This window comes from Heterocephalus glaber, unplaced genomic scaffold (genome assembly GCF_053883595.1).
Source record: "Heterocephalus glaber isolate CG9 unplaced genomic scaffold, H.glaber_assembly_v1.0 deba00001058, whole genome shotgun sequence".
Taxonomy (NCBI): Eukaryota; Metazoa; Chordata; class Mammalia; order Rodentia; family Bathyergidae; genus Heterocephalus; species Heterocephalus glaber.
The window spans coordinates 2,748,367-2,892,545 of NW_028258184.1; the positions used below are offsets into that span (position 1 = coordinate 2,748,367).

A 144,179-nucleotide genomic window follows, 5' to 3' on the forward strand; every position below is an offset into this window, starting at 1 on the left:
TTTAAAATTGATGGTTGGTTTCATCAAGTCTGGATTGTGTAACACTTTCCAGAGCCAGAAGTGGAGTGAGCTGCATAGGAACCACAAGGACTGAGAATGGGGAAGGGGTCAATCTCCAAACACAGATCGTGGGCTGTTGTCAGAAGCAGGTAAACAGAGGTCAGGCGAGTTAACTACACTTACGATTTTATTGTGCTACATGTTATGGGCACTGATGAAATGTTACTACATGATACACAGTGGGAATGGAGAGAAAATCACACTCTTGTTTCAGCAAAAGGTATGGAATTCCTTTAAGGGTAACAGGTCTTTCACCAGGCTCAGATGTGCAGCCGCCTGCTGTGTGAGTTACCTACACCAGGGAGATGAGTGCCAGTGGGAAGGAACCAGCTTTACTCACGGCTTTTCCTGAAGACAGGGGGCTCACTCTATACAGCTCTACCTCGCCGGGCTCAGGGCCACAGGTGGCTTCTGGGAGAGGAAGGAGGTAGTGAGGTTGCAGGCGGGGTGGGTCTTCATCAGGGTCAGCGAGGATGTGGGACTTCTCCCGGACATCAGTCAGATGTTGACCTCCTGTCGCCTGTTACTAAGGGTGGATGTTACAAAGCCCACCTGCAGCGCCATGTGGTGGCCCATGGCTGTAATCCCAGCTACACGGGAGCCTGAGGCAGGAAGATCACAAGTTCAAGGCCAGCCTGGGCAACGTAAGGAGACCTTGTCTTGAAATAAAAAGTAAACCAGCCTGGGGATACAGCTCATGGGCGCAGCAGCTCAGTTCCATCCTTAGTAATGAAAAACAGGGGGGTCCTGTGAAAGTAAAGAAAGGATAAGTGTTAGCATCCGGTTAGGTGGGAGCGTCTCTTCAGTCAGAGGGACAGGAAGGAGCAGACGGCCAAAGGTGAAAGGTGGCTCCCAGGGAAGCCCTGCCGCAGCCCCGGTGTGGACCCCACATCCCATCCAGTGCATGCAGCACCGAGCCACGCCAGCCAGCTGTGATCCAGGCTGGTTTCCGGTGTGCTCCTTCCATACAGACCTCTCCCGTTCTGTTACCCTACAAGTGGCTGCAAGGCAGGGCTCTGGCTGGGTTCCCTGCACAATATTGGCATTAATACTTGACTTTGTTCAGTGATTCATCCACTGAAGGGCTCTATTTCCAGTAAGATTCAACACAGTCAAAAGCATTTGAGCTTTCGTTGGCTTCAAAACAGGAATTGTAACTGTTTTTGGCAAGTGTGAGCTCATTGTAAGTCATGCTCATTAGGAACGCGTTTTGAACAACATCCCACTGACCACTGACTGGACGATGAGTGTGATCTGCAAAATGGAGCAGCTGGAGACCCAATCCCAACAGTTCAGTTTTGATCATTTAGCAGATAGGCTCATGTATTTCCTTTTAGACAATTTTTCAGGAACATGGCAGGGACTTTTTTCCCTTTCAGTTGTAAGTAAGACATAAAACTATCAATTAGGATGTGGAGAAGTATTCATTTAAATATAAGGCACTGAACCTGAGGGTAAGGTTGTGTGTATGAGAGAGAGAGAGACAGAGAGTGACAGACAGACATAGAATAAAAAGGTCATCTGGGGAGCATGACATTTGAGTGATATAAGAAAGTGCCAAGGAGCAAAATCAGAGTCCCACAAAGGTGTAAGTTTTAGGAGAATAAAGAGATATAGGGCCAGGCATTTAGCTCAGTGGTGCTGCTGCCTGCCTCCCAAGCGCAAGGTCCCGAGTTCTATCCCTGGTATCAAAAAAAAAAAAAAGAAAGAAAAAGAAAAAAAAGAGATATGGTGGCTCTGGGCAAGAACAACAACAGGAATTAGTGTTACTGGTACCTGCTATGTATGTACCAAGCACTATGCAAGTGCTTTGCTGAGGAGAAGTATTCTCCTTCCTCAGAGGGCAGGCTTAACACGGGGGAGCGTTTTGTTTATTTTCTGAAGGGCCCTGGCTCGATAGATATTGTCAAATAATAACCCCCTGGATCAGCCCAAATGGAGCCGGTGGGATAAGGGGGCAGGGTTGGGGCCAACACAGAGACGCTTATTTTATTTCCTCAGCAGCTAAGGGACGAGGCTGGGGCTGCGGAAGTGCATTAAGGGATAGCAGATACCACCCGATTCTGTCCGGTTTCCAAAGATAATTTAGTCTTTCCATCAGAGTAGCCGTCGGAATGCAGCAGAGCGGCAGCAGCATCGTAAAATCCGCTTGGCGTGCGTGCTGCCTCTTCCCCTTGCTGAGCTCCTCCCGGCCGCCCTTCGCACACCTGTGCGGTCCAGGTCCAGCTCGCTCTGTGTCTTGGAGGCTGCAGTTGTCACCTCTCTGGCCGTAGCCTTGCTGGGCAGATCCTGCTTCCTGGCGTTGGATTCGCGTGGGGCTGTGTCCTGGGAGCGGCACAGGAGGCAGAGACCTGAGTGACCGAGTCCCACGTGTACCTGCCTGCCTTCCTAACTCAGTGCTGACCCCGCTGGCCCAGTGCCTTACCGGAAACCATCATGGAATTCTGTCTGGCCGGAACTTAACGGATGAGGAATTTTTCATTCCCGTGATAACCTCCTCACACCACACAACTTCTACCATGTTTTCTCAGCTAACAAAGTGTCTTTGTAATAAACTGTACTTTTTAAAGAAAAAAAAGTGCCTACATGGGTTGGGAAATGGGAGTAGCAGGGAAGGGGAGACACGTAGACAAGGGTATTTCATCACGTAAATATGCATTTGACAAAGCAAAAGCAATCCATGAAAAATAGAATCAGAAGATGCTATTGGTTACTTGCAGAAAACTGTATAGACTCTGGAAAGGTAAGGTTGCATTCATGATGCAACCAGGTAATGGGCTGATCCCACAATAACAAGCGTTCTTAATTTGTTAGCTATCAAGCCAGTAATAAACTATTTATAACAAGGAAACCTAGAGTGTTTGAAATTGCTGGCTCCGGAAGCAGACTGTGGGCTGTGGTGGTTTATACAGCACCGTAATATGAAAAGGGCTGCTAATATGCTTCCCTGCCAAGAGCTGGGTTACACAGGAGGCTGAGAATTACAGCTTCACTACTTACCCGCTGCATAAACGTGGGCAACTTTATAAAACTATCTTAGATTCTCTTTCTGTAAAATGGAGATAATGTCAGTAAGTACTTTATTGATATGTTGGGATCCTCACTGAGTTAATGCTAAAATATGGCCCCAACTCACTGTGGAACTCAGCATGTGCTGCCATCACTGCTATCACTGTGATGCCATTCATGGGAATCTCGAGCTTCCTTGGTGCTGAATCACTTTCCTTCCATCCTTGGGCCCTAAGCCTGGTGCTAGCTGAAGACAGATGGGCCTCTCGGTGCTCCCTGTCTTCATCAAGGCCAGTCCACTGGCCTGTACTCGGAGGGCCCGTGGCTGGGCCAGTGCTCCCGTCTCTGCTCCATCTTGTGTCTCTCCCTGGAAGAGGAGTCCTCTGTGTGTCCACACGCGAGGAAGGGGCCAGTGGATCTGTGCCGGTGCTGACTGAGCTCTGGCCTGATCCAGCTCTGCACTGTGCACTTGGGACTTTGCTAAGAGGAGGATGAGCCTACTGTTTAGGGGACGGTACCAAGACTAGGAGGAAATCCTCACTCTACGCTGCTGGCCTGCTGAAGGGAAGGTCCCTGGTGGTGGCATAGACCAGAGGGCCTGAAGCAGGGACTGCACGCAGTGTTGGCCGGTAGAGTGTTGAACTTTGTGATTAAATTTCAGTATGAAATCATCAGAAGATGCCATATAAAATCTGAAATTCTAGCTTTTAGCTGAGGAAGGGAGGGAGGGAGGGAGGGAGAGAAGTGGGGACAGGAGAGCAATACAGAATCTGACATCCTGCCTCAGCCTTCCAAGCATCTGGGACTACAAGTGCAGGACTTGTGGGTACCATTTATTGTTGCTGTGCTTTAATTTTATTTCTATGGAGAAAATTTAAACTTTTATGTGGTCCAAGTCATCATTTCTCTTATAGGTTGTGAATTTCTTATCTTTCTTGGAAAGGTCTTAGTTGTCTGTGTGGTTTGCAGGGGCTGCCCTATATAGGCACCTCTGACTGGGGCCTAAAACTAAAGCGTTCCATATCCTCACACAGTGGAGGTTGGGAATCCAAGAGTAAGAAGTCAGCAGGCAAAAACAAGAACCAAGCAGGCATGGTGGAGCATGCCTGGAATCCTAGCACTCTGGAGGCTGAGGCAGGAGGACCCAAGTTTGAGGTCAGCACTGGCTACGTAGAGATCTCAAAGCCAGTTTGCACTGCACAGTGAGACCCCTTCTCACCAAACCAAACCAATCAAAGCAAACAAAAGAACTAGAAAAGGTGTCAGCAGGGTTGGTTTCTCCTGTGGCCTCCACGGTTTTTGGCAATGACCTTCTTTCTTCCGGTGTTCTCACAGGGTCTTGCGTTTGTGTGTCTGATCCAGTTGTCATGAGCAACAAAGCTGTTAGTTCTCTACAAATCTGACCTTGGTATCTTTTTTCCCAGTTGCTTTTGACTCAGAACCGAGTTTCCAAATTCTCAAAACCTATGTGGCAAGGTTCTGAGAGAGCCTGCAGGTGACAGACGCACTGATGACGAAGGTGTCTTTGTTCCCTCGGGGAGGCTGAAGTTTAGTTAAAAGAACGACAGCTTTTTGTCAATAACGGTAACACAAGATGAATAATTACAGTAAGAGAAGCAAACTGTTATGCAAAAGTTCAAGGAGAGAGAAGTCGCTGGTGTTCAGAGGCGTCGGGGAAAGGCTGGTAGGGAAGAGGACGTTGAATGCCGTTACTGCGTATGGAACTGGGTGGAGGGGGGGTGTCAGGGAAGAGCAATGCCAAGGAGGGAGAAAAGCGTGGGTGGGGGTGTGGGTGGGAGCGGGTGCGAGGGACCTGTAGACAAGCAGCGAGCACAGTGAATACAGTTCCCCCTTAGCCATGGTTTCCATGGTTTCCTTTACCCTGAGTTAAGCACGGCCTGAAATTACAGCCTGTGATAGGAGGATATTTTGAGAGTGAGGTGGGCGGTGTCGGGAGAGATTTATTGTGGGAAACCGGCTGAGATGATGACGGTGGCCGAGAGCTCTGACAGGCCGAGGACCCAGAGAAGCTGGCCATGGAGTTCAGCGCCGTCCTAGGGTGGGAGCCCGGGAGCTGAGGATGAGCTGTCCCCACTCAGGCTGAGGCAGGAGGCCGCAGGGGCAGAGCCACCCTTCCTTCTCCCTTGTTTCTCCCAGGCCCTCGGCGGACTTGATGCTAAGATGGACGGACAAGGGGATGGGGCAGAGCAGACAGGATACTGAGCCCAAGGAAGCACAATGGGACGTTCCAGTAAGTCCAGTCACTTCCGGCTCCTATCCTTCAAGTGGTGGGGAGATATTTTTAATGTTTCCTTTTCTTTTTTTTTGAGACAGGGTTCACTATGTAGCCCACGCTGGCCTTAAAGTCACCATGTAGCCCATGCTGGCCTTGAACTGGCAGTGATCCTCTTGCTTCAGCCTCCTGAGTGCTGGGATGTCAGGCATGCACCACCACGCCTGGCTAATATTTCTGTTTTTAATCAACCACATCAGTTTTGTGATTTATTAATTCTATGACCCAGGGCATTTTACTTGACTTCTCTAAACCCGAGTTTCCTAATGAGTCCAAAAGAAAATGGAACAGACTTCTGGAAGTTAGGGACTACAGGACCGAACTGGCATGCCCGGGCTATGTGATGGTGCTAGAACAGGGTCCCTTTCACCGGCATCCCTCTTCGAGAGAGGAGGTCAAACACCGGCTCTGTCATTTACTATGATGACTGACCTCTCTGAACCTTGGTTTGCTCATGTTTCAAGTGAAAGTAATATGAGTACCTACTGCACAGGTATCATGAAGGTCCATGCAATGACTCATGTGTAGAGCCTCTTAGAGAGTGAGGTGAGTAGCTCCCACATGGAGTTGATGAGGAGATGCACTGCACTCTTCAATGCTAAATATACATCGTGGTGCAGGTTTACATTCAAGACGCAATCAGTGTGAGCTGTCACGACTCCCATGACTACTACTACTGCAGTTGTGCTAGGTGGACACTTGTTTGTCACTTTCCATTCATGATGGGCCCTTTAATGAATCTTCTCAGCAGCTATCTCTTGTAGAAAAGTAGATAGACAGAAGATAGATAGTAAAAAGTAGATAGACAGTTATAAATGTTCATGACTATAAACTGAAGATCTCTGAAGGGCAGTTTTTTTAAGAGTATCAGAAACTTGGGGTATTAGAGTCTAAAGTATATTCAGAATAATATGCAGAAAGGTAATACTTGAGAACAGATGAATGGATAAAGAAAATGTATTTATGCAAAATGGAGTACTACTCTACCAGGCAGAAGATACATTTGAGTCATTTGTAGGAAAATGGTTGCACCTTGAGGCAATCATGTTGAGTAAAATAAATCAGACATTTAAATTTAAATAGTGCATGGTTTCACTTTAGTGAAAAACCCAAAGCATAAATGTTTTAAACTGAAGAATACATGATAATAGAAACAGGAAGATAGACGTTTTGCAAATGGGAAGGGAACCATGAGATAAACGGGGCGGGGGGGGGGGCGGAGAGGAGGAGGAAGAGACATAAAAAGATTTAAGATGTGCTATGTACATGTACCCACTCCCCATAGAAAAATTGTTTGTTTGGTACCAGGGATCGAACTTGGGTCCTTGCCCTTGCAGAACAGGCGGCGGAACCACTGAGCTAAATCCCCAGCTCCCATAGAAAATGTTTTTATTTCTTATTTTTATTTTTGAGACAGGTTCTCGCTTTGTAGTGCAGGCTGGCCTTTAACTCCTGGCAATCTTCCTGCCTCAGCCTCTCACGTGCTGGGATTACAATCCCCATAGAAATGTGACATTATATACTGCAAACATGTACTAATTAAATTTTTTTTTAAACAGAAAAAGCTCAAGAAGAAAAGGCAGGGCCTGCCAGCTAGGTAATTTGGTGACCGCTGAACCCACAGCTTTAGAAAGAGAAGGGGGAGGAATCCACATTCCGAGGCGCTGGGGAATGCGTGGGCGGCGGGAACGTGGAAGCCATGATGGCTGACTACTTTCTAAAGATGTTTTCCGAAGAGAAGAAGAAAAAACAGGGCAACAGGGTGGTAGCTGAGAGGGTAGTGAGGTCAGCGAAGAAACTGTAAGGAGGGAGGATACTTTGAGAACTCAAACAGGGAGCAAACGAAAGCAGCACTAGGAGAGGCTCCTGCAGCAAAAGCTCCCGAAGGAAGCAGGAACAGGGCCTGGGCTGAGGCGCCTGGAGGCCGAGACTCCCATCCTCCTTGGGGCAGAGCAAGGCGGGCGGACTGGAATCACCACGACCTACGGAGACGAAGAAATCGCACGGAGTCCACCAGAATAGAAAGAACAGCCTGGATCCACCGGTGAATGAGACGGTGACTGCTAGCTGGATCCCAAAGGGCCCAAGCCTCCTGTATTTGAAAGGTGGTTGGACTGTGGGGTGCATGGCCCGCTTGCTGGTGGGAGGCGAGACCGGCCAGCACGCTGGGTCCCCGGGGCTGACCCTGACCCGCAGGGCTCCCTTCCAGGCCCTCGCTCCCCGCTTCCTGTCCGCCGTGCGCTGAGCAGCTGCCCTCCACCGGCCCCTCTGCCTGCCGTCCTGCCTGCGAGCCCTGGACTGACTGAAATGGGAGCCAAAACAAACCTCTCTTTCTTTAAATCGAAGAAACTAAGATGGTGATTTTTAAAGCTGAAAGGTTTCCAGGAGTGGGGTGGGAACTAAAGGAGAGGCCAGCCGCTATGAAAAGGTGAGAGTGGACCTTGGATGAAGAAAATAATTTCTGGACATCATGAAAGTTTAACTGAAATGAGACGCATTTAATTCCTACAGACCCAAAGGACCGGCTTTCCCTAGAAATGTTAAGTGTTCAGGGGAATATAACACAGATAACGTATTTTCCATTCTATTGAGCTTGAAAATGCTGAGCCGGAGGGAATGAGACATCAGAATGGCCATGGACGCTGTGTGGTGGTGCGTGGACAGCTAACGTGTGTCCGCGTATTACCTACATGAGGACAAACTGAGGAAAATGGCGGGGTGACCACCCGAATAGACCCCTCTGGGGTTCCAGACAAGGCCAGTGGTCACCAGGAAATGGATCATGAAGCCAGGGCCAGAATACAGCTTTTAGGAGTCCAGGTCTTGGAAGGAGAGCAACTCCGGTGAGGTGAAGTCCAGGGAGCCCAAGCCAGGCCGTGGCCTTGGGGTGGCAGGGTGGACTGGGCCCCACAAAGCCCAGAGTTCGGTGAGGGATGCTCTGTAGGAGCCTGATCCAGAGGTCTGGCTCCAGGGCCCCACCACCACCACGGGGTGACCCTCAGAAGCTACTGAATCTTTTCACAGCTGTTTTCTCAGCCATAAAACGGGGTCACAATAGTTCTTGCCTTTGAGAAATACGGTGAAGATTTAATAGGATAATACATGCAAAATGTTCTGCATCTGACACCTCAAAAAAGCTCAGAGTATGGCTTTTATTAATATTTAGCGTTATTTTCAGAATCTCCATTCATAATGCATTAGTGTTTATCCTGGGGAGAGTGACAGGGTCTAAGCTGGAGAGGACGCCTGTGGGTGTGGTGCGAAAGTCTATGGAGAAACTATCAAGTTTTAGAGGATAGTGGATGACTGTGTAAGGAAAGTTAGAAAACCTAATTAACAGTTGGCTGCAATAAACATTGAAGATCTAAAAGAAAAAGGAGAAAATGAACGAGGAGGAAGAGAGGGAGGAAGAAATCCTCCAGTAGAGCTGCTCCGAAGTTTATAGCCATTGGTTTGATGATAGTTTAAAAGACCCGGCTTCTTTCTGGCTGTTTCCTGTCCTCTTAGGCCACTTCCTGTCAGAGCCCAGCACTGTGCCTGAGGTTTCAGGCACCTTAAGGGATGAGTTTAGGGGATCATTAGTGGTTCTCTCTGGAATGTGAAGGGGCTGGCTCCTATTAACTTCAGGGTAGGGAACAAGAGCAGAGAAGTACTATCCCACTTAAAAAAAACCACAACTAATGCTGCAGTGAGCATCCTTAAAGATGGCTCATTTTGCCTGTGTGGAGAATTTGCTAGGATGAATGTGGAGAGGTAGGATTGCTGCCAAAGGCTGCACATTTTAACCGTGGTAGATCCAAATGGCATCACCAGTCTGTGTCTTACTAGTAACATGAAAATCAAGGACTTCCCTACCTCCTACCCCAAATTTGATATCAAACTTTTAATTATTTGCTAATCTGACAGATGAAAAACATATCTCAGTTGGGCATTTTCCCCATTACGAATGAGAATGAGGCTGAGTATCTTTTGAAATGTTTATGGGTCATTTCCTTTAAATTTTTATGAGTTCCCTGTTTACGACTTTTGCTTATTTTCCCACTGGATTGTTCGTATTTTCTTAATTTGTAAACGTTCTTGGTATAGACTCAGTACCAATCCCTTGATTTCTATGAGCAGCCCTTGTCTTTCTCGGTGAAAAGATGTCTATTGTGGGACAATGGCACAGAGCTTTTCGCCCTCTTGGCTTGTCGGGCTGTGGTACTGGAAGGATCTGGCTGTCGGATCTCCAGGGTCAACCCTGCCCAGTTAGTCACAGGAAGCCCAGTGCAGCAGGCCGTCTAAAGGAGACTCAAGTGCCCCAGTGGGTGCTGTCCCGTGAGTCTGATGCCATGGCTGGAATCCCCCATGTTAGTCAGCCCTCGGGGACTTTCTGGGAGCTTGAATTTTAACCCAGTGAAAGGTGTCATTAGACAGGATATTAGTCTACCGACACACTAGCAGTGATTATGTTCTTTGATTAAATGTTTGGCCTTTCTTTTCTATGAAAGAAGCTGGAGGGAATGAGTTGAACAGATTAAGTGAGGTATGTCTGAACCACACCACAAGGTCTTAGGCAGGGAGGAGGAAGTCTCAAGGCAAATTTTCTCTTTTTCAGGAAGGAAAAAAAAAAGGAATGCTATAAAAATAAATTTTGACTTTCTCACGCTTAATATAGAGTTTTTAAGTCCTCTAATATTTGGGCTACTTCATATCAGTTTCAATATGGGCTAGCTTTCCAATGACATTAGATGCTGTTTTAGTTATTTCCTTATTAGAGCAACCTTAAATAACCCGTTTTACGTCTCTGATTCAGTAGACCCTTTTGAAACTTCCTCAGAGTCCCGTGATAGTCCTTTGAGATTTAAAATGAAGGGATTACGAAGAAAGTGGCATAAAAAGCTTGTCCTTGGCCTGGGGTTGCAGGTTGTGGGTAAGTAGTAGATGGCTTGCCTATCATATGCAAGGCCCTGTGTTCGATTCCCAAGAATCTCCTCCCTCCAAGAAAACCCCACAAGACAGAAAAAAGAAAAAAAAAGAAAAAAAAATCCCCACCAAAACCAAAATAAAACACAACAACTCACAAAGCACATTTTACATCGTAAGGATTTATTCTATCTTTGCGTGTGGTTGTTGTCTCCGAGGGAAAAATGCTTGAAGAAAGCAGATGTGGGTGAGTCACATTGTAACCCTTACAGTTTGAAACAGTTTTTGTTTGTATATGGCCTTGTTACTTGGAAGGTGGCTGGCTGATGTCTGCAACAATACACTGAATGATGGATTTTTAGGGGTTGTGAATACCAAAGAAGTCGGATCAGAGAATCTCCAAGAACGATTCTAACTCTCGTACTCCACACTTCTTTTTGAGACAGAGTCTCGTTATGAGACAGGCGAGCCAGGACCCCATGATCTTACTGGGGGTGGGGGACAGGCATGCGCTCCAGGCCCGGCTGCTGCGCCTCTTTCGGATGAGCTGTCTGGCCGCTTTGCCTGGTCTGGGTTGGGCAGCATCAGCCGCAGACCCCGGGCCTCCTCTGCTGGTTCTTCAAGCCACTGTCCGCCATCTGCAGTGAAGGAATTCTGGAGAAGCGAAAATTCTCGCAGTCTGAGAATGGGGCAGTAGCATTTGCTACTTAATAAATATTTACGGGTTGAGTACAGAGTGTCCGACTGAGCACAGGGACCAGGCCCATCGCATCCCCTCAGCGAGATCAAGGCGATGAGAAGGGTCGGGAGGCTTCCCTGTAGGAAGGACGGACGGAAGGCCTGCCTGGGGACAGACGCGTTTCTCAGGAGGAGTCAGAGCCGGAGCTGGGAACTGGGCGAGAAATGGGGCTCACAAGGTGAAGGAGTGGGGCGCTGGCTGTGGTGGGGATGGCAGGACGAACCCCGAGCCCTCGCGGGGCGCACAGGGCTTCCGGATGCATCCCCGAGTCCTCCCCAGGATTTCTTGCTACTCTCCTTTTTCTCTAGCAGACGACAAACATGCCGGCCAGGGAGGGATCAAACTCACACGACCATAGCCCTGAGTCAGCCACACACGAGCTGACGCTGACGGCGGTCTCCCAATCTCACTCCTGCTGGAGCTGTCTCTGCCGTCCGTGCCATTTTCCTCTCTGCTTCTGCTGAGCTGTCATTGAGAGAACTCAAGTACTTCTGCGCCTAAGGAGCACGGAACAAGCTATGCAGCAAGCCGGGAGCCGGACCTGTAATCCCAGCTGCTCAGGAGGCTGAGGCAGCGGGACTGCAATTGTGAGACCAGCTTGGACCACGCGATGTCATCCTGTCTCACAATAAAATAAAAAGAGCTGGGGAAATAGCTCAGTGGTGCAGCACTTGCCTGGCATGCATGAGGTCCTAGGTTCAATTCTCAGTATGCCAAAAGAAAAAAAGAGAAAAAGATAAAAGGGAACAATGAGATTTTGTAAGGATAGGCTCGGGGTTACTTGAGAAAAAAACTGAAAACACCTAAACAGAAAAAGGAGGGGGGAGTCAAGCCTGGTGGCAAACACTTGTAATCCCAGCACGCAGTAGGCTGAGGCAGGAGGATCAGGAGTTGAAGGACAGTCTGGATTACTTAGCAAGACCTTGACTCAAAAAAAGCGCCAAAAGGGCCGGGGATTTAGCTCAGTGGTTTCACCACCTGCTGCGCAAGCACAAGGACCCAAGTTCGATCCCTGTTACAAAAAAAAAAAGCCCCAAAAAAGCCAAACAAAAGGATGGGGTATGCGATTGTTTCGGTCCTGAGGGCATGGTGTCTAAGAGGAAAACTAGATAACAATGCATTCGTGTTAATTGACTTAATCATGATGTTTCATATGTATTGAGGGCATGTTATATCAAGAACTGTTCCTCCCACTTTACATATTATTGTAATCCTCACAGCAACACTATTACGCTCACTCTACAACTTAGAAAACACGGGGACAGACCCGAGAATGTAGATCTGGTTGTAGAAATGGGGTGCGAGTGGATCACAGGCAGGCTGGCTAGAGAGGCTGTGTCCCTAAGCATTGGGCTCTTGTTTCTTGGTGAGACCCTGTTTCGAAATGTATTATTTTTCTTTTCTAAACAGTGAGTACGTTTGCGACACACAAGGGATCCATCCATCGTGGGGAGCCGCCTGGGTAAGGCATCTTAGTTCTTGCATTTCCCCTTTCCTTCTCTCCTTCCAGCCCAGGGCTTCCCTGCTCATTTTCGACTGGTAAGACCTTGCTACCTCCTAAAACTGTTCTCTCCCTCCTTCTCTGCAGAAGCTCAAGGAGATGCTAGGAAAGAAAGGCCGGCACAGCAAACACGACAGACTTTTCATGGACAACAAAATGCAAATGAGGATATGGAAGAGATTTTGTGGCTCATGAGTGTGGAACTGAAGCTCTGCAGCGTGAGACACCAGAACTGAGCTACACGCCAGACACCAGAGCCTGAGCCCGGTGTTGAGAACAGTGCCAGGCAGCTGAGCAGCAGGGAGGAGTCATCCTGCACAAGCAATAAGGACTGCAGAAGGGAGATGGCGTCCTCAACAGAGTGGCAGCGTTTTCTCTTATTTGCATCAAGCATTTGTCATTTTCTTGGCACAGGTTTCTCCTTTCATCCGTGAGCTGTGTGAGAGATTACGTTTCAAGTCGGCCTCTTTCATATTTGGGTTCAAATCCAGTTCTGCCATGTCCTTTTGGATAAAGGGCTTCCCTCGCAGTCAGAAGTTTCCTCCACACTGACTGATACCTGAGGAGCAGGGGTCACTCATCACAGCTCCCTGGACTGTGCCTCTGCATACAGCGCTCACTCTCTGAAGCTTTCCTGCTCTACCTGCGTCGGACAGGAGGCCGAGTGCCTGGGTCAGGGAGGGAGGTCAGAGACAGGTGCAGCAGGCAGACAGGTCTCCTCTGACTGCTGTTCTCTGCCTGTGGGGACCAAGGCTGTGCTCCTTTTACAGACGGGACCTGAAGCACAGAGAAGACTATCAGATTGTTCAAGGCCACGCAGCTGCGGAGTGGCAGAAGCAGGATTTTATCCTGGGCCGTTTGGCTTCAGAGTCTGGGCTCCGGCCCTCCTTCACCGCTGTGAGTCTCCTCCCATGGCTAAGGAAAAACAATCACATTGCTATTCCTTTTCTTTTTTACACAGGGTCTTGCTATGTAGTTCAGGCTGGCCTTGAACTCGCGATCAGCCAAGGGTGGCCTGGAACTCACTGCAACCCTCCTGCCTCAGCCCCCTTGTGCTGAGTGAGCGAACACAGATGGAGCTGGAGGAGGCCCAGCCAGCTGCCTGCCTCTGTGCAGCCTGCCTCCATCTTGGGGGTACGTCAGGGCCCCCCTGGAACGAGGGTCTCAAATCTCCTACCAGACAAGGTCGGTCAGAGAATTTATGACCAGCACTAACGGAAAGGTGGGGGAAGATTAGAGTAACATTTCCAGATGTCATGTTTGCCGCTGGGCAAGAAGATGTCCTCATCTCTATGGCCCAATCTGGGGACGAGGGGTTCTGGTTTCTGTGGCAGCTTTGGGGGAGAAAAGGGAGCAGGAGAAAGGTAGGTCAGAGACACCTGGTGACACTTCCAGCGTCTCTTGGTTCCGAGCACTCAGGATGGCCCGCGCCACACTTTGAGGTGTCACTTCCTGAGACCTAATGCTTGTTTTTAATTTTGTTGAGAAAGAATCAGAAGAAAATGTCCGTGTGTCACCACCACCACCACCATATTAACAGACCTGCTTGTCGGGTCCCAAATTCACTGCCGAACCTTTGGGCACCAAAAAATGTCACATCTAAATCCAACAGTCTCTCATGCTTGGGACCCCGCAATCCTGTCCCTTCCCCTGCTCTAGGACTCGTTCTCTTTATCCTCTCTTACAGCATCAGCTTCCAGCCCCGTGCTAAGTTACTCCCTCTTCCTGTAACATCTCCAATCATAAAAAGATTCCTGGTTTCCAGTCCAACATGTAAGGAGCTTGGAAGTTGTCACTCGATTCTAACAGGTAAAAAAAGCTGAACAAACTGACCCTTGTGAGCCCTGTGACCCCTGTGTCCTGGGGTCACAGGACAGTCTGATGCCCCTACACTGGAGAGACAGTCAAGAAAATAACGGAGGAGCACAAGTTACCAGAGCAGGACCTTCGAGGAACCAGCACCCCGGGAATCTCAGCACCCAACCAGGGCTGCTGGGGGCTCAGGGCCGGCGAGTCTGACAGTAGAAACTCCCAGGGGACCCAGTGCAGAGGGAGCCCCATGCCTTTGGAAGTTTTACCTCCAGGAGCCCAGGCTGCTTCTCATAGTGCATAATGGAGAAAAATGTCCTCATGTTTCCGGCAGGGGAGGAAAAGGATTTTGAAGAATGACAGGAGATTCTGCTCTTCACATTGTGATTTTTAAGTACTTTACCAGCGCATAAACGGCTGGCGTCATATCAGAGGACAACTGATCTGTTAGAAGATAACAACCGACACTACCTCTGTCTATCCTCTCCCACCTGTGGGGGGCAGTGAGACGCACTACTGAAACCTACAGCCCAGAGAGAGAGGCTTCCGGAAAGGCTGAGACCCGATTGGAGGACTGTGGGACACGCCCCCTTGCCCACCCAATCACATGAGGTCTTGAAAGGCTACTTTGCTTAAATTCCTTTCACCTAGGACAAACTGTCCAGCTCTCAGGAAAAATAAATCACAAAACATATGAAAAGGCCAAAACAAAACCAAAACTGAAGAGACAAAACAAGCATCAGAACCAGACCCAGATGTGGCGGGGATGCTGGAATTACCAGACCGGGAATTTAAATAATATGATTAATATGTAAGGGATTTTGGATAAAGTGGCTAGCATATAAGGACAAATGACAATATAAGCAGAGATAGAATTAATTTTTAAAATTCTAGAAGTCAAAAACACTGCAGTAGGAAAGTTAAAATAACGTATTTTTCTTATTCTTAATTGATCCAGTAGATAATTTGTCCAGACTGGTAATAGTTTGAATCTATTGAACCTTGAATGCATACAGTGTACACTATATACACACGTGCTTATGACAGAACTGATACAAAGGCTTGGGAGCAACTAGGAGTATACTGTTACTACGAGGTATTCTCAGCACCTGTGAAGTGGGACAGTGTCATCTGAAAGTGGACTTGGACTAGGTGTCAGTATATACTGCAGACTCTAGCACAAAAGAGCAAAACCAAAAACAAATACACTACTAAGAAAAAAGAGGAAATGTAATCACAGTCTGGCCCAATAAAACGAGAACAGGCCTCAAGGGGCCAGTGGTGGATGGCACTTGCATTACAGCAGGGGAGACTTTATTGTCATATCAGAAGAAAACAACTTGGAAAGCAATGTGAGTGAAAAATGTTATTGTCAACCAGTATATTTTATTCTATTTATAGATTTTTTTGGAGCCGAGGTCTCACTCTGCAGTCCAGCCTCCCTTGAACTCACTCTGTAGCCCAGGCTGGCCTTGAACACACAGTGATGCTCCTGCCTCAGCCTCCCAAGGGCTGGGATCACACCTGTGCATCACCACACCCAGCTCAACTGGTATATTTTAACCCTAACTGATTATTATTATCGATAGTGTAACTGTATGATGATTAGTATTAAGTCATGTGAGTAAAAGATGCAGAGGTGTATAGCTTCCTCTTTTCTTTTGGGAATGTTATTGTGTTGTACATCGTGGAGAGAGCAGAGAAGGGGGAGGGAGCCGACAATTAAGCAGTCTCTGCTGAGTGCTTCACATACATTTTCTTCTTCAAGACTCAGCAGCCCTGGGTGTATCTTTTTCTCCCTGCTTGACAGACGAGGAGGGTCAGGAGGTGAAGATCTCCGCCTGGCTATTAAGGGGAGGAGTCAGAATCCATAACCAGGCTGCTCCTCCAGGCCCTCTCTTCTGCTGTCTTCAGTGTGCTGGGTCTGGTCTATAAATCTTTCTTCAATAAGCAAGTCTGTTTACTGAGTCGACGAGTGAAGCCACAAACCATGTGGAGAAAAAATGTGCTCTTTTCTGTCTGCAAATGTCAAGGGTGATAATATGGAATTGTATTCCTACCATCCATCTTGGAATCCTGTAACTGGGGCTTTTGTAAAAGTAGGAGGAAGTGAAGAAATTTTCCACCAGGACTTCTACTGCAGATAAAATGTTACTGAGCAGTCATTGTAGCCCACCCTTTCCCTCAACCCAGTGTATAATGGAGGATATGAGTCAACTAGAAAAATGTATCAGCTCATCTATTCTTGCCACATGTAATGAAATTTAGTATCAAAAATAAGGGGATGCTGGGCATAGTGGTAAACCCAGCACTCAGGAGGCTGAGGCAGGAGGATCACAGTGAGTTCAAGGCCAGGCAGGGTTACACAGTGAGTTCAAGGCCAGCCTGAAGTACTATATCCTAAGATCCTGTCTCAAAAGCAAGCAAGCAAACAAACAAACAGCAACAACAACAAAAAGGGCTTTAAGGGTCTCCCTAAACTTGCTTTTAATGGACTAATGAATTTGAAATAATGTAAAAAAAAATTGTGATGGTTCACTTTTGCATTGTGGTTTAAAGCATATCACTTGAGAAACATTTCAAACAAAGTATTTGTTTCAGGAGAGATTAATCTTAAAATTGCAAAAAAATAATGAATGAATGAATTCATTCAAGGGAGCACAATGTATTAAGTGCCTGTTTGTGCTTTGAACTCTGCTGGATACTATGCACAAAGACAGCACGGTGTACTCCACACTGGCTCACAGCCTTTAGAAGTCCTTGAGGGCCCCTTCTTTTGTGAGCTCCCAGGCAATGCAGAGCTACTTGGGGTGAGCTACATCTTGGGCAAAGAAGTGATTGAAAAGTTGGCAACCTCAACTCCTCCATGGAGCCAGGAGAACTGAAATAAGAGCAGGGTATTTTCTCAATTCTTTGCATAGCCATTTTAATCCATCATTATCTTCTAAATTAATGTCTTGCATATTATTTTTTAAATCTGTGCCAAAATAATATTCCCATTGCTTAGCGATACTTAGAAATGGATATGATTTTTTCCCAGTAATTCTTCTGAATCCATGTGTTTTAAGAAGTCAGCATTCCGGCTGTTTGCTGGAACAGATGCATTCAAGGTTTATTGTTGACCTTCTAGCTCCTTTAGTTTGGGACCCACATTTGCCTTTTAGATTTGGTGTTTAATTCATTTGTTGCTGGAAATACCCTCAGCTTTATTCAACATTTTGTGCTGTGCCAAGACCACATTTTGGTCTGTACACACTTCGTGGCCTTTATTTTTAAAAAAAGTTTTTCTGCTCCCTCAATAATTTCCAGCGGTATTCAATTTTGGTGGGATTCTGGAGTCTTACGCTTCCATTTTATAGTGTGAGAGCAGACAGATTCCAGGCAAAGGTTTACCCCAGTCCAAATCAACCACACCTTTCCATATGCAGTGTCTGCGTGTGGATGAGACAAACTTGGCAGAGAGGGTGACCACACAGCTGCTGGGCACAGGGTGACACACTGGCCACAAATCTTCACCTGTGAGGTCAGCAGGGCCCTTCTGCCTGCACTGCCGCACCCTAAACCACTCTGGGCCCCCGAATCCCCAGATTCAGGGCCCTTATCAGTGTGGGCAGCCGGCCCTCGCTCCAGGGTTTGTCTGTGTTTTGTGACAGGACATGAGGCACTTTCCAGGGACCCGAGAAGCAGAGAGGCATGACTACCAGGAAACGTTACTCTTCCCTGTAGGGGACACACCGCCTTTGTCAGTCTATGGTCTGCACACTTGGGGCAGCACAGGTGGGGGGACTTCCTCTTCCCGTAGGGCTCCACATTTATACTAAAATAAACGCCATGTTTACGGTGACATTTTCCATGTTAATGGGAGATGTTATGCTCTCATATGTCGTATTTGCTATTTCTCAGAAAGAAAAACCTACAGTAATAATTCAAACACCTAAACAGTTAGTAGGAATTAGCTTCAAATTAAGCTAAACTCTGAAAATAAGTTGTTTCCATTTTCATGTTGAATATGTAAAAGCAATCAAGAATAAAATTAATACTGGACATGTACAGCTTATTTCTTTGTTTTAAAAATTTCCGTTGTGTTAAGTGAACTAAACTGTATTGTTTATTTTTTTGGCATTATCTAAATCACCAGATGTAAGAGAGTTTGGTCAATGTGATTAATCTTACCTAACTTACTTTCTATGTACGGGCTACTTCTATCAAGTTACAAACATGTTAGAATGGAATGTTATTAATAACAATTATGTTTGAAAGTTATTGCTGGGGAATTCATAAAAGTGGGCAGGTGGGATGTGTTAGGGCAAAAGCACCCTGAGGGAATCAAGTCTGGCCTTTTTATGGCACAGCATGGTCAGGAGATTTAGCTTAGTTATTGCTTGGGCTTCAGCTTGACTGCTGGAGGTTACATTTCTACAGCACCAGGAACTCAGGAGGCTGGGACTTCTCAGCCACTGGGTCACTTTAGGACAAAGGCGCCGACTTGCGCTTCAGCGCATGAGCTGCTTCTTGAACAACCTAAGGAACGAGCCCTAGGAAGACTCGTCATTCTGGGCACGACCTCCCTCAGCACCTAGCTCTCACTTGCCAGCCTTATGTAAAGACCGCAAGTACAGGATTCGCTTGCTCTTAAGTCTTAGGCGATCATTTTGGAAAGAACCCTAAACCCTGAACATTCCTTTAACTGTAGCAATACCGACTGTGAAATTGTGCTTCTGAATTTTAGGATGCCGAATCTTACGTTTCCTTATGCTTAGAGAATTTTCATCCATGAGACCAGAACTCTCTGATCTCTCCTACCTTCAGGTCCAAGTGGACCGGCCTAGCTTACTGGCCTTCAGATGAGCCTGGCTCACAGACCTCTGTGCATCTGCTGATGCTGCTCCAACCCAACCCGCACTTGCGCACGTGGCCGACTTGGACTTGCACTTCCAGTTTTAAAGGATTGGCATCTGCAGGTGTTGTCGCGACCCACTTTGTTTGCTTAGTTGATTCTTTCACATGCTGTCCCGGATCACAGGCCATCTCTGTCACATTGCAAAGCTGTAATAAACCCTCCATTTCTTTGCAATGAAAACCACCCATTTATTTTTCTATCTGGGGCTCCCCAGAGACAGGATTCTTTGTAAACTTGTTAACTCAAAAGCCAGCGGAGCAGCTGAACAAGTGTTCGTTGAATAAATTAAAGAAATAAGTTGAGATGCTTAACAAAGAGGGAACGAGGTGGGTGGTACACATCCAAATTCCTATCATGTTGGGTTTTTTGTGGTACTAGAGACTGAACCCAGGGTCTCCACACTGAGCTACATTCTTAGCCTCTTTTTGTTTTTTGAGTCAAATTCTTGCTAAGTTGCCCAGGCTGGCTTTGAACCTGTGACCCTCCTGCCTCAGCCTCCTGAGCTTCTGGGATTGCATGCCATGTGCTACCATGCCTGGCTATCCCAGCACTCTGGGAGACCGAGGAAGGAAGATTGCAAGTTTGAGTACAGACAGGGCACTTTAGTGACTTAGTCACAAAAAAGAAAAACATTAAAGAAGGGCTGGGGATGTTGCTCAGTACAAAGACCCTAGGCTCAATGCTCAGGACCACAAACTGAAAACTGGGGATTTGTGTATTCTTCTCGTGTTTGATGGAATGAACTAGAACAGCTGCAAAGTAGACACAGCACTCGAGTGGCCAGATTCTATACTGATCCCTGCTCCTAACTTCAAGTGAATGATACCAACTTGGAGTACCAACATGCTCTCCATGTGAAGCGGGCGGGTCAGCATCACACAGCTGATACTAGGACTAAGGACACGACAGTTAGTGGGGTCATTTTGATCATTTACGAGGTCTAAAGGTTAAAGTTGTAAGAACTGCTGTGAGGCTGCCTCGCTGAGAAGCATGGATAGATCCAGTGACATGACACACGGATGAAGTGGCCAGCGTGTTTGCTTTAGGATTTCACTGGTATTGCACAATCCTTTTGGTTACGGAGTTCAGTATTCATTTTGAATGGATCTGTTGTGCCCCGGTCCAATTAACACAGCTTGCAGATCTGCCATCCTGAAGTGAGCAGGTGAATAGCCATATATTCTTCTAATTAAATCACAGTAATGTCGACTTTTATATCGGCAAAAACAATAGCTTTACAGTACACTAGGTAGAGTGAGAAATAGAGCTACCAATAAATAAGGCTCTTAGCCAAGCTTGTAAGACTGACTGGGATTGGAATTCTGTTCTGAAATGTATGTGACCTTGGGTTATTTTCCCAACCTTTCCAACCTCATGTACCTTTTCTGTGTTGGTCAGCTTTCTAGTGCTGTGATAAACAACTTCAAGGGAGGGAAGGTTTATTCTGGCTCACATTTCAGTCCTTGGTTCCTTGGCCCTGTGGCAAGGCAGAGAATCCTGTGGGGAGGGCTTGGGAGAGTGAAGGTGCTCACCTCACAGGGGATAGGAAGCAGACCAAGGGGAGGAAGGTAGGGCTGGGCTTCCCCCATCCCTTCCAAGGGCATGCGCCAGTGACCCAGCCCTCCTCTGTGAGGACCCAGCTCTTCTTAACAGGGAAACATCTGCGGGGCAGCAGAACTCAGATTACAGGGTTGTCATGGAGACCACGTAGCCAGCATGATGCTGGGACACAGGAAGTGTTCAAGAGATGCAAAGTGGCATACGCCATCGTCAGGACACCGCGTCTACGTGGAGCTGTCATCTTCCCCAGCTCCTCAGGCAGATCAGCGATGACTTGAAGCCCAAAACCCAGAACTTCTCTCTGTATTATCAGTTCATTCAGAGCCACATGGGGTACGGCCAAGCTGCTTCATTCATGTTCACAGGAGAGCCTGGGACTATTTCATTTCCAGAAATGATCACCTACCCAAGAAAAGCCAGGTGCAGCAGAACAGTACACGGAACCGATAAACACATATCAAAGAGCATTTTGAATTTAGACTGAGAATTCATTAAAACCTTTTCCATTTTATAAGCAAAATACTATTCTTTGTCTTTGTAATGGTCATATGGAAGCACATCAAATGCAAAAGTTTGTCTATCTGCCCAGGAAGTTGAAATTAGCAGAAGTGCCAGGACTCTTCTCCTGCTTGCCTTTTTCTGAAACTCTGATGCTTCAGGAAATACCAATAAGATTCATCATCTACTACAGTTTAACTAGAAGCTGTGACTTTGTAATTTTCCCTCCTTCAACTCGGTTCTTGGAGAAAAAATAATTTTAAAGTAGACTACATATTTCTCCATCTATCTTGAATCAAATGATACAGTCCACTCATGTTGAATTAAATTTATGGAGGAAAAAAATAGCAGGGTTATGAAAGTTTTTAAGCAATTTCAATACATTCCAAATGTTAAGCTACTGTTGAAAAGAAACAGTGCAGCAGCTCAGCTCCCAACTCTCTGGAAAGTAGACAATGTGTTTTTAATACCTGCCTGGAAGAGAACCAGTTAAGAATTTAGATCTTGGGCTGGGGATTTAGCTCAGTGGTTCCAGTGCCTACCTCGAAAGTGGAAGGTCCCGAGTTTGATCCCTGGTACCAAAAAAAAAAAAAAAATCAGATCCTTTGCCAATATCATGCAATGAATTCAGGCAATTGTGAGACTCTGCAAGATGCACAATTTATTACTCATCAACCCACACAATTTTTCCAGGTTGGCACTGGGCTTTACCAATACAGACTGACAATTTTTAATATAGTCACCGTGAGAAACTTGTAACAAGCCCTGGACAGTCAATAAACAACTCTGGCTAGAATCTTGCCAGACCTGATGTTTAATAGCATTAATGGTGTTATTTGCTAGCAGTCTTTGTAGAAGCTGAGCTGCTTCTCCTTTCCCATCTAGCTGATTATACAGCTAGATGATTACATCAGGGACGTGTTCAGAGATAGAGGTAAAATAAAATAGAGTGTATGTTCCTTGAATTTCTACAGCCTCGTTCTGAAAGTTTAGATCTTCAACTAGAGGTTATTATTACTTCAAAGTATTCTTTCCTTATACAATGGTGGTCCTTTAGATTGCAATGGAGCTGAGAATTCCTATCACGAGTGTCGTCATAGCTGTGATAGGGTTATAAAACAAGGCATCATGTGTTCATAGCAATGCTGGTATAAAACCTACTGAGCTGATGGTCGCATACAAATGTAGCACAGGGCCGGGATTTAGCTCAGCAGTTTCGCCGCCTGCTGGGCAAGCACAAGGACCTGAGTTCGATCCCCAGTTCCAAAAAAAAAAAAAAAAAAGTAGCCCAATTATACACGGTACACAGTACTTACGAGAGAATAAGAAACTACCTTACTGATTTAGGTGCTTACTAATTTTCAGTTTTTTAAAAGCATACTGTTTACTTACAAGGATTACTATGAAACAATACATTGCAGCAGCCTCATGAATTTGTGTTTACATGAAAATGACACAGTGAGCAAGCAACTCCACCAAACAGGCTTGTGTAATCACAGTGATTTCTCCACAATGGTGAAATTGCCCTTGGTGCATTTCTCAGAATGCATCCCTGCCATTAGGCAACACACGACCATGTTTCTTTTTTGGAGGTAACCCATGAGTAGCTTAGCTTCTATAAAACTCTATGAGGTTTTCTATACTGCATATTTGCTGTAACTTTACATAAAAATACTTGGAGAGAGAAAGCAGCAATTTGAGGGAATCTCTTGTTTTATAGAATAAAATACTGATTTATCTTTCCAACAGTGGATTCAAAGGAAATGTGTGAGATGTCTTTCGGCAACCCAGCAGACCTCTATTAAGTTTCTTTAAAAGTCCTCCACCTTTGGCAGTGGGATTGAACCCAGGACCCAGTGCATGCTAAACACATGTCATTCTTAGCAAGCCACACCTACACCCTTCCCTCAAGAACCTGACATTTATATCACCCGAGTCGTTTTCATGAGATTTTACCAGTTCATACTGCATGCATATAGAAATAATTTTTACCCAAATGCTTAAAATATCATTCATGTTGACCATTAAATGAGAATCTTGTTTTTTTTTTTCGGTACCGGGGATCGAAATTGGGTCCTTGTGCTTGCACAGCAGGTGGCGGAACCACTGAGCTAAATCCTCATCTTAAATAAGAATCTTAAAAGGAAAATCAGATTATTCTTTTTAGGCTCACAGTGCTAGTTCATGAATATTTTCAATATTAGCCAAATTATTCTTCCCAAGTGCATTTTCCAAAAAGCAGATGAAAAACATGTCTAACTCAGGTAGACACGAGGACCTTCTGAGGAATTGGCTAGGAGTTTTATAGCACTAATAATGCCTGTATTAGAAAAACATCAAATCAATATTCTCAACTGCCATGTTAAATTATACTTTTTTTTTTTTTTTTCTGGAACTGGGGATTGAACTCAGGACCTTGTGCTTGTGAGGCAGGTGCAGTATAACTGAGCTAAATTCCCAGCCCTCAACTGCTATGTTAAGAAACTAAAAAGACAGCAAATTAATCCCTATGTAAGCAGAAGAAAAAAAATCAGAATGGAAATCAATGAACCAGAAAACAGTAGCTATAGAGAAAAATAAAATGAAACCAAAAGCTAGATCTGTGGAATAATAAAAAAGTTGACTACACTTCAAGTCTGACTCAAGCCAGAAAACAAAAAGACACAAATTACTATAATCTTAAATGAGAAAAGTGGCATCACTACATAGCCTACAGATGACTACAAGGCTAAGGGAAAATTACAAACTTTATGCACATACGTTCAACAACTCAGACACAGTGGACATGTTCCTTCCAAGACACAGGCTACCAAAGCTTATCCAAGAAGAAATGACCTAATAGCTCCATATCTATTGAAGATATTAAAGCTATAATTAAAAACCTTTCCCCAAAGGGTCCTTCAGCCCCAGATGGTTTCACTGATGAATTCCACCAAAAATTACAGAAGAAACGATACTGTACATAATACCTTCCAGAAAACTGAATCCTGTCTATGAGGACGGCATTACCCTGATACCAGAACCAAGACACTATAAGAAAACTATAGACAAATTCATCAGTTACGAACACAGACACAAGTATGTTAAGTTTTATCAAATCCAATCCAACAATATACAGCACCTCAGGAAGGATTTGTCCTAGGAATTCAAGGCTGATTTCCTTATAGTAATAAGTTAAGTGTCTCAATAGATGCAGAAAAACATTTGATAAAATCAAACATTCATTCTTTCACAAAGCAAAATATTCCTAAGTCTCAGTTAACTAGGAAAGGAGAGAACTTCTTCAGTGTGGTACAAGGCATCTATGAAAAATCTAAGCTAACACCATTAATTTAAGTGTTACAAGACTGAATGCTTTCCACTTAAGTTCATAAACAATGAAGAAAGGTTTGCTGTTTTCATTTGGAGAGGCTTGCTACGCTCTTGATCCTTCCGCCTTGGCCTCAGGAGAACCTGGGATTATAGATAGGCGTGTGCCACTGTGCCCAGCTAATAAAAGTGTGTGCTATAACTCAGCTTTGGGCTGAAGGTCCTAACCAGTGCATAAAGGCAGAAGCTGACCAACTTTTTCTGTAAAGGGACAGATATTAACCCATTAGGTTTTGGGAGGCCACTGAGTATCTGTCAACTCTCAACTCTGCCACTCTAGCATGAAAGCAGGCAGTAGACAATGCATAAACAAGCATGTATGCATGTATCCGAATACAACTTTCTTCACAATTAACAGGATTGCTGACTTGTGAAATAACACACGAAGACAAAATGTACAGATCTGGAAAGCAAGAAAATTATTTTTATTAGATAACTTGAATGACTATGCAGAAGACTGTGAAACTTATACAGAAAGTTACAATAAGTGAGTTTAGTAAGGCACCAGGATATAATCAACATGCAGAAGTCAACTGTATTTCTATACACTAGCAATAAACTGCACAACAAGCTTGCTTACAAAAGGATCACAAATATCAAATAAGGATAAACTGGACAAAAGATGTATGAGACCTGTATACTAAAAACTACCAAATGTTGCTATTTAAAAAGACCTAAAAAAATAGTCATTGGTCAGAAGATGCAATATTTACTGAGATGTTAATTCTCTACAAATGTGATCTATAGGTTTAATGCAAGCCAAATACAACTTCCACTTTTCTTTTGTAGACACTGACATGGTGGTTCTAAAATGCAACGGAAATGCAAAGAATGTAGAATAGACAAAGCAATTTTGACACAGACACAGGTAAAGAATTTATTCAACCTGATTTCAATAGTGCACTAAAATAAAGCTAGTCATCAAAACAGTATGGTACTAAATCAAGACAGATAAATGAATCAGAGGAGAGCTAAAACAACAACAAATTTGAACTGCTGATTGACAGCAGATTGTCCACAAAGGTGTAACGAATTCTGTGGAAATTGAGACTTTTTTTTTTGGGTACCAGGGATTGAACTCAGGACTTTGTGCTTTTGAGGCAGGTGCCGGAACCACTGAGCTAAATCCCCGGCCCTGAAATTAAGACTTTTCAACAAATGGTGCAGGTCAACTACAATGTTCATCACATGCAAAAAACAAAAATAAAAACAAAAAACCAAAATGACCACATCAAGAGTTAGTGAGAATAATGAATAACTCATACATTTATAAACTGTTGCTGGGAACATAAAACGGCATTAACTACTTTGGAAAATGTTGTGGAAATTTCTTAAAAATTTAAAGCATATGAACCAGACATTCCATTCTTACTATTTATCCACAATGAAGCCATATGTTCATACAAAGACATGTACACATTCATGTAACTTTAAACAAAGTGTTACAGCCACACAAAGAAAGGATTACTTAGTAACTCGGAGGAATGTACTATAAATACCTGCAAAACATAAATAAATCTCCAAAACAATTATGCTGAAGGAAAGCAAGAATATGCATATGATGATTTCATTTATATAAAATTATAAAAAATGTAAACTAATCTAGGGTATTCAAAGTGAGCCTGGAATGGGGCCTTAAGTGTTTGCTTTTGGGACGACAGGATTACAAAGAGGCATGAGGAATACTGAGGGATGAATATATACATTTTATTTTTATTATATTATGGTTTCAGAGGTAAATATATTTGTCAAACAGCAAATGTTTTGTGTCAATTACACAATAAAGTGGTTAAAGTTTAGGACAGCTCTATGAGAATATGAAAACTTATTCAGTTTTATCAGATGAACTGACTGATCATATATACATTGATTATACACCTGAGACTTGGATTATTTTAAAACATTTTAAATCTTAATAGCTCACTATATAAGCTCAGATTTTAAAGAAGAACATTTGTTTTACTTAGAACTGTGGCCCAAATCTCCATGAAAAAGCCACTGCACAATACATTGCAAGTTTACTGTTCTACTTTTCACAGAAGGGCCTAGTCTCATTTCTACAGGCAGTATGAACACTCTCATCTACTTCGGCAATTAAATCAGAAAAACTCAAGTTCAAGAATAAGCCTGTCAGCAGAAATGTACAAGAATAAACCTGTCAGCAGTCCATGTATGTTGTCAACGCCTCTGAAATCCTACTGGCTCATTTTTTTCCCCCTCTGCTTTTATTGTTTGTCTCTGGACAAGTTCTGACAGTCAGTTTTGCATTTGGTCTTTTAATCTTCAACTATGAAAGAGAAGACATGAAAAAGATGGACACTCTCTTGAAAACATCCACACCATGCAATTCTGCCCAGGAAGAATAAGCAGTGATTCTGTACACTATGCAGTTAAGAATCTTAAACCTAAGAAACACATACACAAATCTCAACCTGTTTTCATTTACCTTGAAGCAACAAAACTCATGTTAAAGCACTGGATCGTGAAGTTTTTTTTCAGCTCTACTTTTTCCATGAAGAAAAAGATTGATGTTACCAATGATTACATGTCTTCCCTGCAGGGTGGGAAATGAGTCTGGGTGTAAAAAAAGTTAATTAACCGCAGCTATACACAACTACTATTTGTCAATTAAAAATAAGTTGAAAAAGAAAAAGACGTTAATTAAATGTTTACTTTGCCTTCTATGGTGGGTAATGGAAAGGGTCTGTGTGGAATAAACCACTGCTATTAATTCGCCTGTATACAACTGACATGCAATGAGTGTCCGTAGGTTAACTGGGTTTTCAGGCACAAAATTAATTTTCAAAAAGGTTTAGCTACAAAGGTTTTTACTTCTACTATCCAGCATTGAGTAAAGGTTCAAGGAAAAACATTCCTAATGTAGTGGGTTCTATTTCTTTCACATTGAACTCTAATTTTAAGCAAAATACATACAATAATATGAAACAAGCCACACAATTTCTGTATTATATGCTATACTGTTATTTAAATACTTTCAATTATATATTCTTTAATACATTCTATACATGTTGTAAAGTTATAAACAAGATTATTCAAAATAAATACCTATCAATTACATAAGGTAATGCATAAAGTTCTAAAAATGTACAGCAGTCTACTGAAGACCACTGTCACTAAAGCAGAGTTTGCTAGGACAGAATTACAATGCAAAGAATTCACAGGTGGAAGGCAACACAGCTGCACAACTGGAAAGAAAACGATATGTGGCTCTTTGCAATACTGGTACATGACACAGGTTAACCGCGAAGAGAAGCATTTGTTGTCTTCTGAATTACAGTTTGAGAGCTAACTAGGCAGTGCTAAGAAACTAACTCCTTATGCGTAAGCCCCATGAGGAACAGTTAATTTTACTGACATCTTTTTGAAAATCATATCACCTGCCACAGAATGTCTCTGGAAATCAGGCACAAAGTAACTACCTTTGCCTGAAAAATGTGTATCACAAAATTTTCCAAAGGACATCTTTTCTTAACAAAAATACAAACCCAATGCAAAATAATTGAAGTTTGCCTACAGTCTGAGAGGTAACCCTATTAATGGCTAGGCGCAAACTACTTTCACTCTGCACAACTGAGATTTCCCCTTCAAAAAATGTAAACTTAAATCATGCAAAGAGCATGTCTTAAACTGCATCATTTCTTCTTGTCTATAATGCTGCAAACAAGGCTTGTCTGTGTGAGAAAGTACAAAACCATCTACTAATCAAATGAACAAAAATTAGTCACATTTTTTCTCCAACAATGAAAATAACATTGAAAAAAAGAAGAATAATGAAAAGTATTATTTTTCCTGATGTTTCTTTCAGGTTTGCTTCTTTATAAAATTTTGCAGAGTAAAGGGCTGGGGATTTAGCTCAGTGGCACTGCCCTGCCTGGCAAGCACAAGGTCCTGAGTTTGATTCTCAGTAAACCCACCCCCCCCAAAATTTGCAAGGTATATTGGTGTTGCCAAATTCTAGTTCAATTCAAGTTTAGCTTCTAGTTATTTCTGTTAATCGAGAAACAACCTGTCATCACTATTCAGAAAACACTGTTATCATTAACAGAATATATGCTTCAGAAAGAATAGAAATCCCAAACAAAGGATTTGGGTAGTCTATCCTCATCTGATATTACTTGAAGTTCATTCACAGAAACATGTATTCGAGTCTATACAGCAGAAACTGTGCATTAATGTAATAGTGTAAGTTGTATCAGGACCAGTTCTGTACGTAACATACACAGTAAAGCCCTATGGTCTGCAGACCTGTAGTGACACCACAGGTTACCTGTATGAATGGTCTGTAACACTTCCTGTGTCACTTGTGTGTTGGGATGGATGCAGTGCTTTTTTTTTTGGTACCGGGGATCGAACCCAGGACCTTCTACTTGCAAGGCAGGGTGGTGCCACTGAGCTAAATCCCCAGCCCTGCAGTGCTTTCTTATGTTCTGCTACATTTTAGGTTTTGATCCTACAGTTTCATTCCTACCATATTCCAAATCACCTAATGGTCAGAGTTGATTAATTCAAATATTAAAAGTACACTGTACAATTACATAACTTGCATCAGTCTATGTACTGCGGGGCTTAAAGAATCTGACAAACCATCTGTGAAAAGATAATGTAAAATGCACAATATAACTGTTTTGAATTAGATTATGGCAAACATTGGATTATTATGGCTGTAACAGTTGAGTTGAAGTTACAGAAACAGTGTAGGCTGAACTCTCACAGATGGAAGGAGAAAACAAAGAACTCATGTTTGTGGAAAATGACCGCATCTTACAGAATATAAGGAACAGTACAAAGCCTTTCTTTCATAGAAAGCTTACATTATAGGCTTCTGATTTTTTAAGTACAGACCTTTTAAAGTGAAGCTAAGTTATAATACTGAAATTTGATTTAACATATATATATTTATATTTTGTTTTGCAGTACTCAGGATTAAACCCAGGGGCCTCATACTTAGCTACATCCCCAGCACTTTTTATTTTGAGGCAGGGTCTAAGTTATCCAGGTAGGACTTGAACTTGCAATCCTCCTGCCTCAGCCTCCAATGTGCTACAGAGAAATAATAACAGTGGTAATTATATAAAAGAAATCTGAGAGAAAAACTATTTAAAATTAAGGTTTTAAATAAGTGAGTGTGAAAAATTCAGTCAATTTCACATGAAGTGTGCTAATATAGAACTATACCATGAGTACAAAAATGAAATACAATTTTAAAGTATACACCTCAGAGAAACTCTTGCAGAGATCTATCTAGACATGTAAATTAAAGCACTGCAATATTCAACAATTTTTTCTACTTGCCCCTAAACTAAACTGTTATTTAGAACCAGATGTAATTTTGCAGTTTGATTCTGATTAAATGCTTCTGCATTTTCTGAGTATAGCTTTTCTTTACAGTGGAAGACATCTTAGGACAAGATAGATGAATGCCATCCAAAAATTACAGACCTGGAGATACCAATAATAACTTCCTCGGGAGGTATTTTCCCTTTGAGTCACTTCAAAATGATCCACCTGCTATACAGTTTTAGTAATGCTTTAAATACCTAAAACCTTCAGCATGTTTTTGTTTATATGGGTCTTTCTATAATATATGGAAGAAAAATTTGAAAAGGCCAAAAATTCAGAATTTACAACAAATGGATTCTTTTTCTTATAAGATAAATTCTTAGAAAAAATTTTAAGATGGCTTCAAAAATGGAAAAAAATGGACAGCTGGGTTATAGCTTTAAAAAGATTCAAGTGTTTTTGACAATCTTGAAAATGTTTAGAAATAATGCAATAATTAAAGTCAAACTTTTCTACAAAAAGAATGGAATAAATCTTTCAGGGATATAAACTATAAAACTCAAGAAGGATTTTTAATATAAAGTACTTGAGTCTGTTGACAATGGAGACGGAAAATAAACTTGGCTTGTGACATTATTTGGTAGAAATGTTAATTATAGTGTTAGTACTGAACAGATAGGAAGTACATTTAACAATTTTGATGTTACCACTTGCTAAGATTTAATCAGGTTTTTTTTAGTTATACAATTTAGAAGCACTATAGGGATTACTCAGCCTTAACTTTTAGGGTTTGCACTTTAAAATTGTACAATTCATCTGAGGCAGAAATGAAATTAGGGCTGAGGTTACTGGACATTTTTCCTCGGTCATTAGCACAGTTGCCTTAAAAATTCATTTATATTTGCAAACTAACAAAAGCAGCCCTTAAGCATTTCAAAAACACAATGTAGTGATGGTAAAAAGTTATATTGCATTAACAATGTCACTCACAAATTATATCCAATTACAAATGTTTTTCAGGGTAACTAAATGGCAGAGACCTTCAACCCAAATTTTCTGGTAAATTTGTTTACACTCCTACAAACAGTAATAAAACTTTAGTATGTACTACTGTAACACCATAGATCGAAAAGACCCTGAAGCAGTATTTGGTTCAATCGTACGTGACATTTAATTAGGTCAATGATCTATCAATTTAAAATTACTCTTTCATATAGCATCACCTGCGCCCTCTTTTGGAAGCAGAGAATCAGAGTTCCTAAACTCACTGTCAGTACTGTCAGTGGTCCACATGGTTCTCCAATAAGAAAACTCATTAATAATTGCTTTATGTGACACTATAACAGATACTCAGTTAATATCTTCAGGCTAGAAGTGTGAGGAATGTTTTCATAGAAAACAAAAAAAGGCTCACATTTAGGTTTTATTGTATGATGGTCTTTATTTACAACTTTATTGGCAAAGAAGAATAAGGAAAACACAGGGCACTGTAGCTGATCCTGGTGGGTTCATGATCCATTTCAGATGTCCGTGGAATTGTCCAAAGATACACGATACTGAATCTGTACGAGCAGTTTCCTTTATAAAGTACAGTGCTCACATTCTAGGCAGTCTTTAAACCATATAAACACAAAGGAAAGGAAATCACTCACTGAAAACTGCATCAGATGAAGGGTATCTTAAGTGTAAATTTATGTTGCTGATATTAACACATGCCCAAGGAAAACCAAAGGCCAGAAAAGCAGTTACACTTCCTACTTGAGTGGACAGTTACAACAATCATTTTCTGCAATGACTTTTATATTTCATTTTATCATGAACTACGATGAACTTACTATGAGATGTAGCCAAAGTCAGGAGAGAAGATGCAGGGAGAGTATTCCTTTTTTGAGGAGAGTAAGCCCTCCAGAATCAGGATGGGAAACGAACATTCTGTTGATTCTAGGTGAACAAAATGAATGTAGTCAATTTCAACTCATGCTGAGCTGACTTAATCTTTTCCTTGGCTTGCTTGGTGTCATTCTTCTAAATCAAGTGTGTTTAATTCTTCTTCTAACTCATCCAGATCTTCCCCGGTAAAAAGATTTTCATCAACAGGAATGGCTCCGATGGCTCTGTTTTCCTGTCCATCCAGTTCGTTGTCCTCCTCCAAGTCACTTTGTTCACCATTTTCAGCCCTACCTCCAGAAGCTTCACTTAGTTTGTTTTCTAAAAATAAAAAGTGAAATCAGTTAAGGTCTAGAACAAGAAAGCACTACTCACTGGCAACCGACGGCAAAGACTAACATACCTCTCCCTGCCATGAAAAAACATTCTTTCTTATTGCAGACATCTGCCCGCTACAGATTTACACACTGGAGAGCTGATGAGGCAAAACTTCTACCATTCTGTTCCCTACATAACCCAGTCACTCAGTTCTTAAACAGTCAACTTCCACATAATGTGTTGTTTGAATAAGTGGTCATGCAACAAAAAACTGTATGAGCAGTTACTTGACTTTTGGTTTTGCAGACAGTAATTAAATGACAGCAGAAATAAGCTGTGAGTGTGAAACAGAAACACTTCATGCAGGAGCTGAAGCATTAAGAAGGATCCCTCCAGCAGGCCCATGGGTGCAGCTCCAGGGCGGAGCACTTGCTTGGCAGAAACGAGACTGGGGGTTTGAGCCCAGGATCGGGAAGAAAAGGAGACAAAAAGACACTTTCCCTGACAGTACAAAGGACTGAGAAAACAAAAATGCTGGGTTTGTTTTTGTTCAGTGGCAACATTTACAGAGACAACTTTTAACAGCTTTAGATTTTTGGCTGTTTCAAGTATTTCTGAAGAAAAACCCTGGGGAAGAGTCTGACGCATCTGCAACTGTGTCCACTGCTGCCCAGCTAGGCTTGGGCCATGCGCGAGAAGGAGCCCTCTGACAGCACTCTCCAGGTCAGCAGGGAGGCCAGGGGCTCAGGCCAGAACTGCGTCCTGGCAGTGTAAAAATTAAGCTCAGGCTTTCCTATCTCAGCTTCTGCCTCAATTGGTACTCCTGCCTTTCTCTCCCCTAGCTAACATGCTAACTTTTTCCCATCTCTTCACAGCCCTCACCGAGGTGCAATTAGACATAATTCTGGCAACAACAACCCTTATATCCAAACGCACCCGGCTGGCCTCCCCAGTCCACTTGATCATTACTTATACTTCCAGATCCAGCTTCTTCAACTCAGCTCTTTCCATTTTCAGTTGCTTTCCTGCACCGGACCCCTTCTCTCCCGCCTACGTGAACATCTAGGTTTCCTGCACCACGAGACGCACCCCAACCGGACAATGCCCATCTGCATTAAGAGAGGTCTGTACTCATTTCCCCTACTCCTGTAACTTCTTCCTTAACTGCAACCTGTAACTTTTCTTTTGCCCAAACTACAAACTGGCGCTTCCAGCATGTCCTAGAACGTAGCTCCATTTACTGTGTCTGGGTGAGCAGTCCCGGAGACCCACGGAGCTGAGGTGCACTATCTTCCTCTGCAATGCTACACAGTATCCCCGATAGTGCCACTCCGACAGCCGAAGCGTCTCAAACGCACAAGGTCCCAAACCCCACATCTCCAAACTCGGTTTCATTCCCCTTCCAGTCAGTTAATAGTTTCAGTGTCCACAGAGTCACTTGCTCAGACAGCAACAAGTAATCGCTGCTCACACATGGGCGAACCGCATCTCTGCGTCCCGTTGGGTGCCCACGCTGGTTTCCCCTTGGACATGAGCTTTCTAACCCTCAGACTTCTGTGGGAGGCAGCGTACTCACCATCTTTATCCAAAGCGTATGTGCTGAACCTTTCCAGACTGGCTACAGTAATGCCTGTCTCATCTACATCTCTTGGGATGTACTGGCTCAAGTCAATGTCGTTTACGCTCACTGAATCATCAACCTTCAGCAACACACAGAAAAGAAAGTCGTTAGAAGGACAGTTTCCACAATTACTTTTAGCAATATTTATTTTAATGAAAATAAAACTGTCACTAATGCTAAGTGAAAACAAATGGTTAAGTATGGCCAAAATTCATTTTCTCCTAAGTTTCTTAAAAAAGCTCCTTCCGTTAAACATTCTGGGTTAAGAGAACAGCAAGTTAGCTGTTATTACTGAAACTGCCTATGACCCAGTGACTCTGCCGTGGTCTCTGTACTCAAGTGGCACCCTGTCCCATGACTGTAAATTTGGCACGACAGTGAACAAGATCCTTGCTTTAGTTCAGAGGGGGATAAAAGTTTTCACGGCTAATACAGCACTTTGGTATACACCAGGTGCCGCTCTAAGTTCTACAAAGAGCTGCAAGCACGGATGGTCCGTCATCCCCTCTAATCCTCACAGGCACCCTGTGGCGTAGTGATTACCACTACGCCACACTGCTGACGAAAGCAGGGCTCTGCTTCCCACTGAGGCCACAGCGTGAGTGCCATCCTGTCATTCAGCGCCCGGCTGTGGCCAAAGCATCCCTTACCTCGTCAGCACCCGTGCCCTGAGTATAGCGCGTGTCGTCTGCTTCCTCATCATCGTCGTTGACCAGTTCCGGTCGGAATTCAAACACCTCTCGGCCGCTGATCTGTTCAGACACACAAGTATTTCAACTCAGGAAAAAATTCAAACATCTCCTGGACACTGATTTGAGGCCGACAGATGGTTGAACAGGACGAAACCATGCACGGCAGACACCACAACATGGAACAAGACTACGAGCGACTGCGTGGCCTGGACTTACCACGAGTGCCTTCCCTGCTTTGAAGTCAGCTTTCCTTCTTTCCATATCTTGTTCAAGCTTATCGATCTTTTCTTGTCTTTTCCTTTTCTTCCACGCGAGGAAAGAGTCTAGAGTGATTTTGGTAACATTTGGTCCTAGGGCAGAACGCTGCAATGAGGAGAGCATTAAAGTCACCTATGCCAGTGTTTAACAGCAGCTTTCTCTTGATATAAAGAATTCCCTGCCTATTACTGCTCTCAGGAGAGTAAACACGGGACAAAGTAACATATTTTTACTCTACGTGACAATGAGTAAATTGAGTGCCCAGAAACACCGCAATGAAAAACATTTACTCAGAGGTACCTTTTCTTCTTAGTGTTTAACCTGAGTACTAAAATGAGCCAAGAAAAAATATTTAAACAGGAAACAACTGCTGAAAACAATAAAAATTAAAGGCACTATTAACAATGTCTCAGTTTCATTTGTGATTCTCAGGAGATGAGAAACAAAATTAAACACCACCACCTGCTCCTCAGAGCAAAAATCAAGCAATAAATATGCAGGAAAATAATACTTGCTAAACACAGGCCAGGTACTCAGTGTTAAAAGCTTTACTCACATATGCAAACACTGATCTCCACAAACATTGGGTAATATGAAATGTTTCAAAGATGAATAGTTACTAAGTGGTGGAACTAGGATACAATACCAAATGTACCCAGTTTTCTAAAGCACTTTTTTTTGGTACCGGAGATCGAACTCAGGTCCTTCCGCTTGCGAGGCCGGCGGTGGAACCACTGAGCTAAATCCCCAGCCCTAAAGGAGACTTTTTTTTTTTTTCCACTATAATGTATTGTATCTTGGGTGAGACACCAAAAGACATGTCTATGAGAAACCCAGAATATAAAGAAAGGGTAAAAAGAAAGGAGAGATAATAGGAAGTAGAGAGATCTAATTCAAATGAAAGGGAGAATGAAAACAAAAGATGAAGCGGGGGAAGGAAGAAGGGAAAAAGGCTTAAAAAAGGGAATGGAAGAAAAAAATGGAAACAGAGCTTCTTCAAACGGGAAGGGGATCAAGAGTTGGAGGGCACAGGCAGGATGGGAGAGAAGGGGACAAAAACGAATTAAGACATGTTACGTATGTGTACAAATGCCACATGACAAATGTAGTCACGTACTGCAAACATGTCCTGGTAAAAATACATAATGAAGAAAGGGAAAAAATAAGTGTATATATTCCTAACATCAACCATTTATACAAAATATTCCTATTATTTACAATGAGGTAAAAGAGTTTTAAATACAAAATTCTCAATCTAGCTATTTCCAATAATCTCAACGATTTCAAGTTATCCTCACAGAATAAAACTGTCGCTTGGCTGAGCTAGAAAAGCGTAGCTGCAGCCTTTCTTTTTGAGCCCAGGCTGCCTCAGCCTCCCAGGGCTGGGCCCACAGGTGTGCAGCGGCAGGCCCTGCCCGCTCCGAGAGCCTCTCACTACCCTGCTGCCCTCACACAGGCCAGTGTACAGAGTCCAGCATTGGTAATATGGAACTGAAAATTGCAAGGCTTGTCTTCCTAATCTTAGGGAGAAAAAGACACCAAGAAAAGGATCTAAGGGCCAGGGATTTAGCTCAGTGATTCCAGCGCCTGCCTTGCAAGCGCAAGGTCCTGAGTTCAATCCCCGGTACCAAAAAAGAAAAAAAGGATCTAAAAATAAAAGAGCGACCCGAGAACTGACGAGCGTGTTAGGAATATGACTTGCTAAGTTGGTCTGAGTGCTTTGAAGTTGTTACATAATCCTAAAATTAATGTCACGATTGACTAATGTGCAAGGCTTGGTTACTTTTAGACACAGAAAAATCATTAAATTAGAGCAACTTTGGGAAAAGATCACAATATCTCTTTCCCTTTCACAACAACATGCTATTGCCCCCAAGTGGTAAATATTAGAATTCATAGCAAATACTGCCTTCCGTTTCTTTCAACACTAGGAAAAAGATACCAGTTACCTCTCTTTCAATGAGATCTTCTAATGAAATTTCATCTTCTTTCTCCTCTTTCTTTTTATCTTTTTTCAACACAAATCCAGGAGGAAGTGCATGTCGATACATACAATTATCACCCCCTCCAGGGCACACCCAGAACCAGCCATATTTGTTATTTTCAATAGCTTCAAGAAAATGCTTGCAGACCTGCAGAGACAGTATTATTCAGAAAAGATGGCTCAGCGCAGCTCATTTACACGGTAAATGCTGAAATACATGGAACAAGCACAACCACTCACACCTACATAAATTTATCTTAAAATTTTCATGAAATGGCAAGTTTCCTTGGACATGATCTTTATAAAGCTATTTACACATTATTCTGTTTCTGAATTATACAAGGACTTGTTTCAGTACGTGTAATCCCAAATTCTAAATTTTAAGTAAATCAGCATAAATTGGTTATAAAAAATAAAATCCTGATTTTGAACTTTCCTGAATTATCTGACAAAATAGGCAAACTTCTTACATCTGAATCACAGGGGAACAAGGTTCCAAGGAACACAAAGGATAGTGACTCTGCACATGAGGAAAAATGATTTAACAAACAGTACCCAGGATGCCCCCACCAAGAAGAGCAAATGTATGGGAATCTAGTACTTAAAATTTTTCTACATAGTGAAAATTTTCAGTATAGTCTCAGAAATAAGTCACCAATTTTTTAAAGTACATTTCCTAGAGTACTAGAATTACAACCTATCAAAAATTCATTCTGGAACTCACATGTTAATATTTAAAAATTTGTAACATAAAAAAAAATCTCACCATTAAAAATCAAATTAATGTAGTTTAATGAGTCTCCCTCCATTTATAATCCATAACAAGGAAATAATTCTTATCTGAATACATGATTGTGTTCACTCATATTTGAGAAAGTAAGATTGGACCAGGAAATGGCATTTGAAGGACTTTATTACATGGTTTTCAAAGGTTATTTTTGAACAACTTAATTTTATAAATACAGTTTAGCAGTTCCAAGAATAAAACTTGATGTACTTTATACTGATGAAACAAAAATTTCTTAAAACCTAAAGAATAATCCAGTAGAAAACAGCAGCAAATACCTTGCCACATAATTCTCCCTAATAATAAATACCACAGCAACTCAATCCAAGAAAAGGACATACTATTTGAGTTTTTGGTTTTTTCTTTTCCGCCTCACCGTGCTTCTTGTTCACTACTTCTTCGAGCTTTTTCTCATCCCAATTATCCATTGTATCTAAACAAAAAGAGAGGTGAAGGCCCGGCACATTTTGTTTACAGTGCCCTCAATACTTTACTTCCTTAAGCAAATAGAGAATACTGTAGTGTGAGTCTCTCGACCTAGCATATGTTCTTTAAAACCAAAGGCAAACATACAGGGCGCTGCGATTACTCAACAAAGCTTCCTAAGTACAAGTAGTTTAGGCCAATGAGAAAGTACTGAAGGAAATCGCAACAGATAAATCTAAAATAAATCAGGGAAAGGGGAAATAAAAAGAATTAAGATGTGTTGCACATATGTACCAACTCCCCATGATGGTGTCATCATTATGTACTACAAACAGGTACTAATCACTTTTAAGCATATTCATTTAAAGGGGATAATATGGCAAACTCAGATTTTTGTAAAAAACAGCAAACTCAACTAATTCTTTATGAACATAATACTACTAAGGCTGAAGTGTTTTTCAAATTATTACATATCAGTAACAAGTCAAAAGTAACAAATATATATATATATTTTGTAGCGGGAATCGAACTTGGGACCTTGCACTTGCAAGGCAGGTGCCGGAACCACTGAGCTAAATCCCTGGCCCTAAAAGTAACAAATATTTTTAAGAAAATGAAAACAAAAATACCTTTTTCAAGTTCTTCATCTCTTGCATCAATGTAAACACTCCGTTTTTCACATTTCCTCTCCAAAGTCAGGTCATGAGAGAACTTGCACTTATCTCCTTTAGTACACTGTCCTTGCTTGAAGAAGGCACACACCACGGACTTGGGATCTGCACCTACGTCAACAGCGTGTGGCATCTGCGTTACAATCTGACAGATGGTGAAGCACAGCTTGCATCTGGGACAGTTACCTTTGGGAAACTTGTTACTTCCCATTTACTGATGTGAGAAGAAATACCACTTACAGGTGACTGGTAAGATATTTCTTTAAGGTTCTTCCTATAGCACTTAACATACTCTTTTATTTTTACAAAAAAAGGTGGCAGGGCATGGGAAACAGGACACAAAAGTTATTCCATAATCACGTGCCCAGTAGGAGCCAATGAGGCACGAGACACAAATACACATAGAGAAATAGTGCCAAAGCTGTGACTTATGGTTTACTCAACTACAGTTTTGTTGCGGCTACTGCCAAAGGTGAGTATTATAAACCAACTAGCAGACTGTCTAAACTGTGCCTTAAGTGTGGCTAGTGACTGGACTGTACAATGATATAGCTAATAAACATCAAAACAAATCAAGTTTTAAACACGAACTGCATCCGAAAAAAACCATAACCACTGATACTTGAATTTTACCTTTACTTATTTTTTGAGCAGCAACTACAGGTTTGAACAGCTCATTTAGCTCCTGCAATTCTTTCTTCTTGTCATCTTTCTTCAACTTCTTTTCAGCTTCACTTTGTGCTACCTATAATATTCCCAGATTTAACATGTATAATTGTTTACAAAATTGTTTTTACTACACAGTAATCACTAACATAACAAAAACATGTATATTTTTATATATAGTCCTTACTTCTTTTTTTTTTGGTACCGGGGATCAAACTTGGGAACCTGTGCTTGCGAGGCAGGTGGCAGAACCACTGAGCTAAATCCCCGGCCCTTAGTCCTTACCTCTTAACACTGGCCCTGTGGCATATATTAAATGTTATGGCTAAATTATTAAAATTGCAAAACCTTTTCTCCACAGATGGTACCATGCCTATTTAAAAGCATATTCAAAAGTTTATGGCAACAAACATTTATTAAGCACTTACTATATGCTCAGCATTTTTAGCAAATGGCTCTCAAGATATCTTTCCTGTGAAAATGATCTATTCTCTAGAAATATGCAGATACCTTTTGAAGGTGAGAAACATCTGGAAATGTACAATTCCATACAACAGTGGCTGTAGATTAACTGGAGTGCTTCTGAGGAGAAACACTTGGCTAGCTTGCTTGTATAAGATTAGGACAGCAGCTGTGTGGAGGATAATCGACTATGACTCCAAGAATAAAGGCAACTGCTGGAGGCAACAAACACAAGAGCTAAAATAAGCACTAGTAGTGAGGATGGAAAGAGAGAGCTCTAAGCGTTGGGGCTGACTAAACACAGAGAGTCAAGGAGAAAGCTAGAATTACCACACAGTACAGGGCCTACAGGAGGAACAGGTTTGAGGATTGGAGGTAGAGATAAGCTCAGTTTTGGACACAAAGGGCACAAAATGCCTACAGAGCATTTGGGTGGAGCTATTCATCAGGCAGCCACCCTGGACATGGATACCAACTGCACTGAAACCAGACAGGCTCTGGTCTCAGATAAAGCATTTTAAAGCAGCAGCTTACAGGCAATAATTGATTAAAATTTTGGGTGTATATGAGGTTACTGAAGGATAGCATAAGTAAGTGCCAAGAACAGAGGATAATCCCTTGAAGAATAGTATTAGATCAGTATTGAGTCAATAGGACCTAAATAATCTAATGAACAGCATCCACTGACACTTCTGCATCAAAGAAATCAGGAGAAACAGAACTGCTCAGGGAAGAGGAAATGTGATTAGGACAAAGGCCTCCCGGACTAACTGCGACCACACATGGTGGTGCTGGCCCAGGCTGTGGAGCCCACACTCAGTGCAGCAACCGCCTGCTAATGGTGGGGCTGGGGCGTGGGAGGAAGTGGTGCAGATCCAGGCTCTGTCCACCCTGGCACAGCCGCCTCTCGGCACCCAGGGCACAGACAGGCGCAGCCCTGACAGCAGGCTCCGAGCTGCCGGGGCTGTACTACCTCTGGGAGAACCAGTGCTCGGCTTGCGGACTCCTTACCTGGAGGGGCAGGCACGTCAGGGCAGACGTAAGAGCAGGGTGCTCTGCTAAAGCACACAGCCCACAGCAAGGCACCCCATGTCACAACTAACCACTCCCACACACTTATGGCTTTCTCAGGTCTACACAATCTGAAACCACCAAGCAAAACACCAGAAGGAAAAGTCACAGGAGAGGAACAGGACTGAGCAAGGGGCTTTCTTCTCATCTAACCACCCTACAAGGGATAACTGACCTTCAGTATACAAATAAAGACCAGTGTCACTAAATAAAGGTAACCAAAGCTGGGCGTGGTGGTGTAGGCCTGTTATCCCAGCACTCTGGGAGGCTGAGGCAGGAGGATCCCAAGTTCAGGCCCAGCCTGGGTAACACAGTGAGACCCTGTTTCAAAAACAAAAAACAAAAACAAAACAAAATCGTGTAACAAAAAAAAGACTCCATAACCAGGTGTCTCCTCCAAGGCTTAGAACACAGTTGTTCTTCAGTATTTGTAAGAACACTGCTTCTTGGACTCCCTCCCTTCCCAAGTCTCTTGGATAGTGTTTAAAATTTCTAACAGTGCAAATGGTATGTAAATAGGTATCATACTACATTGTTTGGGGAATAATAAGAAAAACAGTCAGTACATGCTCAGTAGAGACAACCACCCTAAGTCTAACAGGGCTGTACACATCAGCAACGATGTACCCGGCTGGATGGATCTGAAGATGCAACCCTATGGATATGAAAGGCTGACTACATCTTCTTTCTTCATTTTTGGCAATACTGGGATTTAAACCCAGGGACATCCAGAGCTGTTTTTAGAATTTTTTATTTGACACAGGGTCTCCTAAGTCACTAAGCTGCCCAGGCTGGGTTTGAACTTGAGATCCTCATGCTTCGGTCTTCCAGTGCTGGGATTAGCAAGGTTGATCAGCAGCTTGGAAGAGCAATAGCTTTTGGGTGTAGGATCCAGGTGGGGGTATAAAGGTGAGCAATGACTCGAGGAAGCTTGAGCGAGAGAAACAGGTTTCAGAGGTGTCAGCCAGCTGACTGGGATACATTCTGACAGTCTGAGAGGGAGAAAATCTGTAGTTAAATACGTGACAAATTCTTTCTTCTATCCCTCATTAAAAAGAAAGTGTTGTCAGAAGTTAAGGAAAAGGAGACAGGATAGGTGAAAAAAAGTACTTTATGGAAGACTAAATGCCAAAGTATACCCAGGGAGGGGGAGAGATGATAACCTTCTGGGGAGAGGACTTGCCTTAATAGCTACGAGGCCCCTCATATGAAATCACTGTGGTATCAGTCCTGGGACAGACAGGCAAAGAGAATACAGAAATAGAACCTGGCATATTTGAGACTACTCACGTCCATAGTGGTGACTCAACCCAGTGCGATAAATGCTGGTTTAAGCGGCTATTCAGAAAACAAACTAAAGGACATATAAAATACATTAAATGAGGAACTGTAGACTATAAAAACAAGCTAGACAGAGAGCTAGGGATGTAGCTCAGTGGTAGAGTCCTTGCCTATAACATGTTTAAGCGCCTGGGTTCAAAGCCCAATACAAAAAAAAAGAAAGAAAGCTAGATATATTGAACAATATAAAAACTAAAAGTCGTTAAATAAAAAAAGAGAACTGAAACATCACAAATTATCTGCAGGGCCAACAAAAGGTTATCTCTCAGCAATTAGCAAGAAAAAGACAAGTGAAAAAGGCCGTGCGTAGGCAAGCCTCGGGACGCAGACACGGACGGACAGCAAGCATCCCGGGAAGATGGACGACGCAACGCCAAACACCATGCTGTGATTAACACACATGAAAATATCAGGACTGCAGTGCTTATTACTCACGCACTGCAAATGAAAGAGGAAGTATTACAGCCTCTATGAAATGTGACCTGACAAATATATTAAAATGAGAAATCCATTTCCCCGGATCTCAAACTAGAAGTTTGTTAGCAGATAATCTATGCCACAGAAATAAAAGTCCAAATAGATGTAAGAAGAGATGTACAAGGATATTTCCTGCAGAAGTATTCTTAGCACCATACAGCTGAGAACAAAGTGATAACTTATGTGCAGTAAATCAGACAAGGTGTGACACCAGCCACACCCTGTGGAAGAGCATACAGCCAGTTCAGAATTCGAGAGCTACGGATCGTGGCCTGGAAAAATATCCAAGATGCATGCAGCTGAGAAGGAAGGTAAGAAGCAGAACTTTTTAGAGGAGGACTCTATTTTGAAATACAATTATAGTACTAACCACTTTTATTTTTGACAGATACCATATAATATTATACTCAAAAGAAGAAAATACAGAAATTTACATTACTTACCTGCCGTGGATTTTGTTGACCAAATTTGACTTGATGAGTGACGGCCTTGATAAACTTCTGTTGCTTTGCTCCTTTCTTATTCTTTAGACCAAAGGTTTTGTCCTAAATGAGAAAGCACAGAAGCATCTTAGCTATTTATATTACTATTTTTCCAGCGATACATACAAGTCACTAATTAATTTGTGATAAAAATAGCCTTCCTTACGCCATGGAAGGATATTAAATAGATATGTAAAAAACTAAAACATCAAGCCAAGTCAATACATGACCTCAAAATATCACCAGGATTCTTTACAGTTCAATAAATCCAGGTATCATCAAGCCTCTTACTATGATGCTACTTTCCCACTGTGTACTTCAGAGCATCAGCTCTATGTAACGTGCATTAAATACAATTACAGTCAAGTTTACGACAATATTGCTTTGAATAGGATGCTTAGTCCCTCCCTTTTTTGGTGAGGCTGGAGGTTGATCTTAGGGCCTTGCACATGCTAGGGAATAACTCTGCCGCTGAGCTACACTGCCAAACTCAGATTCTTAATTCTTATGCACAAGATGCCTCAGAGTCGTCAGGACAACAGATATAGTATGCAGCACTTTGAAGTTCTATTTTACCTCAGAATTCACATTCATCAGAGTATGCTAAGGAATGATGATGATATTCTGTTGTTTGTTGAATGTGGGAAATAAATACATTACAGGAAGAAAATATATTAAGTTTTGGACTAGTGTTTTTGGGCGATAAAAATCTCAAAAACTTGTATTTAATAAACTACACTACTAAAATGTATACAATTCTGTTAATAAAATGGAAATATATCAAACCAAAATGCAACACTTCAAAATCTGGGATATTATTAGTATTATAATTAATACTAATATTAGTATATTAATTGCACCAATCATGTAATACTCATTATGTGTTAGGCACTAATGGTGATCTTTGCCTATTGACTCATATTTAACATACAGTACAAAATACTGAGGAGCCACTGTGCAAGTGTGACTGTGTGCACGTGTGCCTAGGGGTTGTAGTGTGATAGTGTCCCTCCAAGATTCACAGCCACTGGACCTTGACTGTGGCTGTATTTGAGAACAGGTCTTTGCAGATATAATCAGATGAGTGCACAACACGCCAAGGTAAGCCCTAAATCAAATGACTTCTGTGTCCATAGGAGGGCAGAGAGAAGCCAATGTGGAGACAGCAGAGAGACCAGAGACACAATTACAAGCTAAGGAACACGAAGGATGGCTTGAAGCTCTGAGAAACTAGGAAGAGAGAAAGATTCTTCCCCGAAGCTTCAGAAGACATGGCCCAGCTGCCACTTTGACTTCAGGCTTCTAACCTTCCAAACTGTGAGAGAATGGGCCACCTGGTTTTTGGTAATTTGTTACAGTACCCATAAGAAACTAATACAGTGAGCTTTACCCTAACACAGACGGGTAGCAAGTCCGACAGGAAACCACCAAATACTTGTATTTGAAGTCCTTTTGTTCTGTCTCTTTTTTCCTCTGAAAGGCTCATCTGGCTGAAGAAAAGCCTGGCTACAAGACCAGAACAGACACGAGGTGGAGAAAGTGCCTGAGTACACAGAACAGATTCCATGGGGCCACTTTTAGGCCCACATCTTAGCCTCTCCTCCCATCCCCTGTGCCCACTGCTGCAGAAGCACAGAGGTCCCTTGTTTGTTGTTTTCTGCCTTGTTGTACGGAGAACTGCCTCACTGAGTGGCTGCACTTCTAACACTCTCGCTCCAGTTTTCAGGTGGCCCTCCGTGGCTCCTAACATCCCCTGCTGACTCTTCCCATAACTCTGCAAAGCAAAGTCATCTGAACAGCACACTCCTGGGCGGACACTCAGTACTGACTGTGCTGTTCCCAGTCTGTTCCTGGCGCATCCACTCACCACTAGGCTCACATGCCGAGGCTCGATTCTAGATGCTTCCTACTTTCAAAATACAACATCTAGTTCTCTCTCTCATTCTCTTATTAATGGGTTGTTTCAGAGAGGAAGAAGAGGCAAAAAGGTCTTTATTTTGACCCCCTGAGAGACATTTAGCCTGAAACAAACAAGTTTTCAGAATTTTAGGATTCAAAAATAGTCAACACAACGTAATCTTTGTAGTATCTCAAAACCAATAAAATAGATCTTTCACTGACTTGAAGATTGAAAAGTTCAAGAGAGTTTTGGGTCTGAAAGGCCATGACATAGATTATACATCCACGTAGCTTTTCCTTAAATACCTGTTTTAATATCCCAAAACAGTATTATGAAATCTTCATGAATTTTCTGCAGATTATGTACATGAAAAAAGGTAGTACCCACAAGCTGAAGTTCTCTGTCTCAAGCCTTTTGTGCACGGCACCCCTTGGTTTTACACAGAATGTATAAGACTTCAATTCAAAGGTAAGCTGGATAAAGGCAATGTGATTTATGCAGAGAGATGATTGTTCAACAGCAACCAATTGTGAACAGCCATACTTATTACAAAAATGAGCTGTCACAAGAGGGAGAGGAGACTGTACATAAAACATGACTGGGATCAAAGTGCAACCTCATGTATAGATGCTTTGCCAGGTAAGAATATAACTGGGGTTCAACCTGTGGCCCATATATAATGACAGAGAAGCAGTCAACTATGAGTAAGTGAGACCAAAGAGCAAGGCAGATACTGACATATGAAAGATCAGGAAAGAAAAAAGTCTCTAGGGGACCTGACCCAATGGAAAAGCATGCACAGCAGCAGTTTCTGGCAGAGGTATATATAAATTCCGGACTCCAAAGGAAAGTCTTCAGGTGTTACTACATGCTAGCACACACAGTCGAAAGAGGTAACAAATGAACTGTATTTTGAAACTCTTTAAATAGGGTTCAAAAATTATCTTTGAAAGGGGACAGATTTATCTAGCATTTACAAGGCATATTTTATTGAATCATCCTAACAGTCTTATGATAAACAATTGTCTTTCCGTAAAGTCTAGAAACTCAGAAAGGTACATGTCTTTTGAAGTTATGTTGCTAATAAGGAATACGTTGCACATATTTAAGAGTTGTAAAGATTTCAGGTTGTAAAGATTTAAGAGTCTAAACTCATAGGCATGTCGAACTCACAACGGGACTGGGCATGGCTGTTATAATTAAAAAAAAAATTGAAGTTTTGTTAGTTATTACATTAATTATAGTATATGTTTTATTATGTTATTTAGCCCAAGACACTTGCTCTTCATTCAGTGAGGCTCAGACAAGCCAGGCCGTCCACCCTGTGGGCCATGGGGTGGACAAGTCTGCTCCAAAAAAGAGCTGGATTAACTTTTGGTCAATTTCCCTATTGGAAAAGTGGGTTTCATTCTTACTTTTCGCAGTTAAATGATTCACAGCAGAGACGCAGAATAGCACAGCGGCTGATGCCAGATTTCCTGAGTTTGAATCCCAGCTCCGTTGTTTGCCAGTTTAGTAATCTAGGCCAACTTATTTAACCTGTGTGTCAGTTTCCTCAACTGAGAAAGGGTAATAATACTTACCTGACCGCTAGTATTAAAGGAGCTATGCAAATTTGTCACCTACTCATAGCTCGGGTGTTTTTCTTCCTCTTCCTTGCTCAAAGCAGAGAATTGTGACTAGCCCAGTAAGTGTAAATTATTAATGATAGATGACATTGACCAGATTAAGCTAAATTCGTCTTCTTTCCACCATGAAGAAATACGTAAGTAACTTGGTTATGTTATTGAGCAGTTTGGTACCTAAAGTCTTTCCAAACAACCTACTGGAGGACCTGGGATACCAGTATTATTATCTCTTGAAAATAGGACAGTTTACAATTTGGACTACTTCAATAAAGCCTTTTCCTTTTTTCCTGACCTCAGGACAGACTTTTACCTACCTGGATTTGGGAGCTGGGGGAGTATGAGAGGCTGGAAAAGGAGGTAACAGGTTACAAACCATGGTTAAGACAAAATTAGGGACTCCAGACACACTCAGCCACCTCATCTTTGACAAAGGAGCCAACCACACTCATTGGAGGAAAGACAGCCTCTTTAATAAATGGTGTTGGAAAAACTGGATTTCAACCTGTCAGAGATTAAAACTAGACCCATATCTACCACCATGGACTAAACTAAGATCAAAGCGGATTAAAGGTCTAAATATTAAAACAGAAACGCTAAACTTGATGGAAGATAAGTTAGGTAGAACTCCTGAAGACTTTGGCATAGGGAAAGGCATTATGAACAAAACCTCAGTAGCACGGCAACTAGCAGAAAGAATCAACAACTGGGATCTCATCTTATTAAAAAGCTTCTGCACTGCAAGAGAAACCACCAACAGAGCTAAGAGACAACCTACAATGTGGGAAAAAATTTTTAGCAGCTGTTCCTCAAACAAAGGACTACTATCTAGAATATATGAAGAACTGAGAAAAATCAGACCCCCCCAAATATAAAGACCCAACTCAAAAATGGGTATCTGAAATGAACAGACATTTCTCAGACAAAGAAGTAAAAGCAGCAAATAAACATATGAAAAAATGTTCAACATCACTGGTTATTCGAGACATGCAGATGAAAACAGAGATTCCATCTCACCCCAGAAAGAATGGCTGCTATCAAGAAATCAACCAATAACAAATGCTGGTGAGGTTGTGGGGAAAAAGGAAGCCTTCTTCATTGTTGGTGGGAGTGCAGACTGGTGCAACCACTATGGAAATCAGTGTGGAGATACCTCAAAGAACTAGGACTAGAGGTCCCATTCGACCCAGCTATTCCCCTGCTGGGTATCTTCCCCAAAGAATTAAAAGAATCATACCACAGCGATACATGTGCACCCATGTTCATAGGAGCACAGTCTGTTATAGCTAAGACTTGGAAACAGCCCAAGTGCCCATCAACTGGAAACTGGATAAAGAAAATGTGAGGTTTTTTTTATAAAATGGAGTACTACTCAGCCATAAAGGAGAAACCAGAGACATTTATAGCTAAATGGATGCATATTGAGGCCATACTCTTAAGTGAAATAAATAGGACACACGTGTAAATACCAAATAGTTTCTCTGGTGTGAGAAACTGAAAGTGTAAATAAGGATTAAAATGATTAAAACAAATAATTGATAATTTGAAATAGGAAGAAAAGATCCAAAGGGGTAGGGGAAGTGGGAGGGAAAGGGGAAAGGAAAGAGGGGAAGGGAAAGGAAAAATTTTAAGAAAAGGGAAAAATGGAAACAAAGTCTTTGTACATAGGGAAGGGAGGACAAGGAATGGGGAAAACATAAGAACCAAGATACAACATGTACAGGTACAAGCACCCAATGATAAATGTAAATGTACTGTATACCTAAAATGTAGCAATAAAAGAATTTAAGGGGAAAAAAAAGACAAAATTAGGGAAACAGTGGCCCTCACTGGATCAATAAGGTTCTAGGAGTTAGGCTGCAGGGAGAGAACAGCGTGTGTATACCTGTTTCAGTAGAAGACTTGGGAATCAAAATACAAAAAAGTTTGGAAAACAGGTCATTAAAAAAGAATGGCTCCCTGAGGTTCCTCCAGCCTTAACACACAGTGAACACTGGACTTCACTTAAAACTCTGGCCCTCTATCTAGTCCTCATTCCACTCTTAAATAATCCTGCTCCTTCTACAGGCCTTATCATCCTTAAAGATGCTGAGAAAAAAAGGAAGCAGGGGAAGGGCAGGGCAACCCTGACCACCGTTTTGAGACCGGCTTCTACTGCGAGGGACACCAGGTAGGCAGAAGGTGGCAATGTTCTACCTCATCCACCTCCCCTGGACACACTATTGAATGCATTTGCTGTCCATCTCTGGAGTGCACATTCTGCAACTGATTAATCCAGCTTCAAGTACAGTGGACCCTGGAGCTTTGACTGGCCTGACATACAAACACCTTGGGTTACGACCAGAGTTTGTTTTAACTTGCAAAGTCTTGAGTTGTGACCCCCATGCCTTGTCCTTCTAGAAGGTCTCAGATACACATTTAACCCTTAAAGAATTCTGGAAGGAACATGACAGGATCCTTTCCTGTGTGGGGTTAAGTGAGAAATCCTTGGCCAGTGTCTGTCTAAGGACAGAGATCTGCCTGTATACAGGAGAGACTTTGAAAACTGTGTAGAGGAGCCTGAGCCTTCAACTGACCAACTTGAGTTACAACCAGCCCTTGAGAACAAATTGAGTTTGGAAGTCAAGGGACCACTATACAGTTGATCGGTTCCCAAGGGCTGGTTTAATTCAAATTGGTCAATAGAGCTGAGATCTGGATACACACTACAGATAACAAGAGGTGGATGAATCTTCCACTAACTTAATAAACCCAAGTTGTTCTTATGTCAGGCTGGTCGTAACTTGAGGGTCCACTGTAAACAACAATGGAGCTTAGCTGAAGTTCTTCATTAGCAACCAATTCCTTTTTCTCCATCCTTTATATACTGGGCTCCTGCCTCTATAGGTTCCTATTACTGCATTACTTCTTTGCTGCTACAAGTCTGTCAGTGGATATGCTTTATTCACTTGCTCTAAACCCAATATTGATTTTTTTCTATAACCAAACATTCTATTGCTCAAAGTGGCTTCCATTTATTAAATGTTAGCTACAATAAATGGTAGTACACATCTTTTAGGAATGTGTGAATAGCTAAGAGAACCATAACCTCTTTGATGTATGTACTTCAGAAGGAAAATACTTATTCATGCAAATAAATTCTGGAGTGTTTAAAAGAGAAAAAGAAAAAAAATGCAGGCAACAAAGAAATTATTCCCAGTGAGGAAGAAGTAATAAGCATAGACAGTGTAGGCCAGCCTGTAATTATTTCCTCTAACTAGTTTTGTATTTATAATATTAACAGTAGCTGCCATCTATGAAATATATACACAAATATATGCCACATGGCAGGCACTTTATCTTATTTAACTCAGTTTTGTAATAACATGGAAATCAGCTCCACTTTGCAGATCAGAATAGCACTTTAGATAGATCATGTAATTTGTTCATACATATAGAGCAGTGATGGTGAACCTTTTAGAGAGAGTGCCCAAACTGCAATCCAAAGGCCACTTATTTATTGCAAAGTGCCAATACTGTAATTAAACCTGAATACTGAGGTTTTAGTTTGGAAAAAACTCATACATTAACAACTTTTGTCTTAAAAGAAAAACAACACATGTGCCATAGGTTTGCTACCATTGCTACAGAGCTAGATTTGAAGTGACTCAAACCCATAGGACTCCAAAGCTGGTGCTTCCTTCATTAAATTATTGCTACCTCTTAAACTGAGGATACAGCTCAATAGTAGAACACTTGACTAGTACATGTAAGGCCCTAGGTTCCATCCCCACTAGCACTAACTCACATAAATATGTAACGCTACATTTCAGGGATCTTTTTATTTCCTCTACTTAAAAGTTCTCAAAAATTGCACATTAGCTTTGTGTGGTGGCACTCGCTTGAATCCCATCACTCACGGAGGCTGAGGTGGGAGGACGACAGGGCCCAGCCTAGAGAATTTAGTGATTTATGGAGACCCTGTCCCACAATAAAAAATAAAAAATGGTTGTGGATGTAGCTTTGTGTGAAGGCCTTGAGTGTGACGCCTAGTAATGGAAAAAAGAAAGTTGTATGTCGTTTTTCTGCAATCAGCATCTACAACAGCAGTAGCGGCAGTAACAAAGGTACAGAGGATGAAACAGGTAGGTAGGCAACCATTTCTTTTAAAGTCCACTCAAAAGTACTTAAGGGGCAGGGGAGAGTGTACTTGGGGGGCACTGCATACTTAGGACACCAAGGCTCTGGGTCTGATCCCACCACACCCTACTGAAAAGCACACGTTCCACTTAACCATTCATTCTGACCCATTTAGAATTCCAGGTCATGTATGTTCATTATGAACATTTTACTTTAACTTTTATGCTTTGGGAATAAAGAGCCTTTCTGGTTAGAATTTTGGAAATTTATACAAAAAGTAAAAAGGTGCTACTGTATTTTAGATGAGGCTTGGCTGGTGAGCTCACCTTGCCTCACGTTCCCATATCCCTTGCCATCGTCATGGAGACAAGCTGGGGGTTTAGGACAGAACAAAAGCAAACCAAGTTAATTCCACCACTCCTAACAATTCGTCAGTTAAAGAGTCCAACTAACTCCTTTTTTGCATTCTTCTTTGGAGATACCGTAGCTAATGAAAATTTGCTTTTTCTTGTTAACTTTAAAAATAATCTTATTTGCTGGGAGCTGAGGGTAGTTCAGTGGCAGAGTGTGTGCTTAGGAGGCTCTGTGTTCAATCCCACATCAAAAAACCCAAACAAAATGAAAAAATCTTGTTACAAGATGAATGGAGACACACGTATGTTAATATTTTGAGTTGACAGGACACTCTAACATCCATACATATTCCTGAAAAAAAATTAAGCCTTAACAATTAAATTAAAACTAAATCTCTATGATGCATAAAACACACTTTAAATAGTCATCTAACACTTATTTTCATAAGGGAACTTTTGCTCTGTACTATAAGACACTTCCACATGTCCTTCTTGTTTTACATAGCACTGAATGCCATCAGGTTCTCATCCCCAAGACGCTCATTTGTGCCAGGAATCCAGGTTGTTCAGAAAGGTATCAGTTACCACAGACGTGAAGGTGTCCCCATTTTGTTTTCAAATGTCTGGCTCTGGCACTACCCAAGTTATAAGCAGTAGAAATTAGCAATAAGAATGCAGGATCTACTTCAGAGTCAAAATGTGGCCAAGATTACTGAAATTTTTCACAAGCATTTAAACCAAATCAGCAGACTTTTAAAAAATATTCAGTATCTGCCTAGGTTCTGACTAGATTTGTACAATGGAACCCCGAGGACTTTCACTGCCGGTCTGCAGGGCTGTAATAACCAGATATTAAACAATCAGTAATAAACCTTTCAAAACACCATTCATTTTGGTTTAGTGAGAAGTATTCCACAAATGGCTATCCATACTTCAGATATCTTTTGCAGCAAAATAATTATAGCCTTTTCCAATTACACCAAAAACTCGCGACGTATTTTTATTGACGAAGATTAAAAGGAGAAATCCAGAAGAAATATCTCACTAGGGCTACAGGGTGTGTTTAAGGAATATCAAATCGGTTCACTATCTTAAAGAAACTCACTGATACAACACTGGGAAACAGCTGTAGTACACTTACCGTCATTACCGTTCCTTGGCCATTAAAAGGTTACTGGCTCAATGTACTAAACACACACACATACACACCCACACACACACTGGGAAATGATACTTAGCACAACTACTGACACAATTTAATCTCTTTTAAAGCGTTTTTTCATCTACTTCACATCATATGCACCAGACGCTGTGTGCAACATGGTGGTCTGCAATCTGAAAGAAAACCTCCGCTTTTTATGGGAAAGTTTACAGATGGATCAAAAAGGTCACTAAGGAGTAATGCGTTAACTCGAAAAAATGAACACTACTTCTCCGGGGTGATAGGTTAAAAAAAACCAAGGAAAACAAAGGCCCGCCGCGAGTCGGCCTTCCAGACTGACCCAAGCCCGCTGAGGATGTTCTCCTCCGACACCGGCCTAGAGACGCCCGAGAGGCGAGGGCCTGAAGGACAGAAACCCGGGCTCACCCGGCCCGGGAAGGGCTAAGGCAAGCGGGGAGCCCGCGTGCGGGGGGCGCCGGCCGCGTCACTGCGGCGACGAGGGGCAGCGGGCGTCAGCAGGGCCGGAAGCGGCTCGGGGCACGGAGCCCAAGGTGGGCACACGCGGGCCGCGCTCCGCAGCCTCGGGCGCGGCGGAGGAGGCTCGCGGCGCGAGTGGGGGAGGGGCGAGCGCTCACCTCAATAATCTTCTCCTTCTTTTTCTGCTCCGCCTTTTTGCTGCCCCCGGCCTGAGCCTGTTTCTTGGGGGGCATTGCGGAGAGAGGTGGCACCGGCCAGACTTAAGGACAGATGGATGCCGTGAGGGACTTTGGCACCACAGCAGGAGAAGGAAGACAGGACCGCCGTCGCAGCCGCAGCGTACGGAAAGCGAGGTGCTCATTCGTTGCCGAATCGCGGCGTTTGCGACAGGTCGGGGTCGCAGAGCATTGTGGGTAGCAAAGAGCAGCGGTCGGAAGCGGAGCTGCGCCTGCGCGCTGGCTTTGTCTGGCCAGGACGGGGCGGAGACCCGACGTGGGAAAGTGAGCGGACGTCACAGGTGCCGTTGCCAGCCCACTCGGCCGTCTGTAGGTCCCAGCCCACCTGTGGTTGATCCGGGGCGACCTGTCAGGGTTCAGGCGCGGCCGTCTCCGCGCCCCCTCGAGGATGAGCGTCTTGTGTCAGTCGTGGCCTCCGGGGCATGGTCTTCTCCACCCCGAGAGCTCATCGAGCAGCCGCAGCAGCCCCCGGCGGCCCCGCCGCCTTCGTTCCCAGTCACCTCTGGAGCCGGCGGGGCAAGTGTGGATGGCGGCGCCAGTGCGGGTCTTCGCCGTCTTGCGAAGGGTCGGGAAGAAAGGGCAAACGTTTCATTTGAAGAGCGCCAGGGGTGTCGTCCCAGTGAATGGGGCTCGTGAAGTGTGAAGCACTGCATTATTTTCAGACTGAAAGTGCCTGATTCCCAGAACTCCTTTATAATGTAAAAGGAACCAAACTTAGTGTGAAGCTAAACTTACTTTGAGCTTAGCTTAAGCGCTTGGTAAATCCAGGAAGTGCTCGACACGTTACACTCGTTGTTTACCTGATGGTCAAAACTGCACCGAGGCCGTTATCACTGCTGTTCTCATTGTATATACCAAAAGAAGAGGAGATACCCAAAACGATACCAAGGTCTGAGCCAGGGAGTCAAACTTGGCAGCCTGACTTCAAAGCCGATATATCTGTCTCCTAGCGTTACAAAAGTAGGTCACGCTTGAAAAGGTACATAATGAGTGGGGTCTTAATATTTGTACAAACAAAAATACTGTCTTTTCAAAATGTACGGTGCTTGGTTATTTCTGTTACATAATTGTAGAAGATGCCGCTTGTGCCCAAGAATCGTCTTTCTAGATAAGAGCCTGTATGTAATGTTTTACATAAATCTGCATAGGGAGAAATCTCTGTGCTCCCTCAGTTAATGGAATTATTTACTTAATAACTGTCTGCATAAGATAATGTCAAATACTCCCACGTATATAGTGGTGTTTGTATGTCTGCGTGCTAAGTATTGTTTGGGTGTAAATTTCACCTGGGCTCCTGTCCCACACTGGTGGGCTTCCCTCGCTTTTACTTTTTCCCTTTTTGGGGGGGAGTGGTTTATAGTTGTAGTTCTTGTCAGAGAATTTCCTTACTACTCTGTGTTAACTTTCCATCCCTGTGACAAAGAACCAAGATAAACACTGGTAAGGAGAAAGGTTTATTTTGGCTCAGAGCTTCAGAGGTTTGGTCCCTTGTTGCGTGGCCTTGCTGCTTTGGTCCTGGAGCGGCACAGTACACCATGGAGGGAGTGTGCGCCAGAGGTGGCAGAGGAGGCTTGTTTACCTCCTAGGAGCAGCGAAGTAGAGAGAGACAGGAAGTGTCTGGGGTTTCAATACCCCTTTCAGAGCCACCGCTGGTTACCTAACTTCCACTAGACACCACCTGTTATATGTTCCACCACCTCCTGTTAGTGCCATGGTCTGCAGTCAATCCCTTCGCCAATCTTTGCCCCAGGAACCACTTTTGTGGAAGGCAGTTTTTCCATGGATCGGGGGTGAGGGCGGTGTTTTCAGTTTCAGAAAGATTCAAAGGAGTATACAACCTAGATCACCCGTGGAGTTCAGAGTTGGGTTGGTGCTCCTGAGACTCACTGGCCTGGCAGGAGGCTGAGCTCAGGTGCTAACGAGCAATGCGAAGCAGCTGTAAGTACAGATGGAGCTCAGCTCCCTTGTTGGCTGTGCACCTTTAAAAGTGGAAACTGTAACATAATGGATAATTCCTCCCATCTACACACAGGGGAAGGAAATTCAGATGCTGGGTAGCAAAAAATAATAATACTATAATTTCTGTTTGAGTACCAAATGAAAGAGGTGGGTTGGGGACCCCTGCTTGTCCCTGTGCCATTGGGGACATTTCAAATCCAAATATAGTGTGCGCTATTACAATCTGCTTGTTTCTTGGAAAATCTTTTAAGACCTCTCGTGGGGGTTGAGTTTAGTTGCCTTCCTCTTATTGCCTCCCAAGATACACTTTAGGCTTTTATTTTTTAGCAGTCGTTATTATAAAGCCAATGAATTATAAGTAATAAATATGGGAACGTTAAAAAGAATCTGGGATCTTATAATAGTGTTTTCAGTATCATAGTTCTTGACGCCTTTCTGCTTCCCTCTGACCTTTGCTTTTGTTTTTTTCCCTGAAGTTGTAATCCAGACAGAAAACATTCTTCCTTGTCTCAAGTAGAAAACACCTACTGGCTTTGATAGCCCTTTCCCTTCGTACATACATTATTTCATAGTCTAGAAAGGCTGAAGTCCCACTTATTGAATTGATGTTTTATGAAATAAAGTAAATCCCTTTTTGTGGTTTCCAGTAGCAAATGGAAAAGGATTGAGAATTCTCTAACTTCTACTCGTATTTTAATTGACTTTATGATTGAAACTAAACTTCCAGAAAATAAACTGAGGGAATAGGCCAATGGTTACAAATTCAAATGCCCAAGAAAGAAGAACCATAAATATGAGTATCAGGATGAATGAATTACAGCAGGTGGTAGTGGGAATAGGGTCAAACCCGAGGTAAATGCCAGTGTAAAAGAATTAGAAGAAAAATAGCACCAACCCCAACTTGTTTAGTAGAAAAGGCTATGAATTTACTGTTTTGGGTATAGCTATACTGGTAACTTTATTAAAATCCATGAGAATTTTTTTTTTAAACTGGGCCATTTTAATATTCTTATAATTTAATAAATCTCTTGATGACTGCAGTTACAAAAGCTGTGGTAGTAGTCACAGTAATGGTGGTTTTCCTCATTGGTCTGTAGTCTTCAATAAGTATAAGAAGTTATTCTATGAAACATCTGTCAAACCAGTAAGACTGCATTGATGCATCCATCATTCTCAGGATTGTTGGTTACCTGAGCATATTTACCCCAGATAACCTTGCCTCCTTGTGCCACAAGGCCCAACTCACGTTCATGTCAATCACTGTACCTTTGGTAATAACACCCAAAGTTGTATATAGTGGTGATGAAGGATTTTTTTTCACACCAAGTATTGGCAGGCAAAAGGTGGCTTTCAGTTCAGGATGTGTTACATGGGCCTTCTTCAAACGTAAGCCCATTGGCCTAATGAACCTGTCGTATTTTGGTGGTTTTCTTGTAAAGCCATCTCCAACAAAGCAGACTTTAGTAACCATCCTCTTCCATGCCTTCTTTTTTCTCTTTCCAGTTTGAATAACTTTCAATACTTCTGTCTCTCCCTGTGCACAAACTTTGGTCAGAGGGACTTCCCATTTTCCTGCCTTTTCTTTTCTTTTCTGTTTAATCATGTTGGAAAGTACTTTTGCCCGAGACTGTCCCTCTCTGTCTAGCAGATAGGCAGGTACTGCTTCCTGAGAAGTCTTTTCATCATTCTTTTGTTTGGTGTTTCTCTTTTCATGCATCTTGATAGTTTTCATTTGTATTTTCCCGGCATGGTGCTGTTTATGGTAGAGCTTAGCCTTCAAGCCATTCTTTTTTTTGCCTTCTTTGAACATTCATGAGCCTCTCGACTTTCCTTCTTTCTCTTTTTCTCATGGTAATCCAAACGATACCTGTAACGTTTACAGTGTAATTCAATATATTCATTTTGTGGCATCGTGACAGCTCTGCAGCCGCCGGGGGTGGCCTCAGGCACGGGAAGAAAAGTTTCAACTTTGGGGTCTCCAAATGTATTTTTTTTAATATAAGTCACTAGGCAGTAGATTTGGTACTGAAAAGAAATTATAGTATTATTATTTTTTGCTACCCAGCATCTGAATTTCCTTCTTTGTGTGTATATGGAAGGAATTATCCATTATGTTTAAGTTTCCACTTTAAAAACCGGGGTGTCATTTCTCCCTCTTATCCCACAGAGCCAGATGTTAGGTACATAATTGAGAATTGAACAGGTAGGTAGATTCTCCCTGCAGCCTACCTCCTATGCCTAGCAGTGGTAGTGAACTTCGGGCATGTGTGCTGCAGCTGGCTGTTTGTAATTATTGAAAGCTCTTCAAGGTTCTCCCTCACTAGCCTAGGGTTTTTAATCCCGAATGAAACAAAGAGGCACAATTCAGGAGTTCTTCAGGGCACTGGAAGGATGTATGTATTGCAAGTCCACCGGTGGAGAGCCAGTGGCAGGACCCGTACCAGACCTTAGTTTCATTCTTCACTATTATCTCTTGTTTTTTGTTTCCTAATCCTGATTGTCAGGTTCTTACAGATTCAAGGAGTAGATTCCTTTTCTACTTAGAGTTAGTTTTAGTTCTTTGCAGCCAAGAATTGTCAGTGGGCTGAATTGGACCCCTAGAATTCATATGTTGAAGCTGTAACACCTGTTATCTCAGAATGTGGATATCTTTACAGATAGGGCATTGACACACAAAGAGACACAAGGGATGTATGGGACGAAGGAAGACAGACAAATGAAGACATGCCAGAAGGTGGCCAGTTGCAAGCCAAGGAGAGAAGAAGCCAGGCCATGGTCTTAGACTGCTAGTCTCCAGAGCTACAAGAAAGTGAACTCCTGTTGTTTTAAGCTAGACAGTCTGGGTTACTTTGTTGTGGTAGCCTCTAGCAAACTAATAAAGGCTCTGATTAAGGACCCAGTTAGGCTATGGGTGTTGCTACTATGATGGGCAGAGGCAGGACTACTAGTTTATCTAAATACGTTCTCCTCATTTTTGGCTATATTTATCTGCACATAGAAATTAATGACCTGTTTTATTGGCTTAAGCAGTACATGTTAGAAAGTATTTTGATTTAAATACCAAATGCTTCAAAGTGCTTCTGATATGCAGTGTCCTTTAAGAAAATTTTCCCTGCAAAGCAAACTTTTACAAAAGACTTGTCAGTGTTTCAGTATGGCATATGAAATCTCTTTTAACTTGTCAGTTTGAATTTCAATACTATAACCTTCACTTCAACCTATACTGACAGGCAATTTTCTTAAGTGGGTGACTTACCTATTTCTGTTGGAAATATTTCTAGGTGCTGTTATGATAATTATTATGGCATTTGTCAAGGAATCAAGATGTACAATTTCCAAATATTTTTTTCTTCACTGACACTAAAACCATTTTCTATGGTGCTCATCAATCATGTCATTTCCTTAGTAATAGCTTCTTGTGGTTTCCCGTGTCCCTGTGAATTTAGTACAAGGGATTCTACACTTTCCTTACCATTCATGCCTGATTTTTATCTTCTGGTATTTCAGTTTCTACTCTCCATGTAAGGCCGTCTTTCTTACTCACCTCTTCCACCACCACCCACTACTTTCATGTGCTTTATGCCTTTTCCTAGTCTTCTGTATGTTACACCAAAGAAAAACTAATATCTACCATCTATCTTGGTACCGTAATGAGAAACCTTGGTGAACAATTGGATTCTCCTTTAATATCCAAGTCCAGTCTAGTCTTACTGATTCTACCTCTTAAGTATTTCCTTTTTCCGTAGTGGGCATACTTTTTGAGACAGGCTCATGTAGCCCACACTGACCTGGAACCCATGATTTTCTGCTTTAGCCTCCCAAGTGCTTGACATTACAAGGGTGTTCTTCATCTTCTGGCAGCATTATTTTTTTGTTTTCGTTTTTGTTTTTATTATTTTGGGAATAGAAATCAGGATCTCATGGATGCTAGGCAAGGGATCTATCACTGAGCTATATTTTTAGCTCACTTAAGAATCTTTCAAATTATTCTCTTCCTACTTCACTCCCTTATTTCAGGGCCACATCTTTTGCTTAGACTATTACAAGTAGCTCTGACATTTTTCTTTTTCCTTTTTCTTCACAATGCACTACTCTGAAAGTAAGTTCTTTAATATGAATTTGATGGTGTCACTGCATCTCTTAGATGTCTTTAAAGTCTTCTCATGTACATATATACAGATTTTTATTTTACAGTAATGAATACACTTTTTGTTACATTGATGATTATTCCATAAAGTAGTGTCAATTTTTCTTATTACAAGCATCAATCTTTTCCATATATCTTAGAAGTCAGAATCTAAACACTATAAGAAAAATTTCCATTCTCAATGAGCTTGTGAACTGTCTTGATGATTATGTCTTATTCCTATTGTCCATAAAAACTTGTATATTTTTCTAAGTAAAGTAGTTGCTTAATGAACATTTGCCATGCTCATATAGAAGAGTTCAGCAAGTTGTCCTAGGAGCTTCTATTAAGTGGAATGATGATGTCTTTATGATTCCTGATTCATGAAAATCATGTAATGTTTTCATTTTAAGCTTTCATTTGTTCTTAAAAATAGCTTGCTACAATTATTCAGCTAGCACATCAACAAAATAAATGGGGGAAAAAACAGTAATGGATAGAACATTTCATGTCACTAAAAACCTTTTATATGTATTCAGAATGGCGTGGGGGTATTTATGTAATAGTCATATTAGAAATGGTGAAAATTATCGGTGAAAAAATTATCGGTGAAATTATCTATCTATTTATCTATCTATCTATCTATCTATCTATATTAAGACAAGCCAGGATTTGTTCTCATTTTACAGATGAGAAAACAAACTCAGAGGTCAAATGATCTTCCTGCTCCTGGTCTCACTCAGTAAGTGACCCAGCTACAGGTGGGACTGAGGACTTCTGACTGTAGCAACTTAGCATCCACTATCTGCTCCTCTCCCTGGGCCGAGCATGGAGACCCTGAGGAGACCCTGAGGCCAGAGCTGCTTCTCCAAATAGGCATGCCAAGGAAAGTTTTGTTGTTGTTGTTGTTGTTTTTTTTGAGACAGGGTCTTGCTGTGTAGTTCAGACTGGCCTTGAACTCACTATGTAGCCTAAAGTGGCCTCAAACTCATGGTGATCTGTAGGGGGCCCTGCCCCCCCCCCCCGCTGGAAATCTTGAGTGCCTTTTACGGACATATCCGGGCCTGCTACAAATCTACCCGGCAACAAGGAAGTAGCCCCAGTACCCTCCTCTTGCTCCTCCCCTCTAGCCCTACGGTATATATGTTGTAACAGCTTCTGCAATAAACGAGACTTGATCAGAAACCTGTCTTGTCTCCATCTCTCGTGTCCCCTGTCCCCTCTCATCCTCGCTCCCCCTCTAGGGTCTCCGTTGACTTACCCGCGGGCCGGGACAAGTGGCGCCCAACGTGGGGCCAGAGAACGGGGGATCCAGTGAAGGACGCTGCTCAGGGGCCCTAAGATTAAGATTGAGGAACAAAGAGCATACTCGACATAGAAGAGGCTTGCGATTGACGTGGACCTGCCGTCTTTTTGCACCTCGGTAAGTTGAGCAGCGATTATGGGACAGGGCATTAGTCAGCACGAACTGTTTGTGCAAGGTCTCAAAAAGACATTACAGGCACGAGGGGTAAAGGTTACAGTCAAACAATTGCTAAAATTTTTTGATTTTATTAAACATCTCTGTCCCTGGTTCCCTGCTGAGGGAACCATTGACGAAGAGAGATGGAAAAAGGTGGGGGAGGCTCTCCAGGATTATTATGCCACTTGCGGACCCGGGAAGGTCCCGATTGCGGCGTTCTCATATTGGAATTTGATTAATGATATTATTTCCCAAAAAACAAGGGATCCACTGGTAGCTCAGGCTATACAGGTTGGGGAGGTAGCCCTCCGTAGTGGTGAGGAGCTGACACCCGCTGGTGACACTGACGCAGTTCCCCGGGACGCCAATATGGCGCCGGGACCCAGGCCAGTTAAGGCCACGCCTTCCTCGCCAGACGAGGAAGAGGACTTGATGTCCTTTGACAGTGATGATGATCCCGCCCCCGACGGACATAACGTTCCCTCGGACCAATCCCAAACGGCCGCGATCCCTGCCAAGCCCTATAAGGCAAAGCCTTGCCGGACCCCCGCTTCCTCTTCCTCCATCACTGCCTCTAAGGCAACCCCACCCTCGCGGGAGGTTCCGCCCCTATATCCCTCCCTTCAAGCCTATCGCTGCTTGCCTCCGCCCCCAGATCCACCCCAAAAGGACTCCGGAACTGACGAGTCTGCGGGGGAAGCATTGCGGGGCGGCTCTGGGTGCCCCCCTCCTTATATCCGTCCAGGCCCCAGCACTCCCGCTTTGGCCTATCCTGTTGTTGATCCCCAAAAGAAACTCCGGGACAAAATAGACTTTCTAAAAAAACAGATAAGGTTAGAAAAGGAACATCAAGAACTTATTACCCAGCTTGAGGGCTTAAGAACAGGCAAGGCTCATGGAAATGTCCCTAGAGAGGACACCCATAAGCCACGACCCCCCATTAGAGGGGCGACCCCCAGGGTGCCGTCCGGGTCAAGGGTACCCCTAGAACTTGAGCCCGTGGAAGCCTTCCCTGTCACTGAGACTGTTGACGCACAGGGTCAGGCATGGAGACACCATGGCGGCTTTGATTTTAAGGTTATTAAAGAGCTTAAAACGGCTGCGGCTCAGTACGGGGCCACTGCACCTTACACCATGGCTATTCTAGAATCGGTGGCAGAAAATTGGCTCACCCCAATTGATTGGCAGACTCTGGCCCGTGCCACCCTTACAGGAGGTGACTACTTATTATGGAAATCTGAGTATGTTGAGAATTGTCGAGAGACCGCTAGACGCAATGCTCAGGCGGGGAATGGTTGGGTGCTTGACATGCTTCTTGGGGAGGGGGCCTACGCCGCTAACGACCAGCAAATACAATTTGACGTGGGGTTGTATGCCCAGATTCAGACCGCAGCCACTAGGGCCTGAAAAAAACTCCCTTCCAAAGGAGACGTGAGTGCCTCCCTCACTAATATCCGGCAGGGGCCGGACGAGCCGTTTGCGGACTTTGTCCACCGCCTTCTCACGGCGGCAGGCCGGATTTTTGGGAGCGCGGAGACAGGGACAGATTTTGTTAAACAGCTTGCTTTTGAAAACGCCAATGCCGCCTGTCAGGCCGCTATCCGCCCCTATAAAAAGAAAACTGACCTTTCCGGCTACATTCGCCTTTGTTCTGAGATTGGGGCCGCCTACCAACAGGGCCTTGCCATGGCGGCCGCCATGCAAGGCTTCACAGTCAAACAATTCTTACAACGCCACGTCGGCAATAAATGCTTCCGGTGTGGGGCCATCGGCCATTTTGCTAGAGAATGCCCGACCGCTAAAATGCAGGGCCCCGACGCTCCGCCCCCAGGGCCCTGCCCCCGATGCAATCGGGGGAGGCATTGGGCGAGTGAGTGCCGATCCAAGACTGATGCCCAGGGTCGACCCCTCCCCCCTCTCCAGGGTTTGAATTCGGGAAACGGGAAAGGGGGCCAGCCCCGGGCCCCCAATTCCAAACAAATTTACGGGGCGCTCAATTTTGCTCCAATAAACAGCAATCCATTTCAGACCTCGTCAGAGCCACAAAAGGAAGTGCCGGATTGGACCTCAGTGCCACCACCCACACAGTATTAACCCCAGAAATGGGAGTTCAGGCCCTTGCTACGGGAGTCTTTGGACCCTTACCTAAGGAGACCTTTGGCCTCGTAATAGGCCGAAACAGCAGTACCATGAATGGACTGCTGGTTTACCCAGGAGTGATTGATAGTGACTACTCTGGGGAAATTAAAGTTATGGTTTCTTCCCCCAAAGTTATTAATACCATTCAATCAGACCAAAGGTTTGCCCAATTGTTACTCCTTCCCCTTCTCTCCACCTCTAATAAGGCTCTTAAAAACGCCCGAGGCAGCCAGGGTTTCGGCTCATCTGATGTCTACTGGTCGGAGGTACTTTCAGCACAAAAGCCTCTCATGACCTTGTGGTTAGATGGGAGACAGTTTTCTGGGTTGGTCGACACTGGTGCCGATGTAACTATCATAAAGGGAGAGGATTGGCCTCAGGCGTGGCCATTGAAGGACACCCTCACCCATCTCAAGGGTATAGGGCAGAGTCAAAATCCTAAACAAAGTGCCAAAGATCTGACCTGGAGGGACCAAGATGGTAATCAGGGCACCATTCAACCTTATATCATCTCAGGGTTACCCATTAATTTATGGGGGAGAGACCTATTATCACAAATGGGGATAATTATTTCCAGCCCCAATGAAATTGTCACTATGCAGATGTTTAAAAATGGGTACATTCCAGGAACAGGGCTGGGAAAACACCCTACTAGCCTTACTCACCCCATTGAGCCTGTCCCTCGGCCCCCTCGAGCAGGGTTGGGCCATTTTCTATAGGGGTCGCTGACACTCCTGCGGTCCATGCTGAAAAGATCACCTGGCTCTCGGATGATCCAGTGTGGGTCGATCAGTGGCCCCTCTCCAAGGAGAAGTTGTTAGCAGCTCAACAGCTGGTGCAGGAGCAGCTTCATGCTGGCCATATCATTCCTAGCCACTCCCCTTGGAATACTCCCATTTTTGTCATTAAAAAACGGTCGGGAAAATGGAGGCTCTTGCAAGATCTCAGAGCAGTTAATAAAACTATGGTACTCATGGGAGCTTTACAACCCGGTCTTCCCTCACCGGTAGCCATCCCCCTTGGATATTATAAGGTTATTATTGATTTAAAAGATTGTTTTTTCACCATTCCCTTACATCCTGCAGATCAAAAACGCTTCGCTTTTAGCCTCCCGGCGACCAATTTCTGCGCCCCAATGCAGCGCTTTCAATGGCTAGTGCTACCCCAAGGCATGGCCAATAGTCCCACCCTGTGCCAGTCATTTGTAGCCACAGCACTTCAATCCACCCGAGACAATTGGCCTCAAATGTATATTATCCATTACATGGATGATATTCTCGTGGCGGGACAATTGGGAAGTGAGGTTTTGGCTTGTTATGCTGACCTTCGGCGGGCCCTTGAATCTTGTGGCCTCCAGATTGCCCCTGATAAGGTTCAACTAAAAGACCCTTACAGTTACCTCGGATTTCAGATGAAGGGACGTCATATTTCCTCCCAGAAGCTCACCTTGCGGCTGGACGGTCTTAAAACTCTGAATGACTTCCAAAAACTGCTCGGAGATATTAATTGGCTTATGCCCTATTTAAAACTCACTAAACATGACCTGAAGCCTCTCTATGATACCCTGCAAGGTGATAGCCACCCCACTTCGCCTCGGGAGCTCACTGCTGAGGGGCGCAAAGCCATTAACACGGTAGAACAAGCCATTCAAAATCAGACAATTACCTTTGTAGATTATAACTCTCCTTTACAATATATCGTTTACAGAACCTCTCTCTCCCCCACCGCTGTCTTTTGGCAAACCGCTCCCCTTTTATGGGTTCATCTCCCAGTTTCCCCTAAGCGGGCCTTTTACCCTTATTATGTTGCAGTTGCAGACCTGATTGTTCTAGGTAGAGACCATGGAAAGATGTACTTTGGAAAGGAACCTGATGTCATTATCCAACCCTACCTTAAAGATCAAATCGATTGGCTTATGCAGACTACCGATTCCTGGCCAATTGCTCTCGCTTCTTATTCAGGATCATTGGACAATCACTATCCTCCCAACAAACTCATTGACTTTGCTAACAGACATGACTTCATTTTCCCAAAGGTCACTTCTTGTTCTCCTCTGCCAGAAGCCCTATCCGTTTTTACAGATGGTTCTTCCACTGGGATGGCTGCCTATGTGTGGGACGATAACATTGCCCAGTTCCAAACCGCCCACTCTTCGGCCCAATTAACCGAGCTGCAGGCAGTTATAGCGGTCTTTTCTACATTCCCTGCCCGAGCTTTTAATCTTTTTACTGACAGTGCTTATATTGCTCAATCTGTCCCCTTATTGGAAACATGTGGATTGATCAAACTTGCTTCTCAGACTGGTGGTCTCTTCCTCCAATTACAAGATTTAATCAGAAAGAGATCCGAATCCTTTTTCATTGGACACCTTCGTGCCCACTCTAACTTACCTGGCCCACTCACACAGGGCAACCGCTTAACAGACCTAGCTACAAGACCTCAAGTTTTGGCCTGTTCAATAAATACTGATGCCCCCATTCCAATTGACCAGGCACAAAAGGCACACCAACTGCATCATCTTAATGCTCACACGCTTCGCCTTATGTATAAGCTTACTAGAGAACAAGCTAGACAAATTGTTAAGGCCTGCCCTACGTGCACTCTACACCTTCCTACACCTCATCTGGGAGTTAATCCTCGTGGCTTGATTCCAAATGCCCTCTGGCAAATGGACATCACGCATTACCCTGAATTTGGAAATCTTAAATATATACATGTCAACATTGATACCTATAGTGGATTCATATTTGCCACCCTGCAGTCCGGGGAAGCTACTAAACATGTCATCGCTCATCTCCTCATTGCCTTCTCAGTACTTGGATGTCCACAACAAATTAAAACAGACAATGGTCCCGGCTATACCAGCTCTGGCTTCTCCAACTTTTGCAAACAATTTGAAATAACACATATAACGGGAATCCCATATAATCCTCAAGGACAAGGCATTATAGAAAGGGCTAATCTCACACTCAAAATTACTTTAGACAAAATAAAAAAGGGGGAATGGTACCCTACCAAGGGGTCTCCTAGAAACCTGATATCACATGCACTATTTATTCTTAACTTCTTAAATTTGGATGCCAAAGGTTCATCTGCAGCCAATCGTTTCTGGCAACCAGAGACGCAACGACAATTTGCCTCGGTGATGTGGAAAGACCCCCTGGACCACTCATGGCACGGGCCCGATCCTGTACTTATCTGGGGCCGAGGATCGGTGTGTATTTATTCCAAGGAAATGAAGTCAGCCAGATGGCTCCCAGAACGCCTAGTAAAACAAGTTGATGGGCGTGCTGATGATGCCGATGACCTGACGTTGTCCAATCCTGATCAGTTAACAATGGCGCCCACAATTTCAATTTAAAATGAGCAAGGATATAATTCAGCTTATCTAGTAATGTTTGGGTGCACCCTGATGTTCTACACCGTCTTACATGTTTGTCTAGTGTTTGTTGTTTGTGGTCATGTAATTGAGCTCAAAATGTTCTTTTCTCTTTAAGGGATATTCACCCATTGTTACATTGATGATGTTATTTTGTTAAAGATATGCTTTTCTCTTGGATCAAGGTATCACTGGAATTTATTAGATTAAAGTGATTTTTAGATGGGAACTCCCTTTGATGAATATAGAAGTGGCCACCCAGAAAATATTGTTCTGGTCTTAATTCCTCAAAGGGACTCCTTAGTGAAATTTATATCATGTGATCTTAGGGAACATCGTCATCATTTAAAGTTTGGACCTCCGGCGCACAATGAAGAGGGAACTCATGAAGGACATCTGGCTGAATGAACGATCCGAAAACAAGAATAGGATGAGCTGGAAATGCCTAGTTCCCCTGATGTTGCTGACCAGGGTATGGGTGGTGTCACCTTCAGAAGGGTTAGACCACATGAAAAATATATGGATTCAGTTGGCAGGCTCGCTCAACTTGTCTGAGTTTTGTCTAAGTGCTGATGTAAACTTTCATTATATGTTGGGAAGTTGCCTCGTTCCTGTATGTACCCCATTGGAATCATTGCGGCCTTATACTCTGTTTAAAGATATCCCAGGAAAAAATCTCACATATGCAGATAGTTACAATTGGGGATCTGCTACTTGTCGCAGGCCCAAGAATGCTGTCAAATTATATTCACCTAAGGTAATTATGTCTAATAAGACCGAATGTGCTGTATACAGAAATTGTACAACTAAATGTCTGCAAGTTAAACGTTTGGAAAACATGTCCTGCCGTGTTGAACAAGAAATTATGTATAGTAATTGCCATGTCTCTTTGCCAATGGGTTGGTTTTACACTTGTGAAAGGAAAACTTTTAATTACATTCCGGCCAACTTGAGTGACACTCGTTGTTGCTTGAGTCGGTTGGCTGTGATATTACCAGACAGAACTGATTTGATTGTACCTAATCGAATTAGACGGTGGTCGCCGTATACCGCCCCGGGATGTAATGATGATGTGGGTCTATTGACTGATGCAGAAGTGTTAGTCATGATAGGGTCTTTTGTTGCTCTGCCGTCCATCGGGGTACACGCGGAAGCGGCAGTACGAAGATTAGCCTGTAAAGTGGTAAAAGGATTGAATGCCACCTCCACCGCCCTGGCATTGATTAATCAAGAATTACAGGAACAAAGACAAGCTATTTTGGATAATTGAGCAGCAATAGATTATTTGTTGCTTTTTCATCACCAGGGCTGTGAAAAAATAAAAAATATGTGTTGTTTTAATTTGACTGACAATGGAGAAAAAATCGATGATACAATAAAACAATTGAAAGACCTGGCTAATAAGGTGCACAATGAGGATGGCGGAGACCTATTTAAATGGTTGACCTCATGGCTACCCAACCTACAATGGGTAAAACAATTGTTTCTTGCCATTGCAATTGTATGTGTTTGTCTGTTATTGTCATGCTGCTGCATACAATGGATACCAATGCTTATACGTAGAAATCGCTTTGATTTTTAGATAAAAGGTTCAGGCTGATATGATTTAAAAGCCTTGTATTCCCCTTTGTATTTTAACCTATGTTAATCTTAGTAACTAAAATGTCCTCGGATAGTTCTGATTTTGTAAGGTTGTGATTTCCCCTGGAGCTATAGTGGAGACAAAGATGTACGTCAAAATCAGCGGTAAATTACTGTCAGGATGTTGGCTGGACATACGCTACATGGGCCGATTCCATCTCTGCCACGGCGTAAAATTCTCGCCCCACCTGGTGAGCGGGCTGGCAAGCCAATGACGGGCAACTGAGCAAGCGTGCCATGCAATGAGAGAGCCCTCGTGTGCCGCCTAAGACAGGTGCCAGAGCCTTGATTCTCTGGTTAACCGATGACGGGTAAGGTGCACGGTGCAGACACGTATGTTGCTCTGACCCAAGACAGGCTCAGCCCCCGCAGGCTTGATTCTCCTGACGCTTTTCTAAAAAATAATTTTAAAAGGGAGGACCTGTAGGGGGCCCTGCCCCCCCCCCCGCTGGAAATCTTGAGTGCCTTTTACGGACATATCCGGGCCTGCTACAAATCTACCCGGCAACAAGGAAGTAGCCCCAGTACCCTCCTCTTGCTCCTCCCCTCTAGCCCTACGGTATATATGTTGTAACAGCTTCTGCAATAAACGAGACTTGATCAGAAACCTGTCTTGTCTCCATCTCTCGTGTCCCCTGTCCCCTCTCATCCTCGCTCCCCCTCTAGGGTCTCCGTTGACTTACCCGCGGGCCGGGACAGTGATCCTCCTGCATCAGCCTTCCAAGCACCAGGATTACAGGTGTGCTCCACCACGCCCCACAGAAGTGTTTTAGTCTCATTCTTCTGACAGTAAATATTCAGCAGGCCCCAGGTGCATAGTATTGTCATTCAGAAGTCTGCTATTAGGAAGGTAAACTCACAGTGGAGACTGGCAATGGAATTGGCAAAGACAGGATACTGTGATCTCTGCCAGCTGGTCCTGGTCTGTGTCCAACACTGCAGGCTTCTTCTGTCCCAGCTGTCGAGCTTCCATTTGGGAGGAACCAGCAGTGGGGCTGATCGGATGCTACAAAAAGCTACCCTCTTTCAAGGAACATAGGAAGGGTTGCTGGAGAGTAGAAGAGAAGGGTGACAGAGGGAGAAGGAGCCAGATTGCATATGGCCGTGTAAGCCCAGGTGAGAAGTTGGAGTTTTGCTCCAAAAGTGAGGGGAAGCCTTGGAAGGGAATAACATGACCTGTTTTACATTGTTAAAAGATCAGCCAGCTGTGTAGAAAAGCAGTTTAAGCAGACAACAAGAAATGGGGAGCCGACTGGGCACTGTGGCAGGACCAGGATGGTAACGGAAGACAGAGAGGTGGTGGGCTTGGCCTGTCACGTGAAGCACAAGCGAAGGGATTTCTGGGGTGTGGGTGAGGTGGTGCATGGAGGGGTCACGAGACGGGAGCAGCTTAGGACCACTTCAAGGTTGTCACTTGCTCTGACCTTCTGTACCACTGGGGATGACTGGAGTAGATCCTGCTTTTGCTCAAGAGACCAAGACTTGGTTTTTTGACAAATATATTTTGCTTAGCCTCAAGTCCCTCCTAGAGTCCTCATCCCCTGGCCTCCCCTACCCAAGAAGTCCCCAAATCACAGAATTCAAACTTCTGACCACCTAATCCCTTATTAAATCTATCCCTTCAACTCTGTCCCACATGCCTCCATCCCCAGTCTACTGTTAATTAGCCTAGAGTTAGTATTTATGAACAAAGTACTGTATAGGGATCGTTTCTGTCTCCCTCCAGCCAACTTTGATGGCAGAGACCATGTCTTCTTCATATTTATCCTCCATGTCTAGTGCTGTGCTCACCGCAGTGCAGGCACTCACGTCAGTGATGGACTGAAAAAAGGGGTCCTCAAGCAGGATGTAACCCCCTGAAAGAGAGAGCCCCACCTCAAGACCACATAGTTCCTTCACATAATGTGAAGCCGAGTCACATATGCAATGTGTGACTGAGTCCTAGAGCCCTCGCCTTCCCTAAATATATTTTTGTATTTCTGTTTGTTTTGTATCGGGAATCAAACTCATGACCTTGCACTTGTGAGGCAGGCGGTGGCACCACTGAGCTAAATCCTGGCCCATTTCTGTACTTCCAGTTTGGTTTTGCACCGTATTGCTTGGTCTCCACTTATAGCTGGTAGTTAATGACTTTGACAATTTTTTCCACTTCATCCAAAATGCAGGAACTTTCTACGCTTGACCTAGGGACATTTTTGGAAGGAGGCCATGGAGAGTGCTCTCCATTTTACAAAGAAGAGAACTGAAATTGAGAATTAAATCCCTTTCATTTCCTTTATGATCAAGTTAGGAGCCTGAGTCCAGTGAAAACTCGCTGCCCCTGACCTCACTACCTGGCTGGGTAGCTAGAAGATTCCCAGCATCGCAACCTGCAAAACTGCTGCATTGCTCTTAGGTGTTCTTAGTTTCACCTCTACATTTATGAACTCCTTTCGGTGGCAGGGTATGTGGCCTCAGGGCCACAGTTCTCTCTCTCCCCCCTCTACCACTTTTCTTGGTGCTGTGTGGAGACAGATTCCAACCCTTGGAACCAGCAGAGAAGCAACTTGGTCTTCAGTTGTGGGGAGCAGTGTCAGCCAAAAAGCTTCATTTTAATTTTACTCTTTGTTATAAATAGCCAGGAGACTATGTAATGGGGAACCGTGTCTCCACTAACTCCGATGTTTCCCTTTAGAGTTTGCCCTAGCAACAAGATGAACCTTCTGTAACCCCAGGAAACAAAGTAGCCCATGAGGGCGAGGAGTGTCTAGAAAACTAGCAAACAAGGAAGCAGGTGTTTTTTTGTATAAAGGTCATGGTTAATGACCTAACTCACTGAGGGTGTAAAAGAGAGGTGTAAATAAACTTGCTTGCTCGGTCTTGGGAGCCCTCCCGACTCTGTCTCTGCTTTTGATTTTTCTCAGTCCTCCTTTCCCCCATTCAGGAACTGTTCGACTGGTGACGGCTGGTCCATCACATTCAGTCCAGGAGGAATCAGAACCAATAAAGAACGAGGGAGATCTAAGTAGGCAAGAATACTTTCAATGGGACAAAGACCAGAGGAGCCACTAAGGAAGTCAAGTCAGAGGACTCCTGTTGGAAGGTTTCCATCGTGGGAGCACCTGGGAAGAACAGTGGCGGCCAAGGGGACAGGTGGCCGGACCCTGCCTAAGCCAGTCATCTCTTCAGGGCTCCCAGCTTTTCAGGGCCTCCTGGGCCTGGGCCAGCTGCTTCTGCAGCCTCTGGTAAGTGCTGCTGCTGCTGGTGGCGGAGAGCGCACATCACCACTGCCCTGAGGCCTGGGGTGTTGTGGAGGGGCAGCACCATCTGGTCCCCACAGAAGGCCAGAAAGCAGCCAGTGATGCTGAAGGCCGAGTCAGAGACATGCTGTTTGTGGACCTGCTCACACCTCTTCTTCCTGTGCCAGTGTTGTAGAGATGATTGGTGATGCCGCTGGCCAAGGCCCAGGCCAAGATGGTGTCAGGGGAGAGTGGCAAGGGACACTGCATGGTGCTTGCCTTTTGGAAGCATCCTGTCCTGCTGCTTCTGGCATTCTTCCTTGGTGCCCCACAGTTCCCACACGCTGTCCTCAGATACAGAGACCATCCTCTGGCAGTCGCTGGAGAAGGTGACAGAGTGGACAGCTGCAGAGTGGCTCTTCAGTTCAAAAGCTCCCGGAAGTCCCTCTTCTTCCCCACGCAGACTTCCCAGACCTTCACATCTGGGGTGAGGCCACAAGCCTGGTGCAAGAAGATGGGGCAGCTTAGGTGGTGTTCATCTGGTCCGTGTAAGTTCTAGGCAGCACCTGCCTTTCAGATTCCCCATGACGATAGTCATTCCCTGGGAGTTGGCAGGATGAACTTCTCTATGTCAGCAGTGCCGATGTGGATAAGTGCCTTGTGCTTTTTAGGGAAGTCCACTGTGGTGGGTGTGAAGGGAAACTCTCCATCTTCTCACATGGCCATCTTGAAGGCAGTGAGTGTGACTGACCCCACAGGCCAACCAGACAATGAAGACTACAGTTGGGGCTGAAGCACATAAGCTAGGGAGGTTCAGATTTAGGTTGGCTACCATGCACAGTGCTGCTGCAGGACTCCCATGGTGCTGGGGGCTGTGTGACCCTCTGCACAGGTGGCCAGATACTTGCACTGCTGCTAAAGCCCATGCAGGTTATGTTCTCCCTGCGGCTCTTCAGTGCTGTGGCCCAAGGCAGTTGGTGGAATTGTGTTGCTGAGGTTTCTCCTTTTGAATCCACTGGTGACCTCCAGCCACACCACCTTGCATGTGCTGTACCTCATCTGAACCCACTGATGCTGCTTCTGCTTCTTGGGTCCCAACTTCTGCCCCTCTCCTCTTCCTCTAACCACCCTGTGCTGCGGCAGGCTGACCAGCGGGGACAGCCCCTTCATCTCTGGCATCTGTAGGAGTGCCATGGTGTCTGAGCCACTCTGTATCAATATATTTTTATTCCCCAAATAATTCCACAACTTCCAAATGCTTGCCGCTTAAACACACTTCAGATTCACTGTGTTAATGGATTGAATACCATGTCAACTATGTAGCTGGATTTAGTGCCAGTTATTCCTGAATCCCAAATCTTTAGAACAGCAAGAATGTTCCTAGAAAATACTGTTAGGGTAAATGCTTATTTTTTCCCTTCTATTTGTTTTCTGTGATAAAGGGTTTAAAAGATTATTTTTTGAGTCATAAATATATGGGTCAAATCTTTTCTCTTGCTATTATTTAGTTTAGGAAAATTTCTGAACATCTCTAAGCTTTAGTCTCCTTACATATAAAAGAAAAACACTTATAGTGTTCCCAGCTCATAGGGATAATGGAAGGATGAAATGATATAATGAATATGAATCTCTCCTTAGAGTGCCTGGCACGCATAAGCACATAATTAATTTAACTTGATACTATTATATAATTTAGGTCCTAGTGTAAGGAACACAAGATTTCCGTGTTGGCTCATTAATTTCTAAGCCAGTTTATGTCAGTGAATATTAAGAATATAAGATCAGGAGATTGGGTGACTGGCCGTGGGAGCTGATGAGGAAGTCAGAATGGGTGTGTGTCCAGCCTGGGCAGGTGACAGTGATAGTGCTAGGTGGTGCTTAGAGTAGGTGGGCGAGCCAGGTAATATTGCCAGTCCTGTCTCTCGGATTTTGAGGGCCTATGGGCATAAGGATAGTTGAATTTGAAACTCAAGAAAAAGTTTGGAACATACGGTTGTCGATGGGAGTGGATTACTCGGGGGGAGATTAAACAGAAAAGAGAAAGAATGAATGAATTGGGGAATGTTTAAAAGACAAGGAGAAGTTTAGGGAGGATGGTAAAAAAGGTGACTCTGGCAAGAGTATTCACGGAGAAGAACCTTTAGGGAGGAGGGCATTGACAAAATCTGGAAATTTTGCCCCTTGGATTGCCTTTAAAAATGAGGCTACTCATTCAGGACTAGGATAAATCATACTGGGCCCTCAATTTCAGACACTGAGATCTGAAACAAGTGGATATTTCAAACTGTATTAGCCTTTCATGTTAGAGGTCCTAGCTCAACGGCCAGTTTTTCCAAATGGCTACCCCTGTCCACTGCATCTAAAGAGCCTCTGCCTACCAGCCCACTTCATCTCTATTTCCTTGTGATTTCTTTAGAGACTTTTCATAATCTGTAATTATTTTGTGCTTTTATTTGTTCATTTCTTAATTGCATCTTGATTGTCTTATTTACCACTGTATTAATAGTAACTAATGCAGGGCTGGGGATTTAGCTAAGTGGTTCCGGCACCTGCCTTGCAAGTGCAAGGTCCCGAGTTCAATCCCCGGTAACCCCCCCCCCCCAATAGTAACTAGTAGAACCTCACTCTTAGAGAAGTTCAATAAATGTGTTTACTGGATAAAGAAAATGTGTTTTTAAAAATAAAATGGAGTACTACTCAGCCATAAAAAATGGTAATATTGAAGGCTGGAAACCTTATTTCACCACTTTGATCAAGTTGTTAATTTCCTAGGGAAATGCAACAGACTTCAAATGGAATACATTTTAGATTAAAAAAATCAGAAAAGTTTTTCTAACATTCATGTGCCAATGCAATGTAAAATTCATGTTTCACTCCATATGTCAAGGCTGAAAACCAACATGCAATTTTCTTGTTAAAGTAAGTTTTAAAATTGTAATCTGAGTGACCGTGTTGTGATAGCCCTTCTTGGATAGCTGAAAGAATTATGTAGTCACTTAAATGTTGCCAGGCATTTCCACTGGGCTTACAGAATATAAACTCATGATATATCTGGTTTTGAAGGTACAGCTATGATAATCTCTGTATTTCAAAGAAGAAAACTGAAGTTTGTATTAGTTGTTAAGTATCACTTGTTATGTAGAAAAGCCAGGACCCTTTCTTTTACTTTAAATTCCAGGCAATTAAGTCATTTGGTAGCCTAGATCTTCCTCATGCGTAGCTTTCAGTTCAACCAGTATTTATGGAGTTTCTTCTTGCTACTATGCTTTTATTTACCTTAGTGAAATTGCTTTTTTAAGAAACTGATTAAATTATAACTGTTCCCTTTTTCATTCAGTAGTTTCAAATCGAGAAATTATATATTTCTGTTCATAAAGCTTATTTTAAAAATCCTACTTTCACATACCATATTAATTCAGTAACCAATTTTTCTGATTGCAGATACTATACATTGTAAAAAGTAATCACATTTACTATGTAGAAAGTTCACTATTTTATCAGAGATAAAAAGGAGGTACTTTTCCTTCTTAATTTTATGAGCACACATCTTCATCACATGATTTAAACATTTGCTGAACTTGCTCTCTCTTGCCACAAGCTTTTTCCAATACAGTAATCTGATCCTTTTCCCCCAAGTTATCTCTGAGAGACACTTCATGACCCCATACTTTTTCATCATATCTGTTACACCCTGTCTTTCCTTATTTCATCTACATGAAAGTTCAGGCTTTGGCTTCTTCATATGCCTTTTTTTTTCCCCTGAAGAGACAAACCACACTGTCTTGTGGCTTCTTCATCTGGTAACTACATGTAAAGTGGTTCTGTGATTACGTGTGGACTCTCCTCTGTGCAGTTCCTGGAAGCAGCAGCTCCTGTGGAATCAGCACCACCTGCCAGATTCTTAATGTGCTCAAACTTTAGGATCTAGCTCAAGTGGCAGTTATTCAGTGAAGCTCTGTCATATACAGTTAGCTTTTCTTATAGTCTTATGGAATTTTTCTTATCTCTCCATTAGATATTATATACTATCTATTGACCTATTCATCCTCCTTGGCAGACTGATTTCCTCAAGGTTTAGGTGCCCCATGTTCTCAGCAGATCTGCTTCTTTTTTTTGTTACAGGACCTGTCACAAAGATATTTGATACATGTTCATTGGATAAATAATTCTGAGCAATTGGCAATATAATGAATTACTGCAAAACATGGTGGGAGCATAAAACAAGTATCTATCACCTCATACTTTCTTCCTCTTAGAAATCTGGGGCTGGCTAATTGGGATATGTGGCTGCATTCAAGGAGTTGCCAGGGCTGTGACCTTATCTGAAGGCTCAATAGGGGAAGATCTACTCTCATACTCACCTAAGAGACTGTTGACAGGATTGAGGTCCTCATGGACTGTTGACTGAGTGCTGGAGTTTCTCACAGGCTCTGGGGTGGAGACCTGCCTTTGCTGATTTTAGGGTACGGAAAGGTACAATGTGGTGGCTGGGTTCTGTCACTGAAAGCAAGTGAGAGGGAAAGAGAAGGCAAGCAAGGATGCCAGGATCTTTGTGTAGTATAATCTTGGAAGTGACAACCTGCCACTTTCGTCACATTCCATTTGTTAAAAGCAAGCCACTAAGTCCAGTCCACATTGAAGAGGAGAGGAGTACACAAGGGTATGCATACTGGGACAGGGATCCTGGATTACTGAGGGTTATCTTAGAAGGTGCCTGGCCTACAATCTGTAATGATTAATTTAATATTAAGGATTTCATAAGCTAATATGTGGATGGCCTCACATTCTCTTCTGTTAAATAAGAATGTATTTACACATTAACCAAGATTAAAAGTGATAAAGTTTTAGTATAATCCTTTGCCTTGTCCCTGACATTCTGTATAACACAGGATTCCAGATACTGCAGTGGAAATATGGTAATAGTAGAGATAGGACAGACACTAGCAAAGGTATGAAATAGAAACTTTATAACATCTATTAGCATTCTTTCTGTTTCTTGTCTCTTTTGTCAATCTGTCTTTCAGTTTTAAAACTAGAAAATTATAGTTCAGTTCAGCAGGCCAGGTTTCTGTCTGTCTCAGGTAAAACAACAACAATACAAAACAACAAAAATACTCAATACACATTTGTGGTAGTTGACCTTGTTTGCAAAGTCTGAATCAATTTCTATTACAGTGTCTTAGCCCATTCCTGTTGCTATACCAAAATACCACAGTCTGGATAATATATAAATAATAGAATTTTATTTCTCACAGTTCTAGAGGCTTAGAAGTTCAAGGTCCAGCCAGCACATTCAGTCTCTGGCAAAGGCTTACTCTGGGTTTCAAGATGGTGGCTTGTGGCTGTGTCCTTGTACGGCAAGAGAAGAGGGGCAAACGCTGTGTCCTCACATCATGCAAGAGATGAAAGGGCCAGGCTGATCTCTGAAGATGCCTTTGTAAGGGCACTCAGTCCATTCATGAAGGGGAAGCCCTCACGACTTAATTGCTTTAAAAAAGGCTCCAACATTTAATGGTATCACTCTTGGTTTTAAATTCCAACATAAATTTTGTAGACACCAACATGTAACCCATGAGAAAATGGTTCCCATTAGAGTCAGGCCTGTGTGATAGGATTAGTGGTGTACCACAGTCAGGTATTTGACTTTGACATATCTTGTAGCTAACATTGGTTCACAAAAGTGGATTTGTACATTTTCAGGAATTTAATGAGCCAGTTGTTTAATATAGCCATTATTGAAAACTAAATTTTATAAGCTTACAATGAAATAATTTGTATTATAAACAAAGTAATGAGTTTAGTTTTATCCATGTTCTTGAGGTTACCTTTACTGTATTTGTGTGGCAGAAATAGTACATAATTATGTGCTGCTGCTGCACATATCTTTCCAAGTATGTGTTCACTGATGTCACTCAGAGAGCTTGAAGTCAACCACCAGGGGAGAAGCTGCAACAGAAAGAAGGCAAATCCTACAAAGTTCAGTTCTTTCTTCCACCCCAGCTAACTAGAGTGCTGGTTGGTTAACATTTATTAACACATCACTGAATATGATTTTTGTTTGTTTGTTTGTTTTTTGGCACTGGGGATCAAACTCGGGTCCTTGCGCTTTCGAGGCAGGCAGCAGAACCACTGAACTAAATCCCTGGCCCTGAATATGATTTTTGATACATTAATTTGAGTTTTACTTTGGCTATATTTTTATCTCCCCTCTAATACTAACAGAAAGTTTAGCCTTCTTTCTTATCTCTGGAGGAATTTGTAGGAAAGTAGATGTTGCTTGTGACTAGCTTGCCTTTGGCTTTTGTTTTAGAGGGAGGTCTAAGCTTCTGAAGAATATTCAGGGTAAAGGGGAGCTGAATTTCTTTGATGGGATTGAATGATGGAAAATACATTCTCCCAAACTGAGACTAGATGTTCATGAATCTCAAGAAAAATGGTGACTAGCCAGGCACCACAGCACACACCTGTAATCCAGCTCCTTGGGAGGCTGATGCAAGAGGATTTCAAGTTAGAGGTCAGCCTGGACAATTTAAAGAGACCTTGTCTCAAAATAAAATTTAAGTTAAAAGGCTGGAGATCTAACTCAGTGCTTACTGGGCTCCACCCCAATTCCTGCCCCCCCTCCCCCAAGTGGTGATCCACATCCCATTTCCTGGCAGTGCCATCGGGCACTGGGAATGGGAATACATGTGGCTGGACTTGTCATCTTAGAAGTACTGGTGCCGGGGTAATGAGGCTTCCAGTACTGACTGAAATTCTAGTCCTGAAGTTTGATGTAGAATGAGCAGAGCCCTTCCTTCAAGGGCCAAGTGGCCTTAGATAAGGTATCAAGGTAGAAAATGCTGAAGAAAGATGAGGAGGATGCCTGTGAACTCTAATGCCTGTGAACTTCTAACCAAACAGAAGTTCCTGCTGGTCTCTATGATGGGAGCTTAGGGTTGATAGCTTACTTTAAAAGAAATAAAGAAATCTAACATTTCTCATAGGCATATTCATAGCCGCAGATGCAGTACAGTCAACTCTCAGTGTATGAGGGGATTGGCTTTAGGACTTTCCCTTGGTCACCAAACTCCATGGTGCTAAATCCTTATATAAAATGGCATGGTATTTGCGTATAACCTCTGCACATCTTTGTTTAGAGAATAATGACAAGAAAAAATCTGGATATGTTCAATTTATTTTTGTAATGTAATCTACCCTTGATTGATTAAACCTGTGGAAGCCGAACCTGGATATGGAGGACCAACACTGTTTAGGTTCTCCAGAGAAACAAATGTAAGAAATTCAAATTGGCTTGTTTTTTTTTTTTTTTTTTGGAGACAGGGTCTCACCATGTAGTTCAGGCTGGCCTACTCGGACTTCTTTCTTTACTGGGACATTGCAGGTTTATGTTGTGAACTTTTTATTTTTAAAATCACCTGTATATTTGTTTTTGTCATCACAGACAAAGTAAAAAAAGAATATCTAAATTTCTACAAGGAATGATCAGGGAGAATAAAAATATCAGGTACTTTTGCAGTACCAATTCTTATGAATTACAATTCCTTAAAAACAGGTTAATTCTTAGAGATAACCATTCATACTTGTTTTCTTCTCTAATTTCATAGACGTCTATTGTGACTCTTTATGTGTAATATATTTGATTTATTCCCACTTCTGTTGTTTTCTCAATATTTTCACAAAATAATAATAATTGATATTTGAAAAAGCTTCCATCAACTGGGAAAAACATTCTTACATACAAGCAGATGTGTTATATTTGGAGAGGAATTGGAAGTAAAAATTATGTGATTTAATTTGTATTATAAAGGGGTATAACTGGAGTATTTATGGCACTTTTCTTCCTACAATAGTCCCAATGTCCTTTTGTTCTTTATAATAAGACAAAAATAAAAATTTAGTCAACAGAAATGAGTTTGGTTCCAAGATAAGAGTTAACCTTGGATTTGAGTGATTCTATTGATTTGACTTCACGAACTCAAGGCAGGATTGCATCTAAGGATTGGGGTGTACTTTAGTTTAGAATAAGTGCTTTGTAAGTCATTGGCAAATAGACTGGAATTGCCAATAAAGTTAGCTGAGACAGGCTCAGACAATAGTTAAGCTCATACAGAGATAATAACTCAGATAAATACAGGAGTCATAAAATGTTCACTTAAAAAACCTTTCTACGCTATAATTATCAAAATAAATATAACTGGTAATGAGAATAGAAGCTAACCCAAACACCTCAAGGACATCTGTGACCTTCAGTGTAGAAAATAAAAGCATGGTTTTAATCATGTTTTCCTTTCTTTAGAGACTATCTTCTCCTTTTTACTTCTTTTTTTTCTCTTGTATAATCATACAACATAAAATTCACCTGTAGGAAAGTCATATTTTTAGCAGCTTCTTAAATACATGTCAAAGTTCTGCCCCGAGCCTTAGGTAACGGTGTGGGTAAGCCGCGGAAGGTGCAGAAGGTTGTGAGGGGAAGGAAGCTGTGCTTGCTCCTCTCTGCCCTTTCCCGCATCTCTGTTTACTGCAGGACCGCACTGTCTAACTGGCTTCTTAAAGAAGGGAGGAAGTTTACTCTTTGTGAAATACAGGTAAGTTTTAAATGTTTCAACTGAGCTCAGAGGGATTTTAACTGAGCAGAGTTAGTGTGTCTTATTTTTTTATTTTTCTTTTACTTTTATTGCCTCTGAAGACTAAGGACACAGCCTGAATGAGGCACACCTCTGTAGGTGCAAGAGAGGAAGTGCTTAGCTGAGCCACATGGTATATTCTGCAACAGAAGTCTGCAATGTGTTCTGAAACTGTGTTGCCAAGAACAACTAACTCTGGCTTCAGGATGACAAGAAATGTAAGAGAACGTAAAAGTAGGCCCTACAGTATTTTAAAAATGTGTTAACTTAATAAAAAGTATTTAAGAAAAAGACACCTCTTTCAAAAATGAGAAGTCAAAATCCAAGGATAGTGAAAAACATACCCTAACACCAGCTGACTCAGAAATATAACAAGAAAGGGGCAGATAACTTCGTATGTTGTAATAACACACAAAGCAGAGAAACCTAGGAGGAACTTTCGTGGAATCCCAGAGGAGAGGGTCAGGGGAAGAAACGGAGAAGTTTTTGCTTTCGTTTCTTTCTGTATAATTATGTACAGGAATATCCAATGCTGTCATTTGAGAACTTTTTGAGTATGACAGGCCTATAGCTTCTCTCACTGACTCCAGCGAGGTAGATTTCATCACAAAATGCTAAGCCACATCGCCACACTTGTTCTCCTACTCAGCGCCACTGAATAGAACAAACTTTCACTGGGGAAAAGCAAAAGCTATAGCAGAAGCCGACAAAGGAAATGGGAAAGGTTCATAGAAGTTAACCTTTGCAAAAGGAAAATTTATTCCAGGAAAAGAAAACTAAGTGTGCAAAGGCTCCAAAGCTTAGAACAGTTATGATGAGTCTTATGGTTTAGGTCTAGAATCTCCCTGCAAAAGCCTCTTGTGTTCAGAGATGGGAGTTTGGGGAGGTTATGGAATCACAGGGGCACTATGCTCATGAGTGGATTTATAGCTAAGTTATAGAAGTGAGTTTATAGCTAACTGTGCTGTTAGGAGCTGGAGCCAGGTCGGAAGAAGCAGGTCAGTAGGGATGTGACCTGGAAAGGTACTTCTAGATCTCAGCTCCTTTCTGGCCTCCATGATGTGAGCAGCTTTCCTCCGCCAGACCCATCCTCCATGCTGTTTCTGCCTTGGAGCCAACTAAGCACGGACCGAAACCAGGAGCCACAATAAACCTTTAAGCTGTGAGTGTTGGGTATTTTTTCCCCAGTGACAAGAAAGTGGCTATGACAGTGAGTTTCATGAAAAGTAAGTTGAATGGAAGAGGCAGCGTGCAGCCGCTACTTTCAGAGTCTTTAAAGGGACAGCTCATTTCACACCACTCTTCTTTGCGCTGATCTTCAACTTGAGGATTTTGGAATTTATACCGGTGGTGTAAATTGCAGGAATTCAAGGGAGTACAGTGAAAGGTTTCTGGTACCCAGTGAATTTCTAGATCTTTTCTCTAGAAGTGCTAGAGTTCCCGGAGTAAGTACATGAGGTTGCAGGGATTGGCTCCACCTTCCTACTTGCCTGGGTTTCCCTTTACCATACCCGTTTTCTCCTCTTTATCATCAGAAGTCTCTTGGTCTTTGGGTTGGGAGTAGTGCAGTGTGTGCTTAGCATGTGCAAGGCCCTGGGTTTACTTTCCACAAAACCAAAACAAATGTATGTGTACATACATTCATACATGCATAAGTATATTGACCGTGAGAGCCCAATCCAGCCCTGAATAAGAAGACAAAATATGACACATCACTGCTTTAAATTTAAAAGAGCTCTGAACCGTGACTATTTGATTTACACAGTGCAACTCTATTGAGAGGTTTACATTAGACTTTATATAATTTCTTGTGTTTATTAGTTTCTACGGTACACGTTGAGATGAAGTACATGCTATATTAAAGTTAAAAGAAAACTATATGCTATCATAAAGTTATAGTTTTCATTGTTGATTTTGACACTTAGGATGAATAGGTCTTTGATGACAAATTAAAAAAATGAATAGTAAAATCATAACATAAAAAAGTGAAATTAAAAAAGCTGAAGGTCATAGTGCATTGGTTTTATCGTACTGTGTAAAACAAATGATCACGGCCTTAGGAATTGGATAAAGTGCATTGTCTCTTGGTTGCTGTGTCCAGGTTCAGCTTAGCTGAGTCCGCTGTTTAGGGTCTCACAAGGCTGCCGTGAAGCTGTTGGACAGAGCTCCAGCTCCGTATGAGGTCTGTCTCCCCAGCCAAGCCCACTGTACTGGCGGAAGTGGATTTCTTCCAGCTGAGGTCTCAGGCCCCTGGATCTGGGAGACCATTTTCCATTCCCTGCTGAGAGCTTTCTACAACATGGTAGTTTGGCTCTTGGTCAACAGAAGAGTGTCTATTGCTCCTTTGGGTTTCTTCTAAGGGCTTATCTGATCAGGCCAGGCCCATCCAGGGCAGTCTTACTGATGAACTCAAAGCCAACCAATTAGAGATCTTGATTACATTTACAAAATCCCTTCACCTTTGCTATACATATTGGTTAAGATTCCCTAGAGAAACCGAATCAATAGAATGTATATGTTTACGTATGAGGCACGCCTGAAAAATATAGTGAATGTTTACATTTAAAGATGTATTACAGTAAAAGACATATTGCCATTAATCCCCTCACAATACTTCCTGTTTCTTCAAACACACTTATCCTAAATCCCCTTTCATGAATGTCTTTAGTGGCTGACTCAGCGTTCTGCACCAATTCAGAATGTTATTTCTTTTGGTCATTTTGACTTTGGGGAAAGCCAGAAGCTGCACAGTGCCAGATCCAGTAAATAAAGTGTCATGGTTGATGAGGACACACCTTAACGTTTTTATGAGCCCCCCTTTCCACTGAATGGCTCTTGGCTGCAGTATTCACCATATTTTTGATCACACTTCCTGAAGACTCACAAAAGAGGGCTACCAGTGCTGCTTCAGAAAGTGGCAAGAACAATGGACTAAGTGCGCCCTAAGCAGGGTACAGTATTTTGAGAGGAATTCATGGTAGAGTGGTTTTTTTTTTTACTTGCTATAATAAAGTTAAAAAATGTAAACATCACCATATACTTCGATCATACCTTGTGTACTTATTTGGGCAAGGCGATTTCTTAGGCGTTCAGAGCCCGGAGCGTCCACAGTGTCTGTCTGCACTCTGCAGGATGGGAGGAGCTCCTCAGTCTGCAGCTGCTCAGGGCGAGAAGCCGGAAGCCACAGGGCAAGGCCCAGGCTGAAGGCCCGATGGCTCGCTGCAGCCCGCGAGAGTCCGTGTCCGAGGGTGAGGAGCTGCGGTGACGACCTCCACAGCAGCAGAGCGGTGCTTTCAGACGCGGGCCTTCCTAATCTAGGAGGCATTTCTTCATCTGTTGGGGTTGATCTATGATGGTTTATGGTCGCACGATGCTGTCCCGTCATAGTCACAGGTTCTGTCACACTCACGGGCGTGGATCATCGGTAGTCGCTGAAAAATTCTGCCTACCAACCACATGTTAATACATACCCTTTCCTATCTTCACAAGTGAGCTGAGAAATTTTGCAACACTTTCAAGCTATTAAGCCTCAGAGGCCAGCACAGCAATGTCGTATAGAAATGCAAGGCAAGCACCAAGTATGAATCACAGATGTAACTGGAACGTTTTCAGCAGTCATATAGGAAAAGGTAAAAGAGAAACAGATGAAATGAATATACTTTACCTAATATAACCAGAATATTAGTATCATTTCTACATTTCCGTGTAATGAAAACATCACTGGTGCGCATTATGCACTGTTTTCGTGTTAAGTCTTTGGACGGTGTATCTTCACTGGGATTCCTGTGTTTCCAGGGCTCCATGGACACAGGGCAAGGGCTGCTGCTGTTGAAAAACACCCTGCTGTCCTGTGTCTTTTCAACAGTGTCCACTAGGTGGCACAACAGCTTACGGCTCTGAGCCAGCAGCACAATCTTTCTTGACAGCTACTAGATTTGAATGAGGGACAGTATTTTGAGGGGAATTAATGGCAGTATGTCTTTTTATTGTAATAAATTAAGAAAAATGTAAAAAACAACTCTATTTGTGTTCACATATTTTTTAACTTTCCATGTATTTGGGATTTTACTTGACCTTTTTGCATAGATAATTAAGAAATCAAGCAATTTGGATTTGACTACTTAAATCCAAACTCAAAATGATCTGTTTTTCAGATCCACCATTCCTCACTGTTTCAGTAACATCATCCTAGGTGATCTGTTTGGAGAGAGAGCAAATAATTACAAATTGTGCACATACTCAACAATGTGATAATTATTTTAAAGTTAGATCATTTCAAATACCTGAGGAATTTTCACAAGCTCAGAAGCAATTAAATGTTTTTTTTAACCTTCTCAAATGGCTTAATAGAACACATTAAAAATAGAAATCTAAACTTTTAAAAAGTGACAAAATGTTCTCTTGCAAAATTGCATGACATTACCGCTAGCTGCTAATTTCCAGTAGCAGTTAGTTCTTGTACATATAGCAAGCCCCACTAGGACTGTGAGGCCTAAGTTTATTCGCACCCGTTATTACTTTGAAAAACAAGCAGAATTACTTAAGAATTTTCACTTGGTTATTTGCAGGTTATTATAGGATTCCTTTTTAAAACAAGAGAGAAACTGCTTTTGTTTTAATATTTTGTAGATTTAATTTTTCTAGCTTTTTACCTTAAATGCTTATTCATGCTATGTATATACTACATGGTATAAATCTATGCTGTACATATATTTCTTAAACACTTCTTCCTTCAATTTTACAAAAATCATTCATATCTAAAATACGAAGAAAATGCAGAAACTATAATGAGATTAAATTTTTATCATTAACTTCCACAATATAAGGATAATTTACCAGTGCTCTAATTTTACACCAATATTTAAACCTTCTGTAAGTTGCAATTACTTAATTTTCATAAGGCAAAAGTAAACTTTATTTTACTGAGTAACCATAATTATTTCTCAAGCATCTATGTCACCAATTGGCTTAAGAAGAATTGCGTTGGCCCAGACACTGTAACTCATGTTAAGGAAAGAAGTGAGGCCCGCTATTTCTGTAATGGTATGAGAACATGGGAGAGTCACTACATGGACGTGTGTAAAATATTTTAAATAAAAACATAAAGTTTAAAGTTAGCATAATGTATACTAATATTTTTTGCTTCCAGTTGCCATAACCACATATATAAATGTTTTATAAACCAGATTTCTAGTAAAAAAATCCAATACATGCAAATTTCTTTTGCGGCTCAGCTGTTTACAACTTTCCTTATTTCTTTTGTGAAGAAATTTTAGCCCTGCCGAGCAGGTCTGATCTGTTTGAAAGCACAATGCTCAGACAGCCCAGGAGATGGCAGTCCACACCTGCTGTAAATAAATAACTGAGGCAGATACTTTATCAGGCCAGTTCTTCCGAGGGGGTCTCTTTATTCGAATAAAATCAGCACTGAAGCAATCATTAAAAGGATAAAAATTGCTGGCATTCTAAATGTGGATCTCTGCATAAGTGTGTTTTAGAGAGATTGTTAGGGGTGTTTTACAAGGTAAACGGAATAGGTTTCTTTCTTTTTTCTTTGCTTTCAGAGCGGTGGTTTCTGCCAGAATATTAATTTAGAATTACCTGTAATGTAGTAGTGCTAAAGAATAAATTGCAGGATTGATGAATATTTCTGAGGGGTTAAAAATTAAATGTATATAATACTAATAACATCATTTAGAAAAGTGCCAGAACTCAAAGAGCTGGAGTTTTTGACTACTGTACTTTGTTGTTGTTTGTCAGATGTAGAGTTAAAGCTAATCCATTTTTATGACAGGTGGGAGAGATTCTTCAAAATGCAAGGAAAGAGTACCAAATACAGTGAAAACTTTAGCTGTACTTTGATTTCAGGGGCTATGTTAGCCTCTGAATATATTACTTTTTTTTTTTTTGGTACCGGGGATCGAACTCGGGTCCTTGCGCTTGAGAGGCAGGCAGCAGAACCACTGAGCTAAATCCCCAGCCCTGAATATATTACTTTTTATAATATTGAGCTGTTTTGTCATGGGATTCTGCAGGGTAAGATCACTCATTAGGAAAAGATATTGTTTTAAGTCATTGTTGTGGTTGGAATACATTTCTTTTTCTTTTAATTCTTTTGCACTCTAGGCAAGTACTCTACCACTGAGCTACATCCCTGACTATGGTTTGAATCCTAATCTTTCCCTAGAGGTCATATGTTGAAGGCTTGAGAGCCAGGCTGTGGTCTAGTGGGACATGGTGGGATCTTCATGAGGTGGACTCAGAAGAAGGAGATTAGGTCGTTAGGGGTGACATTTGAAGAGAACATCAAGATCATGGTCTGTTCTTCTCTTTTTGTTTACCAGCCAATATGAAGTGAGCAATTTACTTGAGCCTGTGCTTCCTGCTATGATGTTTTGCTTTGCCACAGGCCCAGAGCAATGGGGCCAAATGGCCATAAGCTGTGAAACAGTGAGCCAACATAAACCTTTCTTCCTTTAAGTTGTTTACCTCAGGCATTTTATCACAGCAACAGAAACGTGACTAACACAGCCATGTACTCAATGGTAGGAAACACAGGTTCCCTGAATTCCAAAATTTAAACACAGAACCCTCCACCAGTGTGTCAGTTTGTAATGCTGGACAACAAATTTTAGCAAACTTTATGGCCTGATAAAGGCATACCATTTATTCACAGGTCTGTAGGTCCTAAGTCTGGCCATGGCTCATTGGCATTATCAGCTCCTGGCCTGACAAGGCTAAAATCAAGGTGTTGGTTTAGCCATGTTCTCATCTGAAACATCAGTAGCTGTGGCGACTCAGCTCCTCTGTGCTGAAGTGTTGTTTCCTTGCTGGTCCCCACCCCTGGAGGGCTCTCAATTCTTAGAAGCCACCCACATTCCTTGCTGAGTAGCTTGGAGTATCTCCTTCCCATCCAAGGCCTCTCATGCTTTGAACTTTTTTTTTTTTTTGGTGGGAAAAAACTGTTTATTTTTAAGAGCTCACTTGATTTGGCTAGACTTGCTTAATATACTCTCCCTATTTTAAGGTCAATTGATTTACTTGCATCAACAGAGTTCCTTTCACACTGGCAACTGGATTAGTTTGACTAAGCGACACAAAGTGTACATGTACAGCAAGGAACTGGAAATCTTAGAATTCTGCCCTCCCAATCATACTGTGCTTATTATGCATGTACACATCATCTTACTTAGAAAACACAAAGGATTTTTCATATTGAGGTGATAAATTCACTGTTAGTCAAGGTCTTTGGTTTTTAGGTGGTATTGAACCACTTATTTCCTAAGTACATTTATTCTTACAAGTAATTTACCAAAGAAAAGACTAATAACAAACTTACCTGGACTGGGCCCAATGAAATAACATGAGTAAGGTAACCAAGGCTTTGAAACTCCAAATTTTACACATAACCAACTTTTTTTTTTAACATTCACATATGTAATTAGAGTTTACAAATGTACAAAACTTTAGGTAACAAACACTTTAAACTTATTTTTCAAACATTCAACTAACCCATTCCCCCAAAAGTGTCTGATTATAAAGAAGCACAATGGATTACTAACTGTGGAAACCATAAAAAATAAGGCAGGGGAGGCAAACAGACTTGAGAATATAAATGGCTAACTAAACAATTTTGTCAATTGTAAAGGACAGAAAAATCAAAACAGCTTTTGTAATATCAAAGCAAACAAATTCATATAATTAGCTAGGTGAACATTATAGAATATATGATATTTATTTTCTCTACATAAATTTGCACCAGATAACCAACTTTTAAAAGCTTTTTCAGGTACTACTGTTGATCTACTGGGAATGTGTATTTGATGGCAGCAGCAACAGCAAAGAACTTCCTCATTGCTTTTATTTTATACCCAGATTTGGAAGAACCGGTCCAGAGAAATAATTTGTTCAAGGCCCTTGCACAGCCATAGCTAAAATTTTGTTCTAGACTTTGTGTCCAGTTCCCTTCATATTGCGTTCCATGCCTGGTTTGGACAAGCAGGAAACATCGATCTACATCTCTCCAAAGTTTGCTGTAAATCAATACAGAAGGGCTGGCGAGCTGTCACAGCTGTCTGTCATGGGTGTATTTTAACTGGAGACTTTCTGAACTAGGATTCTGGCTTAGCTATCTGTCACCACAATAAAACAGCCACACAGGCTCAGGGACATAAACACTGCCCTTATGTTATGCTCATGCCTGTATGGTGGACTGGTCTGCTCTCTTTGGTGTCAGCTGGGCTCCCACGGGGATACTGGTCAGTAGGTAGATCTGTTGGGAACTAGCTGATATAGCTTAGTTTTTGTCTGAGATGACACAGCTTCCTTCTTGATGGTTTCTCATCACTCAACAATGTATTTTGTGCCTCCTCTCAGGGTCGCTGGGTTCTGATATAGAGTGGAAATATATAAGAACTCTTGATGTGTAGGGTGGCAACGGATGTATTATCGATTAGCAGTAGATTGCACTAGACGCTACTGCTTGATGAGAATAGCTGTAAAGTTATATTGCAAAGGATACCAATTAGGCTGTTTTTTCTTTGCTGATTCGTTTTGGCAATCAATCTACCACAAATGTTACAGTCGATCTGACTGTATTTTGGTTTCCTTACTAACTTTTGCAATATGGCTGTTAACTCACGCTTTTCATACTGTTAGCATTCAGCTATTTTGTATCTTAGTTTTCTTCTCTTCTTTCTTTTTCTTTCTTTTCTTTTTGTACTCTTTGCTATCTTTTGAGAAACAGATACTGACCACAGTGTTGGAGAACTTTCAAACATGGAAATTGACTTTTTAAAATTTAGAGGAATATATGCATATAAGAAGAAACAGAGAACGACTAAACCAAAACACTAGTCTTTCCCATGGATTGTCTTGTTTATTGGAAGTAACCAATTTTTAGTAATTTATATTTTTAATTTTTTGAATAGGTTTCCTTTATCTCTAAACAATGTTTATTCTGTCATTTATTTATCAACTCTAGATTTTATTAACTGACTTTGGCATAAGGAATCAAAATTTATCTAGTGGCACTTCCTTTTTCCTTTATTCTCTTCTTAATTATGTTTTGCCTTGTAAGTTATTTTATACTTCTAAATAACATATCATGCTTCATCAATGGTATTAGAGGGTAATATTAGAAATAATCTCACTAAAATATTTTATAGCTTGTATTATAAATATTTTGTTACCTACTATATGTTAATTAAATTGATATAATAATTTCATTTGATTCTTACAAAAATAATAGGAGGCATTTTTTACTTAATTTTGCAGATGAGAAAATAGGATCAGAGGTGCTAAGTAACTTTCTTAAAGTCATGCAATAGTAAGTGGTAGGGTACCAGGTAGAGACCCTGAATATAATCTCAGAGTTACTTTGAATAAAGCACACGTCATCACAGCCCTCTGTGCATCTACGGGAAATCAAGCTTTGTAGAAGCAGATTCTCTGACAAATTCTTACCACATTTTGCTCCAACATCCTCTGTTAAAAAGGTCAAGAATGATGAAGGGGAATTGTTACTCTATGCTTAGTTCTAAATAAAAGAAAACATCGATTGATGATGTGGAACCGATCTGCAGCCGGAGAGAAAAGCGTGGGATGTGGAGCAGAGTCACGCAGATACAGTAGGGTTTAGAAAACTTCACAAAACTTCAGAAAAATAAGCTGGGCATGAAACTGTGGTTGGAGATGTGGCTCAGGATGGCTGAGCAGTTTTGAAAGTAAATGCAGAGTGCGTAATGTATTCTACTGATAAGGAGAGGGGCTGCGATGGAAGACACTGAGGTGAATAAAATACTGCAGGGAGACTTTCAAATGCCGACGGGAAGAAAATAAATATAAAGAATGGTTCAGACCTGTAAATATGGTGAATGACTAAAGCTTATAATGCACGCACTTTCATACACATGCTACATAGACTTTAAAAATGATATTGAATTTTTTTTTTTTTGGTGGTACCAGGGATTGAACTCAGGACCTTGAGCTTGCCAGGCAGGCGTGGCACCACTGAGCTATGTCCCCGGCCCCAGTGAAATGTATTTTGAGGAAAGAAAAAGGAGGAAAATGAAGAAAAGGCAGGTTGTTCTTTGGAGCAGTTGGGATAGTGTTTATAGATGTTAGGAAAAAGCCTAAAGACTCAATGGATATTTTGCACCTATTTTACCAAGTAAAAAGGATTGGTCTCAAATTATGAAGAAAGCATAATTAAGAAGGAATTGAATTCAAACATCGACGAGAAGAAATAAAAGAATAGTCCCTTCAGTGAATTCCTCTCCTCGGGTTGGTTGAATCATATTTTAAAATGTAAACATTACTTTGAAGAGGTGGTCACACTGCTATAGGAAACTGTTGAGGAATAATAAAAATGAGAAGTAACAAAAACTTAGCGATCAGCAGCTTATTTTTACAATAAGCACCTACTTTCGGAGGTGGAGGCATGAAAATTTCAAGTGTAAGCCCAGCTCAGGCAGCTTAGTGACTTAGTCATTTTCTATCTCAAGAAAAAAACAAGAAAAAGAAAAGGTAAAGATGTAGCTCAGGGTGAAGGCCCGGTGTTCACTCCCCAGTACCAGGGGTGGGGTGACTTAAAAATCAACACGTTTGATTTCCAGGACATTGAAATGAATAAATGGATATTAAAAATTGCAGTCTGATAAGTGGGTTCTGAGCAAAATGTTGGGGGTTTGTTAACCAAGTCATGGAGAGTGAGCTTGAGTGGGCCAAGATCGGTTCATGGCAGGCCAGCTTCTTTTGGTCCGGCCCTCTGCACCTGGCTTTTCCACGTTGAGAAAGGATGTTCCATGGTGCAGAACCATGGTGCAGTGCACAATAAATGATCCTGATGAAGTGTGATTGGTTTCTCCAATTCTGAAAAACACAGAAGTAAGATAATAACCCCGAGGTTTTGATTGTGTATAAACATATGACAACAATAATCATCTTCAAGTTTAATTTGGATGTAGCCTAATGATCACACATCCTAATTATGGAGTCTTTTCAGAGGAGAGAGTACATTTCAAATAACAATCACTTAATGATATTTCTGTTTTTGTCTCATGTTGATTTATTTATTCAGCAGACTTTTATTAAATTCACTTCTTAGGTATCAGACTGTGTTAGATGTTTGAAATATAAAGATGGTAAGAGGCTCAAAACTTGAAGATTCACTACTTAGTGATAGTGATAAAAATATAAAAACTACAGAAATGCTATATTGTAACATAACAAATATAATATATATTAATAAAAATACTTACAATAAGTATAATAAATCTACATAGAGCAGTGGGAATAGAGAAGAAACAATTATTACATTTGCCTTGATAAAATGAAGATTTTAGGACAAAGGATTTCAAAATGTTCAGAAAAAAAAATAGGCATGAAACTATATAGGAATGTTTGAGTCTCCAGGGATAAATGGTGTAAAGGAAACTATAACTGTAAGGTAAGAACCAGGCTGTGGACAGTCACAGCTTGAGATAGAATTGTGTCTTCCAGCACTGACAAATGGCATCACAGTGCTAGGAAATGAGAGGGGAGAGAGGATGATAGGGGTTTGGCTGGAGGGCAGGTACCAACCAGTGATGAGCATGACACTGAGCACGTTAGAGGTGTTAGGCTGCAGACATGATGATATTAAGACTAATGTCTGGAGGTCAAGCTTGTAGTAGAGTGTTGTATGCTAAGGATCTTATTTTATGGAAACAAGGAGCCACTGAAAAATTTTTAGGTAGAGAAAACATGTTATTTGATTTATTTGTAGAAACATTACCCCAACAGCAGAAACAAGGTTGGATCAGAGGAGGTCAAGACTGGGGTTAGAGAGAAAGCCCTAAATGTATGTAAGAGGTGAATTGAAAAAATAGTGAAAGGAGAATAAAGAAGTGTGTGTGTGTGTGTGTGTGTGAATTACTTTTGAAAAATCTACTGGTCTTATTAACTAACTGGAAATGATTTGGATGGAGAGGAAGGAACCTAAGAAAAATACTTGGCTGGGTTTGTAGCTTAGTGGCAGAGCACTTGCCTAGTCTACATGAGGCCCTGGGTATAATCCTCAATGCTGTAAAAAAAAAGGGGTAAATACTCAGTTTCTTGTTCAAGTGACTGGCTGGGTGGTGGTGCCACTACCTGGTTATGTACTTTACTGCACATAAAATGAGAATCTTAATTTATTTTGAAAATACTGAATTTGAGGCATTTGTTGGGAGTACAAAAGGAGCTAGTCAGTATGGAAAGTACAGATCTAGAGCTGAATATGGACTTGGCTATGAACACATTCTACTCCCTACAGCCTTGTGGGATGCTATACCAGTCTAAATCAGACTCCAGCTGAGCATATTTGGGGATAATATTCTAAAACCTAATGTACATGTTTTAAATATACACACTGCAATTTGAATATGTGCCTCTTCTTTTTAAATATGGAGACACCTACTTTAAATAGCAAAACAATAAATTTGCAAAAATATCCAAATGTGAATAACATACTCTTCCTTTCAAGGCACTAGAAAAGTGAACTCTAAAACAAATTTTTGGATAAAAATTATATAACTCTAAGCTTGTGAAGTCTTAATATCTAAGTAGTATTTTTTAGATTTTTATAAGGCACAAACACATTTCTAAGAGCACTACTTCACATTATTTTTACATCATGCATTCAGAATTTTATTTAATGAATCACCTACTGGCAAATATCTACATTTCTCCTTAAAGATGCTTGGGTCAAATGGCCTTCCTCCAGCTTCGTACAACATGGAATAACCTTTATCACAGTGCTCGTATTATTATTTTGAAATGTCTTTATCTATCACCAAACACGTTCCCACTTGACCCTCACCAGCCACACTCTGCACTATTAGATATTCCAGAATAGTTTCTTTCAAATTTTTTGACCTCAAACATACTAAGAAACACATATTACATCATTTTATGTGAGCTATGAATAAAAATTTAAATTTCATGAAGTAACATGTATATTTACTATAGGCTTCATATATACTTTTATATATACTTTTTTTTTTTTTTTGGTACCGGGGATTGAACTCAGGTCCTTGTGCTTGCGAAGCAGGCAGCAGAACCACTGAGCTAAATCCCCTGCCCAATACTTTTATATATACATTTAAAAACACTTTTTAAATATATACTTTCCATCTCATTCTGCACCACTCCATTCCTTTAGAATCATTGGTGCAACTCAAGATATTGATTTAACAAATCTCTAATTGGTCTTAAGCTGTGGTTTGGAAAAAAAAAAATTGCACCTGGGTATATCTCCCTGGTGTTTGTGTCTGTGGTGTTTAGCGGAGAACCCAATTGGGTTCTTGAAGATAAACTCACAGAATTTGTAAAGATATTCCTGCATACGTAAATTCTAATGTAGGGGAAAAGATGCTGCTTTCAGTATAGGATTTTCTAAATTCTCATTTTAAGAAATAGTGTATGCCAGGAGCCATGAATTGAGTTAAAAATAAAAGACGGTGAAAGCTTACTGCGTTGCATTACTGTAATCCTACTAATACCACTGTGACTTAGCCACATGCAGCCAGGGGGAACCTCCTGACGAATTCTCAATTAACACAAGCATTTCTGAGCTGCTAGCATATTAAACACTTTATCACTTTCAACCTGGAAGTAGCTCAGAAGCTAAATATTGAGTCCATAAGGGAGCAGTCTTGTCTTTGATTATTACTTACATGTGGGGAAAGTTGAATGTTTAAATGACTACCCAGATATGAACTAGTAAGTCAAGAGAAAATGAGTCTTCTTTAATATGAACAGCAAAGTCCTAAAATCCTGATGCAATATTGAATAAATATTAAAAAGCTAAAAATATTTGTATTTATAGTGTTTTTAGGAATTTGAGTATACAGATAGGTCAAGGATTGTGTGAAAATTTGTAATAGAATTTATAAAACAGAACTTTACATTCATATAAATACTTTCAGGCAACTTTCCTTGCTCTCATCTCATATCCATAGCTAAATTTCTAAATTTCAACCTCTTTTAGTCAAGCTCTGTCCATATTGTACCACTAAGGTTTTTGTGTCAATTACTAATGATTACTGTTCACTGTTCACTTCACTGTTCACGTCAAAGGATATGTCAAGACCTCTGATTTCTTTCCAAATCTCTTCCATTTGATGTTTCAGTCAGTATTGAAATTGCTCTCTTCTTTGGCATCTTTGATAAATTCTTTTCTCATTGTCTTTCTGTGTTTTACTGGTAAGTCAGTTCTTCAAGTTTCTTTCCAGGTTCTCTCTACTTGTACCTTCAGTTTTTAAACCTACTCTCATTTTAAATAGTCTTTCTGAGAAATACCAATACCTTCAAGCATTAGTGGAACTCAAGTGGTTTTTAAATCTATATCACCAGCGCAAATATCTCTTTGGAAATACAGACTCATACATTTATCAAATTGCTTACTAAATTCCTACCCTGTGTCACAGGATTGCATCAAACTCTGCATATTTGAAAAGAATGATTTCTTTCTTCTAGCCGTTTCTCCAATTTGAACAAATCTAGTTTTTCCCATATCATGGTTTAGTTAATTAATATAGATTTGCTCTTTCACTTTCCTCCATCTAATTTTGACCAGGACAATTTTTCTAGATAATAAATATTTCTTGAAGGTCTTCATATCTTTATACCCACAGTGCCCGTACCACAAGGTTGTCAGGAAAACAGAAACACTTTGGGTGGAAAATGTTCAACACAGAAAATTAGACACAACATATGTGGAAGTCTGAGAGAGGAAGAGTTAGAAGAAAGTGCTTTGGGTATCTAGCAAATTCAGAAAAGCAGGGTTTGGAGAAGTTGATGTCAATGAGTTCAGTTTACTGCAGTCCTGAAGACAGTCATGAGTTCTGAGGGCGAAAACTGGTGCAACAATGGGCAACTGTGGGTTAACTGTGTAACTATAATTGCTGAGAAAGATACATTGTAACTATAGTCACTGCTGTAATGCAAACTCACTGGAGCAAGGCGATCTCAGAAAGCCCCACCAAGCCTCCTGCTCCCCCCTTTGCTTAATTATGTTAAGACTGATGGCTGTTTCCTCAGGGATTACGGTTGCTGTTTTCCCCTCACATAGAAACATAAAGGTATAAAAGTGAGAGTAAACTTCTGTTTGACGCTATCAAGGTAATTTGAATCCTTTGAAGCTGCTGGCAAGGCAATAAAGCTGATCTTGCTTCCACGCAGTGTGGTTGGTCTTCTGTCTGGAGACCCTCAAGCAGCTGCACTTCATATCTTTATTCTGGATCTTGGTTAATTCTGAACACTTCCTGAAGCATTGAGAGTTCAATTCCTGCACCTTCAGAAGCTGTTGATCCCTGGCCTTAACGGCCAGAGGCTGAGTGGGACAATGCTGCCCGTGGGACAGGACGTGAGCGTCAGAGGGTAAAGGCCGCAGAAACGAGCTTCCACCACCGAGGCAGTGATGCAGCAGATTCCGAACTTGCAGTGGGACAGTTCTGACCTGCGTTCCACACAGTCCACCCGATCGGGCTGAGCCTCAGTCGACTACAGCTGTAATACACACTTGAGGGCCTTTTATCCTCTTTCTTCCCTCCCCTGTGCCCTGCTTGTGATCAACTCCGCTATCACTCACAATTTAAGACGTGTTTTGTGCGTTGCTTCTGGAGGACAAAATTTCTTTCTTTTCAGTCTTTCTCATTTCATGGAAGTGCTTCTCATGACAGAACTGAAGCTAGGAAATTGCTGGTAAGGGTGTCTTGGAAGAGTAGTGCTCAGACTCTTGATGCTCGCGGAATGGGGAATATTTACTTAAAAAGGCAAGGATGATATTGACTATCTTTGATCACATATTTGTGATGTTAATTATATTTCATAGTGTAGTAAGGAACATATTCATGTGGTCCATGAGATTAAATATTATTCCACTGAGTACAAACACAGACTACCTAGAGTAATACACATCATCTAAATTTGCGCTATGGAAACTTAGACAATAGCACCTATATCATGCAGTGTAATGCAGCCATCTCTTATGCACAAAAATACTCACCACTTCCTCAGAAAGCGAAGGAAGGCATGATGTATTTCTTATAGATGTTATACTCTCCTTGTTTACTCACAAATCTTACTAGGCTATTCTGTAACCTAAATATTAAATTGAAATGCTCCAGTGTGCTAGATGTTAATTCTCAAAAAGGCTTATATAGTTTTGCAGATTGTCTTCTTAGCCAAATTTGCCTGTCTCCTCACACACCGCGCTCTCCCCTCTGCCGACTCCGGCCACAAGGTGTTGGTTGCCTCCACTCTCCTCTGTGTGCTCCCACCGCAGGCATTGTGTATGTGCTTCCTGATGTTCCAAGTGAATGAAGCCCTTACTCATCTTTCACACCCCAGGAGGCTTCCCTGGCCTTCTGATTATGCCCAAGTCCACGGTTGTTCATCTACACACATGCACACGTATGAAAAGCATATACACAATTTCACAATGCTTCCGACACCTAATCTGTGATGGACTGATGGTGCTTTTCCTGTTAGACTCTGTGTCTTGATTGCATTGTCATTTATATTTGCATTTTTGCTCATTATTATAACCCCAGCATTTAGAATAATGCCTAGTCTATATAGGACTCAAATTTGTTAAATGAATTAAGGCAAAGGACTGTGTAGGAAATAATTGAAAGGATTGCTGAAATTTGCATAAGCTCTATTATACTATTACATACTATATTCTTTTTTCCTCATTACTTTTTATTTATTTTATTTTTATTAGTACACGCTTGCAGTACATAATGTTTACAGTCCTTGTGTGGAGCTGGTGCATGTGCACAGCACATCTTATCTCTTTTTTCATCCCTTTCCCTCCTCCCTCTCCATCCCTTGGTCCTCTTCCCCTTTGAGAAAGATCTCTCTCCCTACTTCCTATTATCTATCTTTTATTTTGCTCTTATAATTTGGGTTTCTTTTATAAGAGATATGAGATATTTAAGCTTGTGGGTCTGATTTATTTCACTTAACGTTATGGTCTCAAGGTACATTCATTTTCCTACAAATGACTCACCATGGAGTACTACTCTGCCATAAAGAAATACCTATTCAATTCTTTTCAGAATTCTTTTTTTTCTCCAGGCAATGCCTGTTAGTTGTAATTTTCAGTAATATCAGGAAGGAGACTTTTATCAGTTTATCATCTCTTAGTCATGATTTTTAAATTACAACTATTCTCAATTTTAAATAGTAAATTACTACTTTAATATCATTTAAACAATTATACACAAATTTTGTACTGGGGATCGAACTCGAGACCTTGTGTTTTTGAGGCAGGTGGCGGTACTACTGAGCTAAATCCCCCAGTTACATACCAATTTTGGGTTTCACATTTAATCCAACAATATATAATGGATACTTGCATCAGCAAGCTCTTTGACCTATCATGCTGCAGTAGACTTTAAGATGCCAATAGCTTCTAGTATAAAGTAGTCATTTAAAGCTCTCCATAGAGGAAGTTAGTATGCGATGCTACCCAAACCCACTTACATTAGATTCAGGATAGTGAGAGCCATTTCACTCTGGGGATTTAAGTTGAGTTTTATTCATTTTTCCATTTCTGAAACCTAGAACAAATCTTGACACTTACTAGCAAGTTTAAATCTCAAAGGCCAGTCCAAGTTCATGGACTGATACACAGCTATGACTCTAATTTGGTTCAAGTTGTTGTCTCTTTGATTTTCTGCCAAATCTGCAATTGAGAATGCAAAGGTAATGCATCTCCACCTCTATAGATATGAATGGATAAACTCCAAATTTCTATAGTTTTTCATTGAAATGTGCCTTTAATTTGGTGATCGATGCAGAACCCAAAGAAAGTGGGACAGGGACCACATCAATTAGGTGAATGGCCAGGTCAATACGCAAGACTTCACTGTACACCCAAGTTCTATTGCATTGCTGAATAACAGTGATGTGTTCTAATAAATGCATGATTGGTCAATTTTCTTGTTGTGCTAGTATCATAGAGTATATTTACACAAACCTAGATAGTATAGTCTAGTGATGGTGAACCTTTTAGAGCTTTCGATGATAACAAATAGCTGGCTGTGGCATGCGTGCCATAGGTTCACCACCACTGGTATAGTCTATTCATACCTAGGCTATATGCTTCATTCCATGATGCTATATGCAGTTCATTGTCTACTGAGTCATTGCTATGTGGTACATGTCTATGTGTAACATGTACACATAATAGTATATATATGTTAGATATAATAGTATATGTAATAGTTTAATGTTTATGATTTAAAGTAGTCATTTCTTGGGCAAATGCACAATTTATTGGTTCTGAATATTTGTGATTCTGGAATTATACCTTTGCATATATCTGAAATTTGATATAATTGCGAAGTTATGTATGTTCATGCTTTTCTTAAAACTTACAGAAGTTACAATTTGTATGATTGAGTAGATTTTGGCATTTTAATGTAATTTAATTAATGAAGGACACTTTAGAAACAGATGACAAAGATCTACCATAATTTCAGCATGATGCTGAATTGAAAATATAATTCTATATTGGTGGGAAAAATTTATTTAATCTTCATATAGTTTTTTTGTTAACAAAATGCCATGTAGGTTAGAGAGTTTTTGTGTTTCTGATGTTTAAAAACTTTTATTTTGAGTACAGTAGGCTCCTTACCCATGGGAGGATAAATTAAAAGGCTTCCAGTTGGTGCTCTAGAACGAATGATAGTACCAAATCCAAAATATCGTGTTTTTCCTATACATGCATCTCTATGACAAACTTCATTTAAAAATTAGGCATAGTGGGTTATTAACAAGACCTAATAATAAACTGGAATAATTTTAATAAAATAGCATATAAAAGTTATGTAAGTGTGTCCTCTCAAAATATCTTATTACACCATAAACATGGCAGACCCAGAAAATGTTTTTTTCATTTCTTGTTGAGAACTTCCACCTTTTAACTGAAAGAATGCACTTTCCAGCTTCTGTTTGTCACCGCGTCATTATTCATTTAGTCTGGGGCTGTTACTAAATAAATGAGGGCACTGTGAGCACCAGCAGAGTGTGTAGTTCCTGGACAGTCAGCCTCCTCCCTGACACCTACGAACTGACTCCCAGTGTGGGTGGAGTACACAGTGCAGGGAGAGGGGTGATTAGAGCCTTGGGAGGGGCAGAGCAGGACGGTGAGGAATTTCAGTGCGTTGCTTGGGATGGTGCACAATTTAAAACTTATGAATTATTTCTGGAATTTGTCATTTAGTATTTTTGGTTCCCTGTTGACCATGCACGTAACTGAAATCATGCAAAGTGAAACTGCAGATACAAGGCAGCGAGGCCCCACTGTATGTTAGTTACATTGCTCATTCTCATGGCATCTAAGAAAACTGAGCAAGAAGTAGTGTGGTTTATTTTTCCCTCTGGATCAAACTCTAAGGCTTAGTGCTAAAAATAATAGAAAATTGACATTTGTAGCCACCTTTTGTTCTCCTCCCTGTATGGTCTTGTCTAGAAGTGGAAGGGAATATTCTTAGCAGCCTTTGATAATTCCTTTACTTAAAAAAATACTTACTGAAAAAGACTCTGGTGCTATCATCATAAGCAGCCTTTTTGTATTTTAAGCATCCATGAGGTAAAGAAAACAGAATAATATCTTTCCAATGTTGGCCTTAAAGATTTCTTAGACAAGACATGGAAAGCATAAGCCAAAAATGATAAATTAGACTTGTCAAAAATTGAAGACTACTCTTCAAAATGACATCATCAAGAATATAGAAATTCATAGACTTGAGAAAATATGTACAACACATACATTTAAAAAGGGTATTAGAGTATTTAAAGAATTTCTAGAAACCTAATGGCTGTAGGTCTATGACCCTTCTCAAATTAATTCTTGAGTATTATGCAAGGCACATTTGAAGTTGGGTTTCTTTTTTGTCCACTTGGACATCCAGGTGTTTCAATATCTTTTGCTAAATTAGTTCCTTTCCCACAGGATTTCTTTGGTGTCTTTGTAAAAATAGGCCACATGACTGTATCTATTTCTGTAGTCTCAATTCTGTTCCACAGATCTATTTGACTGTCCTTATGCTGACACCACCATGTCTTGATTACTGTAATTTTTACAGTAAGGTTTGAAATTATATGAATACTCTCATTTTGTTCTTATTTTTCAAAATAATTTTGGCGATTCTTGGTCCTTTGCATTTTCAAGTATATTTGACAGAGAGCTCTTTCAGTTTACACAAAAAGCCTGCCATGCTTTGTGTGGATGCCATGACTGTGCAGGGTTGGGAGATGCATCCAGGCCAGAGCCCAGGTAACTATGGGACTCACCTCAGGGTTTCTTTCCTCTTGTGGATGATAGTTCCCCATTACCTGTTGCCAAATGACTAACATCTGATGCTTCATATATTTTGTCCAGTTTTATAGTTGTTTAAAGTAGAATATTTACTGCCAGTTATTCAGTAATGATTCTAAGTAGAGAAGTTACATAAAATTTAACCTAGAATTATACACAAGATGTAGGCACTGGAATGTATATGGAAATGTGACAGTCTTTATATTCTGATTAGGGTGCAAAGGACTGTAGATTAGAATGATGAGAATATAATTCTATGCAAATAGGACAATCTATTTAAAACAGAAATTTAAAAAAATCAAGTGAATTTGTGGCTGAATAAATGAGTATTGCTTTTCATGGTCAGGATTTTATTTTTTGTTTGCTGACCATTTGGGTAGATTAAGTTGATTGAATCATTTCTTTTGAATTTGCTTAACTAAATTTTTCTCCTGGAAACTGAGAATTAGCATGGTATTATGACTAAAAGTCTCTCCTGAATGTGTCTTACATTAAGGCTTTATTTTATCCTGCGTGTATTTGCTATCAATGATACTAGGCCATTATTTAGTGACTTCACCAGTTTGAATGTTTCATGTTTGTGCTACCTGGATTATAATTTATACTTTGTGTAAACATGGAGAAAAATCTCCTATTGAGAACAGAAATGTGACTTTATCATTTCAAGCTAGGAAAATAGGTAGTCCCTATATATCATTTAAAACTTTAAAATCTTCTATAGAAGTATGTAGTTTTTGCTGGAATTTGCCTCCAGTTTTTTTAATGACTTATTTTTATTAACATACAATATATTTAAGGATTTTAGGCACACATACAAGTTTACAAAAATGCACGGGGACTTATGGTGAACTATCTATCAAACATTAAGTTGGTCAAAGTGACAAGTCGATTGATTTGAAGTGTGGTTAGTTAGAAGGGTTTTGTTTTTGATGGCTCCTAAAGATGCCATACTATAGTTTGCTCAGGAAAATGATGAAATTTTAATGAATTAGAAAAAACTAAGCATAAACTATAATTGCTTATCCAGTTACTGGGCAATTTAGAACTTCCTATGGACCACAAAATTTTATCTTGGCTCATATGTAGAAGCTAAATAGGTTGGTCTCCTAGAAGTGGCAAGTAGATTATGTAGAAAGGGCTAGGGGTTAGGAAGGGAAGGAGTGGGACGGAGTGCTGGATAGTGGGCACTAACACATCATTACATAGGAGGAATAGGTCCTAATGTCTGCAGCACAGTAAGGTGACTACACTTCATAACGATTTGTTACATATTTTATAAAGGACTAGAAGGGAAGAGTTCAAAGGCTCTCAACTTAAAGAAACGATAAATGTTTAAAGAGATGCAAATGCTAATTACCCTCATTTGAACCTTACACATTGTGTACATGCATTGAATTATCATACTATTTGCCTTTCAAACACATAATTATTAAACAAAAAATACTGTTTTGGGTTTCTAATAAGTATTTTATTTTTCATATAGGGTTGAGAGATAAATATGGAACCTCCCTAAAAGCCAGTTTTTCACATTGTATTTATAAATAATTTTTGTGTTCCTTTGTATCCAAATGTCCTAGCCAAAGAATGAAAGATGGGGCTGGGAACAGGAAAAGTAGGTTTAGGAGAAAATTTGAAAATAAAACAAATAGGTTCTTGAGACCAGAATAAATAGGACTCTGTGATCTCTAAACTTCCACAACTCAATCTTGAGGAAAAATGAGAAAGTGGAGATGGTGCATTCAAACTTTAATGAATCGATTTTAAAAACATTGATGAGTTCCTACTATGTCTCATTTAGCATGCCAACACCATGGGGATGAAAGATGACTAACGCAGCTTCCCTTCCCTAGGAAGGTCACAGTCTGAGAGAGGAGGTAAAAACGCATCCAATCAAGGATAACACAATGGAATACATTATGCTTCAATACTCTACCCCTGATATATTTAATGTACCAATGGAAGACAAATGAGTGAACAACTCGTTATCCTGGGGAAAGCCTCTGTGAAGACTTTGGAGAAGATGTAACACTTTTTCTTAACATTAAAAAGGACCTTTTGGAGAGAGATATGGGGCCAACACAGCTAAGGTGGTGAGTGAGCATAGGTAGAAGGTAAAGGAACAAGGTATGAGTGGAAAAGAGGAAATGGTTTGGTATGCAGGAGTTTAAAGAATATGTTGAAGGTTGAAGGAGTAGTGGGGGATGATCCTGAAAAGCTAAATTGTGACTCATTTGTATTGGGTTTGTATATAAATATATTTGGGTTTATCTTTTAGGTTTTTGGGGATCATTAGAGCTTTATAAAGGAAGAGTAACAGGAGCAAATTTATGTTTTTATTAGATAACTCCTGAGGTAGGATCAATTGGGGACTCAATAGCGTAGACAGGATCGAGGGGGATAGGATGGGAAATGAGGAAGGTATGGGGTAGATGTAAGAGAAAATATGAAATAGTTGCTCTTGCTGCATAAATAACTACTTCTGAAGCTTGTGACAGGGTTTCTCTCCGGAGATTGCCGTTACAGGTAAACCAGGGATGTAGTCATTTGAAGATTCGATTGAGGCTGAGGATCCTCTGTCAAGATGTCATAGTCACCTGGCAGACAAGATGGTGCTGGAAATGGGAGACAACTCCAGTTCTCTACCCTAGGAATCTCCACAGGGCTCTTTGAGTTTCCCTTGACACACGGCAGACCGGATTGTGTTGGACTGAGTGATGCAAGAGAAGGAAGGCGCGACTGTTAAACATGATATGCCAAGTCCAAGGGCTGGGTGTGATGACTCAGGCCTGTAATCCCAGCTCAAATTTGAGCCCATCCCAGGCAACTTAATGACTTAATAAGACCCTGTCTCAAAATAAAAATTATATATATATTAAAAAGTATGGGAGATGTAGCTCATTGTGAAGGACCTGAGTTTAATACTGCAAAACAAACAAAAAAGCAACAGAAAGTAAGTATGCCAGGGGATTGGTGGAGCAGAGTTCTAGGTGTGCATGGGTAGGTGGTGGAGGCCGGCCCATGGGTACCATATGTGGTCCTTGGGTCCTTCTTTCTTTCACTCTCTGTTCTACTTCCTGACCTCCATGAAGTAAGCAGCTTTTCTCTACCACACCTTCTGCCATAATGGTTCTGTCTTGAAACTAGTTGACCATGGACTGAAACCTCTGGAACTGTGAGCCAAAGAAACTTCTCCTCTTTTCAATTGTGGTTATTTGGTATTGTGTCCCAGCAAGGGGTAAGCTGGCACAAGATTTTTATGACCCAGCTTCAGAAGTCACATCTGCAATTTTTATAGCATTCTATTCATAATGTCCTGTCGAGTGTGACAGTGGAAGACACAAGAGTGTGAATTCCAGGGATGAGGTACACTGGGGCAGTCTTGGAGCCTGGCTCCCTTGTCTTTATCTTGGGCCTGCCAATCTCTTTCTCTGTATGAATCAGTTTTTTTAGTTCTTTGCAATAGCAGGGATTGCTGCTCACAATGGCAATTACTCTTATTTCACTGGCTTATTCACACATGCATAATAAATGCCCTGTAACTTCCAGCAAGGGAGAAAAGTGCAGTGAATTTAGCTATTGTCTGGAACTCGGGCAGTAAGGAGAATGGTATTGGCTGCTGTTATTGCTGAAAAGCTTAACCCTAGACAACAGTGGAAATGGGAAGTGGGAGAGAGGTTTGTTTCAAGTATCATACAAATAACAGCCATCTGTTGGGGGAAATATGTGCTATTCTGATCTTTTGCTGAGATATCTCTTTGTTATATCTCTGAGTTGAGAACATGAATTGGTATGAAGACCAACTTCCTATGGCAAAGTGTCATTCTAGGCTTTTAGAATGCGTATTTAGTAGAGGTAAATTCTGTATTAAAATTATTTCTGATCTCCCAATCTAATGCTTCTAGGATGCTATGGGATGGTTACACAAGAAAGGAACAAAAGGGAATAATTTGAACTGCAGTGGACAGACATGAACAGGATGTTTCATACCGAAGAAAACACTTCAAACGGTTTGCTTCACTGGCTATGTGAGGGACAAGAAGTAGTAGTATGACCAATAAAACAAACATTTTTCCTACTTGAAGATAAGACCTCTTTGATGCTAATGTCACAAACAAGAGGAGCATTCCATTGGTAAAAGAAGAAAAATAAACAGACTATGAATATAGTTACATAAAATTTGTTAGAAATAAAATGTATCAAGTACAAAATTATCTTTAGCTCTAAAACTTGAAGTTTAATTTATGTGCATTGGATCAGGTCCTGTGAAAATATAGCTTATAAAAGTACAGAAGTATTTCATTTCTTGTACCTTCAAAATAAGAAATAGCCATGCTTAAAAGAATAATAAATCCAATAAATATTTATTACTTCTGATATATAAAATACCAGGTCTTCCCATTAAATATAAAAATATAAAAATCTCAGGTTTGTTTTGTTTGAAAAGTCTTGTTTCCTGACAATTTAAACAAATGAATTCCTCTATCTTAAACCATGTGGAAATATGAAATCATCTATGTCCATGACAGGGATTTAGGATGCATATTTATTTGGGTGTATATTTCAGGTATTTAAAGATTCTCCTCTCACGTGTCTTTCATATGTAAAATCCAGGTAACAAGTGCTATAGTGTTCACTCTTTCCTTTTGCTCAACTAATATGACATATTATCTATTTAAGGTTTTTTGGAGATAATTTTTCCTTCTATGCTCATACATTCTCATTTGAGAATATCTCATGGACACTGAATCATTAAAACAGAGAAATGATGAAACATCTAAAAAATATTTATTTCCAAGTGTGAAATAGGAGTCCTGTTCTAGTAACATTTCACAGGAGTTACATGCAACCCTAAGCACATGTCTGGGGTCATGAGATCCTGTAATAAAAATATTAATAGGCCTTTGGCCACCTCAAAATGTGCATTGTCCAGATGCTTTTGGGTATAATTGAATGATGTTGGGAATTTATTCAGAATTGGCACTGCCTTGCAATTTTTTTAAGTCTGTGGCATTTAATTGATTTGAGGTTTATTCCTATGTTTGATATTTGGAAGAGACTGACAAATGCCACTTGTCCAGAATAACATTTTAATGCAAATTTTGTATGACAGAGAGTTCTGTGATGCCAAATATTGCTCTTAGTTATTTTCCACAAAAGAGCATAATTATATTTCCATCAGTAAAATTACTTCACTTTATAATATTAAAGTTGCTTTGCTTTTTATAAATACAGTTGAACAATGGACTTTATTGATATATTGCAAAATTATTCCACCATTCAGCATTTCTACAGAGAAATTACAAAATGAAGAAATGTCAGTGAAGATTATTTTGTCCAGTGAAGTTCAGAATATGTGCATGCACCTTTTTCAATGACTATAAATGCCTTTGGGCTCTTAGGGAGAGATTTGAAAGATACTGAATGAAATCAGAGAAACATGAATTCCAGTCCTAAATGTATTGTTCATTAATGCTATTCAAGTAAATAATTTGATATCTTTATTTCAGTGCATTCTGAATACCTTGGACTTAATAAAATCTACTTTATATTATTGTGAAGACTAAGTGGGTTAATGTATGAAATAATTCTAGTACAGAGCCTAGGATTATTAATACTCAGTAAATATTTAGTTCTATTTCTAAATTTTATTTATTCTTGTCTCTTGCTTGCAAAGTATATTGAATAACTGGTAAACCTAAGAAAATATGTTTCAACAAGAAAAACATTTTGTGTAATTTGTGCCAAATTGTTTCAGCTGTGCAACTAATTTTGCCAATGTATATACCTTGCTAAGGACTAAACAAAGTTTACCTTATGTAGCATCTTTGAGCAATTTTATTAGAAGTTTTTCTTATAGGTAATGGGCATACTAATTACACTTCTCTAATCATTATACATTGTATATGAGTATTGAGATGCTACACTGAGATGTTTTGAGAATTTACAAAAAATTTGTAGAAGAAATTTTAATGACATAGGAAGATGTTAATGAAACACTTTCAAATAGAGAAGATAGGTTACAAAATAGCATAAATAAAATGAACTACCTTTAAAATATTATATCCTATATATTCAAAGATAAGTATGCATATGTAGAACAAATATTGGAAAGATATCCAATAAAATATTACTAGTTGTAAAGAATTATTTGTTTGGAGAAAATTCTTATAAAATACTGAATTAAAGTAGGGGCTGAAAAGCAGACAGCATAATAATAGTAATAATAAGCCTGAATGCCTGTATGTGGGACATAGATGTGCAATTCTCTTTAGTTCTCTGCTGACCCAGTAGCCAGCTTCCCTCCTTTCCATGGCCTGAATGGATCAGCAAATCCTTTTTATTGTCTATAATTTTAATCATCAAAAGAAGCCTCCACTCTAAGAATTTACCATTTGGCAAAATAATTTCCTTTTTCTACGTTATAAGTGGAATGTAAAAATTACTGGAGACTAACAATAGAAAGACAAACTCAGATACTTGTGTTCATCTACTATTTGCATAAACCCAAAGAAACATCAGCAGCAACAAAAGTAATGCCTGATTATATCCAAACAGAAAAACACAGAATGAATTAACTTTAACCTAAATATGGAAAAATAATCTCTTTTTTAGCTTCAGAATGATAGTGTGCTTCCTAAATCCCTTATTAACATTACTTTCAACATGACCACTTTTCCAAAATACTTATTCTCTTATAAATCAGGGTTTGTAAAAATATTATAAATCAGTACTTTCAACTTCAGATTCTCTGAACTGTTAAATATGGCTATCAGCTTTGGCCATTGGCCTTTCAATAAATTGCAGACCAGCTTTTCTTAAATGTTTTTCTTTCCTTCAACCTAAAAATTATTTGTATTTTAAATACTTTGATTTCTTAGTATAATTGCCATTATACATAGAATAAAAATTAAATGTTATTATAATATGTGCCTAAGTATGAATCTAAACTTCAGGTTTTGTTTGTTTTGCAAAATTAGCTGATATTCATCCCCTAATAATCTGACATTTGGATCATAGGTAGCATTTACTCAAGCCTAAGCATACCATAATTGCAAAGTGTCCTAACAAAGTGATTTTAGCTGTTAGATCCCATATTCCATGGCTCAGCAGTGTTTATTCTTGTACTTATTTTACTGTACTTGTTTTTGTCTTTTTATCTATAGTTGACTTCCAAAATGAGTAAAAAGATGGAGTCTAGAGGAAAAACTGAGAGGAATCTCAGTGCTTCTCTAATATAACGGATGTTCTTCTGACTTCAAAAAGAGTCTTTCTGACTTGGGATCAAATGGAGAGATTAAAGTTGAAAAGTGCTGACATGTTATCTAATCACCGGAGTTATGACACAGCAGGTATCAGAGAAGTTTTGGAGATCCATTTATGTTGACACTCATAGGACACTTGGGAGACAGTGTGACTGTCAATGAATTCATTTGTAAGAATTTGGCTGATTTTTTTTCATGTGTAGCTTAGGGACCATTCTAAGTTTTTCCTGGCTCCAGATGTCTTAACAGCTCATGCGTGCATCACATGATCACCTTCAGCCACACTATTTCCTTTCTTTTCCATTTTTGTGATTTTTTTTCCCAAGATACTTGAGGTTTTCTTACATCCATTAAGAAAAGCAATAGGCATGCATAAAGAGGGAAAGATTTACTCCTGTATTTACCCAAAGTCTTGTCTGAAACATTGCTGCTTCTTCTGAAGCAAGGCCTGTGATGTAGAGTCCAATAACATACTCCATAGACAACAAATTGTTCAAAGTGAGACATTCTGAAAATGATGAATAAAATGCTGTGGGTTCCAGAAAACAGCCTTGGTACCACAAGTACCAAGTGCAGTGGTTCTCAACCTTGGTTACATGTTATAATCAGCTGGGGAGGCGCTAACAATCCTTCTGCCCAGGATCTGTCTAAGGACAGTTAAATCTGCGTCTCTGAATCCGAGATTCTAAATCTGAATCCAAGGATTCCAATGGCTGCTTGAGTCTGAGAATCACAGATTTGGATATTCAGGGACGAGTTTCCCAAAAGAGTTGAGGCTTGAATTCTATTTAGAGGTATGAAGAAGCAGAGAGTGGCTTGTAAGGAGAAAGGGCATCTTCTGAATAGGTGGAGGACCACCAAACAGTACGACAGATTTAGACAGCACACCAGCTAATCAGTATGGGAGAAGGAAAGAGTGAAGGTAAGTTATATGGATTGAAGAAAGAATAGGTAATGAAGTAATCACCAAAGACTTATTTATCTCCTATTAAGATGATTGTCATGGTCAGTAACCTGGCCTCAGAAAAAGGAAAGTGAGTATTAAGTACAGTAGAAGAATTAAAGCAGAAGATTAGGAATGGATGGCTGTAAGGAAGAAGCAAATAAATCAAGGTGGATATTCTAGGCCCCTCTGGAAGGAGCCAGTAGCTGAAATTATCAAATGCAGAGGAGTGGATTGGAGCAGGGAGTAAAACAATTTTTGATTGATGTAGGTCAGGTTTGATAGTCAGCATTGAAAGCAGATTGGAGCCATTGTTTCTAGGCAATAGTTACTTCTTGTAGACTTTCATGGCATGGATTGGGAGGATGGTACCTGAGAAAGGAGGTAGAAGCTGGAGTAGAAAGTTCATGTTCTCAGTTAACTGGCTGAAGGCATCAGGGCTGAGCTATTTCAGGCATGGAAAAGCTGAGGAGTAGATAGTAAAGTTGCTGGTTTTTTTGTTGTTGTTTGTTTTTTGTTTTGAGACAGGATCTCACGGTGTAGTTCAGGCTGGCCTTGAACTCACTATGTAGCCCAGAGTGGCCTCAAACTCATGGCAATCCCTCTGCCTCAGCCTGGGATTATGGGTGTGTGCCACCACTCCTGGCAGTAAAGTTGTTGTTTAATGCTTACTTTTTGCCAAGGGATTGAAATATTCTGTTCCCACAGCTCTCCACTCCTTTGTACTCTGCTTTCTCTTCCCATCTCTTGCACAACAGTCTGAGTATAAGAAGGGACCATACACCTAACTACAAGACCATTTAGGATCAAAGAGGGAGCTCCTACCAAAGTGTTGGTTAAACAAGTATTTCTCTGGCTGGGGGAGTGGATATAGCTGAGACTCTAGGAAAGAGGGTATCAACACCCAAGCATGAAGGCATGTAAAAACTTAGAGTGATAGATTCTTACTCACCTACTTACTATGCTCACAGGGTGCTATAACAGGACTTCTGGTTGGCATTTTCAAGGAGATCAATGGTACATGGACTATAGTTTGTGGGCATGGATCAGAGACAATCCATTAGTCATAAAGAGGTGTAAGTCACACCTACAGGTTGATACGCAAGGATCTGAATGGGTTGACTTAACCTATTAACTACAGACAAGTATTGATAAATAAAGCAGTTTCCAGAGAATATAAGTATTTTTTTGGTGACACCAATAGCTCTGGACCCTTTCTATGTCTGTAACCACATATCCTGCCTTAGTACTTGTTAAAAGGATCAAATCTCTTTGCCATTATTAGAAACACCCTTCCACCAAATTCTGGATTCCACCCTGTTCAAAGATATTGAACTTGTCATTCCTTTCTTTACTAACAATTTTTTGTTCCTAATGGACCATTTCCAACAACATATGAATGTATTTTATGTCTTTAAAATTACTCTCTCTGACTTGTTGTTCTCTTCCAGATACCACTCCATGTCTTATAGTCTTTATCATAATTATTTTTGTATCTCCTCTATAAATCAGCTTTCCCATAATACTCAATTCCTAAAATTTAAAGGAGGAGAGACTTCTAACTCACAGTTTCAGGAGATTCAGTCCATGGTCAGCTGGTTCCAGAGCAGAAACACCATGGTGGAAGGATTTGGCAGAACAAAGCTGTTTAGTTCATGGTGGCTCTGAGCCAGAGCAAGGCAATAATGAAAGGAAAGGGCCAGGGATTAGATATAGTACCCCAGCCTAGGCCACCCTGACACATCAAGAGGCAAGTTTTACGAATCATCTAGGTGGCTTTCAAGCCAATCAAGTTGATACAGTGAAGCTTAACACCCACATGCCACCCATTATCAACTTGACATCCAAACACATCTCCTTAAACCATACTTAATCTCCAAATTAACACAATAACAAGGTAATAATTCTGCCTAACATGTTGCAACTATCCTACATAAAACCAAGAACCCAATAATCCCTTTCCCAAAGTCCTAACAGTTCTAGCAATTTTCAAAAGTTCCAATCAGATTCTCTTCTGAGACTCAAGGGAAGCTCTTACTGTGAAGCTCTGTAAAAATGAGAAACAAGTTACATAATCTGAAGAAACAATGGCACAGGGTAAACATTCCATTCGATAAGAGAAGATGAGAGGCATAGAAAAGAATCAAACCAAAGCAAGACTAAGACATAGTGTAACTCCATGTCCAGCATCTGGGACATTTTGTGTTAAAATATGACTTCCCTAGGGCCCCATCTCTGTAGCTTTGCAACCCTCATGAGGTGGCTCCATTCACTGCCTGCAGCTTTCCTCAGTAGATGTTCCATGTTCTTGACATCTCTAACTTCCAGGGGTCTCCATGATACCATTGACTTCATTCCATCAGCTTCCCGAACTACCCTTTCAGAGGTTCACTGCCTATCTTCTCAGACCTTCCATTGAAATCTGGGTGGAAACTTCCTTGATTCCACAACTTTTGCATCCAGCATTCTAGTAAAATCAGTATCATATAGATGATGCCAAGGTCTGCCACCAACATGACCAGTAGCCAGGCCCTTTGGATTGCGACTGCAGAGGCATTTGAGTGTCTGGCTGGCTGAGCATGGTGAAATGAATCATGGAGAAACAATTACCCAGGCAATCCTTTTTGAGCAGTGGGACCACAGGATCTTTTTCAAATGAAAGATTTATACTTTTGTACCTTTAAACCTGTGATGGATGGGGCATTGCTGATTCTCAAGAGGCCTTCAAGACATCTTTCTTCGTGTCCCTGCACAAAGCACTTGGTTTCTTTTTAATATTCCTCATCTCTTTAGTGACCACAACTCTTTTGGGCCCAACTTTGTGCATGGTTTCTTTTGAGCCAAAGTTTAAGTTCTCTGCTTTGCATTTTTGCCCCCAATTCTAACTATAAATCTAGTCAAAGGCAGCCAGGAGTACCCATGGCACAGCCTGAACTTTGGGCTACCTTGAAATTTTCTCTGCCACATCAGTTAGTCTATTGTTCTTAATCTCAGCCTACTGTAAAGTCTCAGAACATGAGCCAGAATATTGCATGCATGGGCTCTAATCTAATTTCAAATACAGTCTTCATTCCCAAATGAAACCACCTGAGCCTGAGCTTTACTGCTTGCATTTTTATCAGTGTTCTGGTCTTCTGAGCTCTGATCATTATCACCTGTCAGGCTCTGCTTACAGAATTCTCAATTTTTTCTAGCCTGTATCTCCAAACTTTTGAAAACTCCTCTGGCAAACTAATTCCAAAGGCTTCTGAACTTCATGGTCTGGTGTACTTACAACAATGACACCATTTTTCTGTTACAAATTTTCTGTACTATTCAACTTTCCCATTCCTGAAGCATAATGCTTTACACTCAGAACTTGGAGGAGAGATTTGTTTTGGCTCATTGTTTGAAAGGATTCAGCCCACAGTTGGCTGGCTTCAAGGAGTGAAGATCATGGCAGCCAGGAATCAGAAGAGGGGAACTGTGCCAGAGAGGAAGGGACCAGGTACCTGATGCATGATCAGGTACCAGATCATGCATCCAAGATCATGCTTCTGTGACTCACCCAGATAGGCTCAGTAGTGTGCCCCACCAATCACCTGGGTGACTCCCAGGCCAATCAAATTGACCCAGTGAAGCTTAACCGCCACACTTACATCTCTTCTCCAAGAAAGGCTGTCTCTATTTACTGTACTTACCTCAGCTTTTTTTCTTGCATACTCCAACAAGACTTTCATCTTCTATATCACCCTATTTCATCTTCTATATCACCCTAGAATCATTCTTTTTAAAGCCATTAATAGCTTTAGATAGCCAAAACCAGTGGTTGATTCTCCATTCTTACCTTATCTCACTTTATTAGCACAATTTAACAAAAATTAGTCCCTGTATCTTAAGCACTCTCTCCTTTGAGTCAGATACTGTTTACTGCTGCTTTTCATTTCACAGCCTGGTAGACTTCCTTGATTTCATTTTTTCTTCATAAATTCTTTATTGCCTCTTATTGTTTCTCTAGTTACACTCATTTCAGTCCCAGGACTTTGGTTTCTACTAACGCATTGACTGATATTTATATCTCCAGTTTTTCTTAAGAATTCATTCCACATTTGTCAAAATGTCTTTTTCAAAATCTCCACTGGGCTTTCAGAGAAATATCTTGTATCTTGTGAAACAGAAATTCTTCATCCAAACCTGTTCCTTTCCCATTACCTCCTACCTCAATAGTTGAATCACAATTCTTGTAATTGACAGGCCTTAGGAGATTTTGCTTTTGGGTATCTTGTTGGCCTGCGTATGTTGCCTTTCTTCTTTACCTGCTGTATAGCCATTGAGACCTTCTTGCTGTCTGTTGACGTACTACACTTGCTCCCACTCCCGGGCTTTTGCACGTACTTCTCCCACTCCCTGCAGTGTGTGTTCTCAGATATTCATGTGCTCAGTCCCTTTTTTAAAAAAGTACAGGTCTCTGCTCAAATGTCGTTTCTTCAGAAAACCCTTAATTTTCATCTTAAAAGCAAAAGCACTCATATAATTCTGCATTTCCTTCGTTTTTCTCTGAAAAATGTGTCATTGCCTGACATTTTGTTGTCTATTGACTTATTATTATTATTATTATTATTACTAGAAGTATGGCTCCAAGAGGACAGGGGCTTTTATCTATGTTGTTCCCCACTCTATTATCAACCTCTAGAATCCTGTCTCGCCCACAGTTAGGAACTCATTAACTACTTGTTGATGCACCTATAAAAGGAATAAATCAATTACTTATGAAATGAGGTGCTTCTGAGGTAAGAGCAAATCATTTCGTATCAGAATGTTGTGATGTTCCTTTTTTTTTCTTTTGTACCGGGGGGATTGAACTCAGGACCTACTGCTTGTGTGATGTTTCTTGATTATTAGAAAAATTTTAAACTGTAACATGAGAAGACCATTCTTTTTAGGCTGGCACCTACAGTTACATTTGATATGCCCCTTAGGAAATCTTCCAGGCAATGTGGTAAATTGTTCCTTATCTTATCCTAATAATTAATCTGGTATCTGAAGTAAAATAGAAAACATTAATTTCCCTTTGTTTTCTCAGTTTGACTTTGTAATGTATCCAACAGTTTTCCTCCCCCTTCTTTTTCTACCAGCCCTTCATCATAATAGTGATACATGAAATAAAAAAGAGGGAGTGGGAACTATTAGTTATACTCTCGTGACACTCTCTTTGTTCTGCATCAATGAATAGGTTTTAAATGGAACACAAGATGAGCTGTATTTCTCCCAAACTGACAAATATATTGAGTTAATCTGAGAAAAATGATTTAGTACACAACTCTAAAGGTTAGCTGACAAAACAAATGGTTGAATTTTTTCTTTATTTTTCACATTAAGATGTCATTTTTAAAACTAATGCTATACATAATAAAATTCTGAGTTTGCAGGCTTATCTTTTTCATGAAAATCTAAAATCTGAGTCATTTATTTCTACAATTGTAAACATAAACTGCCCTGACATGTAATATGTTAGTGATAAGAAATCACTAACATATTTTTCTTTGAGTAAGGGCTCTTGTATCAATAGCCATCACGAAATGTATCAATTTCTTTGTTTTTCCTGATAAAAAGGAAAGGTGACAAGTAAAGCTAAAAGTACAGAACTGAATAAAACTTAGAATATGGTAAAATATTTACTAGAGAAAATCTACAATTTGTTTTTATTGTGTGTACATTTCTATAGTTTGCATTTTTGGATAGAGCACAATTTTATTTCAAATTAAACAGCAAACACTGAATAATGTAATATAAAATTAATTTCATTCATCAGCTTAACTCAGAAGTATTAGAGATGCCAGATTGATATATAACATCTAATCAAAGGAAAAGCACCCAATTGCCTATTTCAATGGCTCATATAGTAATAAATCCTCAATCCGTGCTAAATTTCTTTGATGTTCCTAAGCAACAGCATTTCTCCAGTGACTTCATTAATGTTTGTTTTTTCTCAAGGGTAGTTTGGGAAGCAAATTATAACTATTATGAATACTGGAATTACAGGGGAAAATCCCAAATATCATATTATTTTGATATTATAAATAGTTCTATGCATAACAACAAAGTAGATGAAGTTTACAATAATATCTGGGACTTGGGAACTTTTTTGGTGTTGTAATTCATAAGCCATCTAACCTTAGATTGGGGACATATTTGTTATTCACTTCATTTCTTGTAATTCATTTCAAGCTAGAAAGACTCTCAGGCTACACTTTCAACATTTCTCAGGTGTAATAGCTTGTGTTGTGTTTATGACTGGTGATAACTCTAAATACTAACACTGCATCTCTCATGATAGTTACACCGGTTCTAGGACTATGAACCAGAGAATGGTAAATGCTTGCTTTCAGAAATACTTCCTATAATTCACCAGTTGATACCCATTTCCAAAATCAAATCTTAAAACATCCTAATATTTGTGCAAGGCTCTTTACTTTCAAGCGATGAAACCTACAAATAGTGGAATACCATTTGGTTAAAATACCAACAACATAGTTGCAGAATTTAGAAACATTACAGTTTCAAGTGAATGTTGTCTTTTTCAAGGGAGTTAGTTTAGGAGTTTGCATACTTATTTCAGTGGCTGTCATTGTTCAAAATATATTGACTTGTTTATCACAATACTTTTGTTTCCTTTCTAAAAATTGTGGTGCAAACACAACATAAAATTTTTCCTCTTAAAATTTTAGGTGCACATACTGTAATGTTCACTATATGCACAATATTGTACAGCAGATGATAACAATCTCATCTCCTATGACTGAAACTTTATATCCATTTAAAAGTGAATTAGTGAGGGTTCCCCAGAGAAACAGACCAATAGAAAATATCTAAATATTGATTATAGAGAATTGGTTCAGGCAGTTTTGGAGGCTAAGTCTAAAGATATATGGTCAGCAAGCTGGAGACTTAGGAGATTTTATGTACGGTTCCAGTCTAACCTCTAATACCTGAGAACCTAAGTTATTAGTGACAACCAAAAAGGAAGGGAATGTCTCATTACACTGAGATTAAATAATTGTTAAGAATTTCTGGAAGACTTGTTTTCAGTAGATATGTTTCTTGTTATTGAGATTTAAAATAAATATGCATGTAATGTACTGTTTCTAGAAATCATAGCTAATTTCTAGACTCATAATGAGAAATTCTTCATAAAATATAAATTATAGATGCATAGGAAGATTATTGAATCAAATTTAAGTCACCTAGAATGTGTTTCTCTAATTTTTGAATTTTATTTTTGTAGTAGTTCACTTCATCTCATACACACCATAAATTATAGTTTGAAATGACTCTTTCAGTGATATTTTCCAACCTTTGGTATATTTAGTTTACATGACCCTGAATGTTCCAAAAAGAGAAATACTAAGTTTTACAGTGCCTGTCCAGATGGTACAGAGCTCTTTACTGTACTTAAACTTGTCCTTGGAGCTTAGAGCTTAAAGCTCTCAAGATAATTATGTCTTTGACATATTAATGAGCATGGTTATTCAATATACAGTAGGAAAATTCTACTTTGTAATTCAGAATGTAGGGGAAATTAAGAGAAATGAAAAAAAGAAGAATTGCCAAGAATTAGGAAAGAATACCAGTAGTATTCTTCATGATTATGGTAGCTTGTATATAACAATCAATATATATACGGTAATTGATTGAAAATAATTTTGTGGGTTTTTTTGACGGAAAGAAGTTAGAGATGTGAGCAAAATCTGTCAAAAAAAAAAGAGAAATAAGTAATCAAAAATACTTAGGACTTCTAACTCTTAATTTTCATAGATGCATAAGAATGTATTTAGATGTGTGATGGTAATTTTCTATTGTAAGAATGTACTTTTGCTTCACTTAAAAATGTTATGTTCACAATAAGGTGATAAATAATGAAAGCACATTCTGTTTTATCTATTAATTCATTTATCTCTTAACACATAAATAAAACTTGATCCTCAAAGTGTGGCTTTCAGGTCAGTGGCTTGTACGTCACCTGAGAACTTGACAGAAATTTAGAATTCCAGTCTGTATTCAAGATCTGCTGAATTCCAGTTCAAGTCCTATTTGTTAAGTTCTGTTAAAAAGACACTCAGGTGATTTTCATGCATGCTAAAGTTTGATAAGACTATTTTAGGGCGTTAAATCTGACAATGTGACTAGGATGATGAGAAGACACATTGGATGGCTATTGTAATAGTCCAAATATGAGATTCTGAAGACCAAAGGCATGTATAGAGGCAATGTGAAAGGGACTGATAAGAGATTCACATTCCTCCACAATCTGGGGAGAATTTTGAAATAATTCTCATGTTTGGAGTCCACTCCCAAATAGTCTTTTTCAGTGATCTAAGGTACAGCTGAAGTGTGAGTGCTTTTTGAAAGGATTCCCTGCTGAGTCTAAGTGGGCAGTCTTAGTTGAGAACCAGTGCTGCACTGCCCCAGGGGTTGGAAGCTTCAGATAAGACACAGACATAATATTTGCAAAGCACAGTGTATTCATCAGCTTTCCATCACTGTGACAGAATATCTGAGATAATCAACTTAAAAACACAGGGACCCGAGTTCGATCCCCGGTACCAAAAAAATAAAATTAAAAAAAAAAAAGAAGAAAGGTTATGTGGGCCTCTATTTTCAGAGGTCATAGTTGGTGGGTGCTTGTCACAGTGGAAGCATGTGACAGAGGAGTGTGTGCTGGGGTAAAGCTGCCCACCCATGGCAGCTGGGAGGCAAAGAGAGACAAGAAGTGGCCCTCAAAGCATGGTCCCAGGGATCCAGAACCTCTCACTGGGTGGCACTTTCTGGAGGTCCCACCCCTTCTTGGTAGTGCCACAGGCTGGTGGCCACACCTGTGACAGATGGGCCGTGGATGGGCCTTTGAAACCATACCAGCACCCAAAGTAGGGGAGGTTGTGGCACAATAGTAACACAAGGATTTAATTTCTTTGTTATATAAAGAAAAGATACTATTCATTGGAAAATTCTAAGTTAGTTTTTTTTAAAAAATAGAACCAAATAGTTCTTATCCATCTGGGTCTCAAATTACCAAATAATGATTATCTTCTTCTTGTGAAATCCTTCTGATTTTCACTTTATGGAATTTTGTTCATTCTTTCAGTCTATCATACCTTAAATTACTTTTCTTAAATGTATTAAGAAACCTATTAAGCTGAATAAGTTATTTCCTTTGAGGGAATGAATGACAGGGCATGAAAGTAACGTATCTAATTATGAAACAAACTTCTGATTAAAAGACAAATATTTCATTAAAGAGTGAACAGGATATAAGAAATATATATTATAGGTGCTTGATGAACATAGTCAAATAATTTCAATAGAAAATATTTTCTTGCTTATGCTTTATTATGAGTTTATTATAAATTATAAATGTTTCTCATTACTAATATTCTTTTAATATGCTACTGTCTATTTCTCAAACTGAGTACCTACCAGTAAACACTTGGGCAAGGATTACTCAAAGTTTCAATTTGCTGGGCTATAAATTTAAACTTTGCTCGGTATTCTTTTTACAGGGCATAATTATTCACAAAAGGTATTAGTAATATCAAGCAATATTCAAAAGTCAGAGCTTAAACCAACTCAGATTTTCTCACTTGTTCTCAGATAAACTCATTCTACTTTTGTGTTCCAAGTGGAATGAAAGGAACTCATTTCTTCTTTGAGTACATGCTATTGGTCTTACATTTTGCTAGTAGCTTTACATACAAACCATCTAATTCTTATAACACATCCCAGGCAGCCTTATGCTCAGGTCTGCTTGACTTCCAGTCCATGCACTTTTGACTAAATTTATCATCTTTCCTTGTTAAATGTCGCAGAGCTCAAGATAGATGATATTTAACAATATTTAGTAGCAAATCCTTTGCTCTTGCAAAATGTCTTTCTTGCAGTTGTCAAAGTAGTATTAAATCCCTAGGGTTACTTTGTACTTTTTTTTTTTAACATCCCCTAGCCCTTCATTTCCATTACAGTGTAAAGTCAGGACCTTACCTGCAGACTCCTGGCTGCATTTACAGATTCTTCTTCCGTATGTCTACACCTACTTTGGGAACAAATCTGATTTTCTGAATCTGCCTGAGTTCTCTGCTCCTGCTCCCCTGCACATGACCTTGGCTCTGCTGGAATGCTTTCATTTCATCTTAATTCCACGACACATTTTTATCCTTTGGGTTTAGCCTGTGTCCTCCAGAGAAACAGAATCAATATGATCTACTTCTATCAATGGATTGATAGAGTCATAGACATGTAGGTTTGCTATAAGGAATTGGTAACAGTGGCAGAGGCTGAGAAGTTCTGGGATCCACAGTCAGGCAGGTCACATGGTGTCATTCCAGCCAGAATCTGAGGGCCTGAGACTCAGATAAGTTTCAGACTGAAGGATGATGTCCCAATGTGAAGTCAGTCAGCTAGAGTGCAGGAAGTCTCTGTACTCTGCCTTTCTGTCCTTTCAGCTCATCTGAAGATTGGAGGAGACCCATCTGCATTGGAAGGGCAATCTGTTTTACTCAGTCTATCAATTCAAATATTATTTCCATCCCAAACTGCCTCACAAACATACACAGAATAATATTTAACCAAATACTTGGACATCTGATGGCCTAGTCAATTTGACACAAAATTAACCCTCACACCTTCACCCAAGATCTAAATTTTATTTATGCTTTAAAATCTTTCCTGAGGATTCCAAGCTAAGTTAACTGTGACAGAGATTGCCATTCATTACATGGATCCATTCCTTTTTCTTTTTTTGGAAAAGATGTGGTTATTTTATTTTTTGGATATTCCTTTTTTTCTCTTTTATGGAAAAAGAAAACAGATTTTTATAGTTATATAGAAGAGAATAAAAATAGTTACTGTAGTGTGTATTGTTATCTTCAAAGTAGTTACTCAGTACAAGATACAAACCCAAATGATTCTTACAAAACAGAAACAGATAGTAGTACAAACTTGTTGTGCAATGAACTAAGATAAACTATTTGTATAAATGAAGCAAATTAGCATATATATTGAAATATTTTAAAACAATAGAATTTGTAACTTGGGGAAGAATTTGAACTTCTCCTTATTTCCTATTTATGTTTCTTCTATTTCATTTTTTATTTATATATATATCGTATTATATATATATATTGCTGTATTGCTTCCCATATAAGAGAAGCCATGTGACTGATATTTGAGCTTGTGTGTTTGACTCATTTCACTTAACATTATGTTCTCATGTTGCATCCATTTACCTACCAAGCTTCAAGTTTATCTTTCTTCATGGCAGTGTAATACTCTATTATTCTTAAATATCACTTTTTTTATCCATTCATCTGTTGATAGACATATACACTCTTTACAAGATCTACCTATCACAAATTGTGCTGCTATAAACATGGGCATGCATGTATGCCTATAATATGATGATTTAAACTTTTTGGAAGATCTCTAGAAGGGGGATAGCTGGGTAAAATGCAATTGTTACGTTTGGTTTTTTTGAGGAATTTCTACCTTGATTTTCATAGTGGTTGTACTAGTTTACATTTCCATCAATAGTGTAGAAGAGTTCCTTTTCCCTAACATCCTTGCCAGCATTTATTATTATTAGAGTTTTTGATGGTAGCTATTCTTTCTGGGATAACAATGTCTCAGTGTACTTTTAATTTCTTTGATGGCCAGAAATGATGAACATTTTTTCAGACATTTATTGGTCATTTGTACTTCTTTTAAGAAGTGTAAAAAAAAGAGAAGTGTCTATTCACTTCTGTTGCCCATTTTTTGATTGGGTCTTTTATTTTGAGGAGGGGGTCTAATATTTTTAGTTTTTCATGTATTCTTGATGTTAATCCTCTGTCTATGGAATAACTGCCAAAAATCTTTTGCCATTCTGTAGGTTGTTTATTTATTCTGTTATTTGTTTCCTTTGTTGTACTGAAGCTTTAAAATTTGATATGATCCTATTTGTTGATTATTATTATTATTATTATTTTTTGGTACCAGGGATCAAACTCTGGACCTTGTGCCTGCAAGGCAGGGGGCAGAACCACTGAGCTAAATCCCCAGCCCTCTTGGTATTATTTTTTATGCCATTAAGTTTCTTTTCAGAAAGTCCTTGCCTATGCCTATATCTTCAAGAGTTGTACCTATTTTATCTTCCAACAGGTTATGTCTGTTTTAACATTTAGATTTTGATCCATTCTGATTTTAGTTTAGTACATGGTGAAATATATGGATCTAGACTTTCCACAGTACCCTTTATTAAAGAGGCTATCTTTCCTCCAGTGCATGTTTTTGGCTCATTGTCAAAGATTAAATAGCTGTATGTGTTTGTTGTTTCTGTTTCTTCTATTCTATTCCATTGATCCACATGTCTGCTTTTTTGCTAGTACCATGCTGGTTTGATAATTGTAGCTTTAGAGTATACAGAGTAACTTCAAGTCTGGGAGTGTGATGCCACCTGCTTTTTTTTTGTTTCCCAGGATTGCTTTTGCTATTCTGGGTCTCTTCTGATTCCATATAAATTTTAGAATTGTTTTTGCTAGCTCTGTGTGAAATGACATTGGTATTTTACTTGGGATTGCCTTAAATCTGGTATCAGTTTTGGAAGCCTGTTAGATTATGTTGGTTCTGCCTATCTAGGAACAGGGGATATTTTTCCATTTTCTGATGTCTTTTCCTTTTTCAGTATGATGTAATTTTCATTGTAGAGGTCTTTCACTTTCTTAGTTAGGTTAATACCTAAGTATTTATTATTTTTTGATGCTCTTGTGACTGGTATCATTATCCTAATTTTTTTTTTTTGGTATCGGGGATCAAACTAAGGTCCTTGCACTTGCACAGCAGGCAGTGAAACCACTGAGCTAAATCCCTGGCCCCCTAATTGCTTTTTTAGTGAGTTCATTATTAATGCATTGGAATGCTATTGATTTTTATGTTTATTTTGTATCCTGCTATACTGCTGTATTTGGCTATCAATCTAGGAGTCTTTTGGAGGAGAATTTTTTGTCTTGTAAATAAAGGAATATGTCATCTCCAAATAATGATATTTTGACTTCATCCTTTCCTAAATGTATTCCTTTTATTTCTTTCACTTGCCTGATTGTGCTCGCTAATATTTTGAGGATTGTGTTGAAAAAGAGTGGTGATAATGGACATCCTTGTCTTGCTTCTGATTTTAGAGGCAAGGCTTTCAGCTTTTCCTCATGTAATATGTTTTTTTTTCCCATTAAGTTTATTGGTACATTTTAGGTATAAAATACAGTTACATTCATCATTGTGATCTTGTACCTTTATATGAGTATCTTGGTTCTTTTATTTCCCCCTTCCCTTGCTCTCCCTTCATCCCCTCCACCTTTCCCTATTTGCAAAGACTTTGCATCCATCTTCTTTCCTTTTCTTATATTTTTTCTTTTCCCTTCTTTCCTTTTCCCAACCCCTCCCACTTTCCCTGCTCCTTTAGACTTTTTCTTCCTATTACACAATATCAATTGTACATTTTAAAAATTACAATATCAAGATCTAGGAGACATTACCACAGATTTTTCAGAATTAAAAAGGATATAGAAAGCATATTACAAAAATCTTTTTTGAAATAAATTCGACAACTTCTAAGAAGTAACTTGGAAGACAAATTAATGAAACTAACTCTGGAGGAAATATAAAATTTGAATAGCACCTATTAAAGAAAGTATATTCCTAGCTTGAAAACCTACCTATATGACAACAACAGGCTCATATACATTTTAACTGATAAATTATATCAAACATTTAAAGCAGAAAAAAGAAGGAACACTTCTCCCCTCATTTTAGGAACTCAACATTTTGCTAATCCTAAAACTGGGTAAAGATAATAGAAGAAAAAAGTATGAACATAGACAGAAATTTGTTTAACAAAAGAAACTATTAGAAGTCAGATCTGGGAGGATGTAGGAAGTGGTTTTGTTATAGGGATGGCAGTGTTGGTTCAGCATTGGAAGATACACCCCCAAAAGTCATCATTTTAACAGAGGAAAGGAAAAAGCCATATGATCCTGTCACTAGTTGGAGAAAAAGTATTGGACTAAATTCTACAGCTGTTCATGGTAAAAGCTATCAGGAGCCTAGAAGTAGAACAGAACCTTCTCAACAGATTAAAGACATGTACTCCATACTTCCAGTGAGAACCCCTTATATAAATGGAGAAGATACAATGCTTTCTCCTTAAGGTGGGGAACAAGGGCAGATATGCTTACTCTTTATCTGTCCATTAAACTTTGAAACCTAGGCCCAACCAAAATAGTCTGGCAATAAACTGACACAATTAGGATAGGATTTGCAAGGTAGAAGCAAAATCTTTATATGTAGATGAACTGATCATCTATAGAGAAAATACTAAGAAATCTCTAGGAGCCCCTAGAACTTGTATTTGAATTTAGCAGGATTAGAAAACACAAGGTATATATAAAAATTCAGGTCTGTGTATACTTGCTATAAATGAAGAATTGGATATTGAAATTTAAAAGTTATGTAGGAGTACAAAGGACCTAGAAAAGTTAAAAAACAAAAAAACAGTGTTGGAAGATGTTTAGTACCTAATTTTAAGACTTCTTCTAAAGCTACAGTAATCAAGACAGTGTTGGTGTAAGGAAAGACATATAGATCATTGGAATAAAACAGAGAATCTAGAAATAGAACCACACATATATGGTCCAGTGAGTTTTGAAAGATTATTTAACATTAGCATTTTATAGAATATAAACTCAATTCAAGAGCCGAGGAAGAGATAGTGTTTTCAGCAAACGGCACTAGAACACCTGGTATCCGTGTATAAAAAATTAACTTCAACCCTTTTTTTCCATACATGAAAATAACTTGAAGGGATCTATAAACCTAAATATGAAAGCCTGAAAGTATAAAACTTTAAGAAGAAATTATAAGGGAAAATATTTATGAATTCAGGGTAGGCAAGAACTACCTACTATACAAAAGACATGATGTATAAAAGAAAAAAATTGATAAATGAGATTCCATCAAAATTTAGAACTTTAAATGACATCATTAAAATGAAAAGTAGTCCTTAAACAGACGATATTTACAATGCATATAACCTATGACCAGAATATATAAAGAATTCTTAGAGCTCATTAATAGACAACCCAATTAAAATGTAGATGTAAGAAGATGATAGATAGCCAGTATAGCACAAGGAATGGTGTGCAACTCTAGAATCAGAAAAATGCTAATCAGTACAATAATAAGATTGAATTATACACTCATTAGGGAGATGAAGTTCAAAGTCTTAAAAGCCTGATCATGACTTTTTCTTTTTGTTGGATTCTCCCCCTTTGCGTTTAATTTGTCACACCCAATGGATTCATTCTGCTGGGTTTCCTGGGGTTGTGATCTTCATTGTTTTTTCCTAGGGTATTGTCTAAAATTTTTTGGAGTGCCAGTTTGGTATTCATGAAGTTCCTGAGGTACTCTTTATCATTAAAGAATCTTATTTCTCCATCAATTTTGAAAGATAGTTTTGCAGGGTACATCAATCTGGGTTGGATGCTGTTTTCCTTTAGGGCTTGAAATACATCACTGCAAGCTCTTCTTGCCTTGAGGGTTTGCATTGAGAAGTCTGCTGTGATTCTGATGGGCTTTCCTTTGTATGTGATTTGTTTCTTTTCTCTCACTGCTTGTAGAATTTTGTTCTTCTGTTGGATTTCTGGAATCCTATTATATGCCTAGGTGTAGATTTGTTTTGATTAAGGCTAGCTGGAGTCCTATATGCCTCACTTATCTGTATGTCAAGTTCTTTCCCCCTGCTTGGGAAGTTTTCTGCCATCACTTCTGTGAACAGTTTTTTTTATGTCATCTGCACTCTCTCCTCTTTCTTCATTGACTCCAATCAATCTTATGTTATTCTTCTTTGCATCGTCTAGCAGCTGCTGGACTGATTTCTCGTGCTCCCTTACAATTTTAAAGCAATTTTTCTTTTCCTGGTCACTAATTGCAATCTTATCTTCTATATGTGAAATTCTATCCTCACATAGGTTCATTCTGCTGCGCAGACTTTCGATGGAGTTTTTAATCTCTTGGAAATCTGTTGGTATCTGTTTTATGGATTCCATTTGTTTCCTATGTTGGGATTCCATCATGTTCCTCAGATCCACTATTTTTTTATCTGTGTCCTCTCTAGATTTATTAATCATATCTTGCACCATGAGCAAAATCTTTGCTGTTATATGAGTAATTATTTCTGATTTCATTTTTCCCAGATCCTCTTTTGTTGCCAGTTCAGAGAGTCCAGGTAATTGAGTATCAGATTGTTCCATTCATTTCCCCTTGGGGTTGCTGTAGGTGATCCAGAAGTCTGTTTTTGAGGCTTGTTTACATGTCTTCTCATTTCCACTGTGGTGGTGGGGGTTGCTTCTGGCACCCACATGGCTCACCTTCTCTGCCCTAGTAGCTTGGGATGGCAGTGGAGGAGCTTCCTTCCAGGTGCTGGGACTGGCTCAGCTTCTCTGCCCTAGTAGCTTGGGATGGCAGTGGAGGAGCTTCCTTCCAGGTGCTGGGACTGGCTCAGCTTCTCTGCCTTAGGAGCTTGGGATGGCAGTGGGGGAGCTTCCCTCTGGGTGCTGGGACCGGCCCACCTTCTCTGCCCTAGGAGCTTGGGACGGCTCATGTAATATGTTGTTGGCAGTAGGTTAGTCATAAATAGTTCTTATCATGTTAAGATATGGGCCTTTTATTGTTTTACCTATTTTCTTCAGGGTTATTTATCATGAGTGGATGTGGGATTTTGTCAAAGCTTTTTCTGCAGCTGAGATGATTGTATGATTTTTGTCCTTGCTTCTGTTTATGTGATGAATTACATTTATTGATTTGCATGCATTGAACCATCCTTGCATTCTTAGCATGAAATCTACATCTCCCTGATGTATAATCTTTTTGATTTTTTTTGATTTTGGTTTTTTTTTGGTACCAGAGATCGAACTCGTGTCCTTTCACTTGTGTAGCAGGCAGTGAAACCACTGAGCTAAATCCCCAGCCCGTTGTATAATCTTTTTGATGATATGCTGTGCTGTTTGCCAGTATCTTGTTAAAGATTTTTGCTTCTAGGTTCATTAGAGAAATTGGACTATAGTTCTCTTTTTTGGTTGGATTCCTGTTGGATTTTGGGATCAGAATAATGTTAGCTTCTGAGAATGATTTAGAAAGTATTCCTTCCCTGCCACTTTCATTAGTTTGAGGAGTATTTGTATTAGATCTTCTCTGAAGTTCTTGTAGTACACAGTGGTAAATCCATCAGTTTCTGGGCTTTTCTTAGTTGGTAGTTTTATTACTGCTTCAATTTCATTGCCTATTATTAGATTGCTCAAGATCTTTAAGCTTTCTTGGTTCAGTTTTGGCAATTCATAGGTATCTAGGAATCTCTCCATTTCTCTTGAGTTCTCCAACTGTTTAGTATACATATTTGTGAATTAATTTTGTGCTAATAATTGTGAAATATTTTTGTGCTAATAATTTTCTGAATTTTGACAGTGCTCATTGTGATTTCACCTTTTTTTTTCTAACTGCATTAATTTGTTTCTTTTCTTTCCTGTTTTGGTAAGAATGGCTAATCTTAATCTTTTATTTATTCTTTCAAAGAGTCAGTTCTTTGATTCATTGATTGTATTTATTTTAGTCTCTATTTCATTAATTTCTGCTCTGATCTTTATAATATCCTTTTTTGTACAAGCTGGAGGTTTGAATTGTTCTTGTTTTTCTATGACTGCTTCCTGGTGTGAGGTTCCATTGGGGCCCATTCCTTTTTCTAAGGGTCACCCAATTGTACTACATGACCAAACTTCCTTGGGCTTTGTGTGACTTTATCTTCTCCAAACAATCTATTCTTCTTTCTTCTGTTGCTGTTTGTTGACAGACATGATGTCTCCAGAAGCTATGAGTTGAAGATGCCAATGCCTCTCACAACTGGCTTCTTAAAATGTCTCCAATAACACATCTGTTGTTCTTCTATCTTACTTCAGCCTCATCATCCTATTGATTGAATTTGATGGTATAACATTTTATTCTCTTAAGCTACTGAGGTTCAGAAGTTTATTTGTTAAAACAGCAAGTCTTACTTTACCTCATACCACACTGCAGCAGACATTCTCAGTGTCCCACCTCACATCACTGCATGTCCAGCTGTCTCATCCTGTAGGTGGGGTACAGTGTTTCTGGCATTCTGACCACTCCCAGGACTCCTGTCTATAGACATTTTTATGTGCTCTGAATAATCCCCTCTCTTTCCATGTGTGAAGGACTTGTGAATGTGATGAGATAGGTACTATTTGATTAGTAACATTATATGGCTATAATTACCATATTAACTTATATGCAACTTAGTCTGAGGGTCCCCTGATGAACTTCAAGAAGGAAGTCACCATGTATTCACCAGATGAGAAGAAATGAACTGTGTCAATAATCGAGGGACTTTGAGAGAGGCCTCTGAGCTTCACACAAGGCTCTGTCTCTGACCAACAGCTTGATCGCAACCTTATGAGCATCTAATCAACTGACTAAGCCATTCTCTGACCTGATCCATGGAAACTGTGAGGTAATGAATATGTTTTTTCAAGCCACTGTTTGGAAAAGCTGGCTATGTATCAATATAAAAGTACTGTAGACATGTATACCTACATCTGTATTTAAAGTTATCACAAACTATTCAAATATACAGAGAATAATAGAGAATGGTGTTAACTAGCACATATCATCTATTGAGTGTGAAGCTTAAACAAATATTAGCAGCCTTCTGTACTTCAGAATTTTTCCGCAGGAATAAGATATAATAAATAACATGGAAGTCTCCTGCAGAGCCTTTTCTAATTCTGGATTCCTCATTTCCTTGTAAGAAGCAATCCACTGTTCTGAAGATTGCTAATTAGCATTTCTGTGCACATTAAAAATATTATTTCACTACATAGGTGTACATCTATAAACAGTACACCATCATTTCTTTCTGTTTGATCTCTCCTTTAACAGAAATAGTTTAAAGCTCTTGTTATGACTGTCTTCTGTTGATTTGTCTATGTATCATTGTCTGAATTTACATGATAAATTTAGCTAGATTCTGTCCGTTGCAGTGACAGAGACTTTGACTGCCTACTGAGCAGCTGTGTGTTCCATTGCACCTGCCAGAACTCAGCAGTGGGGTCAGGACATGCCATATATTCTGGCAGCTGCCTTTTGGGGGAGTCGTGTGTGTCTCTGCTGGGCCAAAGCACTAAAGACACCCTGCAGAACCCTTGGCTCATTTCCCAATTTCTGTCCCAAAACATGGAGGACTGCTGGGCTGCAGAGCTGCCAAAGTAGCCTGGGACTGACTATGTATGTGTGAAAGATAAGCCTCTCCTGTGTTAATATAATTTACAATTGTAGCACAGCCTAAATTACTCTGTCTGATATGAAAGTATAAAATATCATGTTATTTTAAAAAAATTTCTTCATTTTAGAAAAAAATAAAACAAAATTTTATAAATAATAAAAGAATATCAATAGTTATTACACTGTGTATTATCTTCAAAGTAGTTACTCAGAGTAGAAGACATAAAACAAAAAGATTCTTACAAAAAAGGAACACAAACAATGTTACTGTATTCCTTTTATAAATTACCCTTATGAAGCCATTTGCCTTTTATGCTACCTTGTCTAATACTGATCTGGTTATAGCAGCTTACTTTTGAGTGGTCTATTCAATATATTTCTGATTCTCTTATTATTTTCAAACCTTAAGTTGTCTTAAATTTTCTCTTATAAGCAGGCTGTTGTCATATTATTATATAATATATAATTATATGTATATATTAGAATTTTGATCATCCCCACCTCTCCCATTACTTTCTCTTCCTGACCCCTTCCCCTTCTTTAGCAATCTCTAGCTGGGTATATTTTAAAAATAAAATCCAATATTTCTTTTTCTTTCTTTAGATATTATAATCCATTTTCATGGTTGTGATTCTCTGCTTTCCCCTCAGTCCCTGGCAATCTGCATTCTATTTCTATGGGTACAGTTATTCTGGATACTTTTCATAAATAGAGTTATAATAAGCAAACTTCTATATCTGACCTGTTGACATTATGCTCTGAGGTTCACCCATGTTGTAGTGTGGGTTAGTCCTTTGTTTATGTTTTATGTTTGAGTACTGAAAGGTGTTCTGTTGTGTGTTCAGACCATTGTTTGTAGATCCATTCATTCTCCAGTGGACAGTTGGGCTGGTTCTGCCTTCTGACTATTGTGGGCAGTGCTGCAGTGAATGAGCGTGTGCATACATTTGTTTGCAGCTCAGTCATATCAAAGAATTAAGCACAACCCATAATAATTGATAAGGATTAAAATGAATATGCTTTTGGTTTGTGACCAGAATGTTTTAATCGTTATTTTAGAATGTACTTCCACATATTAAACGAAAAGCCAGTGAGCCATGTCACACTAGTAGCAGCCTTGTTTATCTCCCATTTACTGCATCTCTTGATTCAATTGAGGGGTCCCAGTAAAGGATTTCCCTACCATCTTGGGTTGTATGAGACATTCTGTGATGATCACACCATGATGAAGTAGCCCAATGACACATGTCTTAGTTATTTTTCTCATTGCTGGAACAAGATTCCTGATACAAGTTAAAGGAGGAAAAGGTCATTTTAGTTCACAGTTGGTACAGGTTTGGGTCCATGGTCACCTGGCTCCAAATCAGGGCAGCCTGGCAGTGTGACCTGACAGAGGAGAAACATTCCATGATAGAGCAGACAGGAGGCAGCAAGCCTGCCTTCTTTCTGTCCCTTTATATTCCATATAGGCTTCAAGCCTCTTGACTGGTGCTACCCACACCCAGGGTGGAGCTTCCCTCTTCTGTAAATTCATCAGCCACACCCAGAAGTATGCTAATCCAATAATTGGACTAATCCAGTTTTTACACCTGTTATGGTGTGTGTTGAGATGGCCTCCTAAAACCTCATGTGGTCCTAGGTGGAAGTTTTCAGAGGTGGCTGGATCTAGGGTTTGTGATGCTGGGGTTAAATGTGATGCTGATATTGAGGGTGTGTGATTACTAAGTTAGTCCACTGATTGGCTTGGCATAGCTCTGGGTGTGGATAATGGAAAGGCCCACCCTGGGTGTGGGTGGTACCACCCAAAGGGCTGGTAGCCTGGATGGATATAAGGGACAGAAAGAAGGCAGGGCTGCTGGTGCTTCTTTGCTACTTCACTGCTTTGCTGCCTTCTGCCCACCATGAACTGTTTCTCTGTGATGTCCCTCTGAAATCCACCCTGCCTTGAAGCCAGCCAACTATGAGCTGAAACCTCTACAAACTATGAGCTACAATAAACCTTTCTTCCTTTAACTTTGGGTGTCGGGTATTTTGTCTGAGCAACCAGAAAAGTAACTAAGACAACATCCTTAATCCAATGTCATGTACCTGTGATCCAGCCCCCTCCTAAAAGGCCCACCTATGAGCACATGAGGCTTTGAGGGGACATCTAGAAACAAGCCATAACAACAAACATCTCAGAATGTATCCCATTTGTTAAGTGAAACACAACTGTACCTAGTTTATATCACAGGTACAGCATGGTATTTTGAAAAATTCTCTGATAAATGTTTATTTTAGAACAGTTTTAGATTTATATAAAATATGTGAAGATTAACAGAGTTCCATCTATATCATATCAAGTTTCTTCAATTACTACAATCTTATATTAGTGTTGTTTGCTGAGCCTGAAGATGTCCCTGCGCCTAATCCCTACTCCCTTTCTTCTCCATAGACTAGACAGTCAAACAAGACACAGTCTAAGAGTGCAGACCCTGGATGGCACAGCCCCAGGAGACAGTTACACTATGTACCCTTCTTTCTTGTTCCCTTTCTGAGCATGCCCTGATCATGAGACAATAATGCTATGTTCAGCCCAGACCACATAGGCTGCAGAGCACAAGTCACCCCACCTTCTCTCATTGTTTGTCTTACACTATAAATAAAGAACATGCTGGACTCACTCATCAGGCTGTGGTTCCACTTGGTACCAGTTTTCAAGCTTAATCTTGGTGTGTATCTTCCTTCCTTCAATTTTCTTCATCTCCCACCATTCTCCCCAGCTTCGGACCCTATGTTGTGCTGGTCACAGCATATTAGCATGGTTCGGTTGTTAATATTAATGATCCAGTATTGATACATTTACCCAAGTCCATGCTTTCCTCAGACTTCTTTGTGCCTAATGTCATTATTTGTTCCAGAATCCCATCTAGGACACCAGAATATAGTTAGTCATGCTGTCTCTTTAGGCTCCTCTTGGTTATGACCTCTTCTCAAACTGCTGTTTTGATGTCCATGGTGGTTTTGAATTCCCCTCAGATATTTTGTAGAATGCCTTCCACTGGGATTTGTCTGATGTTTTCCTGATGACTCCACTAGGTTATACAGTTGGGGTCAGACCACAAAGGTGAAGTACCATTGTCCTTACTTCACTTCCAGAGTAGTGCTGTCAACATGATTGATCACTGCCCATGTTGACAGATGGGTGAGATAGTGCTGGTCAGTTTTCTACAATTGCTCTTTCCCTGTCCTTTCTAGCTGTATCATCTGGGGTCAGTTAACCTCTTGAGGCTTGATTTCTTCATTTAAAATTGGGACAATGAGGCTATCTCAGAGAGTTGTAATGAGATAAAAGGAGAAGGTCATGTGGCACACTGTAATAAACTATAGCTTCCAGGGAAATTGTATTTAAATTTTAATGATTATCAAGCAGATGGAAAAGGAATTTTCATTTTGCAGTTGAAACTTTATAATTCAGAGAGACAGAGTAGCTTTCTCAGTTTTTTTTTTTCCACAAGGCTTAAAACTGTGATACGAATTGAAAAAAAAGTTGAAAAATGTTTGTGCTTCTGAACTGGAGGCCCTTAAGAAAGGCAGGAAAAGAGATATTCACAGTTAATTATGGAAGAGAATGCCTGGATTGATTTGCGTGACCACTCTCTCATGAAGCCTCCATTAATACTCCTTTAATATTTATGTTCACTGTAACTCTATTGTTCTGTAACTTTTTTTGGTCATGGAGTCCTTTATGCCACACCAGGAAATTCTTGGTTGGAGTGAGTATCAGGGTAAAAAAGTAGTATCAGAGGAGGGCAGAGGTGGTCCCAGATGTGGGTCACCCATGACACTGAAAGTCAGCCTCATTTATCTGGCATACTGAATGTATTTGCGCACAGGTGGAAGCATTTATAATTTGGCCAACACTAACCCAACTCTGGAAGTGGAAATTATGCTGGTGTCATCTCTTGTCCTGGAGTACAGATATACATTTAGCAAGAGCTCACTCTCCCACCAATATGCTGCTAATTTCCTTCTCTGGCCTTTAGACTAGGTGACAAAAACACTTCACTTGTGCGAGTTTACAATTCAGAGGAAACATTTTTTTCTAGAGCTGACAATATTGTTTAATGGAGCTCTGCTTACAGTTTCTGAGGGCCAGGAATCTAGGCTTAGTTCGGTGTTTCTTGCTCAAGATTTTTAGAAAGGCTCAATTCAAGATGGTGGCAGGTAGTGCAACCTTGGCTGAAGTTATTCAGTCTCCTTCTAAAAAGGCCCCTTGGTGGCTCTTGTTAGGAGCCCTTAGCTTCTCACTACACCAGTCTCTCCCAGGACAGACATGTGACCAGTAAGAGAGAGGTTATGGGAGGTTTTGGAAACTTATTTTCTGTCTTTTTCCCTGTGTGTTTCCACCTTTTCTGTAGGGGACTTTCTACTCCCTGGAACCTTGATCTCAATAGAACAAGATTTATATCAGCTGAGTAGCCCGTTTCCCCAGTAATCAGAAGTTTGTCTTCTTCATTTCGAGGCAGGAGGCGGAACCACTGAGCTAAATCCCTGGCCCTTCTTCTTCCTTGCTAAGCCTACAGGAGCACCTTAGGCACAGGTTCAGCTAGTAGTTGAAATCATCTTTTTCCCCCCTTCAGGTTCATTTTACGAATGAGGAAATCTCATCTAGGTCTCTGTCTTCCATCAGGAATTTTGCTCATTTGTCCCACTTAGTGCTAAGTTCTGATGCTTCCATGTGCTCTTCAGGCCTGTGTTTCAGACGTTCTCTTTGGAAATCTCATTTCAAGAATTTTACATAACATTTTACTTTACCTCTTTGGAAAAGCCTTTTCCTAACCAGCCCATTTAAGATAAATTATAATTCCTGTTCTGTCTCTCCTACTGGGGCTGTTCATCCTGATACGTCGACTTCATTGGGTTAATAAATGCCCAGATAATAGAAGAACATGCTCTTGGTTGTGACTGCATGGGTCATGGAGATGTGGCCTTGGGTAATATGTACGCCTCCATGCCCATCCATCTCTGGCACTGCTCCCCTGTTCTGCTTCCCCGCCCCTAAGAACTGAGCAGCTTTGCTGTGCCATGTCCTTCTACCATGACGTTCCTGTCTTGAAGCCAGCTGAGTATGGACTGAATTCCTTAAACTTCGAGCTAAACGAAACCTTTCCTCATGTAAGTTGTGTGTTGAATAGCGTGTTCAGTAATGGGAGGGCTGAGGAGTACAACTACTAAAGTGGTTGTGAGAACAGGGACTTGTTTGAGTTTGTTTACATATGTAGGTCCAGTGCCTTGCAGAAGAACTGGTATGTACTGTGTGCTCACAGGGTGTGGTATGGACTTGGAAAGGGGAAAAGGAGGAAGAAGGGGAATTCACATTGGTTAACAAACTGTTATGGGCTACACGTTGTACTGGGTGCTTTGAATACGGTATGCTACTAAATCTTTGTATTCCTGTGAGGCCAGAATCAAAGTCATACTGCTAATTAGTGACAAAGATAGATTTCAAAGGGCCAGGGATTTAGCTTAGTGGTTCCACCGCCTACTTTGAAAGCACAGGGACCCGAGTTCGATCCCCGGTACCAAAAAAAAAAGAGATAGATTTCAAAATATGAGTCTCTTGAATTTATACATTTAATAATTTTAAGCACAGGAAATTACTAAATATTTAAAGTAAAGAGGCATTAAATTTTATTTTGTTGTAAATCAATACCTATTACATATCTGTTTTTAGGCTATATCTTATAAATTATAACCATGAGCTATAAATCCATTTACTCTTTAGCTTTTAACATTTTTATTTAATAAATAAAACCTGGAAAACATAGATGGTGCATGGAGCTCACCCTGAGACAACTCTTTGCCCCCAGTTTATTGTATTTTCCTCTTTTTTGGATCAATCATGGAAACTGTGAATAGCCTATTGGGGCTGAAAATTTCTTTTCATCAAGTGAATTACTGCTGCCTTGATGTTACTTTCCTTGTAATAAATGAAGGGATGGGTGGGGTATTCCATCTTCTAAATAGCCATCAAAAATCCTAATAAAATTCCTATTTTTCTCTGAGCATTAAGACTTTAAAATTGCAACTGCTTAAGTGTGTAGCATATTTAGTGGTATACTCTCTTGGAAATATATAAAAATGAAATTGTCAGAAGGCTCTAAAAATCAGCGGTGAGCAAGTAATCTTCCAAGGCTCTCAGGATCCAAGGGGACTTTTATTCAGCTAGGGAGTTATATTGTTGACAAGGAGCTTACTAAACACTGAATAGAAGAAAGGCATTCACAAGAAATAGGCCATTTGGTGCATCCAATCAGTGGTTAATCTAAACCTGACAGAGAAGCACAGGCATTGTGTTAGCGTCCTGGAATGCACATGGGTCATGCATTTTCTTTCTCATTTGTTTCAATCACAAACCAATTCAACTTTCTGGGTTGTGTACTGAAGAGTCTGTCCATGGATGCATGAAGAGAAATCGAGAAATAGCGTGCCAAAAATTTAGATTATATAATCTATTTAGGGAAATACTTAAATATAGCCAAGTGTAATCAAGCCTTCTGCACTGCTCTGGAAATGTGAATATAGATTAGTTTTCTTCAGGAAAAATTATGAAAACTATATGTGTATTATTTTCAGCAATCTGAAAGAATATTTTTGAATTGGAAATTGAAAACATCCTGTAGGAAATCGAGAATACGGTGATTATTTCAATCTGAAATATAATTAAATCTCTTGGAGAGACAACATAAATCTTACTCAAGCACAATTCCAGTAGTGAGCAGCTCCACCGGGAAAACCATTGGCCCAATAGGACCTGTTCTGATATCACAGAGGTCTTTAGAGAGGACAGGTGACAAAGTTCAGTGGGACCTGTAGGTCACTGTAAAGGCTTTAGATTTGACTCCAGAAAATATGGGGTCCATGGGAAGGCTTTGAGAAGAGAAGCAATATTATAAAACTCACACTATAAAATGAACTTCCTTGGGGCCGGGGATTTAGCTCAGTGGTTTCGCCACCTGCTGCGCAAGCGCAAAGACCCGAGTTGGATCCCCGGTACCAAAAAAAAAAAAAAAAAAAAAAATGAACTTCCTTGTCTTGTGCTGAGAATAAATTTTAGGAGATGTATGGAAGAAGTGAAATCAAATCACATGTGAATGCAGCAAGTTGGATAAGACAGGTGATGGCTTGAGCTGAGAAAGTAGTAGGTAAAATGTTGAGAAATTATTGGTTTCTAGAAATATTTTGAAGATACCAATAGGAGTTATTGATGAATTGGGTGGTGTGTGTGTGTGTGTGTGTGTGTAAGACAGAAAGGGCTGAATCAAGGGTGATTCCATTTTTCTTTTCAGGTGGGCAATTGGAATGATAGAATTACCACTTAGTGACCTGGAAAATCCTGTTAGAAGAAAAGATTTGAAAGTTAGATAATCCAGAGCTATTCTTTAAACACATACCTGCGAGATATCACAATGGATATTGAGCAGTTAGGCGTACATAAGTCTTTGGTTCAGGTGGAAGCTCTGGGATGGTTATTAGTTTGGGATCCATCAGAATATAGACTGTACTGGAAGCAATCATCCAGGGTGTGAGTGTAGATTGTGAGAAGAAGATACCATATATTGAGGATTCCGAAGTTTAAAAAATGGGGAAAGAAGGAGAAAGAAATGAAAGAGACTGGAAAGGAAGAGAGATGAAGGAGAGATGAAGGAAGCCAACTGAAGAAAGGGTTTTGATGAGGAATAAGTGATCAACTGGATCGAATGCTGTAGCTATGTTAATAAGAGGAAGTATGAGAAGGAAGAAACGATCATTAGTGACTTTCACAAGACTGTTTAGTGATGTAGCACTGACTGAGACATGATTAGATCACATTCAGTAGGAAAAAAAAGTCAGGGAGTACAGTAAACTTTTTTGATAAATTTTCCTGTAAAAGTGAGCAGAGCAAAGATAATGCATGGCAACATGAAGTTAGATGTCAAATAAAATATGTTTAAACTACACTTCCTTCACAATCCCATCTTGAAATGTTGTTTTATTATCACTCCTAAGAGTTTCCTCATTTCCTCTGGTATGAGAGAGAGAGAGAGAGAGAGAGAGAGAGAGAGAGAGAGAGAGAGAGAGAGAGAGAGAGAGATCCTAGAGTAGTGATCTACAGAAGGTAGAGGATGATGGGATCTAGGAGTTAGGGGAAAGGTCATTCTAAGCTCAAGTGAGGGTGGACTATTTCAGCAAGGGTGCTTGTCCTTGTGTTGGTGTGACAAGAGGAGCTTTTGTCAGAAATCTGTGTGATGAAAGCCAGAGGCATGAAATAGGCGTAGGGATGTTAAAAATTTGAAGGAAGTAAAGAAGCTGTGAAATAATCACAAGTGAAAAAAAATGTTTGACTCTCTTGGTCCTCTTTCCATTTGCAAAAGCTCTAACTTTATTTTTTACCTTCCCAATTCTTTTTTTTTCCATCCATTTTCTCTCCCCTCCCTCATTCCCCTCCACTTCCTATTTGAGGGAGGAGAGGGGTAGGGGACAAAAAAAGAATTAAGATGTGTTATGTACACTTACCAATCCCCCGGAATAAATATAACCATCATGTACTGCAAACATGTGCTAATAAAAATTAAACAATAGGGTTGGGGATTTAGCTCAGTGGTTCTGCCACCTGCCTTGCAAGCACAAGGTCCCAAGTTCGATCCCCTGCACCAAAAAAAAAGAAAAAAAAATTAAACAATAAATTAAAAAAATATACTTGGAAAATACACTATTATTGCTTCAGTAGCCTCCTTAACGTTGACATGAAGCCCACCAGTGTGGTTATGTGTTTTTCTTCACTCCCTTGTGTCTGAGTGATTTCAGGGACTGAATAAGTATGGGGGTGGATTTAATCAAGGGTAGGCAACATAACTGAGGGTGTGATTGCATAGAAAGGTCCTAAAGTCTAAACTGGGTAAGGAGAGAGGTTGCAACATAATGGTGATAGTACACTGAAAAAAATCAGAACTGTGTAGTTACTAGTGAGTAGAAGAAATATTGAAAATCTAATACCAGAGGAAATGAGGAAACTCTTAGGAGTGATAATAAAACAGTGTTTCAAAATAGGATTGTGAAGGAAGTGTAGTTTAGAACAGATTTATGGGATTTTGTGGCTTAGGAAGGGTCCAAAATTATTGGAGTAATTTAGAGTAGTAGAGGTCAAAGAGTTGCATAAATCATCAAGAACTGAAACAGCAGCATTATTGGAGAAAATGATAGTGATTATATCTTAACTACATTATGAAAATCATGTATTTTAGTTGAACATTGAAATACATTAGAATAAAAAGATCAACATCATTATTTTATAGGGCTATAATGATAGACGAATAATGATAGAACATCATTATTTGATGTTCTACTGTCCATCATGACTATTATATCTTGCATTGGGTGAATGAATTAAAAATCATTGCTAAAAGCTCTATTTTATTGAAAAGTGACCCCTCTATTAGTTGGTTGAATGTAAATTTTGTGTTGAAAGAGTCAGCATGCCCATTCATTCAAGGCTCCCATGTCCCTGTGCATGGCCAACATCTCTCATACTATAAACATTAGCATTTCTTATGCAAAGAAACAGTAAAACTCGGATACATATTAGAACAGTCAACCTGATTTTTCTTGTAAACTAAGTGAATTATATCCATGAAAGATGAATGCTTATTTTTAGAATTAGGCATTGTAATCTGAACCATAACGTATGTAACTCACTCCAGATTTCTTACGTTCAATTTGCCAGCCAGGGTTATAATTGGGCCTCACAATTAGCGGATGAATGTGTGTGGTGGTCTGAGTTGGCCTTCACCCTTGTGGAAACAGTGGAGATGTTGAAATTTTGAAATAATCACTTTAGTTTCCAACTACATTTAAGGGGAAAAAGAAAGAATGACCTCAGATTTTAATATTTGGGAAAATTAATTGTTCAAGAAATTACCTGTTATCCATCTGAGACAACTTGCTTTGTGGTGTCTGGGTTTAGCAACAAAATAATATAATATTTTTTGAGAAATAATACAGAGATAATATTGCCAGGTCATATAGTAGTTTTACTTTTAATTTCTTTGAAGAACCTCCATAGTGTTTTCCATAGCAGCTTCTAGATTTTGCATTCCTACTAATAATATGCAAAGCTTCCAATTTCTCCATATGCTCACTAGCTCTTCCCTCCCTTCCTTCCTCTCTCCCTCCCTCCTTCCCTCTTTTGTTCCCTCTCTTTCTTCCTTCTATCCTCCTTTCTCTCTTCTTCCTTAATAATAAACATCCTGACAGTGTTAGGTAACATCTCATTGTGATTTTGAATTCCATTTACCTAATAATTAGTGCGGCTGGGCAATTTTTCATAAATCTGTTGATGATTTGCATATCTTTTTATTTAGCCCATTTGAAAATTGAGTCATTAGGGTTTAAATTTTATTCTATTGAGCTGTAGAAGTTTCTCATATATTTTAGAAATTAGCTACATATCAGCTGTATGCTTTGCAAATATTTCCCCCATTTTGTAGGTGCCTTTCTGCACTGTTTTCTTTGTTATGCAGAAGCTTTTTAAGTTGACATAGTCCTGTGTATCTAATTTTGCTTTGGTTGTCCCTGTTTTTGGTATCATATTCATGCAGTTACTGCTAAGGCCAATATTGTGAAGACTTTCCTGTATGTTTCTTTTTTTCCTAGAAGTGTAACACTTTCTGGTCCTACATTTAAGTCTTTAATCTGTGTTAAATTTACTTTTGGGTATGGTGTAAGATATGGGTCCAAATTATTTTGCATGTGGGTGCCCAATTTTCCCAACTCAATTTGTTGAAGAGACTACATTATTTTCATTGTATATTCTTGGAAGCTGTGAGAGATCAATTGACCAAATAAATATGCAGAGATATATTTCTGGACACTGTAGTCTGTTCCATTTCTCTATATGTCTGTCTTTATGTCTAAGGCATATATTTTACTATTATTATTTTTTAATATAATTTAAAATAAGAAAATATGATGCCTTTAGATTTGCATATTGTGCTTCCATATGAATTTAAAACTTTTTTCTCTTTCTGTGAAAATGAGTATCTCCAGAAATAATAGGACCCCAGTGTTCATTGCAGCGCTAGTCACAATAGTCAAGATGTAGAGACAGTCTAAATATCAGTCAACAGGTGAATGGCACAGAAGATGGTATGGTATACAGACAATGGAGTACCATTTAATTAGCCTTATTATAAAAGGAAATTCTGCTACTATTGATGAGCCATGAAGACATTATGCAAAATGAAATAAGGCAATCATTATGCAAAATGAAAAACAACTATTGCATGATTCTACTGATATGAAGAATCTAAAATAGTTTAACTCATAAAACCAGAAAATAGAATGTTGGGGACTAGGAAAAGGAGAAAGGTGAAATTGCTAAATAATGGGCATGAAGTTTCAATTATTCAAGATCAATAATCTCTAGAGATCTGTGCCTATTTACTATTGTGCCGGCAGTGAGTAATACTTGCAATATACACTTAAAATTTTAAGTGTTCTTACCATGGTAAAAGTTTTTAAAAATGATAACAAAGTACCGATGTAACCATTATCTATGATACATGAAAGCTGTAATTCTATATCTTGAAATAAGTTATTTTAAAACTATAAAAAGATTATGTGCTAAATTGATTCTAAAAAACCAATAAACATATTACATCTTGCAGTTCTATTTATGTATCCTGCAATTAGTGAAATTCTCATTTTGTATTGTCTTAATTAGTGTCATTGCCTCACTTTTAGATTGGAGAGAAGAATATTGTTGAATGTAGCTTTATTACTTCATAGCATTCCTACATAGAAGTGATCCAAGAGCTCAACCCATTTTTTTTAATCAGTAGGAAAACTGAAGATGCAAAGCACAATGATTTGTTCAATTTTACATTATTCATGAAGTTCCCAATTTGAAACTAAATCTTTCAAATGTGCCTACTATATTGTACTTTCACTCAAATGTTAATTATAAATAATGTTTTCAAGTTAGTAACCTGATTCTTGGAAATATTAATGGCTCTTTACCTTTAAAGAGCTACTCATTTAAGACAGATATGCTACTCTCTTACTGAATTACATTATGTTCAAGCAACAGAGTCTTGATATTTCCTTGAAAAGAAAAAAGGAAGGAAATTGATCAATTCTTGATTAATTTTCACACTTTTCTACACCACATCTCTATTATTGGAATGTTCTTATTTTCAAAGAAACATTTCTTTGAATTTTTAGGACTGTAACTGAGTTTTGTTAGTTTTTGGAAAAGAAACAACTAGAACTAAAAACAATTATAGGACTGATGACTACATTTGCATGTAATATATTAAAGCTATGACTATGATTAGGAACTTTTTGTCTCTTTATTTTCCTTCAAGACTGGATGTATAAGAAGGGTGTTCTTCTAAATTGTCACACCATAGAGACTGTGTCTTTGTTTATTAGAAACCTTCCTATACTAACGAGGAGAAAAGTAGAGATAGATAAATAGGAAGTTAGAAAATTTCAAATAATTCCCCAAATTACCTATTTCATCATTTCAAAAATATTTTAACATATATGCTAATTTGTTTCATTTATACCAATAGTCTCTTAGTTCATTAAAAAGAAAGTTTTCTGCTATTATCTGTTTTTTCTTTGTTTTGTAAATTTTAAAAAATTAATTTTATTGGTACATTTTAAAAATTAATTTTATTGGTACATTTAAGGTATACAATATAATGACATTCATCATTGGAAATTTGCACCTTTTCATAATCCATCTTGGTTCTTATTTTTTCCCCATTCCCCTGCCCTCTCTACAACCCCTCCACCCCTCCCTATCTATAAAGATTTTGTTTCAATTTTTCCTTTTTCTCATATTAATTCCATTCCCTTCTTTCCTTTCCCTACCCTTCCCACTTCCCCTTCCCCTTTGTCCCTTTTCTTCCTATTTCACGTTATCTTTTATACCTTTTAGTCCTTATTTACACTTTCAGTTTCTCACACTGGAGAAACTATTTGGTATTTACATATGTGTGTCCTATTTATTTCACTTAAGAGTATGGCCTCAATGTGCACCCATTTAGCTACAAATGTCTCTAATTTCTCATTCTTTATGGGTGAGTAATACTCCATTTTATCCAGTCTCCATTTGATGGGCAATTGGGTTGTTTCCAAGTTTTAGCTATCAAGAATTGTGCTGCTATGAACATGGGTGCACGTATATCACTGTGGTATGCTTCTTTTAATTCTTTGGGGAAGATACCCAGCAGGGGAATAGCTGGGTCAAATGGGACTTCCAGTCCTAGTTCTTTGAGGCATCTCCATACTGATTTCCACAGTGGTTGCAGCAGTCTACACTCCCACCAGCAGTGGAGTAGGGTTCCTCTTTCCCCACAACCCTGCCAGCATTTGTTATTGGTTGATTTCATGATGGTAGCTATTCTTTCTAGGGTGAGGTGGAATCTCAGCGTTATTCTCATTTGCATCCCTGGAATAACCAGTGATGTTGAACATTTTTTCATGTATTTATTTGCTATTTCTACTTCTTTGTCTGAGAAATGTCTGTTCATTTCAGATGCCCATTTTTGGATTGGATCTTTAAATTTGGGAGGTCTAATTTTTTAAATTCTTTATAGATTCAAGATAGGAGACCTTTGTCTGAGGAACAGCAGGTGAAAATTTTTTCCCACATTGTGGGTTGTCTTTCACACTGTTGGTGCTTTCTCTTGCTGTGCAGAAGCTTTCTAACAAGAAGAGATCCTACTTATTATTTGTCCTAGTTCATGGGCAACTGAGGTTTGTTCATAAAATCTTTTCCTACGCCAATGTCTTCAAGAGTTCTACCTAGCCTCTGTTCCAGCCAGTTCAGCATTTCTGTTTTAATATTTAAATCTTTAATCCATTTCAATTTCAGCTTAGTTCATGGTGAGAGATATAGGTCTAGTTTTAATCTTTGGCAAGTTGAAACCCAATTTTTCCAGCACCATTTATTAAAGAGAATATCTTTCCTCCAGTGAGGGTCTTTGACTCCTTTGTTGAAGATGAAGAGGCTGAGTGTGTCTGGAGTATTTTCTGCATCTTCTAATCTGTTCCACTGGTCCTCGGGTCTGTTTGTTTGCCAGTACCATGCTGTTTTTATCACAGTAACTTTGCAGTATAGTTTCAAGTTGGGGGTTGTGACTGCTCCCCCCTCACCCCGCCATGTCTCTATTGCCTAGAATTGCTTTTGCTATTCTGGGTCTCTTCTTGTTCCAACTGAATTTTTGGATTGTTTTCCCAAGGTCCGTGAAGTATGCTGTTGGAATTTCAATTGGGGTTTCATTGAATCTATATAGCAGTTTTCAAAGTATGGCCATTTTCACTATGTTGATTCTTCCTACCCAGGAGCAAGGGATATCTTGCCATATCTGATATTGTCTTCAATCTCTCTTTTCAGAATGCTATAATTTTCAGAGTAGAGGTCTTTGCTTTCTTTTGTTAGGTTGATTCCTAGGTGTTTCAGTTTTTTTGGATGCTATTGTGAAAGGAATTGTTTGCCCTATTTCTCTCTCAGTGAGTCTGTTGTTTGTGTAGAGGAAAGCTATTGATTTTTGTGTGTTGTGTTTTTTGTTTAAAAGAGAGCGTTTTTTTCTGTTGTGTGTTCTGAGTAACTACTTTGAAAATAATGATTTACAGTGTATTAGCTAATGTTATTCTCTTCTTATTTTGTTATGAAATTTTCTTTTTTAGTAAAATAAACAAATATTGAAAAAAGCTTTTTGTGAGATCATTTCTTCACGAGTAGGAGTTCAAATCAGTAGATTGTATTTACTGCAATTAATCACACCAAAGTGTCTGCAAGCATTATGACAGAATCAAATTCTACTCAAATTCTTAGGGATATATTCTAATTAAAAATATTTCATGGATATTAAAACCTTATAAAATAAAATTAAACTTAGATAATATATCCTTTTAAAAGCAACCACATAATGTTGTTAGATAAAGGTTAAAAACATCACTAATTATATTTCTATAGTTATTAACATTCAGTTACCAGAAGTCATATATTGTTGCCAAGAATACCAATACCTCTGGACAGTCTCTTTCCAAATGGAATTGTTTCAGTGTTTAATTTGTACTAGTTTGGGATTTTATAAGTTAAATATTATTGGTAGTAGATTGGAGGTTGGGAGTATTGAGAAAAGGAAGTATATTTTGTGTTCCCCTGTAAGCAGCGCAAGTTCAAAATAATAGTGGCTTACACAAGGTACCATGTATTTCTGTCTTACATAAATGCTGAAATTAGGTGGGCCAGGATTGATATGGTCATTTTAAAGTTTCAGGGCTGGAGGTGTCTTCTATATAGTGTCCTTTCTGCATGTCCGATATCACATCATTATTGAATACAGTAACCCCAACTTCAGGCATCTCATGTGCATTCTAAACATGAAGAAGGAGTGAAGTGGAAGGAGAGGGATGATATGTCTGTATAGCTTTCTGGGAAGAAATTTCTATTTCTGATTTCTATTAAGCATGATTTGCCAAGCAAATCCTATTACATTTTTTGGCCATTTCTTATTCACATGCTACATATAACTGCAACAAAGTCTATGAAAGTCCTTTCTTCTCTGTATTTGTTGGCCATGAGAAAAATCAGATTTATTACTAGAAATGGTAGTGAAGAACAACTACTCATTGCCATAAGTGGCCTTTAGTGGAAACAAGAAGGCTTGTAAGTCATTTTTGAAAAAACAAAACAAAACCCAAAAACCTCTGTTAATGAAGTTTATACTAAAATCTTGTCTTAGAACTAATCTTGTAGCTTAAAATAAAATAAGCTAATATTGCATTTTCCCTAGCAGGAATATGATTTCAATTGAGTGGAATTCCTCAAATAATAGAAATGTCTTCACTATGTGATTATTAACCCAAACTAATAAATGGTTCAAACCACAATAACAATCAAGTGCCAGTTTTAAATTACCTAATATGGAAAGAAGGCTTATGGTGAATGATGTAGACAAAGCTCTGATGGAAACTTTACACTTGGACTTTGCTGCGGAGAGAGTGGCTGTCTGATGTCCTCATCATGGGAGACGCCAAATATTTGAAGCCGTAGACGAGTTAGTTGGCTTAATTTGGTTATTCTACGGAGTACCCGAAAATCATAGCACCCCTTTGTATGCTATAAATATACACACTTATAATTTGTCAGTATGAAATTTAAAACACAGGTATTCAAACAAAAGGTTGTACACATTCATTGTAACAAAAAGGCAGAGAAAATCCAAATGCCCATCAATGAATGAATAGATAACCAAAATACAGTATACCCATAAATGGAGTAGTATTTAACCATAACAAGGAATAAGTACTGATTTATGCCACAACATGCATAAATCTTTCTTTGCTCTTTTTGGTACCAGGGATCGAACTCGGGACCTTGTGCTTGTGAGGCAGGCAGCGGAACCACTGAGCTAAATCCCTGGCCCTACAACATGAATAAATCTTGAAAATGCTATGTTAAATGAGACACCAGATTCAAAAGTTCATGTATTGCTTGGTTCCATTTATATTAAATGTCCAGAGCAGGGAAATACATAGAAGCATATTAATAGTTGAATATGGCTATAGGCAGAAGGAATGGGAAGCAACCGGCTAATGAGTATGGGGTTTCTTTTTGTGGTCATAAAAAGGTGCTGGAATTAAGATAGTGGTGATGGTCACAGAACATGCTGAAAGCCGTGGAGTTGTACACAATTAAAATGTTTACAGTGGTTGTTA

The 144,179-nt window shown here is 40.1% G+C and overlaps 1 protein-coding gene, 1 long non-coding RNA gene and 2 pseudogenes across 2 annotated transcripts; 1 reads left to right on the plus strand and 3 right to left on the minus strand.

Annotated features, from left to right (window-relative positions):
* Nucleotides 1-5,054: 5,054 nt before the first annotated feature.
* On the plus strand, nucleotides 5,055-15,505 carry LOC110347181 (uncharacterized). The gene is made up of 3 exons (XR_002391624.2): nucleotides 5,055-5,320; nucleotides 12,417-12,468; nucleotides 12,595-15,505. It is a non-coding gene; the product is annotated as an uncharacterized LOC110347181 (long non-coding RNA).
* A 15,854-nt stretch (nucleotides 15,506-31,359) lies between these two features.
* Zc3h15 (zinc finger CCCH-type containing 15) lies at nucleotides 31,360-53,090 on the minus strand. Its single transcript, XM_004872315.4, has 10 exons — nucleotides 52,882-53,090; nucleotides 43,049-43,150; nucleotides 39,222-39,333; nucleotides 38,547-38,699; nucleotides 37,833-37,924; nucleotides 36,670-36,852; nucleotides 34,679-34,825; nucleotides 34,421-34,522; nucleotides 33,726-33,849; nucleotides 31,360-32,152 (listed from the first exon to the last, which is right to left on the minus strand). Exons 1-10 carry the CDS (start codon nucleotides 52,954-52,956, stop codon nucleotides 31,962-31,964), a joined length of 1,281 nt encoding a protein of 426 aa, XP_004872372.2. The 5' UTR covers nucleotides 52,957-53,090; the 3' UTR covers nucleotides 31,360-31,961.
* A 2,864-nt stretch (nucleotides 53,091-55,954) lies between these two features.
* Nucleotides 55,955-56,830, minus strand: LOC101712750 (ribosome biogenesis protein NSA2 homolog pseudogene; annotated as a pseudogene).
* Nucleotides 56,831-70,715: 13,885 nt separating this feature from the next.
* LOC147828520 (transducin beta-like protein 2 pseudogene) lies at nucleotides 70,716-71,718 on the minus strand (annotated as a pseudogene).
* Between the last annotated feature and the right edge of the window lie 72,461 nt (nucleotides 71,719-144,179).

What these genes read in the sequence shown, in the direction of transcription:
- Zc3h15 (XM_004872315.4), bottom strand. Translation starts at nt 52,956, where the DNA reads ATGCCCCCCAAGAAACAGGCTCAGGCCGGGGGCAGCAAAAAGGCGGAG. An exon ending in TGCTCAAAAAATAAGTAAAG is followed by an intron (nt 38,700 to 39,221) that starts GTAAAATTCAAG and finishes CTGTTGACGTAG; the next exon opens with GTGCAGATCCCAAGTCCGTG. An exon ending in AGGGCACGGGTGCTGACGAG is followed by an intron (nt 33,850 to 34,420) that starts GTAAGGGATGCT and finishes GTGTTGCTGAAG; the next exon opens with GTTGATGATTCAGTGAGCGT.